Raw genomic sequence first — 144,179 nt, forward strand, 5'->3', positions numbered from 1 at the left:
CCGAAAGACGATTCCTTTCTGCTCAGAAGGGGAAAGACTCGAACAGGAGAGTTTTTCAGGGCTCAGAAGGCATCGCACCAATTTGATCAGGGAGGCTAGCAAGTGTTCCCATGAATCTAAGCCGGAGGTTCAGTTAGAAATGCAGACATAGACACCTGGACATCAGATTGTATCATTCTGACTCTGCAGTAATTCTTTTAAAAAAAAGAAAGAAAAAATAATGCAAAACTTAATTGACTTTGATGGGTTGCTCTTGGCCTTCTAAAGGCGGAATCTGAAGAGGGGCATATAAATTTCCTAAATAAATAATCTCCCTAAATAAATAACCCTTTGTATTTCACTATGGACTTCTTCTGTTCCTCAAATTAAAGAAGGTCCTGGAAGCAGAAGTCACCGTTGCTGTCCTTCACTAAAGTGTCCTTCCACTATATTCTTAATAAGTTCTTTAGCTGGCAAAAGCTACAAGACATTCCAAGCTACTATTTGCAACCTGAAATCTAATTAAAATCAGGACCACCTAGACACAAAAGCATAGCCGTGTCCTCTAAGGTCAAAGGTAAAGGGGGGCCATGGGAAAGGGACTGAAATGCGTCCTGTTTAAAAGCGTTGTTGGAAGCACTTTACTGGCAGCTTTGGAACCAAATATTTATCTTTTGCCAACAACCAGCAGTCACAGAATCTGTATAGGCACACCTCAGCTAAAGCAAATCACAATACAGCCCAGCTGTGCCACATATAAAGACGGGGATGTCTGTCTGAGAAGTGATGGGATCAAGGCTGCTGCCGGGTTGGGGGGGACTAGGCAAGATGTTGTACGGGCATGGCCCAACATGGCGAGGGTAGGTAAGAAGATGGCACCTGCAGCGGCTAGTTTCCACTGCTCCTCCACCACTCACCGGGGCCAAGAAATGAACAAGTAGCTATTACTTGCCCTTGTTGTCCTCTTCCTAGCCATTCCTGTTTGCCATCACTGTTTACCTGGGCTGGTGAGTGAATACTGAGCATGGGCACGTAACCCTCACTGCCACCTGCCTTCTGACTACCTGACGGATGAGGGAGGGAGAAGGAGCCACCTCCTCCACCTGGATGGTAGCATGCACACCACAGAAGGCAGGAGAGGAGGGCAGGTCTGATTTTTCAAGGAACACCCAATACCACCACCACCGCAACCTACACTGCAATCACTCCAGCTGCACAGTGGTAGGCCCTCCCAAAGCCCCAGAGCCTTGTGGTCACCCAGTGATGCCTACCCCTGACACTGTCTTTCCATAGGATAAGCAACTGATGGTTGGAGGACGAGGCTCAGTCCAGCACACAAAGCTTCCCATCTCGAACCCAGGTTAGTCCTAAACCCCAGGACAACCCCTCTTTATATGAGAAGCTTAGATGTTTTCTTTCATCAAGGCAAGATACAGTCCAAAAGGTCCAACACTCTCTTCTTCAGCCACAGAGGTTTGGGAAGGACCTCAGTGCCATAGAGGTGCCCCCCCCTCCAATGCAGCCATTTTCTCCAGGGGAACTGAGCTCTGTGGCCTGGGGATCAGTTGTGATTCCAGGAGATCTCCAGCCACCACTTGGAGGTTGGCAATCATACCAAGAGCCCTTTGCCCACGCCTGGCTTCTCCTGGGAGCAGGGTCATCAGCCTCCAGGTGGTGGCTGGAGATCTCCTGGAATTTCAACTGATCTCCAGGCAACAGACATCAGTTCCCCTGGAGAAAATGGCTGCATTAGAAGGTGGAGTCTATGGCATTATATCTTGCTGAGGTCCATCCCCTCCCCAAACCCCACCCTCTCCAGGCTCCGCCTCCCAAATCTCCAGGATTATCCCAACCTGGAGCAGGCGACCCTACCTGGGAGTGAGTCAATGTTGGTGCCCATCAGAATATGCAGAGTTCAAATGTGAGCCCAGTTAAACATCAGTCACAAGCGGCAGTACACTCATCCCAAAGGGGCGCAGCTACTCTTTCTTTCAGGACAGAAACCAGCATTTCACGTGGGCCTCTGGTTTCCCTTTTTCTTTAATGAAGAACTTTAGGACTTTAAAAAAAAAAGATCAGGACTTTAAAAAAAAATAGAATTGAAAAAGAAGAGACTTCATTAGCCAGTGGGAGATTTGATTCGACTGTCGCCTCTTTTAGGGTTTCTCGGCAGGATTGCTGCCTGTGACCCTTTTGCTCCTGCGGACATTGCAGCCTGTTCTCTCCTTTTCCCTCTCCTCACAGCTACATACTGGGATCCAGCGTGGGGCCCTGTTCTAAGCCTTTATTGTTTTTTAAAAAATGTAGTTTCTTCCCACACAGCTCAAGGTGGCTAACAAAGAACCTTAAAACAGATGTGTTAAAAAAAGTCAACTGCCACCCGCTAGTAATTACTACAAAGCAAACAGTACAGAACCACACACACACACACACACACACACACACACACACACAATCAACAAAAAAAAACCCCATAGGGACTGCTTTCCTTTGCTTGGGGACTGGAAGGAGTTGGCCATCATAGCCAAACTGGTTAAAACCCCTTGCAGATATTGGAAACCCTAAAAGAGGCTTCCCCTGTAGCAAGCAGCTTGGCAGCCTTGAGTTACCTGGAGCAGGTATCTGTGACACAGGTACCTGCTCTTTGCCCATGGCATTACGTGGCCTGGGATGTAGGAATCTTGTTCCTGTCTCCTCCTACAGGAGCTCCCTGCTCCCCTGGATCATCCTGGCGGCCTGTTCAGAATAACCATCCTATGGAGGCCAGTCTGGTAGCTCCAAGGAATGAGGGCAATAGAGATTCCTCAGGGTAGCTTTCTTTGGATTTTGGAAGGACAGTAAAGGCCTCTTCTGCAACAAGGGTGCTGCTGCATCCTATCCTCTCTGACTGCTTCTGCTACCACTTTTTCATCTTGCTTCCTGCTTTTTTTTTAAATCTGTCGCTTTTTATAAGTGTTCTTGCTTTGCTTGTGTAGTTGGCATTAATATTGTCCTCATTTTATACTGCTTTGTGAACTGCTCGGGGACTCCTAATGAGACAACCATGAACTTTAAGACAACAGAGAGATCAGATCCTGCCCTTGGCCATGTGGAATTTAACATCCTTTTTGGTTCTGTATCATTGCAACTAAGCATGCTTTTCTTAATGCACAGCGACCCATGTGCAAAATTACTGCAACTCCCTGTGCACCCTGCTCCATCATCTCCAGTGCACCAAAGCACGGTTTGCCCCTGCTGTAATCTTCTGATTCAATCTTCAGGTTGCTTTCATTTACAGTAGCTTAAATCCCTCCAAATGCTTCCCTTATGACTGACAGGGATGAATGGCTCAAAGCTTGCCTTACACAGCCTTGGGGGAAGCTGCAATTACTACACAGAGTATTTGATCTGCAAGCTGAACATCTGTCAGGACCAACTGAGCACCATATTCCTTATCTGTTCCTGGAGCTTGCCTGCTGCGGTAATCACACCAGCAGAGGGCCTCTATCTTCAGCTCCAGCACTGGTTCTCCTTGACCTGAGTAATTCTGCTAGAGCAACACAGTTGGCCACACAATTGTTCATCTTACGCTTCTGCGGCTCTTGGCTCTTCTCTTGGTCTTCCTCCTGTTTCAGCCCGACCTGCTCCCACCTGCTCTCCAGGTCCCTTCCTTCCTTCCCTGATCTGAAAACCCCACCTTTGGCTACAGTGCTGGGATCTCCTTCTTGCAGTGTCTGCTCCAATTCACTTCAATGCGCATTTCAAGGACTAACCACGTGATGCCATCAGTTCCACGGCTTGTTGGAACTAACCCTGCCACAGCTTACTACACCATGGTAGGAAGAGGACGTCACTGACTACGTCTTTCATCTGGCACTGTTAAGAAGGACTTCAATGAATGCTCACGGCGTTTCTGTTTTTACCGGCAAAAGAAACCCCACTTTATAAAAAGAAATTCAGTCATTAGAAACTTTGCCCCCTGGGTAACATGCTGCTATTTTGAGATACAGCTGGTGTGTGTCTGAGTATACGGAGGTGACTTTTCAACAGAGATGAGCAGATGTAAATACACAGAGAGAGAGAGAGACATTTGTTCAGACTAAACAGTATTTAAATATTGACCCTCTTCCTCAAGCCTCTGTCATAAAGCTGATTTCCCCAGTTCCAGAACAGCAGGTCTCTGGAACCTTAAAACGTGGCTTATATTATCCTTTCAAATATGTTCAGGATTAAGACTTTCAAATAGGGGAAAGGAGGAGGTGCTGAACGTAGAGTGGAGTAAATTGGGGCCTGATCCTAATGACCAGTAGGTGCTAATGAGGAACCATCTGTATGCAAAAGTAATAGGGGAGGGAGGGGCACAATAACAAGGCTCTATAGAAATTCCTTTGGGATGGAAAGAGCTCTTGAGCTAAAAAGGCCATCAAATGCATGGGATATTGGCCTTTTTGAAGGCAATTTGCCTTCGGCTCTGTCCCCTGTGCAAAGGATTTCCTCAGTCTTTCAATAGGCTGGTTGCTGTATGGCTCAGCACAATAGAATTCCCTGTAACTTCCAGCAGGGTGGAAAGCAGGTATACATCATATTTTTCCCTGCAGTGAAAGAGAGATTTCAGATCAAACAACTAAGGGGAACAAGAGAAATCTTTAACCGTATTCTGTGGACACTGATTGGGGCTTGTGGAATGCGTACTTAATCCAAGAAAACTAATTAATCAAGGAGCAGCCATCGTGCTCTTAAATGAAGGCGTATCCAGCAACTCTGCCAGCATTAGCTAGGAACAAAAAATTAAGTATATTACACAGTGGACAGTTTGTGTGCAGAGGCACACAGTAAGACAGCCGGGTTGACGAGGCCTCAACAAAAGTGGGGGCTTTGTTGGGAGGGGGTTAACAGATTATATACAACACTCATTTTTGCTGCTGGGAAATGCTGGGATTTTTTTCCTTTTGATCTTTCTGATATTTACATGTCCTGGGGATAGACATAAATTCTAGTTTGTCACAAGTAACTGCAGAATATCATCTGTGAAAAAATGGATGAAAGAACTAGTGCTGAATGCAATTGGGAGAGGGGGGGAGAGAGAGAGAGAGAGAGAGAATATTCTGCCATGTGCACTGTCTATTTCCATATAACAACCTTAAGGATATTCTGAGATGAAACTTTCTAGAATCCTGGCTACTTAGCTGGTCTGATCAGATAGAATTCCTGCCTTTATTTAGGGATTGTTTCTTTGGGGACCATGAACAGTTCACGGCAGTGGCAGGGTGCACCAAAAGTAACCAGCAGCTGATAAAATGCATTTTATGCATTTTAAGACTGAGAAATTGTGCTTCAGCAAGCCCCCTGCCCATATCGGCCCAGCGGAAAGTGGAGGGTCTCTTTTCAAGTCAGTGCAGAATGACTCCAGATGAAAATAATTTTTTACGATAAAAAATGAAGGCAACTCTAGATTGCTGCACAGGCAGATCAAAGGCCTTGAAAGAGTTAACACCAAGAGAATAAGAGAGAGGGGAAAAAATGTTTGAGTTGACACTTAAACAAGAGAGGCGGGTCCTCCTGCCTTCTGATTGGCTTCCGCTCCTATCCAAAAACTCCCCCCCCCCTTTTCCATTTCTCCTCCTCCTGCTCTCTGGGTCCCAGGGGAGGGGAATGTGGAATAGTGAGAGAGATCAAAAATAAACCTCTTATGTCAAAGCAGGGGGAAGAAAGTATAAATACTGTGGTCTCTGCAGCCCGCTTTGGTGCTTCAAAGTCTTTGGAAGGAGTTACCCAGGGGGAGAGAGAGAGAGAGCTTCCTAGGAAGAAATACTCTCAGAGAGGAGAAGGGCAGAGAGAGAGAGAGAGAGAGGAGTCAGAATTCCCCACAGCGCCTTTCAGCTCAACGCTCTTTTCCAAGTAGACAACTCGCCTTTTTTGCTGGCGCTGCTGCAGTTTTGTATGATCCTGAACATCTTCCTTGGAAAGGTGGAGATCGGGTACCAGAAGAAAGTCCACAGCCAGCCTCTAGGCAGGAGGATTTTCTCCAGCTCTGCCAGCACGCTAGCCAACTTGCTGCTAAGCTTGGCAAAATAACACTCCTCTCTCTCCTTCTCATCCAGCTTTGTTCTCTTCCCTATCAAATTGAATTCACACTTCGCAGGGTGTGTGGTGTGTTTGTTTTTTGACTTGTCCCCCAAAGCTTGCATTTTGCAAATTTCTCCCAAGGCAACTGGGAGTTTGCATCTCCCACTGTGTCTATCACTCCCTCTCTCTCTCCCCCGCCTCTCTCTTTGCTTGCTCCCAAGTTGGGCATCTATGCCCCTTCCTCTTCATCACCGGCAGCCTTCATCCGGCAGGCTGGCACCTTCTTTCATTCCGTTTCCCTTGCTGTGGTTCTTGATGCTTCTTCACAATGCCTGGGCACTGCCCACACAGAACGGTGACTTCCAGGAGGTGGTGCCAGTCTGGATGGCATCTCCTCTGGAGGGAGAAGGGCACATTTCTTTCTCCATCACTGCCTTCGGCAAAGAGTTTACTCTGCAGCTGCTCCCTGATGCCAGCTTCTTATCCCCTCGCCTGAAGATCCAGCACATAGGAGGGAAAGAGCCTGCCGGGTCCCTTGCAGAAGAGGACGCGGGGCTGGTACGAAGGTGCTTCTACTCAGGGGCTGTGAACTCGCAGCCAGACTCTTTGGTGGCTGTCAGCTTGTGCCAGGGCATCCACGGCTCCTTCTTGGTCGACGGAGACAAATATCTGATCCAGCCCCAAGGGAACCAGAGTGGAGATCCTCTCCTGCAGGTTCACCAGCTCCAGAAGCAGGGATGGGTGGAAGAGTCTGCAGAGGACATTCCCGAAGGAGAGGCCCAGGGAGAACCCAACGGCACTAGCAGCAGAACCAAGCGCTTCACGTCAGAAGCTCGCTATGTGGAGACCCTGCTGGTAGCCGATGCATCCATGGTCCAGTTCTATGGCGATGAGCTAAAGGTAAAGTGCTCTTTCACTCCTTCCTTTTAGAGACTCAGAGCAGGTGCATGCTACTTGTTCGGAGATGTGCAACAACTGGCAGGTCTTGGCGTTGCAATGGCCCAGTGCAACGAAGCTGGTATAGCACAGTGGCCGCTGAAGTGTGAAAGGGGAGCCAGGAAATCCTGTCTGTGTCTTGAATTTGCTCAGGCTGTTTCCACACGGTGATGAATTTCTGCGTTCCTTCCATAGCTGCTGCAATCTCTTGCCTTCTTAGATGCAGAGGAGTTAGCCGTGTTAGTCTGTGGTAGCAAAATCAGAAAGAGTCCAGTAGCACCTTTAAGACTAACCAATTTTATTGTAGCATAAGCTTTCGAGAATCACAGTTCTCTTCGTCAGATGACAAAGAGAACTTGATTCTCGAAAGCTTATGCTACAATAAAATTGGTTAGTCTTAAAGGTGCTACTGGACTCTTTTTGATCTTGCCTTCTTGATATCCTGCCTCACCCCTGTGCTACCAGAGGGCTCTGGGTGGCTTTAAAAAATACAGTAATTCACATATTGCTATACTGATTGTTTTTAAGTCCCCCCACGAAAGGGGCGGTGGTGGTCACGGAGGACTGAGACAAGGAAAATGAAACTGGCATGGGCAGGCGCTTTAAAAACATGCACCCTCCTTTCGACATGGCGTGCAAAGGTGTTCTTCTTGTGCCCTTTTCCAAAAAGATTACACCCAACCAGGTATGGGAAAGATTTCTTCAAAGCCAGGGAGAACCCAAAAAAGGGACAGTTAGGGGATAACGTTGTTTAGATGCTCCCTCAAATAGCACTGTGGCCAAGGCAGAGCAAAATATCTGTGTGGAAACAGCCTAAGTAGCCTTAGATAAACAGCTGGCTCTCATCCTCAGTCTTCCCGCCTGTGAAATGGGGACAAAATAATGCTGTCTCATGTTGCGGGGCTCTTATAATGATTTCTCAGGTAATGCTTATTAGCACTGTAAGGGACTGTATAAGTATTAAGAATGTCAGTAGAGGCTCAAGAATAGTGGTGGGCACAGCACCACAGTGGGGTAAATCTTTGTTGGATGGTGTGTCTGAGACTGTGCATTATTTAAGGATGGAGGTATAGGGTATCAGACACAGGGCTGCCAAGGAAGCAGCATCCCTGCATTCGGTTCCCCCCCCCGACCCACCCCCACCCCTGTAAAGTGTAGTAACACTGTATAACATGACATCAACACATTGCACATTTCTCACCACTGCTTCATATTGTTGGTCATTGCTTGTGGGGACTAGGAAGTGCATGAACTGGTGAAACTCTGCGTTTAATGTTCCTACATGTTAAAGGGAAGAGTTAAAAACTGGTTTGCCTTTTTATTTTATTTTATTTTGCAATATTCCTCTTTACATATTTATAATCATTACAGACTTCTGGAACTCAGTATTTTCTTTTTTTCTGCCATTTTTTTGCAGAAGCCAAAAGTCTCTGGTAACATACATGCACTTCCCTATCTGGTAACATACATGCACTTCCCTATCTGAAAATGTGTAGCTTTTGGAAACAGGTTGCCATCTCAATAAAACATTTGCAACTTAATCCGTAAAGATCTTTGAGTTGACTTCATTTTTTCCTTTCCTTGTGGCTCCTTAAATTGAAAGCAGGCAGATTAACAGAATTTGACTCACACTGTGTACTCCACCTTGAGTTGCAGTGAGAATGGCAAAGTATAGATAATGTAAATAAAAAATTGGTTATGTAAAATAATATAATTGGCTTGCCTATTTTCCATTTTTCTTTCTAGTGAAGACTGGCACATCATCTTTTTTTCCCTGAAACAAAGCCCATGATGTGCTAACCATAAAACAAATACTAATATGTCAAATGTAATCTTATCTACCTATCTTATTCAAGATTCTGCCTCTTATATATACTCAGTGGTATATTGCTTCACTGCAAAGCCATGGCAGGTGGAGGGAGGGAGAGAAAATCTGCTTAGCAGAACTGAGAAGGGTGGCAAAATCTGTCCATATATCATTAATATAATCTCTGGCCCAAGATAGCAAGTTTTGGAGCTGAAGCAATGAAGGAAACCTCCACTCTGTAAAGGGGAGATCTCAGTTGGGATCCCCTTTCCTCCATGGAAGAAAAGAACCAGTACATCTATAGATTTGAGAAGGTACTTATATGAGTAATTTCAAATTGGGCATCTCAACATCTTAGTCAAAACCAGGGCTTTTTTTCTGGGGAAAGAGGTGGTGGAACTCAGTGGTGGAACTCAAGACCGCACAATGACGTCACTTTGGGTCAGCTGGAACAAGGGGGGAGTTTTTTAAAGTTTAAATTGCCCTCGGCGAAAATGGTCACATAGCCAGTGGCCCCGCCCCCTTCTGCGGAGGGCAATCTAAACTCCCCTCTGTCTGGAGATCAGGGGGCGGGGCCACCGGCTATGTGATCATTTTTAAGAGGTGCCGGAACTCCATTCCACCGCGTTCCCGCTGAAAAAAAGCCCTGGTCAAAACCTTGGTTGCAAAAGGGAAGACTGCAGCCTTCGCTATGAGTGTGTAACAAAAACCTTCACTTCTGCTGGGGCTGCTACTTTCTCATAGGAAAAATTAAGACATAATCATATTAAGGATAACATATTCAAAGGGAGATGGAAACAGATGTGCTGTATTCATTCCAGTGGTTTCTACTAAGTTCATGGGTGTTTGTGGCTTACTGCTAATCATATATCACTATGTTTTTAGGATGGGAATTATTTTGTCTGAGGACGTCATACCAGAAAGGAGATCAGCCCGATTAAGATGGGAGAGGGGGGGGGAGTAGGTGGAATTGCAGAAACAGTATGTTATGGGGTCTTCCTTATATTTTATTCATATGGATTGAAATGTAAACAGAATTGCTGGTCTGTGGCATGGAATCTAAGGCTGGAGAATTATAGTAGTTTAAGATTTAAAACTGAAAAGTCTCTCTCTCACACACACACACACAATTCATCAACACACACACACACACACACACACACACATAAAAACTTTTTAACCAGAATTGAAAGTGGAATGTATGGTACCACAAGCTGTGATCTCTTTTTTAAAACAATTTTACTGTATTTAGGACATCAAGTCCTATAATATTCCATGACTATACACTGTAGTGATGGAATTTATAGTTTAAAGACACTCCTTTATACTTTATACTGTTAAGGAATTATTAACTTGCAGACTTGCCATAAGGTCACATGGCCTTTGTACTCGAACAAGGCTTAGAGAATGCTGTACAAGATGTTTTAGGCTGTAATCCTAAAGACACTTTCCTGGGAGTAAGACCCATTGAATAACATGGGACTTACTTCCGAGTAGACCTACTTAGAATTACTCCCATCATTGCTTATCACATTAAAGCTGTTTTAAGCCATTCCTCATTTTGTTGCCTTTATTCAGGGAGCCAGGCATATTACATGGTGTCAGAACAGGAATATCAAACCTATTTCATCTGTAACTTCACTATGGAATGGATCTACTTCAAGCATTTGGCTTAACACCTTAGTCTTTACTCCAACTGAAAAGAGATGTCTAAGTACCTGCATTTGTAGATAATCCTCCTGTTATCGTTGCTTCTCACTTTTCTGCCTTTGCTTCTTTCCATCTGTTGTATCCCGTTGCCAAAATTTAGGCTTGTAATTCTATTCAGGACAAGCACTTTCATTATAATAAAATGCAACCTTACTCTTTACCTGAAAGAGTAGGGTTTTTCTCCACATATGCCATCAAGAAAAAGAAGAGGCTGTCTTAAATTTGCACACAAGCTACAGTTCCGTACAGTCATGAAAAACCTTTTGAATATAACCTTTTTAAGGGAGATCTTACACCCAGGGTCATTTTCCTATTGGGTAAATACAATATGTTGATCGAGCTATAAGAATGAAATCTTTTGATAGGCAACTCATCAGGTTGAACTCTGGCTCAACCTATAGGTTCCCTGTTAAAGCCAAAACTCTGTTATAACACACTTGTATCCACATGGAATCTTGGAACCTTTTCTACAACAGCGAGAGGACTACAGGTCAAAATACAAATCACAAACACTGGAAGAGAAGAATAGAGCATTTTCAAAAATAAGAATGCCAGCATAAAAGCACCTGGATTTGAAAAGTCCCGATTTAAAAGGTTTTTTAAAAAACTTATTTTCAGGCCTTTTTTTCAGCTGGAACGCAGTGGAACGGAGTTCCGGCACCTCTTGAAAATGGTCACATGGCTGGTGGCCCCGCCCCCTGATCTCCAGGCAGAGGGGAGTTGAGATTGCTCTCTGCGCTGGAGCGGTGTGGAGGGCAATCTAAACTCCTCTCTGTCTGGAGATCAGGGGGCGGGGCCACCAGCCATGTGACCATTTTCGCAGAGGGCGATTTAAACTTTAAAAAACTCCCCCCTTGTTCCAGCTGACCCAAAGTGACGTCATTGTGTGGCCCCGAGTTCCACCACTGAGTTCCACCACCTCTTTTCCCAGAAAAAAAGCCCTGGTTATTTTTATGCAGTCACTCAAGGATTTGCCTGTGAAGCAATTAAATCATGTAGTGTTTTGATGCTCCTCAGCTTTTGTTCCACTGTACCACACAGATAATGAAAATGCATCTGTAAAGAAAGGTTGGGTACATTCAAGTATGCGCGTGCAAGAGAAATACATACGTTGGGAATAAGCCTGTTTGTGGTTTTGCACAAGTAGGCATTCAGGGTTTATGTGGTCCTCGCCCCTGTTTCTGCAATACAAGGTGGATTTTCTTTTTGGTATAGACTCTACACCAGCCTGATAAAGACTTCATTTCAACAAAGGAGAACAGTGAATGTTCCCACCAGTGAGTGACCCAATGCACACTTCTGCATTCCATGCGAGCAGCTGGAACAAGCTATGCATTTGGAACTTGGGACCGTGCTCTGTGTGGGGGAATTTAATCCTGCTCTGAAGAGTGGGGGTGATGTCATAGGGAAGCCATCGTTAGGGATTTGCAACAGGTGTATTCAGAATGTGGCACATCTTTGCCATATCCTGCTGCCCTGTCTGTCCAACAAACACCCCCTGCTGTACTGAACAGCTAAAACAGCCTTCTGTATTATAACCAGGGCTTTTTTTCAACAGGAATGTGGTGGAATGGAGTTCTGGAACCACTTGAAAATGGTCACATGGTTGGTGGCCCCGCCCCCTGATCTCCAGACAGAGGGGAGTTGAGATTGCCCTCAGGGGGTGAGATCAGGGGGCGGGGCCACCAGCCATGTGACCATTTTCTCCGAGGGCAACCCACTGAGTTCCACCACCTCTTTTCCCAGAAAAAAAGCCCTGATTATAACCTCCTCTCCAATGACACATTGGCAATTCAGCTGATTGCTAAAAGATTTAGAAATAAGGAGAGGGGCTACCTTTCTAGGCGCATGGCAGATCTCAGCCCCAGAACTTCTGTTTTTCAAAAGTAGCTAAACATTTCCCACACTTCCATTGACAGGATTCTAAGTACACAGTGCAGAAAAAATCTGAAACGTTAAACATTATAGGTTATGGCTTGTCGGTATAATTTGACCCTGCCAGTTTCATTATCATTGCAGATCTGCCCAGCTGTGGGTAGATGCTTGGCCCAAGGCTGTCCCAGAGAACCATGGCTAGTTCTCACCCGGGTGATGTCGTAGAGGTCTCAAGGGGGTCGGGTTTTTCTGCTGGGGGTTTTCTCCTCCTTTATATCCACAGATCATAACATGCCTCTTGGATGAGATGAAATGGACAGAGGAGCACAGGTGAATTTGGGACAAGGCTACTGGCAGACTTTAATCCTTCTGTTTTCTAGGACAAGGGTCTGTCCTGGGAACAATCAATAAGCAGAAAAGTAAAAGCTAACACTGAATGTAGGCAGAATGCCTTTTCCTCCCTGCTAAACAAGCTACCATGACCAGCCAACCTAGATCTTACCAGCTTGCCTATTTAATATTATTATATTATTTGCAAATTGCTTTTTTAAAAAAAAAATTGGGTCTGTTTCTATAAATCAGAATCAGGGATACTAATATCTCCTGAGGCCAGTTGTTATGGAGGTGGGGAGGAAGGATGCTTGAATATTGAGCAACTACAACCAATCACACAACATGTGGAGCCCATTGTTCCGGCATGTAGGGTTGCCAACCTCCAGGTGGGGCTGGAGATCTCCTGGAATTACACCTGATCTTCAGACTACAGAGATCAGTTCCCCTGGAGCAAACAAACTGCTTTGGAGTATGGAATCTATGGCATTATACCCTACTGAGGTCCCTCCCCTCTCCAAGCCCCACCCTCTCCAGGCCCCACCCCCAAATCTCCAGGAATTTCCCAACTTGCAGTTGTCACCCCTAGCTCCAACACAGTAAAGAACAGAATTTTTAAAAAATGTTTTATTCAGAACGTTTAGAAAAATACATGAGCCACTAATAAAAAAGTGGTACAAGAGAGACAAACTACAAGCCAATACAAATACAATTAGTCAATCTAAGTACAATCAAAACATTCAATGGTCTATGGAAGAAGAAGAAGAAGAAAACCCTTATAAAACAAAATAAAGTACAGAAATGAGGGTTAGGAAGCAGGAGGCAAGCATTTCAAATATCACATTTTGCCCAATGCTGATTTCATAGTTGCTTTAATGAAACAGGAACCTTAAAAAAAACTGACCAGAGACTTCCATGTCAGTTAAAAAAACATCCAAGAATTTGTAAGTTTTTAAATATGTCATGGCTTCCAGATGTAGTAGTCCTCAGAAATGTAATTTGGGAAAGCCAAACATTCTCAATTATTTTATTTTTATTTATTTACTTTATTTCATTTATACCCTGCCTTTCTCTCTAATGGGAACCAAACTGGCTTACATCATACTCCTCCATTTTGCCCTCACAACAACCCTGTGAGGTAGGTTAGTTTAGGTCCAAGGTCATCCAGCTTCAGTGGCAGAGTGGTGATTCAAACCTGGGGCCCAGACACACCCAATAAGTATACGATTGCCAACTTCCAGGTGATGGCTGGAGATCTCCTAGAATTACAACTGATCTTCAGGCCACAGTTACCAGTTACCCTGAAAAAACTGGCTGCTTTGGAGAATAAACTCTATGGCATTATATCGTGTTGAACCGCCCCCCCCCCCCAAACCCTGCCCTCTGAAGGCTCCAGCCCCAAAATTTCCAGGAATTTCTTAACCCAGAGCTGGCAACCCTAGTTTCATGGCAAAATGAGATTGAACCCAAGTCTCTGGTCTGACACTAACCCCTCCACCACCTATTTGTGTCTACAGGAGAAGCCAGGCTTCTGTGAAGGGATGGTGTGACATGTCTAAACATGTTTCTAACTGTCACTGTATTTCATAGGCCTCCAGGAAGAGATGCCATGACAGTCATAAACACATGCCAGGCCCTTCCTTAATGGGCACCTGGCCTCTAGCATGAACAGGTCATTGTTTTAACTCTCATTTCCCAGGGCACGCATTGGCAACATAACCTTGCTCAAAATTATGGAAGACCCCCCCCCCATCCAATCCCAAATCTCAGTAGCCCACCCACAGCTGTATGTCTGGTCTGACTACTACCCAAGTTACAGAAACACTGAGTCAGAAGCATCCATGTTTACACAGTTCTTTTCTCTCTCCTCATGGCCACATTTTAATTACCAAACATTAAAAGGTCAGGAGCCTTATTTGTGAGTTATTGTCTAACTTTAAGCACAACAGAGGAAGGAGGCCCACACACAAAAAGACGGCACAGAAGAACCAAAACTGTTCAGGGAAGAATTGGCTCTATTGCCTTGGTTCACACAACTGTATTTTGTTGTGGAGGTATAACCTCAGGGCGGCATTCCCTTCAGTATTTTTTAAGAACATTTTTACAGGACATTATAGATGCTTATCTTGTCAGAGGTGGCAGGTCCCAAGACCTGTTTGCCTCATGAATATTATAGAAATACCCTCTCCAGAAATGGCTGTCTGAATATCCCCAGCCATTCCGCCATGGAATTACACTTGGTAATCTTGAACCGATCACATTCCACCTTACCTACCTCACAGGGTTGGTGTGAGAGTAAAATGAAGAAAGGGAGAATGATGTTGTAAACCACTTTGGGTCTTCATTGAGAAGAAAAGTTAGGTATAAATAAATAACAGTGAAGGGAATTTCTGCGAATCTGGTCTCATCATTTTTAACAAAGGTCTCTGTGAGCCTCTCTATTTGGGAGGGGGCTCCTCATTAGCAAGATTTCAAATTCCAAAGATGTGTTTCTACTCAAATCCCAGTCAGAGGAGACAATACCAGTTAAGCCAATAGTTTGACTCTGGTAAGGAAGCTTCATATGTTAGTGCTCCCAGTTCCAATCAGCCATTTATCGATTACCCATTGTGCTTTTCTTTTGGCTTTCTGGTAGTGCAGTCCTAAGAAGAGTTACTGCTTATGATTTCAATGGGCTTAGACTGGAGTAACTCTGTTTAGGATTGCATTGTGAGTCAGGAGACTGTAGATCTACTATGACTCTGCCTTTCTTCAAATCCTGTTCCACATGAGAAACAACATGCATCTACAGATAGTCAGATATGTACCTCGTTCTATGAGTGGTTTGGATACTAAGAGAGTGTAATTCTCTTTTTTTGTTGATCTAATGTCTAGTCACTTATACAATTCTCCATATGATTATTTGGCATAACTTCTCATTGTTGTTTAGTCTGAAAGCTGACTCTTAATGTACAAATTGTTATTGTTTACTTGTTGTAGTTACATATGGCAACTGATTAAATAAAAAAAAATTAAAAAAAAAATCCTGTTCCACATGTATAAAGTAGAAATGAGTAAACTAACTAAGGGAGGCAACATTAGACCCTATTTAAACAGACTGCTAGAGAGGTGAAAGCACTCACTTGCGTAATTAGGTATTTACATAAGTGTCTCATTCAAACTTGAGCTGCTATGCAAAGCAGCTCAGTGTTAGCACACCTGTGCAACACCTGCCTGTGCCACGGAGCTCGGGCTTGCAAATTCACAGGGACTGTATCACTTCAGTCTTCTTGTCCCACCTATATTGGCCCACAGTTCAAGGTGCTGATGTGGACTTTTAAAGACTTACACAGTTTGGGAAGAGTGTACTTTAGGGTTGCCTGGCAACTGGGTTGGGACGAGCGTGCTGTTGTCTGTGCCGCTATATCACTTCCAGGGAAAACCCAGAGCTACACTATGTCACTTCCAAACCTGGAAGTGACATAGTGTAGCTCTAGGAATTTCCAGAAACCATAGTTTCCATCAATTCCCAAAACTCTCCAATGTCGTTTCTGGGTTTCCCCTGGAAGTGATGTAGTGGTGCAGGTGACATTTTGGTTTTAGTTAGGGCTGCTGGTAGGTGGTGTCCTGCCATAGCTGGAGGCCTGGCAGTAGGATTGCCGGGCCAAGACTGGCAACCGGAGGAGGGGGAATAAATAAAAATAAGGCTCTGACCTTGTCTCTGGCACATCACTTCCAGAGTACAAGCCAGAAGTGACAACAGATAGCTCTAAGAATTCTAGAATGTGGTTAAACGCTATGGTTCTGCCATAGAGTTTCTGGCAATTCCTAGAGCTACCGTTGTCATTCCAGGTTGTGTCTCAGAAGTGACGCCCCAGCAACTGGGTCAGAGCCTTATTTTTTATTATTTTTCTCCTGCCGCTGCTCAGTGCATCTAAGCAAAAGAGAAAATTATCTAGTGATTGCTTGCCATAAGCTGGCAAAAGGTAAATCTACCTGGCAACCCTACTTAAGGATTGCCTGTAGCAATATGGGAAAAACTAGTTATGTTATAGCTGCTAGCAAGACCAGGGAGTTAGGCAAGAATAACACCTGCTTTTGGTTTCTCCTCAGTTGGGCCTAGGGTTGCCAGGTCCCTTGGCAACCATTATGAGGTTGGGAGGCGTGGGTACTTTCTGTGTGCATACATGCTCCCACAACCTGCACAATGACATCACTTAAAGATATCACTAAATTTGGGTTGATTTTTGGCCCTTGGTGCAATCCACAGCTCCCACATAGGCTTGCCATTCCCCCTGCTCCCACCTCCTCTCCCCCCCGTCCCCACTTACCTGGCCAGCAGTGGGTGCATCCCCCCCCAGGGCACCCCCCGGTGGCGCAGCACACCCCTGGGCAGTGCAACACGCTCCCGGGCCCTGCCACAGTGTGCTCCAGTGCCCTGCAATGGACCCGTTTTGGGCTGAATTGGGCCTGTGGGGGGGGGGGGGATTCAGCCCTTTGGCGAGTGCAGGAGTGCTCCCAGGCCGCCCTTTGACCAGCGTGATGACATCACTTCCCAGAAACCGGCCCGGTTCATGATGAACTTTGGTTCATAATTTGATTTGTGCCCATCTTTAGTCTAAATTCATCCAAGTCCTGTCCTTCTCTTCCAGGGCATCTGGATGGATGGATGCTTCCTTGCCTGTAGGAGTAGATTGATTGTGGCCGTGTGAACCTTGTTTTTGCTTCTGCTTGGGCTATTTGGCTTGAGGGGGCCCAGAATTAATATGCAGATTAAAAAGCATATTTGCAATTAAAGTTGCTACAATCTGGCTCCGTCCCATTTTTCCCCCCAGTGGATGCAAGATTCTTCTTGACTTCCTCCCTGAAGTTCTATGTAATGTTAAACAGCTGCCACAATACGCCTCTGGAACAGCTGCTGGCAAAAGCAGCAGCTGACTATAAAGCACTCTGGTATAAAAAAAAAATACACACCACACACAAGTGAACATTGTTATGCTGAAAGCAAAGGCTGGGGACCTGTGTGTAATTTCCAAGCACCGAAGAAAGCAGGCAGGCCCTTGAATGGTATTATCAGGTTGTCAAACAATTGCTCACATCTCACAGTTAAAACAAACAGGTGACTTTACTCCACATTCGAGACAAAATATTTACTTCATCAGCATTTCCCAAAGTAGCTGTGGAACATTTTGCTTCTACACCCAAAATAAATTTACTGTTGGATTGAGTAAGAATGGCCCACGCTTTCAGAAAGCCCACCTCTCTACATGAATCACTGCTCTGGGCAGGGATCCTGATTGGAAGGAGATGTGCCCAGAACAATGACTCATACAGAGACACAACATGCAGCATTTCTGATGATGGCTAGAGCTACAACCCTAAGAACACTTTCCTGGAAGTAAGCCATATTAAATAAAATTGGGCTTACTTCTGAGCAGATCTGTTTAGGATTGCTTCCTACTTCTTCTCTGTACTGGGAGTGATCGAATGCTTTATTCACAGCTGACTTTGGTCAGTTTTTGTGAATTTGGGGAGAAATCAATGAATGAATTATTACAGCAACAGATTTTGGAATCTGTACTTTGTCCTCCATTTTATTCCTTTGCTAGGACAAGGAGCAAATGTGGACAGGGTCCACATGTCATTGGGTCTTTCACTACTGTAATGATACACCTCTTGGATTTTAGTATCAAGACAGGAGATGGATGTAAAAATCTCCTGGTGCTTTTTAAAAAACAAAAAACATTTTAGGAAGCAGCAGTTGGAAATGGGAGAAGAGGACAGGGTGAGGATGTCTGTTTTCCCAGTTAGTGGAAGAACTAGGAAGGGGGGAACATAGACAATGGGTACAGTTTGGAGGCAGGGCACAATTTGGTGGCATTAGGAGCCTTTCGACTCCCAAGCACTTCACAAGCATGAGTATACTTTAACAACATTGGATTTACCCTCTTTTCCAGTCATAGAGAGAGCCGGAAGGAACTCCAAGGGTCATCTAGTCCAGCCCACTGCACAATGCAGGAAATTCGCAGCTATCTCCCCCCTCACTAAGGTTACCAGTGTCCCGGGGGTCATGGAGGGGGGGTCATGGAGGGGCCACTCTCAGAGGTACTTACCTCAAGTGCGAACTCCAGAGGACTTTCTTGTCACAGCAGAAATGACATCATTCCCAGCTCGACAAGGAAGTCTCCCAGAGTGCACAGAAGCATGCTCCAGAGCTCCCAGGCCCATTCCCTGCACCTTTCCCCACCCACCAGCCAAGTAAGTGATGGAGGCTGGGAGCAGGGAATTCCCCGCCCCCACTGGGAGAATAGGATCCCTCCCCCTCACCTCCCCCAGTGACATCTCCATCCTGTACGGGACAGCCCTTCAGATACTTGAAGAAGGCTTAAATATCACCTCTCAGTCATCTCCTCTCCAGGCTAAACATACCCAGCTTCTTCAAACTTTCCTCATAAGACGTGGTCTCCAGAACCCTCACCATCTTTGTTGCCCTCCTTTGGATATGTTCTAGCTTGTCAATAACCTTCTTAAACTGTGAAACCCCAAAATGAACAAAATCCTCTAAGTGACGTCTCACCAGAGCAGAGTAAAGCTATACCATCACTTTGCATGATCTGGACACTATGCTTCTTTTGATGCAGCCTTCAATCGGATTTGCCTTTTTAGCTACCACAGCCGTTTTCACACGTCTTACCAGCCACGCAAAATCACACAAAACTCCCGGAACGACAGCATCTTTCTGGTGCGATTTCCCGTCATGACTCCAGTTTGTAGTGATTTGCATCACAAACTGGAGTCATGATGGGAAATCGGGCCAGGAAGACGCTGTCGTTCCGGGAGTTTTGTGCAATTTTGCGCAGTCGGTAAGACGTGAAAATGGCCCACATCACACTATTTATTCATGTTCGGTGGATGATCAACTAAGAACCCCTAAATCCTTTTCACATATACTATTGCCAAGACAAGTCTCCCCCATCTTATAAGTATGCATTTGATTTTTCGTACCTAAATGCAGAACTTTTCATTTATCTCTGTTGAAAAATTGTTTCTCTCAAAGAATGCTGGGAACTGTAGTTTGCTCAGTTCCAGGAGTCCTCAGAAATACAGTTCCTAGGACTCCTTGAAAAAAAGCAAATTCCTGTGGAACCAGTTTTTTTTTTAATCCATTGTGTAAATAATATTCCTGCATCTCCAGTCCTCTTTGAAAATGAAGAGCAAAAAGAACGAGAAGGAAAGGGGAAAAGGGAAATGCATTTAAAACTATTGTGATGGGGGGGGGGAAATCAAGCAGGGTGACGGAAGAATAAGACAGAAAGACAAACCGCCTACTACCCAATCTTTTAAAGTGGAAATGTCAAGGACTGAACCTAAAGCTGTCCACCTGCCAAGTAGAAACGATAGCACTAAGCCCAACCCCTCCATGGGCATAAATATACATGAAGTTTCAGATGCCATGCAGTGCCATCAGGGCTGGAAGCTGAGATGGAAGCCCGGGACCTGGCTTAAGGGCTCAGTAGGGATGTCCCCAAAGAAGACTGTATTTGAAGTATAAATTGCCATCTATGAGGGGGGGTCCCACAAAACCATTAAATCCATAGTCTAAAATTACCACCATGTGGTGACAGGCTGCCGTTCACACATTCCATCGAGGATCATTTTGAACTGTTGTAGAAGAATAATCACACATACCCCAGAATCGTTTTAACTTAACACTCCCCTTGGCTTTGAAAACAGCCCCGTTGCTGGCTGAAGGAAAGCCAACTACACCAGATGGAGCAGAGCCTTCGGCAATTTGCAATCACGGGAGGCTTGGGCACTCATCCTTGGTATGAAAAGAAGGGCGTTGCGTGCGTTTCCTTATTTCCATCTGTGAAACGTTGGAGGGTATCAGTGGGCAGAATTCTAATCAGGAAAGAAACATCAAGCGCAAGAGTGGGAGTCCTCAAGCTTTCCAGCTGTCTTATGCCCAAGCACTGCCTGCAGCGTCCTTGGGCTGCCACCTGGATTTGTGTTAGGAGATTCCTGGCTCACACTTCAAACTGTTGAAGGAGGTGGGATATTTGAGGTGGGAGCCAAGACATCTGCAAAAAAAAAAAAGAAGGGAAAAAAGTACCAGGACTTTGGGAGATGGTCTGGTAAGCACTGCTGGCTGGCTGCTTTGCTACCCTCCCCCAAAGCAGTGGTTCAAACAAACAGAATTTTTTTAGTGGTGCAGAGCCATCTCTCCTGCTCCTTTCCAGAGCACAGTGGACAGTTGTATATGGCCAGCAGCAGTCCAGGCTTCTCTCAGGTGCACTCTTGACTGGCAAAGGCATCCATAGAACGGCACCAGTAGTGTCAATTGTGCAGAACAGAGCCCTTGTACCAAGGGTCTCCAGTTAGGATTGCCAGGTCCCCTGTCCTCCTGGCAGAAGGTGGAGAACCTGGCACCTACCTTCCCTGTTGTCTGTCGCATGCACTTCTGGGCCTGCAGGAAGTGATGTCATCACGCAGCCCGTGTGGCAGCCACCCCCAGAAGCACTCCTGCACTCTCTGGGGGGCCGAATTGGGCCTGATTCAAGCCTGAATCAGCCTGAATTGGGCCCAGATCAGCCCAGATAGGGCCGCTGCAGAGCACAGGCTTCTCCCACACTCTGCAGCAGCCCGATTCAGGCCAATTCAGGCCTGATTTGAGCCAATTTGGCCCCAATTCAGGCCGCTGCAGAGTACAAAATTGGGCCCACAGGAATGAGCGGCGCAGCCTGGGAGCGCAGCCCCAGGAGGCCCATGCCTCCCCTGCCACCCAAGTAAGCAGCGGTGGGGGGGACGGTGGGAGTGGGGGATCCCCTGTCCCCAGCAGGGGACGGGCAACTGTATCTCCAGTTGATGCCAATAGGTGCTATGGCACCTGCTAAGACATTTCCTGGTGCCCACCAAGTGTTTTTAGAAAGTGGGAGGGGAAGGTGGGGTTTTGCCCAGAAAGGCTTCTGATTGGCCATTGGAGATTTGACTAGCTGTGCAGATTTTTTTTTTAAAAAAAAGCAGCTACCACCAATCTACAACGGTCTTCACTGAGTGACGAAAAGTAAACTACGGCAGTCATTTTGGTTTTTTGTTTTTTATTTTTTATGGTAGAAAAGTTAAAAGATAGAGCAAAGAGGGAAAGAAAAACATAACAAAAACACAACTACATGGAGCCAACAGTGGCCTACATACAAAGTAAAAAAAACAGTAAAAAGTATAATAAGCATATTATTAATCGATGGCTGTTGTGGATTTTCCGGGCTGTATAGCCGTGGTCTTGGCATTGTAGTTCCTGACGTTTCGCCAGCAGCTGTGGCTAGCATCTTCAGAGGTGTAGCACCAAAAGACAGAGATATCTCGGTGTCACTGAGAGATCTGTCTTTTGAGAGATCTCTGTCTTTTGGTGCTACACCTCTGAAGATGCCAGCCACAGCTGCTGGCGAAACGTCAGGAACTACAATGCCAAGACCACGGCAATACAGCCCGGAAAACCCACAGCAACCATCATTCTCCGGCCGTGAAAGCCTTCGACAATATATTATTAATCCATTACAATTATTCGTTATAGCAGTCATTTTTTGACTGGTTTCACCTCTTCCGGAAGTGATGTCATTGCACTCGCAGGGAGTTCACCTGCTGTGTACTGGCCAAGGAGTTTTTTTTTTATTTCTGGGCCTGTTCCCTGGGGCATTTTCTTCCCACCAGCCAGGTGAATATCAGTGGAGGGCAGGGGCTGTGAGCAGAAGATCCCCCGACCCCACTGGGGGACTGGCAGCCCTAAGCATCAATCATGGATGGACATACCCATGTATTGTGTCTCCTTTTTTTTGTTTATGGGAACAGGATGGTTTCTCATCCAGTGTACATTCAACAGAGAACTACTGGGTTTGTATGTGATGGGTGTGCTTTCAAACCCTGCTTGTCACATTTACACTTTTAGGTGAATATTTCTTTTTTAAAAAAATAAAGGTATAAATCTAAAAATGTAATGTGTGGAGAGCCCGTCTGTGGTAAACCCACGGTTGTGGCTATGTAAAGTGTCAAAATGGCCCTTAGTAGTAAAAACTGGGATGTGAATACCTCACAGGGTTGTTGTGAGGATAAAATGGAGGAGAGGAGAATGAGGTAAGCCACTTGGGGTCCCCAGTGGGGAGAAAGGAGGGCTTTAAATGAAGTCAAATAAATAAATGTGTAATTAGGCCCCATGCCTGATCAGTAGGAATTTGAACCCAAGTCTCCCAGTAGGGTTGCCAATATGATTTCCAGGATGGCACCCAGTGAGGGCAGGGTGAACCACAGGGCCAGTGGATGTGACTTTCTGGCTGCTGGGCAAACTCGCTGGAGTCATAATTACATTGCCACTGACACAGTAACATCACTTCCAGAAGTGATATCATCATGTTGCTGGCCCACTTGACTTGCTCTAGTATTTGGGCATAAAACTGCTGTGAGTTTTGCTCAAATACCAGGGTGTCAGCCAGCAACATGCTGACATCACTTCCAGGCACAAGGGAAGTGACATCAATGCATTGCCAATGAGATCATTATCTCACAGGCAAGCACGTCCAGAAGCCATTTCCCCCCTGCCACCCAAGTGAGCAATGGTGAGAAACTGGGAATGGGGGATTCCTCATTGGGAGGATGGCAGCTCTAGTTGCCAGGTCTACCAGTATAGCAGCAGACTTTCCATTGCCACTGCCCACTCCCACTCAGCTGGGTAATGGGAGGAAATTACCTGATGAAATGGGTGGGGCTCAGTCAGGGCTCGGCATGATGACATCACTTCCTGCATGACCCCGAAGTGATGTCATCACGTCAAGTGATGCTGTAGACTTCACCCTAAACTTAACCATAGAGTTTGGGACTAATGCTAGGGCATCCTACCAGAATGTGACATCATTGCTCCAGGAATGACTACCCAGCTATAAGTCCTCCCCCCCCCCCCGCCCCATCTCCTGTTCCCTACTCTCCAGCCCTGGTTTACTGGTACAGTGCACCAGAAGGACAATAAAATTTATAGCTGGTTCAGAGAAAGGTACAAGACTCCCACCCTGTAACAAAATGAAACGTAGCCTTTAAAATGTACTTTTAAAAACTTGATTGCAAAACTTTACCCTTTTCTGGCCCATGCACAGTTGTTTTGTTAACAATCCAGCTCCAGGACTGAATTTTTGCCTGATTTTGATTTCCTGTCGGTTAGTCGAGCTGGATTTCCTGACAGGAAGGCTGTGTGTTTATGGTGTCACTCGCTTCGGCAAGGGATGTCAGTGCTGTTGCAAATAAGGATGGATTTACACTTATACTGCATCTTGACTAGCCCAATATGGCCCTCTCTGGCTAGGGGTGGCTCTCTAGGGTCTCGGCCAAGACGTGTACAAACAGAATTGGGGAAGGGGTGTCTGTTGAGAAATTAGCTTCGTTTTCTCCTCCTTTTGCTTCCTAAATGACGCTCATGCCTGTCTCCAATCAAATGCTAATTTACTCTTATACCAGAGCTAGAGTTGCCAGCCTCCAGGTGGTAGCTGGAGATCTCCCGGAATTACAACTAATCTTCAGCCAACAGAAATCAGTTCCCAGCTGCTCTGGAGGGTAGACTCTATGGCATTATACCCTGCTAAGGTTGCTCTCCACCTTCTCCAGGCTCCACCCCCAAAATCTCCAGGAATTTTCCAACCTGGAACTGGCAACCCTAGCCCATATATATGTACACATACACACATACACCATCTTTTTATTATTTATCTTCCCAAACAGCTTACTACAAATTCCTCTGATTAAGCATTTATTTAGCACCTTAATTTTTATAACCCTCAATCTTAAAAAAAAACACCATGAAAAACTGCACTATGGGTGTAAGGAGGAGGTGTCTTTATGTTTCAACTGACTTCCTCTTTATTTGCCTTTAAATACCAAGTTAGGTAATCTCAGCATGTGTTTGACCAAGATGAAATAACAACAACAACAACATTCGATTTATATACCACCCTTCAGGAGCGGTTTACAAAGTATGTTATCATTATCCCCACAGCAACAATCATTATGTGAGGTGGGTGGGGCTGAGAGAGCTCTGAGAGAGCTGCGACTAACCAAGGTCTCCCAGTTGGCTTCAAGCAGAGAAGTGGGGAATCAAACCTGGTTCTCCAGATTAGAGACGCAGTTCACAGGCATGCCGAGGGAATGAATTCAAGCAGTTGGCTTCAAGCAGAGAAGTGGGGAATCAAACCTGGTTCTCCAGATTAGAGTCCTGCCGTTCTTAACCACTGCACCAAACTGGCTGTCCTACACCAAACTGAAAATATTTGATGGATCCAAGCTTCTGAGCCTAGTTTGTTTTCTCCTCGTCTGCTGTTGTTTTTCTATTTGCTGTTGTATTATTAGGATTCTGATACTTAATTGTGCTACTACTGATGCCCCCTGCCAACGGGGGGACAGCCAACCAATACAGTGCATAGCTGGTTTTTGCTAAAAGTTGTTAGAACTGGTTGTTCTCAAATGTGATACTTCCAAGATGACTAAAATGGGGTGTGCTGTATAGCCACAACAACACACATATTTGGACCCACCAACAGAGATCTTTCAAGCCCACAGAAACTGGAGGTGCCAGGGACTAGACCTTTCAGATATTGAATGCCAAACATCTGCACCACTACTGAGCTATAAATAAGAGGCTCATTTGCAGAGAATATTTCAGCCGTTGGTCATCAGCAAGCTTGGGACGCAGTTCACAGGCATGCCGAGGGAATGAATTCCATTGGCTTTTACAGAAAGGGAAAGTGGGGGTCCGGGAGGATGCCAGGGAGGCTAGTATTGTCCAATGAGTCATGATTCCTTCAGGATACACACACTGCAGTCTATTAATCAGGTGCAACTGAGTCACTGAAAGTCTCTTTATTGTTGTTGCGCTTGACAGTTAACTAGAAGAAAATTCAAGCAACAATACATGGAATGAGTCTCTGACCTGAAGTGCGTCTCAACATTCTGTGGGCTGGTTTTAAGTGGGTAGCCCTGTTGGTCTGCTCTAGAGCAGCAGGATTTGAGTCCAGTGGCACCTTAGAGTCCCGCAAGATTTCCAGGGAATGAGCTTTCAAGAGTCAGAGCTCACTTCTTCAGACACCTGTCTCAAAAAAGCTGCTAGCCCTTTCCCTCTATGGTTTAACCATACAGCTTTGCCCAAATACCAGAGCGTCCCTGAAGATGTGCTGCCGTCACTTCTGCATGAACAAGGAGTGATGTCAGCATATCGCCAGTGACATCATAACATTGCCAGCGAGTCCTTCCTGCAATGTGGTATGTCCGTCCCCCCCCCCCGGCTCCCATCCCCAGTGGGTTGCCAGAGGAACTGGCAATCCTAATCTGGAGGAAAGAGAATCTGGAGATGGTGGTTGCGGGTGAGGGGTAAGAGGGAAAGACAGAAAAGAGGATGCAGGTGGACCTGACCCAGCATGACAGAATAGTATGATTGCCAACCTCCAGGTGGCAGCTGGAGATCTCCTGGAATTAGAACTGATCTCCAAGTTACAGAGATCAGTTCCCCTGGAGAAAATGGCTGCTTTGGAGGATAGATTCTATGGCATTATACTTTGCTGAGGTCCCATTCCTCCCCAAACCCCAACCTTTCCAGGCTCCACCCCACAAATTTCCAGGAATTTCCCAAGCTGAAGCTGGCAAGTCTATGCCAGATCAATGAAATTGCTGTACTGATTAATGTCTGACAATATTTTGCCCCACTTTTCCACCCATGTATGGTACCCTCAAGGCATCATTCGCAGCACAGTAATGTGTCAAAAACGTAACAATGCAACAGCAAATCGAAAAACAACAGCAGCGGGTGACAGTGCAAAAACAAACTAGCCCCAGAAGCCTGCCTAAATCTATTCATTTTTTTCACCCTGATCAAAAGTATGCTGACTACCTACCATAACTAGGCCTGGCATCTAAAGGCAAATAAGGAGGAAGTTAACTGAACTTCCTGGGGCTTAGAGTTCCATAGATTGGGTGCCGCCACTGAAAAGGCCCCATCTTGAGTGACCACCCCCTGTTCAAATCCACATTCATCCATTAAGCTCCTTGGACAGCCAATCGCAGTTTCTCAACTGAATCTACCTCACAGGTTGATAGTGTGGATAAAATGAAGGCGGAGAGATTTATGTTCTCTGAGCTCCTTGGGGGGGGGGGGAAAGCAGAGATAAAAATGAGATAGATAAAACTATCCACGTCTCAATAATGTTGCCTTATATGGTTCTGCCTGCCCTACCACATATACCATATTTCTCAGCCAACTCAGCTGAGAAAACATGGCCGATCAATCTCCCGAGCCCTCAAGATTCCAATGCTGTGAAATGTATGCACCAACACTGGCCAAACAGACTTCTTGACCCAAGTGGCTGTTTTTCATCCTAGTGCAGCCAGGTTCTTATTGTGGGGTCAGTTCAACCTCTTGTGTTCTGAAAAAGAAAGCGCTGGGAAAGGGGGGTTAAATAGACACCAGATGGTAGATCAAGTGAACCTGACTTCTTAATTTCCACTAAATAGCTGCTTGCTCAATTTGACTTATGTCTTGCTGTCCAGAGTTTAATCTATTGGCGGGTTCAGGAAGAAGGCCATACATTAGCGCACTTCCTTCAGGAGGTTTCCCTACATGGAAAGCTGGAAGCCCCCACAGTAAAAGGAAAAGCCCGGACGACATTGTGTCCCATATGTGTTGCCGGGCAACCTGCCTTCATTTTGTTCATTCCTCATATTTATATCCTGCCTTCCCTTCAAGGAGGTCAAAATGGCCCACATGGAATGACCCCATTTTGTTCCTCAACACCACTCTCGGAGGTAGGGTTGATTGACTCCAGGTCAACCACCAAGCTCCACAGCTCAATTATTCAAATTTAGTTCTTGCCTTCTAACATGCAAATCACTCTGCCATGTTGGCTTTTATACTGTCCACTCACAGCTTGGTGCCCATATATCTGAAGAATTGCTTCTCTCTGTATCAGGGTATCCAATTGATGGCCTTAAGGCAATGGTACACAGAGACCCACATTCGCCATCACCCGCAACCAAAACAGCCACATTTACTTCCATCCCTAATGTGAGGCCTGCACCTCAGGGAGCCTCAAGCTTTACCCATTCTGCAGTATAATCTTTTAACTTGAATGAATAAATCCTATCTTCTTGCTGGTTGCTTGCCCTTGGGCGGAGGCACCTGCCAGCCACTTCTCCTCTGCCTTAGCTAGGCTTACCAATTGGCCGCCAATCTCCTGGGGAGTGACGTTATCACGCTGGCTGCAGCTGTGCTCCTGCACTTTGCTGGGGGCAATTTTGGCCAGAATTAGCACTGCACAAAGCGCAGGAACATGCCCGTGACCAGCATAATGATATCACTTCCTGGAAGTGATGTCATCATATGTGTCTGGGAGCACACACGGTAAGTCCCAGGTCCCCCCCCCCCACACACACACACACACACCAGGAGGGTATAGAAACCAGGGTCCCCTAGCCTTAGCCCTTGTGATTCATTTGATGGTGGTGGAGACAGTTCGTTCCTGTAACGCAACTTGGCCCAGATTCTGTTCTTTTGGAGGTTGACTTTGGCAGACATGGGCTTTTGGCAGATATCTGGAAGAAAGGCAGGGCTCGAGTCTTCTGCTTGGCCCTGCGCAGCTTCATTAAACCCTGATGGTAAGGTCACAGAAGTAAAAAGGCTGTGGAGTGCAGCATGCCTGGGAAGCCAAGTGGCCGTTTCTCAATAGCTGCGTTGTTGTGTAACCGCTGCATTTTTGTCTCATAACATGATTCCATGAGCCTGTGCCAAACGGAGCCGGAATTCTGACTTGCTGATAAGATGTTAACATCAGCCCTTAAGCATTGCTGGAGAGTCCGACGTATGAGGTCACCTCTATTCCGTCTCCTTAATCCAAGCAGAAGGTGTGGTGGGGTAAACACTGGAGAGTGTGCGTAAACGGGCTGAAGGAAGACGTCCCATTCACAAATATGGCATTGGAGTGTCTCCCCCGGACATTACCCTGAACGCAACATGCTGCCTCAGTACTGGCTGCTACACCTCTTAAAATCTGCAATCCTGTCACCAACCTATAGGGTTTTTCTTTTAATTCCTCACAAGCCAGGCCTTAAATAAAGTCTAGCTTCAGTCGTTTTGAATGTGGAACTAAAAACTTACATTGGCAAGGATACTTGTTCACATTACTTACCCTCAGGGGTCATTTAGTAGAGAAAGAGTTTGAGGAATTCATTAGCATAACTCATTAGCATAGCACATTAGCATATGCCATGCCCCTTGACATCACCAGAAGTGTGTCATTAGCATAACTGATTTGCATATGCCACACACCCCTGACATCACCTATCCTGGCTGTTTTGGACTCAATCCTGGCCATTCAGGGCCGAAATTGGGCTCAAAATGGCAAAAAGGGGCACTAAATGACTGAAAATGGCCATTTGGGGCCTGGTTTGGGGCCGAAACAGCCCAGATCAGGTCAGTGCTGGGCAGGGGAGGGTTCCCCCTGCCCGGCACCAATCTGATCCAGGCTGTTTCAGCCCCAATCCAGACCGAAATGGCCCCCAAATGGCCAAAAGTCAGGTGGGTGGGGCCACCTAACATGTGGCCTCTTTGGAGAACTGCCAGAACTGGGTTCCTGTGTGTTCCCCCTCGAAATGAGCCCTGCTTACCCCCTCTCCATATTAACAAATGTGAATCACTAATTAACATGGGGGGAGGGCCTCAAAGGCAATCGAAACCTCTCTGCTTATTTGCCTTTCTTTCACTGACAAGCAGCGTGGCTTTCATATGGTTCCATGGTAGCATACAAGACCAGTCCCACGTCAGGAGGGGGACATATAGCTTCACCTAATTCTCTGAGCCTATAGAATTGTCACTACTCAGAGCAGTAAATCCAGAAATCCCACAAATCGCCCTAACTCCAAAGACAGCCAAGATCATACTGCTTTATATAACAGAAGACCTTCTCGTGTCGATCATTCTGCTATTTTACCAGCATTTTTTTTTAAAGAGGAAGAAAAGAATATATATAATATGAGTAACTTTTAAAACTGCACCTGCTTTCTATGTGTGGAACTTTGTGGTCTGGGTTGTGTAAGCCAACAAATGGGGGCCTGGCATATGGTAGGGAAGAGGGAAAGGAACAATCTTTCGGTCCCTTCCATTTTTATAGATCCAGAGGAGTTAGCCGTGTTAGTCTTAAGTTGCAAAATCGTAAAGACTCCAGCAGCACCTTTAAGACTAACCAACTTTATTGTAAATTTGGTAAGTTTTAAAGGTGCTGCTGGACTCTTTACTATTTTCCATTTTTATGCCTGTGTTCACTTGTTATAGCAGCCTGAATAGCCCAGCTTAGCCTGAGCTTGACAGCTAAGTAGGGTTGGTCACGGTTAGTACTTGAATGGGAGACCACCAAGGAAGACTGAAGTTGTTACTCAGAGGAAGGCAATGGCAAAACATCTCGGCTCATCTTGTGCTTGGAATGCCCCATGGATGGGGTTGTCATCATGAGTCAGTTGCAACTCAAAGGAACATTCTATACTTGTTATAGCATGTCACTAGTAGCAAATATGAAGTTCAAAACCCTTCTCTCTCTCTCTCTCTCTCTCTCTCTCTCTCTCTCTCTCTCTCTCTCTCTCTCAAAACCCCTTGAGGGGAGGCTGGAGATCTCTCAGCATTACAACTGAGGGTACCAAGTACCCTTAGTCTCCTGATGGGAGGGGGGCACCCAGGGCTCACTTCGGAGTCTTCTTGTGCGTGCACAAAGTGCGCGCACCAGGGCCGGATTGAAGGGGGCAGGGGGGTAGTCTGCCCCCGGCACTGCCAAAGAGGGGGCACCGGGCGCGGCTGCCAGCTGCCCAGAAAGCTGAGCACAGGGTTGGGAGACCCTCGCCAGCCCCGCCAATGGGGCAGCTGGCTTGCTGCACGCGCAGGACCTCCCAGCCCTGTGCTCAGCCACCAGTGCAGCAAGCCAGCTGCCCCAGCGCACGCCCTCACTGCTGCCAGCTCCGCAGCTCATCGTGCGCTGGGGCGGCCGGCTTGCTGCGCGGGTGGCACAGGGCAGTGGTGCACGCGAACCACGCGGAGGGCCTCCTAGCCCTGTGCTCAGCTGGCCGCGCGGCAAGCCAGCCGCCCCAGCACCCGGTGAGCCATGGAACTGGCAGCGGCGAGGGCGTGCGCTGGGGCAGCTGGCTTGCCGCGTGGGTGGCTGAGTGCAGGGCTGGGAGGTCCTGCACGCACGGCAAGCCAGCCAGCCGTCCCAGTGCATGCCCATGCCGCCACCAGTTCCACAGCTCACCAGGTGCTGGGGTGGCCAGCTTGCCGCGCAGGTGGGCATGCCTCCCACCCCTGCATGATGACATCATGAAAGTGACATCATCACACAGTTCCGGGAGCGCAGGCACGCTGTGTGCGCATGTGGAACACCCGGGCAAGGTTTGCACCGGGCGCCTGTGCGCCTAGATCCGGCACTGAAGCGCACACTCTCAGTGTGGCACATTGATGTCACTTCCGGGACTGACATAATCACACAGCCCTGCAAACATTCCCATGCTTTGCACCAGGCTGATTCTTAAAGAATTGGCCCATTTGGGACCCAAATCAACCTAGCGCAAATGTGGGATCGCTCCTGGGGCCTTGCGCGATGATGTCACTCCTGGGACTGACATCCTTGTGCAGTGCTGGGTGCGCTCCCAGGAGGTCTATTTCCCCAAGTTTCCCCCCTACCAGCCAGGTGAGTAGTGGCAGGGGGCGGAGGCTGAAAGTGAGGGATCCGCTGGGGGGACAGAAACTCTAATTACAACTGATTTCCAGACTATAGTTCGAGTGGAGAAAAAGGCAGCTTTGGAGGGTGCACTCTATGGCATTATACCTTGATGAGATCCCTCCCCAAACCCTGCCCAACCCAGGCTTCACCCCTCCAGGAATTTCCTAACCCAAAGTCCTATATCTTGGATCCAAAAATATATATTTTTTAAAAGATCTCACTGATAGTAACACAGCTGAGACCTGACATTATCCAGAAAAAAAAGACTGGGTAATATACTCTATAAGGATACAGAGGATAACTTTTTAAAAGTTATTTCTCTCTTTTTTGTAATGCATATTTGATAACTCTGCCCCATCTCAAGCCTCCTCCTGACCTACACTGTGAAAAGTATAGCTTTTTATTTATACATCTGCTGGACCTTCTGGGTAAGATGCATGACTTCCTTCATCCCTTGCCTCCCCTTGTTTTTCAGAATCACATTCTCACCCTGATGTCTGTGGCTGCTCAGATCTACAAACACCCCAGCCTGAAGAACTCCATCAGTTTGGTAGTGGTGAAGGTATTGGTGGTGGAAGACAAGAAGTCTGGGCCAGAAGTATCTGACAACGGAGGGCTCATGCTACGGAATTTCTGCAACTGGCAGCAGCGCTTCAATCCCGCGAGTGACCGTCACCCAGAACATTATGACACAGCAATACTACTGACTAGACAGGTGCGTCGATGCTTGAATTGTTCAAAGCCATCTTGAAGGATGAACTGAAGAAAGAATAGTTCAATAGTCCAGTCCAATAACTGCCAGCCTACAGTCTTATTCTTCAGTCTATTAGCTATTAAGTCTGCCTGGTCATCTGGAGGTAAACCTGATTTTCTGCACACAATTAGGCTAGTGACTATTTGCAAGTCTAAAAGATACACAAAATGGGAGAGTTTCTGTTATCACATTGCATTGTAGGAGCTAATGAGTACGCATGCAATATATGTCTACAAGACAGCCTAAGACATTTTGGCGCTTGAAGTGACACATTTATATGGTCAAAATAAAATAATCTGCTAAAGAAATTGCAAACTTAAATGGACTGCCATAGACGGGCAGTTGTGAAGACTACAGACCCTCAGTTGCCCATATTCATTTGCAAATTAATTCTGGTTCTTCTTACAGCTATCTTCATCCTTATCGCTGTCCTTACTTACAGGACTTCTGCGGACACCAGAGTTGCAGTACCCTCGGTGTGGCTGAGACCGGCACCATGTGTGATCCAAACAAAAGCTGTTCTGTGATCGAAGATGAAGGTCTCCAAGCGGCCTACACTTTAGCCCACGAACTAGGTAACTCCCCTTCCTATACAGATACAGGCCAAGTAGCATCTCAGTGTGCTGGAATCAATAGCCAGAATTGCAGGAGTTGTCAGTTCTAGGTTTTCAATTGGTGGTGCAGGAACAAAAGCAGTCACAAGTAGACATGGGCACAAACAGCATTACGAACAGAAAAAACCCACGAACAGCCCAAACTGCTGTTCGCGAACAAGCTGTTCGTGATGCCCCATCCTAAACAAACAGGTGGTCGTTGCCAGCCTCATTTGTTGCCTTCAGCAGCCCTTTGTCAAGCCAGACAGTCTGGCACCTGCTGCAATCAATCCCCTTAGCAACCGGAGGCAGGGACTGAACTCTGTCTGAACTCCTTCTGGCTTTCCTTCTGGCTTTAACCCTTCAAAGTACTTCCAGCAGAGAGTCTGCCACTGTGAAGAGAAAATGACAGCCAACAGGGAGACCCGTGGATCATGCCTTTCCCGGAGTGCGATCTTTCTGAAACTTGGGGGGTCTTCAGAGGACAGTAAGGACTATTTCCCCTGCAAATTTGGTGGGTATTGGACATTGGGAAGGTCAGTTGGTAACCCCTCACAGTAGCCGCTAGCAGACACTGTTGTTTTTGCCAGGACAGGGCCCTTTAAACTATCAGCTGGCAGGGGGGAATCCCCCCTGCTGCCTGCCAGCTGATAGTTTAAAGGGATCTTTAAAGAGCCAGGTAAGTGGGTTTGAGGGGGTGGGGGTGGGGGTGGGGGTGGGGGTGGGGGGGTGATGGTGATTCTGGCCCCACGAACAATGAACAGTGAACATGTCTGGGAACAGTTCATGTTCATCCATGTTCATTGTTCGTGGATGGCAACGAACGACGAACAGGGTATTCAGGGTGGGGTTCTGTTCATGCCCATGTCTAGTCACAAGCACCAACTTTTTGTCATTGGATTAGGATAACTTTCTTCCCATGCGAATAGTTTTAGGTGGGTAACCATGTTGGTCTGCAATAGAACAGCTGGATTAAAGTCCAGGGGCACTTCAGAGACAGAGAAGATTTTCAGGGTGTAAGCTTTCAAGAGTCAGAGCTCCCTTCAGGTCTGAAGAAGGTTTCCTCCCATGCATGGTTTTGAGATGAAGGCTGCTACTTTTGAGAGCCATTATGGGAATGCAAAGGCAGCAGCCGCAATGTGAGAGGCTGGGTATACTATATTATTCCCAGCTCCAGAGCTCTTTTGCGGCACTGCAAATTTCCCATAATAAGCAACATTGCTCTTCTACATTTTCAAGTTTTTGCCTTCTTTGGTTGTAAGATAGCATATTACACAACTGAAAATATCATTTCTCAGCCTCTTTCCTCTAATTCAGCTTTATTTTGACCACATTTTCAATAGCATGACTAAATCTGCAAGATTCAAGTGCAGTAGATCCTTAAAGACCAACAGTATTTCCAGGGTATAATCCTTCAAGAGTCAGAGCTCAAACATCTGACAAAGACGCTCCAAAGCCTATACCCTGGAAATCTTGTTGCTCTTTAAGGTGCTACTGGACTGGAATCTTGCTGTTCTCCTGCAGACCAACACAGCTACCCATCTGTGACTAAATCTGATAACAGTGGCAGGAAACCAAGACAGAGGGCTTGAGATTTTGCTACTGAGCCTGCTGTGTGTTGTAAGCACACTCAGTAGCCACAACATCCAACAAGCAGCCTTTTGTCTCTACGCCACCTCACCATCAAGAAAACTGCTTTTCTCTCCGCACAGTTTGTGTTACTGTAGTGCGGAATTTTCAGTGGGAGGTCACGCAGCATTATTTTTAGCATTATGTCTGGAGAGATCTTTAAAAGGATTAATGAGGCTCTCCTCAAGGGAGAATACAGGTTCAGAAAAAGAAGAATAATCTGCTAACTTTCAGTTTCTCCCTTCTTCTGTTTCAGGGCATGTCCTCAGCATGCCCCATGATGATTCCAAGACCTGCGAGAGACTGTTTGGGAACTTAGGAAAGCATCACTTGATGGCTCCACTCTTTATCCATTTGAACAAGACTCTGCCCTGGTCCCCTTGCAGTGCCATGTACATCACGGAATTCCTGGATGGAGGGCACGGTAAGCATCTTCTCGCTATCCTTTCAAAACGTCAGCTGGGGCAGTCCCATGGCTGTCCATCACCCACAGTCAGACTAGACATGACGAGATGATTAATATGTCCTTGAGGTTGGGTGAGGGTGTCCGTTTTTAACAGAGTCAGTAGAGGAGCCACTTCATCCTTTTGGGTGTACCTTAGATTTCAGCATTCCATCTCTCGAGTCGTGTCTGAGCTGGGCTTACTGTAAAAATGCTTAAAGCCATGTTAATTATGAATTGGCCACTTTTCTCCGGAATGGGGCCCAAAAGCAGCTTACAACAAATAAAAACAAAAGAAAAGAAATACAATTTAAATACGCCACAAGAACAAAAACTATCTTGGGGCTAGTCCAGAACCCGATGGGCCTGTTGTCCAGAGACATCAATTGAGTGGTGTAAGTTAAGAGCATGGATAAATTACCTCCTTACTTCCTTCTTGGCATGTGAATAGGAGAATGTATGAATGAATACACTGGGATCCTCCCATCACGTCTAGTTTGACCCTCTGGGTTGCAAATGTTTTTTAGGACCCCCCTTGGCTACCCCAGCTGGGTGCAGCTTCTTCCTTTATTCTTCCATCTTGGTTTACACGTGGAATTTAGGCAACACCAAGCCTGAAATTTAGATAATACCTTGCAAGCTTCCATGGCAGAGTGGGGATTTGAACCTGGGGTTTCCAGATCCTAGTTTGACACTCTAACTACTACATCATACTGGCTCTCCAGGAACATATGAACACATGAAGCTGCCTAATACTGAATCAGACCAGGGATGGAACCTGGGACCTCTGCATGCCAAGCAGATGCTCTACCTCACACTATGGCCCTTCCTATGCAAACGTAACATGTCCTTTCTGATAGACATCTGCCTAATTTTGTGCCCTGTCATTTGTTTGACAAGTTCTACAGGATGGACAGTCTTCTCTTCTGCAAAACTTTATGTAAAGTTCCATGTGCACTTGGTTGAGCTTTGTAAAATAACCAATAATGCTGATATGCCTTCCCTGTGACGTTCTTGTTTCTTTGTCTTTTTCCAGGCGACTGTCTGCTTGATGAACCTGCCAAACCCATTGCCCTCCCCATAGACCTCCCAGGCCAAGTGCCCTTGTACAACCTGGATCAGCAGTGCCAGCAGATTTTCGGCAAGGAGTTTCGGCACTGCCCAAACACCACTCATGAGGACATCTGCTCTCAGCTCTGGTGCAAGTTGGAGACTGGGGAGCGCCTATGCCACACCAAAAATGGCAGTTTGCCCTGGGCAGATGGGACACCATGTGGAGCTGGGAGGATGTGCTTGGATGGCCATTGTGTGGCCCAAGACACCGTGTTGCCCCAGGTAACCTTGCCAGGAGAAGCAGACATCCCCTCTCATTCTGAGGACCGAACTACACATGATGTTAGTTCTGTGATTCTTCAGTAAAAAATGGATTGGGAATTAGGGGGTGCATTACAAAATTCCCAAACTGAAAATATACACAGAAATTTCTGTTTCAAATCATTTCCCAGAACAGTAACACAAATCCAGGGCTGTTTCCACATGTCTTTCCCTTGCGCAAAATCGCAAAACACAGAATGATGGTGTCTTCTTGGTGCGATCTCCCATCATGATTCCATTTCATGGCATGATTTCAGACATCATCGCACTATGAAATGGAGTCATGACGGAAAATCGCACCATGAAGACAGTCGTTCTGTGAGTTTTGCGTGATTTTGTGCAAGGGGGGAAGGTGCGTGGAAATGGCCCAGGATTCCTATGTATTACAAAACCTCTCTCCCTGAAAAATCTATGTGGCTTTTCGTGTTCGGGTGCTTACTATCAGCAATGCAACGGGCTTCATGTTTTTCTTTGATTCTACTTACTTCCTGAGTACCAGCATTTCTTCCTTCCAAGCACAGTTGGACTGAATAATAGGTACAGCGGGGCACAAGAAATGGTTGTTTAGTTTTGTTGCTGTAGGGCAACTTCTGCTTCTCCCCGCCTTTGGTCCTGTAAACACATGCCAGTGGGCTCCAGTTGGAATGTTGATGTATCTTCTTTTCTACCCCTCTCCTCCATGTTTCAAGCAAGCTGTTCCTTTTGGATTCCTTTTTTCCCCTCTTTAGGCTGTAGCACCCACATGTTTAACCAATTAAATATCTGCTTAAATGCTTCCTTCATTTGTTAAGAGTTTGTTTACAGGGTCTGGAGTTTCTTTGAATGTTTTAATAACTGCACCAAGAGGTCTTCTGGCTTTGCAACTGACACAAGGGCCAGCCAATCAACGATGTGCACAGCCCCACTCTGAGAAGGGAGGGAGTTATCTTTGTGAATTGGCCAATCAGGGCTGTATAAATTCAGCTTCTCTTCCACCCGGGAACACAAATGTTCCCCTGTGTCCAATCTGAGAAGAAACCGGTACGTGTGTCATACTGGTGGCCAATGCATATCCACATACAAGCTTATTAAATTATATACGTCTGTATGCATCTTTAGTGGAGTTTGGTAACCCAAAGATTTGTGTCTTGCAGCCTGTGGTGGATGGCAACTGGGGCTCCTGGAGTCCGTGGGGGCCATGTTCCAGAACCTGTGATGGAGGAGTGCATTTCTCCAACAGAGACTGTGACAATCCCGTGCCGAGCAATGGAGGAAAATACTGCGAGGGTCAAAGGATCAAATATCAGTCGTGCCACACTGAGGAATGCCCACCTAATGGTAATCAACTATTTGCTTGGATTGCTTGATTCCTACCAGCTCCAGAAAAGCTCCTGGCCCAAAGGAAGTCATTGTAAGCAGGGGCCAAACTTCGGGCTGTCAATGTTCTTGCACTGTAAGGATATATCTACATTACAAACATATGTCAGTTTCATAACAATTTAACTGTCATCACCCCCCACCCCCACCCCCCACCCCACATACAATTCCTGGGCATTGTAGTTTGGTGAGGATGCTGAGAACTTTACATGGTAGATTCTTAAACACTCTCCCCTTCTACAGACCTAAGAAACTGCTTGCCCCTATATGTGGCTACCCAACAACTCTTGTAATTTGCCCAGGCCCCACCTTCAGACATGAGGTGGACAAAGACAGGGCCTTTTCTACAGTGGCTCCTCTCCTCTTAGCTGCCTGCCTGACAGCTGGCCTTTTCAGTTTTAGGCACCAGGTCAATTGCACTGGGTTTTTTATTATTATTTCTGGTGTCTCCCTCCTCATCCCTTTCCCCTTCAGGTTGTGGTTTTAATAATAACAACAACAATGTGCTTATACACTGCCCTTCTGGACAGATGAGAGCCGCACTCAGAGCAATGAACAATGTTAGTTTTATTATTATCCCCAAGATCCAGCTGGGCTCTGGGGCTGAGAGGAGTGGCTTAACCAAGGCCACCTACTGAGCTTGTGGTAGTAGAGGAATTCAAACCAGCAGAGTGCTGATTTGCAACCCAACCACAATGCTACAGCAGCTACAGTTTTATAAGTTTTAATCCTGTATTTACTTGGCTTACAGCTCTTCATTTTTTGCACTGCTTGTGTTTGAAGCTCTTTTGAATTGCATTGGATTTTATATTTTTATATTTAGATTTTATATTTGCTGTTTGTTTCCCCCAGGAACTTGATGGGTGAGGGTCAGTGGCATCTAAATCTCTAAAATAAATAATCAAAATGCATTGCCCAGGATTCCCTGAGAAGAGCTATTGACTGCTAAATCATTTTAAGCCTGCTGGTTGGAGAAATGCCCTCATACATTCAGTATCAGCAAGATCAGGGCTGCTGCTTGTACCGTAGAAATGTATCAAAAGCAACTTGGGTTCCTCTTTTTTCTAGCAGCTGTGAGAAAACAGGGAAATCATGCTTACTTCAGCTTCAGATAAGGTTCCCATCCAAGTGGTTTGGTGTTGCAGAATGCAACTTGGTGTTGCAGAATGCAACTTGGGTACCCAAGTTTGGTGTTGCAGAATACAACTTGGTGTTGCAGAATGCAACTTGGGTACCCAAGTTTGGTGTTGCAGAATTCAACTTGGGTACCCAAGTTTGGTGTTGCAGAATGCAACTTGGGTACCCAAAGGGTCTTGAGAAAAATCAGGGCATTTGAGCCTTTAGGAACTCTGTGTTTGTTGCAGGAAAGCAGGGCAGAGCTGCACAGCTGGGGTCACTTGCCAAGTTGCCAACCTGGGGACTGAAGCCTTCTGCCCATTTGCATAGTGGGGATCAAGTACATGGGAAGTGCATGCTCTCTCCCCTGTACTGCAGTCAAGTGGTTGCATCCCCAGCTATGCACACCCACCATTTGGGATGTAATATCCACAGTGGCACAAACAATAGGCAACTTTCGGAAGTTTCAAACCAATGACTTTGTTGGCTTTCCAGTCAAAGAGAACACAAGTGACGCTTCTTTTCGTTGAACCCTTTTGGCAATCCATTTCCCTTCTTTGCAGACAAGAGTTTTCGGGAGGAACAGTGTGAAAAGTACAACAGCAACAGCACGGAGTTGAATGGGAGCGGACGGGAGTGGGTGCCCATGTACTCGGGGGTGTCGCCTCGTGATCGCTGCAAGCTGGTCTGCCGAGCTAAAAGGGGGAACGAATTCAAAGTGTTTGAGACAAAAGTAAGAGCTCTGCTTTAGTATCCAGTGCTGTGGCCTCCCTTTGTGAGTGACCTTGACAAATGGTTTCACACATACCACCCAAGAGCATTTTGGGGAGTCACCTGCTGTCTGTGTGCATGCATGCATGTTACTGTACATGTTCTCCCAACCATGCAAAAAAAATTTGTGCTTCTGGAGTGGGGGTGCCAATTCTGTAAGATAGATCCTTGCAGTTGGTCCTCTCCCACAATGCTGGGTCATTTAAATATTCTCCCAGTTGGGCAGAAACTGTGCATAGTAAAGCAGCTGAGATGGATGGTAACAAAGGATAAAACTGAATGTTCGTTCCAGCTATTTGATTATTTTAAGCAGTCATGGTAAACTAAAGGAGCAACGTGATCTCACTTCTGATCTTCTGCTTACTCTGTTTTTGTATCAGGTGATAGATGGGACACTCTGTGGACCTGAGACCCTCTCTGTTTGCGTACATGGGCAGTGCATCAAAGCTGGCTGTGACCACATCATTGGGTCACCCAAGAAGTTAGACAAGTGTGGGGTTTGCGGTGGCAACGGCGCAACTTGCAGGAAAATATCTGGCTCGCTCAACAAATCCAAGTAAGAGACCTGCCAGGACAGCTGAGTCCAATCCAAGTACTCGGAGAGGATGACGTTTGGGGTATAGAATGCACTGGGGTCAATGAATGACCCGAGTCCTTATTTAGGAAAGTGCTGGAACTAGTGCGAATGATCTTTTTGTGCAAATCCATAGACAGCTTGAACGGTGGCTCTGTGACTGAGCCTACCTGAGTCAGAGGATCCTAAATGGGCACACTACATGCATGTGCCACATGCCCAAAAGTCCAGGAGCTACCATTACTGAATTTGTGGGCAATCCTCAAATGAAGTTCATTCTACTGTAGTTTCCCAAGGCAGATAACAATATTCCTTCTACATTGGGGAGGTTGTTTTTTTATTTTTGAGATATGAAATGCATAAAGATATGAAGAACATTTGTATTTGTTGTTCTCTTTCTATATCTGTCCAGGTTCCTACTTCATCCCAGTTTCTAGCACCTGCTGTATGTTGAGGGTGCTATAGTATGTATAATACTGCATACTAAATATTAGTTTTATGCAGGGATTTTTTTCAGCTGGAACCTGTTGGAATGGAGTTCCGGCGCCTCTTGAAAATGGTCACATGGCTGGTGGTCCCGCCCCCTGATCTCCAGACAGAAAGGAGTTTAGATCGCCCTCCGCACCGCAGCATGGAGGGCAATCTAAACTCCCTTCTGTCTGGTGATCAGGGGGTGGGGCCGCCAGGCATGTAACCATTTTTGCTGAGGGTGATTTAAACTTTAAAAAACTCCCAACTGACCCAAAGTGACATCATTGCGCGGTCCTGGGAACATGCGCGCACTTTGCGTGTGTGCATGTGGTACCAGGGGCACTACCTCCCACCAGGAGTTGCACCCTGTGCTGGCAACCCACTGAGTTTCACTACGTCTTTTCCCAGAAAATAAGCCCTGGTTTTATGTCATTTTAACAAACATGGCTCTGTTCCTCATTCCCACCCCCGTTAAGAATCTTGATGATGCTCAGAATTATGTTAAACATCCCTCTAATTATTAAATGCCATCAGGTCACAATGGGGTTTTCAAGGCAATTGATATTCAGAGTGGTTTGCCATTGTCTGTCTCTGCACAGTAACCTTGGACTTCCTTGGTGGTCTCCCATCCAAATACTAACCAGGGCTTGGGCTAGTCTGGGCTATTCAGGCTGCTAGGGATCCCAAGCCCCCTTCATGTAGCTACATTTGCTTAGGTTTCTAGAAAGATGAAATTATTATTGAAAGCAGTTTCAGTCCATAGTGTAGGCTCTTAGACCAGAGGTGGGCCATGGAACTTTTCATCTAGCACGTGTGCTCCTTAACAATTTGTCACATGCATCAGCCCCCCAAAGTGTTAAGTACTCCAAGGGTCATGTATCATTAAGGTCCATTGAAAGCAGCAGAGTGCATGAGAAAGCCACATATAGGACTCTGTCTGCTTTTAAGAGTTCTGTTTGGGGCATCAGCTCTACTTGTTTCCAACACCAGTTGGCCCAGAAATGGCCTTTTGGCCCAAAGAAATTCCCCATCTCTGCTCTAGACTACAAGAAGTGAATGCAAAACCAAGCCCATGCTTGACATAGAGTCAAAATTGGAGCAATACAAGTTTGTTTGCTGGCTGAGGACAATAATCATCTCTTTGGTGTCCACAGGTTTGGATATAATGACATTGTCACAATCCCTGCTGGGGCGACCAACATTGACGTCAAGCAGCGCAGCCACCGTGTGCGACACGACAGCAACTATTTAGCTTTGAGAACCCTGGATGGCAAATACCTCCTGAATGGAGACTATGCCATTTCAGCCATGGAGCAAGACATTTTGGTGAAGGGTGTCATTCTAAAGTACAGCGGCTCCCTGACCACCGTGGAACGTCTCCAGAGTTTCCGGCCCCTCCCAGAACCCCTTACTGTCCAGCTGCTGACGGTTTCCAATGAGAAGTTCCCTCCCGCGGTGTTCTCTCCCAAAGTGAAGTACACATTCTTTATCCCCAAGGACATCCACTTCAGCAAGCAGAAGAACAAGGAGAAGAACTCATCCAATGTAATTAAACCCATGCTGACTTTGCAGTGGATTCTGGGCGACTGGTCCGAGTGCTCCAAAACCTGTGGTTCTGGCTGGCAGAGACGAACGGTGGAATGCCTGGATGTGGAAAGGCAGGCCTCGTCAACCTGTGACAAGGCCCTCAAGCCCGAGGACATTAAGCCCTGCAGTGATCTCCCGTGCCCCATCTGGCAACTGGGTTCTTGGTCCCCTTGTTCCCGCACATGCGGAGAGGGTGTGCGGACACGGAGTGCCTTGTGCATTGACTATGCAGGGAAAATCACCGCCTCGGAGAAGTGTGGGTCTCCAAAACCGCCATCGGTGACTACCGTCTGCACACTTCTGCAAGAGTGCTGAGGCCCAGCAGGGACTGGCATGTATAACATAGGCTAACTACTAACCTAACCCAAACCGAGCTTGGCGTTGCCGAGCAAGGATGTAGGTCAAAAGGCAAAAGTGCACTAATAGACCTGAACAGGCTCCATTGGGTAGACCTGTTTGAAAGGTTAGCAGGCATTGAACAACAACCACTCTTTTTCTGCTTTGACTTCCTCCAAATAGACATCTACCTCAGTTGGGGCGGAAAGAAGCATGGGATTTTCGATATTAAAAAAAACGTTCGTTTCACAGGCCTCTATTCAACATCTGAGCAGAAACAGATATGTGTCTTAGGCTGTTCCCAAAGATCACCTTCAGGAAGCCTCCCTGTGGGTCTTACCGGAAGGACGTCATCTAAGAAAACCCGTTACTCTTCCGATATAAAGATACCCTGGCTGAAGGTTACCAATTTGCAGCTGCAGTTACCAGAAAAACAGTGATCCTCTGTGGGCCTATAAGCCAGGCTCTGTCTTGGATAATAACCTTTCTAGATGACTTGGTGCAAGTCGTTTAACCCTAGTCTGGCCGCAGTACTTCACGTGCCTCCTAGTCAGTAGGATTCCTTCCAAATAACTGATTTTGCAAACTTTGCTGTGGCAGGTTCAAGCTGTGGCAAAAGAAGGCTCCTGATGCCAACCTGATCTGTGAGCTTTTGTGAGGATTAGAGGAAGGCTTATACAATGCTTCAAAGGTAAATGTGAGAACATCTCTCTTGCAAGGGGTTCATTAGCTGTGGGCGGCTGTTGGCCGGTGCTCCAGGAGACTTTGATCAAAGCGCTGAAGCTGATGGATCAGGCACTTTTCTTCTATGTTAGATCATCACGTCCTGGGAAATGGTGGCTTCATATTGCCAGTTCAATCCCTCAGGTTTGGGGGGAATCCAAAATGGCAGTCACGATCCGTCCATCTGTTTTTTGCTTTATAACGACTGCCATTTTGGGAAGTGTAGAATATTGTTCTGTTTTTTAAAAATGTGTGTGTGTGTATGAGGGTTTGTGTGTGTGTTTAACAACCTGTTTCTACTAGGGAGGCCAGTATGTGAGAGCTGAGGGCCTTTTTTTCACCTTTTCCCCTTTTGTCATCATCATCCTCAAAACCATCCCCAACCAGGCTGCTTTTACACAACATATGTTTTGTGTGGTGGTGGCAAAATCCACTTGGATGTAGAAATTTTCAGCAGGATAAGAGTGTAAGGGGAAAGAGCATCGGTCTTCCCCTTCAAAGTGCATCTCCATCTGCTGTGTTTTATAAAAATCAAAAATGTCCTAAAGAAAACAACTGTGAAACAGTGTATAACATGCTGTTCTGCCCCTGTTTAGTAGGTAATTATCAGTGTCTCTACACATTACAAAGTACCTAGGGATGCTCAAATGAACCTTATTTCACATGTCCCCACTCCAGCTTTCCATGCTTTTGCTCACACAGTCACACTTGAATTTGCTCCAAATGAGTACATTCACGCTTTCTGTATTAGTTCCTCCTCAGTTGCTAAACGTATCCCAGTTCCCCCCACATCCATTCATTGAAATGCAGATCTTGACACTTTCTCACACCTTTAAAGAAATACAAATTGATAAGTCAAAGTTGCCTGCGGTACTTGTTCTTGCAGCAAAAACAGCTGAATTGGGCTTTGCCCTCCAGAATTACTTGCAGATGCAGTCACGCAAAGGGAACTCCTGTGAAAGCAGCATTCACGTGTACTGAGTAAGAACAGCCTGCCCATGAACTGAGGACACCACATACAATGCTGCACTTGAGCACCCCTAGGTACTTAGTAACATGTAGAGAGACTCTATATAAATGCAGGTCATTAGGGTAAAAGGATTCTGAAGAACTTTTTAGGCTATCTAGAAGTCCAGGATCACCTTCCCCAATTTTAGGGGGTAGAAGGATACTCTTGACTTCACTTTGCCTCCCTGTCCAAATATTGGTACCCAACCACAGAGCCACCTAACCATATGTAGCTGTTGGTGCTTGAAAGTGGTTCCTAGGTGGTCACGTCATCAAGAAATGTCTCCCAGTAGCCTAAAAGTGAAGCTGACTTTGTGTTTGAGGTTGGGCTCTTGTGGATCAGGTTAGCAAATAATTCCTATAATCTGTCCACAAATACAATTGACAGAGACTTGTTGATCCAAACGCTAAGATATCTTTAATCCAGGGCTTTTTTTCAGGGGGAACGCGGGGGAACGGGGTTCCGGAACCTCTTGAAAATGGTCACATGGCTGGTGGCCCCGCCCCCTGATCTCCAGACAGAGGGAAGTTTAGATTGTCCTCTGCGCCGCCAAGCAGCATGGAGGGCAATCTAAACTCCCCTCTGTCTGGAGATCAGGGGGTGGGGCCACCAGCCATGTGACCATTTTCTCTGAGGGCAACCCACTGAGTTCCACCACCTCTTTTCCCAGAAAAAAAGCCCTGCTTTAATCCATTGCAAACAACAAAGAAAAGAATCACAGGCCACTTTGTGTCTTCTGACCCCAGCAGTGAGCATTTCCTTATCTGTAGAGCTTTGTTGTTGCTTCCAGATCATTATGTATTTAGTCAGCTATATGTTTAGATGAACAGAGTATTCACTAAAAGGAAATTAGACCCTGCACTGCCTACCAAATTCTTTGTCACTTCTGAGGGCCAAACTACAAGTGACGAATGACACAGGTTGGACACTTGTCAGCTTCCCTCAAGTTTTGATGGGAAATGTAGGCAGCTTGGCGGAATGTTGGACAAGTGACAGTTGAAAAGTCCATTGGACAGCAGTTGGAGAGCCAAGCTGCAAGACCAGGACGCCTACATTTCCCATCAAAACTTGAGGGAAGCTGACAAGTGTCCAACCTGAGTCATTCATCACTCGTAGCTTGGCCCTGAGTAGCTTGTCTGGTTTCAGCATGCATATGGTTGTGTGATCATGGAGCTATATGTCTATAGCCCCATGATCCACTGACTTATTTTACTTGCAAATTTGCTAAACGCTTCATGTTTTCATGCTGCTTTCTCACCTGATTCGAGGCCCCGGTCACGAAACAGGGAATTGGCAATATGATATTTATTTCTGCTATTGTACCAAAGAAATATTAGAACAGCTACCATAGCCACTATTTTAGGTGTATAGCATCCTACTCAAAAGTTATTCCAACAACTTCCCCCCATTCATAATTCCAATCTGTATGTTGTAGAAAATTAGCAACAATTTTATGTGTATTAGTTTTTATTAGAACATAGCCAAAATTACTCATTCTTTTTCACGTCATTTTTGGTAGTTCTGCGGGAGGGGCGGAATTCCCCTTTCTGAGGAATCTTCCCCTTTTAGCTCTCCTTATACAACTTATTTACTTATTTACTTACATCACCCTCACTTGCCCTCAACCTTAGTTGCCATTAGTGGCAAAGAGTCAGATATGATTGGCCGTATAGGATTTTACAGGTGTCCCTGTGTGATTCCCTAACCACTATGTGTCAAGCAGCAACCAGGGGGGGAAATGGATCAGAAATTGCAGCTATCAGGAAAAATAATGGCACTAAATAGAATCAAAGAAAAGAGAATATTTACATAACCTAAATGTCATTTGGAAAAACTTCCTGCCTCTTAAAAATAGCTAGTTTACTCCTTAAAATTGTATCCTAATCCTAAATATATTCCTTAGAAGTAAATAGAAATTATATATATATGTGTTCAGTATTTCAGTTGAAACATCCTATATTCTTAATAACTGATTTGGTGGTGGTGAAGAGTGCCCTCAAGTCAAAGCTGACTTATGGCGACCCCTGGCAGGGTTTTTATGGCAAGAGACTATCCGAGGTGGTTTGGCATTGCCTGCCTCTGCAACCCTGGTCTTCGTTGGAGGTCTCTCATCCAATTAGTAACCAAGGCCAACCCTGCTTACCTTCTGAAATCTGACAAGATCAGGCTCACCTGGGCTATACTGGTTTATCTACCCTTAAAAACAAGTCACTATATTGTTTGTAACAGACATCTATGGGGTTCCCAATATCCTGTACTCTAGAGTGCACATTTGCTGTACATTGAGTTTGCTCCATATTTGGGGAGGATAGAATAATAAGTGTTCCCATCCTTGCAAGATTTTGTCCAATAAAAGTATCTAATAGCACCAAATCTTACAATTGAAGGGCTCAGAATAATGAGAGCAAAGGTTCTCTCCAACCACATTTCAGACCAGACACAATGCCCAATGAATTCAGTTCAGGGCTTTCCTTTCCATTGTTTCCAGCCCCCGTCTCCTTTTCCAAATCTATCCTTGTAAGGTACAGGCAGGGCTGGAGTGGTGTGGAGGGCAATCTAAACTCCCCTCTGTCTGGAGATCAGGAGGTGGGTCCACCAGCCATGTGACCATTTTCGCTGAGGGCGATTTAAACTTTAAAAAACTTCCCCCTTGTTCCAGCTGACCCAAAGTGACAGCATTGTGCAGTCCTGGGAGCATGTATGTGGTACCAGGGGCACCACCTCCCACCAGGAGTTGCCCCCTATGCTGGCAACCCACTGAGTTCCACCACCTCTTTTCCCACAAAAAAAAGCCCTGGGTACAGGTACTCTTAGAAGTCTCCTGCCATGGTAAATTTGGGCAAGGTGGGGCCTCCCCTGCCCCAATTCTAATTGGGCCCAGGTATCAAAGAGTTAATTCAAACCCAATTCAGCCTGAACCCAAATTAACTCATTTGAACTGGGCCCATTCCAAGCTGAGTCCAGGGGAGCTCACCCGTTGTTAATAGTAAGCACACAGAGTATAAAAGGAGTGTTGTAAGTTCATCAGTCAGTTGCTAATCCCAGTGATCAAAGAAGTTAGTTAATAAGGCAAGATTTCATTTCATCTCTTTCTTCTGTGGCCCAGTTCCAAATCTGAGCACTGGAAAGCAAGCCAGACCCTGGCATTGGAAATTAAGCTGGTTTTTTTTTTCCTACCAGAAATAAAGCTTCTGACAATCAGGACTTTGCTGTTAGCTTAATCAAGAGCGACAAATATAGAATGTCACTTGCAAACGCTCCTCCATTTCAGTAAAAGGGAATTTGTTCTGATGAAGCCGACAGATCTGCCTGGAATGGCTCATCGATGTGACTCAAAAGCGAACAGGGGACCAAGAAATGTGCAGAAAGCTGACACAAGATTTTGCAAACCTTTCTGTTTGAGACGGAAGCCAGGTTCCTCCTGAGTTTTTAAAAATACATATTCAATGGTATTAAGGATATCCTGTCTGTATTTCAGGTTCTAAGATCATAGGCGTCCTGATTCCCAACCCCCGCATGGTACAACTACTCCTAAACACATGAAAGCTGCCTTATATACTGTTAAACCATTGGTTTCTCAAGGCTGAGTCCCTGGGGTAGAGCATTTGCTTAGTTTGTGGGAAATTCCTGATTCAGTCACTGGCATCTCCAGGTAAAAGAATCCAGTAGGTGATGGGAAAGACCCTACCTAGGCCCTGGAGAGCTGATGCCAGTCTAAGTAGACAATACTGGCCCTGACGGGCATTGGTTTGATCCAGTATAGGGCAACTTCATGTATTCATGTGTGTGCGCGTTTCAAGTTTCAAGTCTTTCGCATAACCTGTTACTAATAATTAAGGTCTGTCAAGTCACAACTAGCTTACGGCGACCCTCTATGGGTTTTCAAGACGAGAGATGAGCGGAGGAAGTTGACTATCGTCTTTATCTGCATAGCAACCGTGGTCTTCCTTGGTGGCCTCCATCCAAGTAGTAACCATAGCTGATCCCGCTCAGCTTCCAAGCTCTGGAGCTCAGGCTGATACTTGTACCTAGGACTTTCTCCGTGCAAAGTAGAGGCTCTGCCCTTGTGCTGCGGCCCCTCCCGATTCCATTCTTGCAATAACTATTTTGCTTCTGCTTTGGCCCTGAGCTGTAGCTGCTCCCTTTTACAACTCCCTTTTGTTCGCATCAGCTCTTTCCTTTCCATCCTGGAAAATTCTGCTCCGCGTTGTGATTAAGGGGCCGTGGAGGATGCAGCACTTCTAAAGCGTATTCTTGTCATCATCTGTTTCTGTTCGGGAGGACAGAAATAGTCGCACTGAATTCCAGGAAGTATCTGCACTGTCCTGCTGAATGCCAGCTCCCCCAGGGATGTCTGGAACTAATGCTGGGTCCCGCGGCCTTCCCTGTATCTCTTACAGCAGTAGGTGTGATGCCATAAGTAATTCCAGTGGTAAAAGCGAAGAGGCCAAAGCACTAGACAGTGTAAAAATGTATTCATATAATATAAACATTTTAATTAATTTCCCGAAATCAGTAAGACTCTACATGTATTGGAACAGCGGTGGAGTTCTGAGCTCCATATTTGTCTCACACCACTGATGTGGAAGGGAGTACGGTTGCCAACTTCCTGGTGTCTTCCCAGAGTTACAACTGATCTCCAGGCTACAGAGATCAGTTCCCCTGAAGGAAGTGGCAGTTTGGGATGCAGGCATCGCATCTATGGCATCGCATCCCTGCTGAGCTTCTGCACATCCCTGGACTCTATCTTTCCTAGACACAGCCTCCAAATCTCCAGGTACCTCCCAGGATAGAGTTGGTGACCCTAATAAGGAGGTCATAGATCCAGAGGAGTTAACCGTGTTAGTCTGTAGTAGCAAAATAGCAAAGAGTCCAGTAGCACCTTTAAGACTAACCAACTTTATCGTAGCATAAGCTTTCGAGAACCACAGCTCTCTTTGTCAGATGCATCCTGCGAGAGAGCTGTAGTTCCCGAAAGTTTATGCTACAATAAGGTTGGTTAGTCTTAAAGGTGCTACTGGACTCTTTACTACGATGCATCTGACGAAGAGAGCTGTGGCTCTCGAAAGCTTATGCTACAATAAAGTTGGTTAGTCTTAAAGGTGCTACTGGATTCTTTACTAATAAGAAGGGGCACTTGTAGGGCAGAACTGGTGAGCAGGGAAAGTGTTATGTACCCCTCTTGTCCTTCAGTCCCTGCTGCAACTAACGCTCCTCATCCACAGGCATGTTTGCCTGCATAATACACATTCCCCACTCTTTTCTGAAGTGGCACCATCCAGAAGCTAGCTGTGCTGAAGTCCTATGTTCCAGAAGTAAAACATTCTTCTTTGCACTGCACCCAGAGACACTGATCCAGCAATGGACTGCTTCTTCACTCTCAACAGTTCTCACACCAAACTCTGAAAATGCTTTTAGATGGGGAAATTGCTTGCCAAGAGGGAAACTGATCGAAAAAAGGTGTGGATCTGACACTGTTAGGTTCTGTTCTCATCAAGTAGCAGCGGGGGGACTCCCTAAGACAAGAAATGCATAACCCCCCCTTTTTGCTCTGACCAGTGAGTAAGCTCCGCCTGGAAACATGGAAACTAAAATATGTGGCCCATACTGGCCTATTTCTGTTCATGAGGATTTTTCCTTCATCTGCTTGGTTTCCCTGCAGTTCCCTTTGGCCAGAGCTTGCTGGCGATGCACAAGATGAACTGCATCCTTGCTTCCCTCCTTTCCCAGATTCAGGCCCTGTTGTTCGTTTTCTTTCTGAGTTATGGCAAGTGTTCCGGGATGCACTCACTGTGTATAGGATACGACTGGCTGTTGTTTATCAGCTGGACTTTGGGTTGGCACAGAAACAATCAGGCTTTAGTACCCAAGTAGTTTTTTCTTTTACCACCTCTCTCTTATCTTGCTATCAGCAGTCTTCTGGTCTTTGGTTTGCCCCCAGGGCATTTTTCTCCAGGCTTGCTGGCTATCCTATTCATGAGCTGGAAAGAGGCCATCTGAAAGTGCAATCCTAAGGCAAGTCTACTCAGAAGTAAGTCCCATTTTGTTCAATGGCTGCTTACTCCCAGGAAAGCATTCTTAGGATTGTAGCTTGAATGCCTTCCGAGCTACCGGAACTGTAGAACGCTACTTTTTATTTCTGAGATACAAAGAAACTCGGTGCCCCCAGAATAAAGCTCCCAGATAGCATAGATGAGGTGAAACATCCCATAATGATAGATCCAGAGGAGTTAGCCGTGTTAGTCTGTAGTAGCAAAATGCATCTGAGGATGCATCTCAGATGCATCTGAGGAAGAGAACTGTGATTCTCGAAAGCTTATGCTACAATCAAGTTGGTTAGTCTTAAAGGTGCTACTGGACTCTTTTTGATCCCATAATGATACACTGGTTTTATTTTATTTTTTTTAAAAATACAGCTTCTGATTTTGGATTCTTTCGAACAGCTTGGTCACTATTAAGAAAGGTAGAATATGTTTGATATCAGTCCCGCTGAGGTTTCCACCCGTCCCCATATTTGAGAAGGATCCTGTTTCTGCCCTTGTCATTTCTCATTCCTCTTCAGCAATGCGGCAATCCCATCCTCCACCTCCTATTTGGCTCTCTTGCAGAGCAGGCGGCTGGAATCTCCAAGGCGGGAGTTCTTCCTTCCCAAAAAAGGATCCCTGCCAAAGCCAAGCAGAACTGCCAAAATATCTCCCTCCGGCCCAGACTGTCTGGTCCTAGGGCAGACACCCAATCAGCCAGTGAACTTTCACCTTTTCGAGCAAGCTGTCTTTGACATATTTTGCTCTGAGACCCATGGACCCTGGCAGCAAGCGACAGCTTGGAAAACCAGGGTTACCAACATCCAGGTGGAGCCTGGAGAGCTCCCAAAATTACAACTGATCCTCAGGTGACAGAGATCAGTTCCCCTGGAGAAAATGGCTGCTTTGGAGGGTAGACTATATGGCATTACACCCTGCTCAGGTCCTTTCCCTCCCGAAACCCTGCCCTCCCTAGCGTCTACCCCACAAATCTCCAGGAATTTCCCAACCCCGGAGTTAACAACCCTGTAAAATGTTTGCAAGGATTGCTTTTAGGTGGCTTTGGGGAGCAGGGAGTAGGGAACAGGCTATCATCCAGAAACTCCAGATTGCTGCTTTCTCCCTTCCTACATGTTGATATTCTCCTCGTGCTCTGTACGTGCTTCTGCTTTGGAAGAAAAACCAGCAGGCCCTGCATTATCACTGCTATTTCTCTGACTCTCCGTGTGCCCCTTACTGGCATTTTTTTAATTAGATTTTTTTAATTAGGTCCACACGGGGAGATAGCTCCTACCTCTGCTTTCTCAGTAGCTAGTTGTGGCACTGATAGCAAGGCGACAAACCAGTGAACCTGCTCCCTCACCCTTGCAGCTGGAAACGGGATCGCCTACCTGTAAACATCACTGCTGATGGAGCTGCTCTGTCATAGCAAGGGATGCACTGCAGTGTTCCCTTGTGATCTGATACACTGGCAAGGAAGGGGTCTGCTGCTTAGGGGCAGGATGTGGCTCCGGGACAGAGCGCATGCTTTGCACCCTGGGGTCGGTAGCATTTCTAGTTCAAGGGTCTTTCTCTGTCTCTGTCGGCCTGGAAAGCTGCTGGCAGTCAGAGGAGGCACCGCTGAGGCAGATGACTTGGTGCAAGAAAGCCTTGCCTTTGCAACAAGAGGTTGGAGAGCTTGCTTGGGAATGCTCCTGCCTGCCTCTTAATGCAGCAGTTGGGATCTTTGGGTGTAAATGTGCCAACAACTGCACAGAGCATTTGGGGATAGGAAAGGGCAGCTCAGCTCTCTCCGGTGCAGCACAAAGTCTCTGCTGGTTTGGCCACAGGCTTAGCAGTTACAACAGTGTTGTGTAGTAGTTAGAGCATTGGGCTAGGATCTGGACACCCAGGCTCGAATCCCTACTCTCAAATCCCATCCCTCTCTGAAAATAGAAATCTAACGCATCAGGGAGACGGTTCTGCCCTGCTGAATTTCTGTTTGTAAGACACTTCGAAACACAGGGAGCCGCTCCAAAATGCCACCTGCCACCTGCAGCCTGAAGTGGAGCAGTTTGCTTTGGAGCAGTTTCACTTTGCCCTCCCCCTTCTGCCAATTCATTCCTTTCCCCCATGTGAACCGGGCGTAATACGGCTGTCCAACGGCAAAAGGTCACTGCTATGAATGGAACTCCTGGCCTCTTTCCTCTCTCTGTCCCTTTTTTTCTGGAACAAAGAATCAGAAGCAATGTTTCTGTAGCACACGTAGAACGGTGGGTGCCAGCACTGAAGGTCATTCCGTGCCTGGTTGCTGGGACATTGCAAGACTTGGTACTTTCTTAGGAAACAGCAATGGAATTCCTCCATGCTGCCAGGCTGCATGCGCTTTGGCAGCCTGAAACAGGGTGGGACGGAAAGCAGGGATGGCCCTGTTTCCTGCAGACAGAAACCTTGCAAACCCTGCGGCTCTGCACGCTCCCAGTGTGTGTGTTTTTAAGAGGGCCTTTGCTGCTCTGGCTTAGCATGAAGACGGCCATTTAATGCCACTTGTGTGAAAAGGAAAACCTTTTGCAGAAGACTCACCATTAAAAAAAAGGATCTGACCCTTGGCATTTCCTCCATAATGGAGTAGAAGCAGGCTTTGTCCCCCTTGAACAGAGCGAGATAATGACAGCATGAAGGCTACCTTGGCGCAACAGCCCTGGTGGGACTGTAGGCTACAATACATGCATTAGGAAGCAGTTGTGGAGAGCTGGTAGAATATTGAATAAATGTCCCCGATTCAAATCTCGCCTCAGCTATGAATTCACTTGGTCACCTTAGACAAGCTTTTCCCTTTCAGCCGCTCAGATTTGCAGTCAGAGATCAGCTGCGCTGGCCTACTCTGCAGGGTTGTCATAACGATTATTAAGATAATGTGAAAAGCTTAGGCAATTGAAAAAAAAAGACAGAAGCAGTATTTGTATAAATGTGGGGTTTAAATCACATGTTTAGCTGTACATGCATTGAAAGTAACTCAAGACAAACTTAAAGAAAAATCAGGTGTACACCATACAGAGATTGCACATGCCTTCACTGTGCCCTATGAACAGGGCCTGAAGTGTTCAGAAATGCAGACGTGCCCTGAGAATAATGGCATGCATTGATGCTACCTTATTCCTAAATGTACCAGAGGTTGAAATCTGAAGAAGAGGAAGTCTCCGCAGACTTTTCAATCAGGCAGTTTCTGACCAGCTGAAACAGAATAAATTCTGCGTGTGCAAACCTGTTTAGTTTGCATAATATAGACAAGTTGCAGAACCCAGCTTTTTACGGCCACTTTCAATATTTCTTTAAGCACGTATTACTCATGGACTGGCTTAAAGGTATATTATAACTGCAGCTTTGCATGTTCCCAATTTAATTCTGCAACGCTGAACTGGAAGCGTTGAGCCATTTGCCACAATACATTTTTAAGGATATGCTTACGAGTCCATCTAAATGTCTTAAATGTGAATGGGACGAGCATGAATTTGGAAACCCATGTAGCATAAGTGATACTCTCGTTGGAAAGCTGTGCTTAGCGGCAGCTCCTTCTTAACTCTGCACAGTCATTCACAAACCTGCATTATGCCTTGCGTAGTGTGCAAACAGACTGAAGAATCCCTATTTTGAAAACTGGAAGTCAGATCTGGAGACTGTGAGGATAGTACTGTCTGACCAATGGCGCTTCTTTTTTGTGGATTGCCCAAAATAAAAAGGGAAGGGGGGAGTTCTGCAAAGCACCAGCCAGTTCTTATGCAGAATTGTTATGTGTTCAAAAGTACTTCCTCCAATGGAAGAGCCACTTAATTTGGAGGAAAGACTGGAGGAAGGTTTTGCATTTCAGTCAAAAGGAAAGGTGGGCGGAGTCTTAATATTTAAATAAATGCATAAATAAACACAAACTTTACTCAGTGGACTGGTAGGATGGGGTGTGATGCCCCTCTGACTGGCAGCAGGGCCGTTTTCACACATCTTGACATAGCATTAAACTCATGGAATGAGGGTGTCTTTGTGGCACAGTTCCTGACATCATCGCACCACCAAAACAGAATAACGGCATGATGACATCAGAAATCACACCATCAAGACGCCCTCGTTCCGTGAGTTTAGCACTATGCTGAGACGTGTGAAAACGGACCAGTTCTCTGTGGTCTTGAATGGGCTTTTTTCCTTAGCCTTGCTACTTGAAATCTTTTCAGCTGAAGATGCTGCCGATTGAATTTGGGACCTTGTGTGTGCAAAAACAAATGCTGTTCCATGGGACTATGGCTGCTCCCCATTGGAAGCATTTCTGAACCCTTTCAAAAACTTTGCGTGTGTGGCTTCTGTAAAAGCACGCCACACCGAAGGTTTTCAGCTTTGGTAGGGAAGAAGGAGGCTGACCGAAATCTTTGCCCCAAATTTGAACTGTGCCTAGATATAAAATCTTGGCTGCTCCGGCTGCATTTCGAGGTTCTGGATGCAACCTAGAGCATAAATTCTAAATAGTGCGGCAAAAGGCAGCTTGACAGGCCTGGCCAGAAACAGGAAATGGTGTGGATCATGGCCAGAAAACTTATCCTCAGCAGACAGCTATCTTAATTTTGTGGACCCAAGACATTCAACCACAAGAGTCCCAATCGCCTCTTAGCAGGATATGGATAACTCCTATGAAGCCAAGGGAATTCCTTATCCTAGGAAGAGGGCTGGAGAAGAGATAGAGTTCCAGATGACCTCGGTTTAGTTTCCAGAGCCAAACCACTGGACTTTGCGGTTTGCATTCTTTCAGATATCCTGGAGAATCCTTGGATGCTGTCATTGGTTTGCAAGAAATAATTACCTTGTCTTCAACTATCTTCCCTTCGCTTGTGAGTGCAGAACATTTCCCAGTACAGCTGTAGCATTTCTTAGCATATATCATTTATCGGCGTAATACATTTTCAGTTAAACAAACGATGAGCCCAAACCACACAGCATCTCTTCTGGAACTTGAGACAGTCAAACTGGGGGGGTTTCTAATCTAGGCTTTTTCTCCTTTACCTCTTTTTAGAAACTCAAGGCCGGCTGAAACATTTGGAGGGGAGCTCACTTTTCCTTCCCTCCTCACAAAACCAGGAAATTTAGACCGTCTTTAATAACTGCAGCAAGATTTTATTTATCTGCAGGGGAAACCTCAAAAACATTGGCACAAACAGAAAGGGCTGCGGAGAGACGGCTAGTTATACTTACTGGCATTAGGTTTCCAAGCAATCCAATAAATAACAAGAGGGTTTGTATACACAAAGTTCCAATCATTGGGATTCTGATACCTTTAAAGGGTGAAGACAAACATAACGTTTTAAAAGCCAGTTACTGTGGAGTTTTTGGCCTTTTTTGCACGGGCGATTTTTGCCTCTTTGGCTCTCCAGGTTTTCTTCCAAATTCTAGGCGCTTAACTCTCCTGATTTCAATGCTGTGTTTCAAGGGTTCTCTTCTGAATTTTATGCTTGTTAGGCAGAACCCTTGAAACTCCGCATTGGAATCTGAAGGGGCAGTTAAGCATCTGGAATTCAGAAGAAAACTCGAAGAGGTACAGGGCCAAAACAAAACAAAAAATCTCCCATGCAAAAATGACCTTCTTGGGGAGTGAATGTAGCTTTGCATTTTCTTAGCACATGTACAGATCTTTCAAGTTAAATGTTGGCTCAAACACCTCCTTTTCCCACTGATCTTCAGGCCGGCTGTTTAACTGTTTTATTTCTCAAAGTAGCTCTTGGCCTGTTTTTCATCTCGTTTATCCTTCATTTTAGGAAAACAAGAAACAAAATCTATAAATGTTGTTGAAACCATTGTAAGAGATTGGCAGAGAGGTGAGGAGAGGTATGTTAATGACATCAGGGGCGCTTGCCAATAGGCATCTGCATTTCCCAGACCTGCTGGAAAATCACAGATCTATTAATTTTTTTCCAGAGCTCTCTCCGGTATAGAATAAACTGTGTGTCTCAAGGCAGTGTATTCAAACTATTTCTGTCATACTTAAGATGTTATGCTTGTTTTCACCCTGTGTACAAGGTTAACTTATCCACAGCAAATGAAATTTCAGTCAGCCCCTACAAGATGCTGGATACTGTCCTTGTCATTTCCTTGATTCATTCTTCTCCTTGGCAATGTGCTTTCAAACCCAAAGGTCACAGTATACATCTTTTCTTCTGGGTTGTAACTAACACCTCTTTGGAATATGCCAGGCATTTCGGCCTGACATTTCCCTGAAGCTGTGTTAGAGATAGAGTCATTGTCATAAAGCATGGGTCAGAATCAGGGAGAACAACATCTCATCTATCAACGTAGCTGTTGCCGCTCACTTGTTGGTTTTTACAGAAAAACTAAATCGCCATTTGCACACTCCGTCTTCTAAAGCCCACATTGGGTTTAATTCTGGTTGTGCTTTGCAGAAGTAGAAAAATACAGCAGCAATCTATCCCCCTACTAAAACAAGAGCGAGGATCTCTCAACATGAGGAAAGCCCCTCTTTGAGAAATGAGGTTTGTTGCTAAGATTCCTGGACCTCCCAGCCCCAACAAATGCACAGGCCGAGTAAAGAAATTGCAGCCTAATGCTGATGGTGGGGAGGACGGCGGGCGCACGGCAACAGACTGAGACCACACAAATGACTAGGTAAAAAATTGGCCACAACTTTATTGATACAGCAGGTAAGGAGCAAAGGCAGTCATATGGATCGGATCCCCAAGCATCGGCTGGCCCGCCTGCCAGCCGATGAACCCTCCCCCCTCAGACCCTTGCTGAGGGGGGGACCCAAGGAGTGGCATTAAGTGGGGAGATTATATGGGTGTACACCCCTCCATGATTCCCCTGCCACCTGGTAGTGAGTCCACCCTGGCAGCCCCCGAGCTGGGCATGTACCTCCGTGACTCACCCCCAAGATTCCTTATGGGAATCCCCTTAACAGGAACCAGGGTGGAGGCCCTGATTTCCCCAAAAGAGATCCGATCCAATGACCAACCGCTAAAACAAGTAGTGACAAGGCAAGCCCCTCGAAGCCCCAAAACAGAAAGGGAGCGGTGGGTGGGATTCCAAAGCCAGGAGCCGAGTGCGGCAGGGCAGGATGGGAGCCTGCTTAAATGCCCAGCGGGCGGACCAGAGGGAAGACTGCTTCCCCGAGGTCCGACAGCCAACCCCGCCACACCACGCCTCCCAGCCGCCACGGATTGGCCAGCCAGGATTCAAACCTATTGGCTGCTGGCCTGCCCCGAGGAACGCCGGGCAAGCCAGCATGGCGGCCACCACGCCCGCTCCATCTCCACACCCCGCGGCCGCAAACCGAATGTCCGGTAAGTCGGGCGCTCACGCTTAGCATCTCCCTTCAGTCCATGGCTATGTGCCCACTCATTTCTTAAACCACAGTGATGATGTCTCGTAACACAACCGCTTTATTTGCATAGCAGCCTCAATAGCCCAGTTTGGCCTGAGCTTCGTGGGGCTTGGAAGCCAAACGGATAACCATGGTCAATGCTTGGGTGGGAGACCACTCAAGAAGACTGGAGGCAGCTATCTACTCATCTGTTGCCTTGGTTTGTTGATAGGAATCAGTTGTGAGTGAACAAGAGTCCAGTAGCACCTATAAGACTAACAAAATTTGTGGTAGGGTATGAGCTTTTGTGAGTCACAGCTCACTTCTTCAGATCACTTCTTCAGTTGTGACTTGACATCACATTGTTCTTCATTTTCAAAGACATTTGACTTCTCTGGGGTTCCCCACCTTTCTGGCCCTTTTAAAAAGTGTACTATCCTAAAGGAACAATGTGGGAGCCAAAGAATCCTTACATATGGGAGAGTATTACGGAGCATGTTTTAGCGAATATTCTTGGGTCACCCAAAGCATCCGCGAGGTTTGTAGAGCCTGTTATCCCACACAAAATAGAGAGTGCCCTACCACGTGTTCAGTGCTTCCCTTTGGGGCCACGTACTGCAGGGGAAAACCAGTAGTAGCAGATGATCATTTGCTTTACGTAGTCTGTCATTATTGACTAAGGGACACCAGTTGGAAACAGCTTCATTCCATCTTCTGACATCCTTTTCAGAAGGCCTAGAGTAGATTGTCCAGAAGGTCTAATGACTGCCTGAGACCTCCCAACATCATTTCCTTGCATCTGCCATTTTTAAGTACGATTCCTGTACAATAAATACAGTCCCACTTTCTTAAAAGTAACACCCACACTGTATCCTGTGAGACCAGCTCTGTTATCAGGACTGCTTCCATGTGACAGGCATGCTGAAAAGAGACAATACAGTGGTCAAAAATGTGCATCTATTATGTTCAAATAATCAGCCAGGAATCTGAGAAACAACTCTGGCAAATGTATTGTCGAAGACTTTCACGGCCGGAGAACGATGGTTGTTGTGGGTTTTCCGGGCTGTATTGCCGTGGTCTTGGCATTGTAGTTCCTGACGTTTCGCCAGCAGCTGTGGCTGGCATCTTCAGAGGTGTAGCACCAAAAGACATAGATCTCTCAGTGTCTGGCAAACATCTTCCAGTGCCGGTCCACAGAATGCATTTCTCAAGCTCTTGTCGGATTGTTTGTATGTTACGAAAGACTGGTGTGCAATGTGCATACATGTTCACCGTGGCATGATTGTGATGACTTGCCTGTGTGAATAGGCCATTGCTGATAATAACATCACAAATAGAATTGTGTATCACCTGACAAGCAAGGCAGTTTGAGTTTATTCACAGCTGCAAGCCATTAAGTATACAGACAAGATTCTCTGGAAAAGTCAATAATGCTAGGAAAAGTGGAAGGCAGTAAGAAAAGAGGAAGACCTAAAACAAGAGTGTTTGACTCAATAAAAGAAGCCATGTCCTCCAGTTTGCAAGATCTGAGCAAGTCTGTAAGTGATAGGTGATCGTAATTCATAGGGTCGCCATAGGTCAGAAGCAACTTGACAGCACATAACACACAGTGGCTGTTTCCACACGTCTTACCTTCTGCCAGAATATCGCGGAAGACAGCACCTTCATGCACGAAATCGCGCCTGGAAGATGCTGTCATCCAGGATTTTTGCACGAAATTGTGTCTTCCTGGCACGATTTCGCGCACGAAGATGCTGTCTTCCGCGAAGTTCCAGCAGAAGGTAAGATGTGTGGAAACGGCCAATGAAGTATAAGGAAACCAAGCCAAATGTAAATCATTTGGGGCAAAGATGTGCATAACTGGTCATTTTTTGTTTTTACCTGCATCTTCTTTTCATGTATCAACACAGGAAATATAGTCTTTAAAAATGTGGCATCCAGCATGAATCCTTGCAAAACCATGCAGGGATTTTTATCTGCATGGATAACAGAAAGCCCAGCATAAAAGGAGAACATCCACACATGGCAGCATGCTCATCCTGCACATGATTCATGCTGTTCTGGGGACTTTCTCTTTTACACTGATGAAAAAATAATCCTCTCTTTCTCCATCTCAAAGGGAAATCTGCAGAGTGGCTTCCACGAGCCAAGCTACAAGTGACGCCTGACACAGGTTGGACACTTGTCAGCTTCCCTCAAGTTTTGATGGGAAATGTAGGCATCCTGGTTTTACAGCTTGGCTCTCCATTACAGCTGCAAGAACAGGATGCCTACATTTCCCATCAAAACTTGAGGGAAGCTGACAAGTGTCCAACCTGTGTCAGGCATCACTGGTAGCTTAGCTTGCGTGGACACTCCCACATTGTGAGTGGGGAGGTGGTGCTAAGCTCATCAGTCAAAGCCTCGGAGGCATTTTGAACAAAGCCAAAAGTTTGAATAAAAGTGGTGATTTCTCACAAGGGGGAGAAACTTGCTTTAAATCTAGTGCCTCCTTTAAACGCTTCTGATTTAGTTTGTCTCCTCCCTCAGCTTTGTTTAACGGTGATTTTTCCCAGGTGGCTTTTGGAATGCCTGATTCAGCAACCCCAGCTAAGCCCACGTTGAAGTGCCTTTCTGTTTTTCACACACGCATGCCAACAGCAGGAAGGAGGCTGAACAGAGCTTCACGCGTGGCACGTGCAAATCCAGCCTTAGTCCTTGTTTCAAAAAACATGTAGCATTTATGGCAATGTACGTAAAATAAGTTATATACAGGATATATATGTATATATGTTTCCCTTCAATGAAGGATTGTAACATTGTACTGAGCCTCTTGTAAAAGATATTTATTTTGTGTACAATAACTGTCTTTGGTGGGAAAAAGGGGTACCTGCGATAGGCAATGCTGCTGCCTCGCCCACCTTCTCAAATGCTTTCCTGTGTGTGGGTAGGGCAATCTTTTTCCTAACTGCTTAACTGTACAGACAATATATCAGTACAGTCCAACTTGGCGACCGGAAAGCAATTTCCAGTCCAGCTTTGCTGACAAAAATAAATGTTCTAATTTTATTTTTCAATAAAAACTTACCTTTTATTCCTTTAATCTTTAGAAACAGGTAGCCCAATTGTAATGCTAGACTTTAGCGGTGAATAAAGACTTCCTCATTTAAGATTGCTTTGTTTCCTTTTTTAAAAAAATAAAAAGCGTATTCAGGGTCTGTTACTGTCTTTCTCTGCATCAGATATATGAGTTGTGGGTACTGTCCTTGTTTGGGGCAGAGCTAAATGCTCTGGGTTAGACTCCAGCCTTGGAAACCTGGTTGCCACTGGCCAGCTGGAAGCGGCCTCTTAGGGTTGCCAGCTCCAAGTTGGGAAATTCCTGGAGATCTGGGGAGTGAAACCTGGAGAAACCTGGAGAAAGTGGGATTTGGGGAGGGAAAGGACCTCGGCATGGCATAATTCCATACAGCCCACCCGACAAAGTAGCCATTTTCTCCAGGTGAACTGATCTCTGTGGCCTGGAGACCAGTTGTAATTCCGGGAGATCTCCAGCCACTACCTGGAGGCTGGCAACCCTACAGCCTCTTAATCCTTCTCCCACCTGCCACTTTCTTTCTGCAAGCCATCCACCTCCCCTTGTCTTTTTCCAAAACACGTAATAGAAATTTTAGATGCAATAAATTTTTTGAAAAGTAAAGGTAGTCCCCTGTGCAAGCACCGAGTCATTACTAGCCCATGGGGGATGTCACATCATGTTTTCTTAGCAGACTTTTTACGGGGTGGTTTGCCATTGTCTTCCCCAGTCATCTACACTTTACCCCCAGGAAACTGGATACTCATTTTACCAACCTCAGAAGGATGGAAGACTGGGTCAACCTTGAGACGGTTACCTGAACCCGGCTTCCGCCAGGATTGAACTCAGGTCGTGAGCAGCACTTGGGCTGCAGTACTGCGGCTTACTGCTCTGTGCCACAATGTGGCAACGTCACTTTTGGGTCTTCACCCAGAAGTGATGTGTCCACATTGAGCGCACATTGAGCGACACTCCCCCTTCCCCTGCCCCACCCTCTCAGGATTACTAGACTGAGAGCCAAGCTACAAGTGACGCCTGACACAGGTTGGATACTTGTCAGCTTCCCTCAAGTTTTGATGGGAAATGTAGGCATCCTGGTCTTGCAGCTGCAATGGAGAGCCAAGCTGTAAAACCAGGATGCCTACATTTCCCATCAAAACTTGAGGGAAGCTGACAAGTGTCCAACCTGTGTAAGTCCTCACTTGTAGCTTGGCTCTTAGGCCTGGAAACCCTATCTTGCCTCTGCCTGGAATTTCCCAGCACCAAACTCCAGGCTCATGCCTTATCCTGGAGAGGACCCTGGGAAAATGGTAATTAGTGTCAGAATGGGAGATCCTTCTCATGGCAGATGCTATCGTTTGAACCTGGTGATCTTCTGCATTCAAAGCATGGGCCACTCCCTATTGGAGGAGATGAAAAGGCTTATTTAGATCTTATTGTCCAACTATAAGACAATAGCAGGAAAAGGGCAGAAAGGGCTGACCCTTTAGCACCATCTATTGCAATTCACAAATTATTAAACAGTGACAAACAGCCACACATGTGGCAAGCACATGGTCAGAAAACGCAGACAAACCTCGACTTGGCAAAAAATTGTGGCTGTAAACTTTTGCTCACTTATTAGCGTATTCTAGTTTATACATTCAACCTTTACACATCCTTAGACAGAAGCAGCCCATTACATATAGCTTATTTTATCAATGTAAGCGTTTCAGATCACATGAGCTCTGCTTCGGTAACACAGCCATCTCCACAATTGCCCCACACTTATTCAGGTCACCCAGTGGCTACATTTTATTTTCGGACCATTACATGATTGCCGATCTATTTTATGCTATTTATACACCAATCCCGGGCCAGAGAGATGTCTGGCTTTCCAGTTGAAGAGCATAAAAATATAACTAGCACATACAATACATGGAAATGCATTTGTTCCTGAAAACTGGTTTCTCTTCAAGGCTGTATCTTCTGCAGGAACCACAGAGCCGGACAATTAAAAGGGAACGGGAACGGGATATTTTCTTTCCAAAGCAGAATCAACCCATAAGGGACCCCTGTCACATTGACACTTAACACCTGTCAATGGGTATAGTATTATTGATAATAATTCAGGGCAATCCAAGCATGCTTACTCAGAAGTTCAGCAGACTTCAAAATAAATGTACACAGTTACTGCAGCCTTAGAATCAAAACAGATGAGATTCTGAGAGTCTCTCTACACGAGACATCTGACACGTGAAGAACACATGTCAGGAGATGCAATGGTATCCGAGAAGGATAGCTTAAAAAGACAGAGACTGTAGCAGGGCAAAGGCTTTGCTATATACTGGAGCTGTGTAAAGGGCTGTGAAATGCCAGAAGGGAAACTTCAGCCCATTATAACTTCTCCAGGTCCAAACCTGACTCTGGAAGGCAGCTCCAGCCCATTTCTATTCCTTGCTGCCCTCTGGTTGAGATCCCACACAGTTTTAGACTGGAGAGGTGAAATTAGCACAGCCTTCTGGGAGGCGAAGATGAAATTAACAAACCTTCTGAGGAGCGATTTCCGCTGGCTCTGTCGTTTTAAACTACACTTTCCTGCTAACATTGCATCGTCTTACACTTGATGAACATGCACCAAGGCATCTCGTGTGGAGATACTCTGAGAGATCTGTGGTCAGATCTTCTTGGGATTTTTAAAAAAGTTAATCTGAGTTGTGCATGGACACCGTTCGGGGTTTCTGGCCCTGCAATCATTCCAGTGCCTTTGCCTATGAATCCAGAGGAGTTAGCCATGTTAGTCCGTAGTAGCAAAATCAAAAAGAGTCCAGTAGCACCTTTAAGACTAACCAATTTTATTGTAGCATAAGCTTTCGAGAATCACGTTCTCTTCGTCAGATGCGTGGAGGGCAGAAGGAAACCGGCCAAATATAGAGGAAGAGAGGGGGGAAAGGGGGAAAGAGGAGAGGGGGGATGTAAACAACTCCTTTGATATGGAGATGCAGACAGCTCCTTTTGGTGTGGGGATCAGTTTGCTTGTGTAAAGATTCAAAGGAGTTTGCCGTGATAGTCTGTAGTAGCAAACTCAAAAAGAGTTCAGCAGCACTGCAGCACAAGCCCTCAATAACCACAGTCCTCCCCACCAGATGCATCTGACAAAGAGAACCATGGTCCTCAAAAGCCCACGCCAGGTGCCACTGGACTCCCCCTGATCCCGCCTCTGTAAAGGAAATCAGTTACCTGTGATAATGAGATAACCATTCATAGTCCCTATTCAGTCCCAGCTTGACAGAGTCAAATTTGCATATGAATTCCAATTCAGCAGCTTCCCGTTGGATTTTGTTTTTGAAAGGTTTCTGTTGAACTACAGCGACCTTTAAGTCTTTGATGGAATGTCCTGGTAGATTGAAGTGTTCTCCCACTGGTTTCTGGACATTTCCATTTCTAATGTCAGATTTGTGTCCATTTATTCTTTTGCGTAGAGGTTGGCTGGTTTGTCCAATGTACAGAGCAGAAGGACATGGTTGGCACATGAGGGCACATATCAGATTGCAGGATGAGCAGCTCTAAGAGCCAGAGACAGTGTAGTTGATGCCATTGGGTCCTGTAATTGTATTCCCTGGGTAGATATAGGGGCAGAGTTGGCATCTAGGTCTGTTGCAGGGCCAGGTACCTGTGCTGGTGACTCTGCTGGCCGATTCATGATTGTAAGTGAGAAGTTGTTTAAGGTTGGGGGGCTGTCTATAGGCAGATAGCCCCCCAACCTTAAACAACTTCTCACTTACAATCATGAATCGGCTAGCAGAGACACCAGCACAGGTACCAGGCCCTGCAACAGACCCAGATGCCAGCTCTGCCCCTATATCTACCCAGAGAATACAAGCTTATGCTACAATAAAATTGGTTAGTCTTAAAGGTGCTACTGGAGTCTTTTTGCCTATGAAAACCATCATTTCCATCCTACACTCTTCAAGGCTAAAAAAGGAGGAGAAAAATAAGGGGAGATGGTTGGCAGGCAAAACCATGCAGGGAAGAATTACCACCACCACCCCTTCCTTCTCTCCAAAGCCCCAATCCACATGACCTGAAATTAACTTAAATTTTAATTGCCTATGTTTTGACTCTTAGTATTGGTTTTCCTGTTTGCAGTGCTTACAGACAATATCTCAGTAATCTTTTAAAATAGCCCCTCTGTAAGGTATTATTATTATCCCTATATGGCAGGCAGAGGGCTAAGGTGGAGAAAGAGCAGTATACCAGCGGCAATTCAATGAGCTCATCGCTGAAATGAGATTCAATCCTAAACACTACAGACTATGCTGAAGGTTTTAAAAAGACATTTATTATAGATATTTACTATTCATTTATTTAGCTTATTTATTGCCTGTCTTTCTCACTGAGATGGAAGGCGGATTACAGAGCACCAAACAAGAGAGAAAAATCAAACAGCATGGGATATCAAAGGAACTATGCAACAGAACTAGAGCACAAAACTGAATGACAATGTGACCAACAATGTAATCATACAGAATCAGATATGCAATCAACAATGCAACTGAATGCAATAGGACTACACACATTCCACGTTCCAGTGTTATGATGGCCCATTCATACATGCAAAACATTGCTTGATGTTGTTAAGGCATTCAGCAATGAAGATGCATGTGAGAACCGAACCAGAAAAATGGGTGGGGAGTTAGTTCATTAATCCTCCTTCAAGAAGGTGAACTAAAGTATGGGTTATGCAGTGACTCTAAAGCTTCCAGAATAAATCACAGGAACAGTGAAACATTCCTCAAGGGAAGCGGCAAAAAGCAGTAATCCTTGCAGAGGGCTCCGATAACGGCAGTTGTTCATTATGATGGAGAAGGCACTGGAAAAAGCTGAGGCTGCACCTATGAAGAAATGAGGAAGTATTTTTTGCTAAAAGGTGATGTACTGTCTAAGAGACACTGAACCCAAATTGGAATAGAACTTCATCACTCAATTTAATAGCCTTTGACTTTAACGACTGTTGGATCCGATTCATAATGCCAAGGTTTCAAAGACAGTAAATTGTGGCAGATGTTCTGGTATCAGAGAGGGAATGGCATGTTCCAATACTGCAATGTTACTGATCATCTTGGGAACAGGAAAGAGATCCAGGGAAGGCACTAATACTTCTCTCTCTCACTCACTTCCTTACACACACACACACACACACACACACACACACACACACACAGGCTCTGATTGTTCTCCCAGCCAACAATAAATACAATACATGGCATCTTGGTAAAAGCAGCAAAATAGCGTCTTTCTGTTTATAATTTAGAATTTGTATGACACCATCCACGTACAAGGCACTTAGTAAGGACACAAAAGTGATGACTGCTCCAAGATAAATATTTACAGTGGAGGAGACCACAAAGAGAGGAGAGGTGAAGGATGAAGATATTATTATTAACTAGTAACAAAGCTCATTGTGGGGAAAAATACAATGGGCTCTCTAAAGGGGAAGGCGAGCAGGTGGGCATTGCCTCCACCTCTGTGACTGATCCTGGCCGAGGGGGGGCAAGCATTGCCACCTGCTCCATGCCTGTCCCTGTCCAAGTGAAGGGAGACGGGCATTGCCATCTGCTCCACTCCTGATCCCAACCACATGAACGGGGATGGGGGGGCATTGCCACCTGCTACGCTCCTCGTCCCAGGTGAATTTGGGCAGGCATTGCCTCCTGCCCTGCCCCTGATTCTGTCTGGGTGAGGTGGGACAGGCATTGATGCCTGATCTGCGTCTGATCCCAATGGGGTGAAGGGGGAGCGGGCATTTCCATCTGCTCTGTGCCTGATCCCGGCTAGGTGAAGAGGGGTTGGACATTGTCTCCTGCTCCATGCCTAATCCCAATTGGGTGAAGGTGGGAGGCATTGCCACCTGCTCCGTGCCTGATCCCGGCTAGGTGAAGAGGGGTTGGACATTGTCTCCTGCTCCATGCCTGATCCCAATTGGGTGAAGGTGGGAGGCATTGCCACCTGCTCCGTGCCTGATCCCGGCTGGGTGAGGGAGGGGAGAGAGCATTGCCACCTGCTCCGTGCCTGATGCCAGCCAGGTGAAGGCAGGGGATGGGCATTGCTGCCTGCTTCGCATCTGATTCCGGCGGGTTGAAGAGGGGTTGGACATTGCCTCCTGCTCCGCACCTGATCCCAGCTGGGTGAGAGGGGATGGGCATCACCCCTGCTCTGAGTCTGATCCCAGTAGGGGAAAGGCGAAAGTGGGCATTGCCACCTGCTCCACTCCTGATTCCAGCTGGGTAAAAGAGGCAGGCGGCCATTGGCACCTGCTACGTATCTGATCCCAGCTATGTGAAGGCTGGGGGGGGGGGCGGGCTTTGCCACCTGCTCCACTCCTGATCCCAGCTGGGTGAGAGGGGATGGGCATCACCCCCTGCTCTGCGTCTTATCCCAGTAGGGGAAAGGCGAAAGTGGGCATTGCCACCTGCTCCGCTCGGGATCCCAGCTGGGTAAAGGAGGCGGGCGGCCATTGGCACCTGCTACGTATCTGATCCAAGATGGGTGAAGGTGGGGGGGTGGGCATTGCCACCTGTTCTGCTCCTGATCCCAGTTGGGTGAAGGCTGGGGGCAGGCATTGCTGCTTGCTCCACTCCCCATCCCAGCTGGGTGAAAGCAGGGAACAGGACTGGCCAGCAATGGAGTTTTAAATGGTAAAGAGAAACGAAATTAAGAAATAAAAACTTAAAATGAGAAAGCATGAAGGGAAAGGTGTGTTCCTTAATCAGGAATGATGCCATGGACAGTACCCAATGGGCGAACATCTATAATACTTGCCTAGCTACTTTCCATTCACCATGGATAAGCTCTCCTCAGGCACAAAATATAATATCATCCAGTACATGATAAAAGTAATGTGTGTGCCAGCTGTCCCCAAGTGCCAGTTAGGGTTCTCAGTTTACCACATACTGGACTCTTTTTGATTTTGCTACCACAGACTAACACGGCTAACTTCTCTGCACCTGCTACTTGTCCCCTCATTTAGGGAAATAATAATAGTAGTGACAACAACAACTGTACTTATATACTGCCCTTCTAGACAGATTAGTGCACAACTCAGAGCAGTGAAAGTCAGTGTTATTATTATCCCCACAGTACAGCTGGGCCTGAGAGGAGTGGCTTACCCAAGGCCACCTGCTGAGCTCATGGCAGTCATGGGATTAGAACCAGCAGAATGCTGATTCACAACCCAACCACTTAACCGCTACGCTACAGCAGGATAGCCAGCCTGGCATCAGCTAGAGCCAGTGCCTTTTCCATTGTAGTTTACACTCTGTGGAATGGACTCCTTGAGGAGACAATGGAGGCACCATCGCTAGACATTTTAGGAGGTGTATAGCTTGTTCAGAGGTGTATAGCTTGTTAGGAGGAGGCGTATAGCTTGTTAAGAAGTGTACAGCTTGTTCACGAACAGCAGATTGGGCTGCTCGTGGGGTTTTTTTGTTCATATTGCTGTTTGTGGCTCTCTCTAGTGTTGAGCCAGGGCTGGGAATTTTGTCATTCCAAATACTGTGCTCCCATGGCTTCCTCCTGTGCCACTGTCAGCAATTCCAAACTAAGTCCCAGCAATAGCCTAAGGTCAGGAGGTGATACAGGTGGCCTCTTATGCTACCAGTGATGAAACCAACAGATTGTCAATGCCTTCCTCTTTGCACCAGAGAACCAGGCCTGCACTAAGCACACTCCAAGGCATACTCTCAGTTCATTCAGGCCACAGTGAGTCCCTGCAGACATAGATAGTAACCTATATCAGCTAAAAGTAAAACTTCACAACAGTTTCTGAGAGTGGTGCGGTAGGGATCTTGATGGCTGGAGGAGAGCCTGCTGGCCCCCACGAACAATGAACAAACATGTTCGTGAACAGGATCATGTTCGTCCATGTTCTTTGTTCGTTGTTCATGGAAGGCAACGAACACCATGTTCATTTTTTTTTTCTGTTCGTGCCCATGTCTACTCAACACTTCCCTGAAGTTACAGAGTCTGACTACAAGTAGCAATTAAACTGTTTTTCATGGAACCTTGTCTGCCATTACTGGTCTTTACATTGAGGAGTTCCATGTTTGGAGCCTCTAGGCATTTTTAGATTGTAAGTAGCTGCTGTTCAGAGGCCAGATCCAGATGAAGATTGTAGCAGGGGTGGAGGGAAATTAAGACTTCCCCCCTGAGCTATTTCCTGACTTGAAATGTCCCCACAAGTTTGCTTTTTGCCTTCTTGTGGAAATGATCCAGGCAATACCTAAGGCTGTACATTTTCCAGATCGAGTCTCCACTTAGCTACTGTTTTCAAAGAGAGACACTTGGGACATCTGGTCCAGTTTTGCCCTCTGTGTGTATACCTTTGGACACTTTCCAGAATCCAATACACAGGGGACTCAGCACAGACATGTGGGGGTTCCTCAGCAGGCAAGTCCATTTGGAAAAAATGCTATGAAGCTGAAGAATTTGAAAAATGGTTTTATAAAGATGGAAGATACAGCAAGAGCAGAGATAAGAAAAATGATTTTCTGGCAAGGGATGATTCCTGCCATTGTCCTCATGGCGCCTGAAGACTCCACATGCCCAAAGTCAAAAATAAATTCCTGTCTTAGAAGCCTCAGAGGCAGGAAGAGCAAAACCCACCAAGAAAGGAAGCAGCTTGGGTGGAGAGCGGAATGGTAAGAATGCATGGGATCAATCAATTACGGATCTGGCTTGTCTGCATTCATCATGAGAAAATTAGTCATCTCTTCCAAACTGTGATATCAGAAGGGCAATTGCACCATGACAGCTATCACGAAGCCAAGAGATAGAACTGGGCGTCTGTCGTGCACAGACAGGAAACGAGAAATTTTGCATTCAGATTCTCCCGTAGTTCAATTCAAGTCTGGTGGATTGCTTTGACAGGAATCGTTGACAGAATGATCCTCATTGAGATATATACATATATATTAAAAGCGCCAGGGAATTTCCCAGAGCTGTGGTACAAAGTGTTCCTCGCAAGCCAAAGCCTGCGGCATTTCACAGGAAGCCATAGTGAAGTGCTACAAGCTGTGAAGAGTGATACAAAACAGTTCTGATAAGCAGGAGTGGGCTCAGGGAAGCGGATTCGAAAAATCACCAAGAAATGTTCTCACAACTGATGCCTGGACAACAGCAACTCCAGATAAAGGCTCCGAGAGAGAGAGAGAGAGAGAGAGATAAGGACAATTCACGCCTGTCCCAGCTAAAAAGGGGAAAGGTGAAATCTTTTTTCTAACTGCATTTTCATAGGCAACACAGGAAGCTGTAGAAAGAATCCCCTAGTCTATCAAGCTCAGGTAAAGGTCTTTTCTATTATCAACTACCTGGTCCCTTTTATAGCTGGAGATGGTAAAGATTGAACTTGGGGCCTTCTACATGCAAAGCAGGTGCCCCTTAACCAAGCCACAGCACCTTCCCAAATATATAAAGCAGCCATCTTGAGTCAGTTCTCTTATCTCTGTGTGTTCTTATCTCTAGGTCTCTATTTGCAAAAAAATGAGGTGGTAGAGTGGAGTGTACCACCGAAAAATACAGATGAGGTACTACATTTGTTGAAAGTTTGCCTGGATTAATAGTTCCATATAAGTGAAAAGAGTTTTGAGAGAGAGGAGCTACACTAACAATTTTCTTCCCTATATACTGTTTTTTAATTTGCAGTGAGTTTTTATTGGGGGAACCATTAGAAATGTGACCTTTTCACCTGCAGTCTGACGTGGTACACCCCATTCTGCCACCTCAGAATTCTACCACTCTGGTCCAATCTAAACCAGACCTAAGCCTCGGTCTCCCCCCACCCCCACCTAAAAAAATCTGAGGTAAAAAAATTGACTCACCTTAAAGTGTTGTGAAAAGGAGCGGCCACACATGTGAACACATGAAAGCCGACGCCTACAAAGTCAGGTCATTGGTCTATAAAGGTCAGTATTATCTTCTCTGACTGAGAGAGGGTTTTCAGGGTCTCAGGTGACGGTCTTTCATACTGCCTTCTTCCTACTTAATCCTTTTAATTGAAGATGCTGGGAACAGAAAACGGTATTTTCTGCATACAAAGCAGATAGGTGCCCTGGAAATGAAACACGATCCTCTCCTATTATATTAGATAATGCATAGCTAGATAAGGTATACTATGAGCACACTCAAGTGCTATACACAATCCACTATTATCTCTCTGTACAAAATAGTTCTTGACATCTCGTCACACTTTAGTGTGACCAAGAAATGGAATGCAGGATGATGCACTGGAAATGGCAAAGTGGGGCTTATGCAGATAGGAACAATATTCATTCACAAATCTACGGGTCAGGAGGAACAAAGACGAGGTTTGTCTCCACTGTAATTTTTCCTCTGTAAGTGAATGACCACCATTCATTCCTGCAGGTAAAATTAAAGACTGCTGCTGCATTAAGGGGGAAAAAATCTGTTCTTTCCTAATACTGAGCAGCCATCCCATGCTGAACGAGATTGCACAGAAGAGCAAAATGTGTGCACATACGGAGAGGCCTTTTAGTTTCAGGTAAGCAGCCGTGTTGGTCTGAAGTAGAACAGCAGGATCTGAGTCCAGCAGAAACCAACAAAATTTTCAGAGTATAAGCTTTTGAGAGTCAGAGCTCCTTTGGTGTCTGAAGAGAGATTTGATTCTCAAAAGCTTACACTCTGAAAACCTTGTTGGTCTCCAAGGTGCCGCTGGACTCAAATCCTTCAGTGGCCTTTGCAATTGATTTAAATCCTCTGTCCTGCATAACCTATCCATCATAATGACAGGCATTTGGCCGGTCTATCTATAAACCTAGCACCTAACCATCTGTCACATTCAGCACCACCAAGAAACACAACACAGAAGGAGGTTATACAGATGAAGAAGCAGGGATAGCTTGGCTCACAATGTCTGGGATCATCAGGGCAAGGATGGGCGGGTGTGTGTGTGTGTTTCTGCATACAATCCCCCAGCCACTTAAATACACACAATGCCATAAAAGCAAGTGAAAAATCCGCTTCCAGAGGGACCTCAACAAAACTGACAAATGTCTATAGTGCTTGATGCAATGCACTGTGGTAATTCACAAGGAATTCTTGATGTCTGTCGCACAAATGGCCCCAGAGCTGCTCCAGAGAAAAGCCAGGCACCTCTTCACAAGATGGGTTCTCCAGATTAAAGAAAACTTGTATCCAAACAACATAGATGAATCTGAAAAGCAACCAGATAAACACACACACACACTCGCCATTACATCTGATTAAAATGCAGACATGGAAAGAACCTGGATCTTCCCATGTGCAGGGGATATTTAGCAACGTGCAGAAGGAGTTTTGAGTAATCGAGAGGCACAATCCGTCAAAAGCATACTTTATTCAATGGGATTTCTGACTTTATTCCATGGAATTTAAGGCAGCGTGCCCCGGGTTCCCAAGAAGTCTCTCATCCAAGCACCGACTAGACAGACACCTGCTGCATCCTGTGCCCTCAGATCATATCCCAGGACACCATTTCTTTCCTCATTTAAATGTTTGTCTTGAGAGGTATTTAAGTGAAGTTTAACATCACCATTAAAATAAATGGAACTTAAAAATGCTTACCTTTGGCTGAATAGTTGCCATGTTTTGTATAACTGGTCTTGGCTGAAATTAGAAAAGACGATCTTGTATCTAAGGAAACAGGAAATCAAACGCCCAGCTGGCATCAAGAGGCACAGCTCCAAGTTCTATCAATTGTTGTGCCAGTTCATGCCAGATGCTAAGAAATTGAAGAGTTCAGGGTAAATTGGTTCTAGATACCACCTTCTGTTGCTGTGGGGAGGGGGGGGATGTCTGCTGTTTAAGAGCAGAGAGGCCTCTCACAATTAAAAGTTCTTGGACGCAAGGATGACAAGCTCAGCTGGAACATATGCAGTGCAGCTGCAGTGTTTACTTGCAATTACTGGGCAAGGCTTACACAACTAGTTCTTTCAAGTACTCTACAGTGATGTATAATACACAGAGAAAAGGGTAGCATGGAGTATGGCTCATTAGCCGCTTGCAGCTCTTAATTCTGAACCCAAAATGTTCTGTTGTCAGCAAAAAGCCTAATGAGGCAAGTTGAGACTTTGGGGAACAGGTGTGCCATTTGGTGTTGCTAAGGACGGGAGATAAATTTGGAAAGGTGCTTTGTTTTTTAAAGAATGTCTTTGTTTTCTTAACATCATGCTTGAAAATCACACTGAAGTTGATAGAAACGGTTTTGACTTCCTCCATATCTTTCAGATCATCCTCTGCACAAGAAACAAAGAGAAACTGACAGTGAAAAAAGTACAAAGTTGGAGAAATTGGAAGAAGTGAAAGCTGGTTTGCCAGGCTAAACTCAGCATCAGTTCAGGCTGAGGACAGACAGAGAACAGAGGGAGTAGTCTGAAATGTTCAAATGTACATTTTTGTTCTCCTGGGGTGAACTCTGAAATACTGTCTCTCCCATCTTTTCAATAAGGGGAAAGCTGATAGTGGAAGAAGTCAGTTGGCTAGCTTGTGTGCAATTGCTAACATAGCCCTACAGTAGTTTTCCTAAGAGTCTTTGAAATGTTTCTAATGGGAAGGGGGATGAACTGAAGGATAGACATAGAAAGTAAATTAACAAACATGGGGTGGCTTTTTAAAAAGACAAAAAAATTAAACAGTCCATTTGAGAGAGGCAAAACTGATGGTTAATACAGAGTTCTGCACCTTTATATCCTGTAACCCGCCTAGAGTTTCAGCAAGAAGTAAATAAAATAAATAAAAGTAATAAAGTAAATAAAATTAAGTTGCTGAAATGTACAACTGAAATGCAACATACACATTGAGAATGCAGAATTCATTGTAACTGCTCTTAAGAGCTTGTGCATGTATTTATTGTATATAGATCGGGCTGCGTGTTAAAGTCTTTATGCTGTAAGACCCAGTTTATGTGATATATTACATAATATCTGATAAATGATTTTTAAGTGTTCTAAAATAAATTAAATGTTATGCCTGTTTTCACCACTCCATGTTTATAAAGTTATCATATTCCTTCTGTAGAACAGTGGACTGTTTTATTTGACCCTTTTCACCTGTTACCCCGAGACATTTTTCTGAGCGAGTCAGGGAAGTCAAAACAACCTGATGGCTGCCGATTCCCACTGCATATTCTCAGACTCTAGGCTGTGAATTGGCTCTTGCTGTCACTGCAGGGGCTTTGGATATATCTGTCAAATAGGGCATATAAATGAGTACGCACAATGATCGTCACGTCTCAGCACAACCATGACTGTGTCCTTCTGCCGAATCTGTGCAGAATGGAATCCACACACGTATTCAGCTATTGACTTCACTCCAAAGCAGCTGCCAAATTCCAAGCAATCGAAACAGTAATGGATGAGCTGGGAACGGAGGTTGAGAAATGCAGCTGAAACGAGAGGAGTGGTTTACAGAACTGGCAGCTTCTTCTGAACTGTGTTGTATCAATAGGCCAGTGAAATCAACTTGGCATCTCTTTCAAGTAGCTGACACAGTTGGTCGAGTTAAGCCAGCTGCTGGGCTCATACACATGTGCACACACTGATGAAATCAGCTTCTGGAAGATCCTCGGGAGAAAACAAGTGTCTCCACGTATGAGAATTGAATTAATTCAAGCACACAAAAAAAGAGCGAGCTAGCTCTAAAGCCCTTCATGTCCAGGGACCAGCATAGGGAAGATCTATCTGCATATGAGCACACACATATCCAGCTGCCCTTCGAATTATCAATCAAGATCCTTTTCTGTGTTCCCCTGGTATGGGCAGTCAGACTATCTGCATGTAGCCCCCATGATGTGCAACGTCTCAGGAGGGGTTTATCAATAGAAATCACCCCAGCTCTTCAAAAAAAACTGCAAAGTCTATTTGTCTGGCATGGCATATACGTTCCAGGGATATGCTGAGGTGCAGCCAACTGTGCAGTTTCTCTGACAGAATGGTTTTTCCATTTGCAGAAGGGGGGAGGAGTGGCAGTTTCTGCCGATTTCTTCTTCCCCCTGCAGACCCTCATATTCTACCCTATGCTGTCCCTGAGGTTGTGTTGACACCCCCCCCCGAAGAAAATTTTAGGTGGCTCAGTTGGCTGCAGCATAAGGGGAAGCAAGAAAATCCCACCAAACAAAGTCTATGGATGGTTGGCTGCACCCAATTGTTTTCAGGCACCAGTCTTGGGATTGCTGACTAATTCTTGACTGTTTTAACGAGCTTTTAGTATTTTTGCCGCTGTGTTTTAATTTGCTTTAAAGTTTTTGTTGGTTTTATTATTGTAATTAATCTAAGCCGCCACAACAATTATTTTAATCAGTATAAGGATGGGGAGATGTATAAATTACATGAAACCTTCACATTCCTAGTCCTAAATTGTTTTTTTTTTTTAATTGAATTGAAATTGCTTCAGGATTGTTTTTTTTTTTACAGGACTGGTCCTTTAGTAACAGTTCTTCAGTCCCTTGCAAAAAGGAAGGGAGATAGAAATTATTCCTAAGTGAAACTAGGACTGTTGCAGCAACACTGAAGCTGTGTCTCCAGATGCGTAACTACATGATATCTTTGGCACTCTGGCAACATACAAGCTAAGCAACACTTCTTGACATAAAGAGGGACTAGCGTATAACTAGGTTAACACAGGGATTTCTTTCCTACCTAAAAGAAAACACAGACCAAAGCCTTACTTGTCAATAATTTTAGCCGAGTTTTGGAACAGTGAGCCCCATCATCCCTAAAGGAAAAAACATTTGGGACTGGTATATCTTGGATGCAAAAACAAATGGATATATCACCAAAGCTGTACATCAGTAAAATTGAGGGTGGAAAGAGAAGAATAATTGTACTGCTGCAATCAGAGCTATGAATGTTTCCTTTGAAGGAGACTCAAGAAAGATGTGGCTTTTGGCTTGCCAGGATCTAATTGTTGTTACTGATGTTAGACGAGTACAAAAGGCACACATTTATGTTGCTAAATCTAGGCCTTCTTCTACAAGTTTACTTTGGTTTGTTCCTTTTTATTTGCCATGGCACATTCTTTGCTTGCAGTGCACTAAGCCCTTCCATTTAGGTACCAGCATTTTAGAAAAGCATACGGTCCAGTGGAGGAATGGAAGGGCAGGTATGAAATCCTTCTTCATCAAAGAGCTTTGAACAGAGTTGGCACACTGACATACACTTGCTTGGGAGTATTTATATACCTTTCTCCCAACACAGTCCGAACCCAAGGCAGGGAACAATAACAAATACTATACATGTCTACTAAACTCATTAAAAGTTTGTCATCATTAAACATATAAACAGAGCCTACATCTACAATCCTAAAACTGGATCCAGAACCAAATAGGCAGCCAGAGCTCTATACTGTCAGTTGACTAGTCAATTGGTTACCTACTATTTCATATAATTTTTGACTGATCAAATGTCCAGACTTAGACTTGAACAACAGTGTTTTCATGTTCTTCCTAGAACCATCTCTTGATTTTCTTGAAATTGTATTTATTTGTGAGATGAGCACGGCGGGAATGAGAAATAGAGTGCATAAAGACTTTTAATTTCTCCTTTGTTTGCTTCTACACCAGCAAGTAGAATATTCTAGTCTGATGTCTCGCTACAGAACAGAATGAACATTCTGAGGTGGTTGGTCATAATAGGGTTGGATTATGATAGCTAGGAAATACTAGTTTAAGAACGGTATGTGAGTGTACTAACACTTTAAAGTTTGGGGATTTGGCAGGCAGCCAGTGGCAGGTAGGGCAGTTTAAAGGTGACACCTGAACACACAACTACCTCTTCTGAATCAATTCTGAAACACTGAATGGCAGAAACTGAAATGGTGGCCAATTTATAGTATGGGATAGTTAGAGAAAGAGGAAACCTGAGAGAATTAAAAAGCTAAGGACACTATTGGAAAGTGTTGCACCCAATTGGTGTTGCTCCTAGCAAACATAGGAAAAGTAAGAAGGCAAGACAAGGTAAGGTAAGGTGTTTTTATTGACTTTTTATTTTCAGCATACGAATTGCTGAACAGCACTTACTTCATTCACCCAAGAGATTAGCACAGTTACATTATGAATTTATAATACGGTAATGGCTGCTGGCTTAGATGGCTTTAAATGGGGATTAGACAAATTAATGGAAGACGGGTTTATCAACGGCTATTAGCTGCAATAGCCAAATGGCGGCTCCAGGTTCAGAGGTAGCCAGCACACTTTACATAGCCAGCTCTACAATGACAGAGAGACACTGAGGGCGGCAACCTCCACCACAGCTACTGTCTTTCCCTGGTGCCACCACACCTACTAGCCAGAGTAATCAAACACTTGTGTTTGGAACACACTGTTGGGCATGCATGTCTTGCCATGCTGGGGAACAAGGAAAAGAACATCATTTGCTTCAGATCCTGGGTAATAGTGCGGTAGGGAGGGTGGCAGCAACAAGGGGATGATTACTTGGGTGGTAGTAATGGACTGGCCATTTTACTTATAGGGAAATTTCCCAATGTATTGGCAAGCAGAGCCAAGACCTAGCCAGCACCTCAGGGGCAGCATCATTTAGACCCTGTATCAGCAATGGTAACTGGTATCCATTCACCAATGTGTTTTTCTGCACTGCTGTCAGTTTTCAGGAGGAAGCAACGGATGAGCTGATGTCTCATTTGCACAGCTGAGGACCCCTGCAGAACTGACTTGTAGCACCACCGGGGACAATCAGCTTAGGTTTGCGAGCCTCCAGGATACGGCTGCTGAGGGGGCAGTATCCAGTACTTACTAAAGCACTTTCCTTCATAGAATCATAGGGTTGGAAGGTACCTCTAGGGTCATCTAGTCCAACCCCCTGCACAATGCAGGAAATTCACAACTACCCCCCCGCATACCCGACTGCCCCAGTGACCCCTGCTCCATGCCCAGAAGATGGTACCTCCAGGATCCCTAGCCAACTGGCTTGTGGAAAATTGCTATCTGACGCCATGGACAGGTAGCACAAAAACTTCCAGAAGTGATGTCCTCATGCTACTCACAAGAGTGCTCTTCCACTGGCTGTGGGGCCTGTTTGGGGCCAAAATCAGGCCCATGTGAAGAGCAAGAGCATTCCCTCAGCCAGCGTGATGATGTCACTTCCAGATGTGACACTGTTGGCCCCACTGGGAGTTTGCATGCTGTGCATCTGCCCGGGTTGCCTGCCAGTGGCGAGCAATCACCAGGCAGCTTGCAGGCACAGGGGCAAACTGCTAGGAGTTTGCCCACTACCAGCACAGCAGGTAGTGAGAACTGAGAACTCACCTGAGAACTCTACTCCAGATGGCGGCTAAAGATCTTCCAGAATTACAACCAATCTCCAGGCCATAGAAATCAGTTTCCCTGGAAAAAATGGGCGCTTTGGAGGGTGGCGTCTATGGCATTATACTATGCTGAGGTGCCTCCTAACCCTGCCCTCTGCAGGTGCCACCCACAAAATCTCCAGAATTTTCCAACCTGGAGCTGGTAACCCTAGCTTAGCTTGATCCAGGGCTGTTTTCACTTCCCAATCAACTGTTGATGAGCTACTACCAAACTGATTTTCTGCCATCTATGATAATTTTTATTTATTTTACAAAATGTATATCCCCCCTTTCTGCTCTCACAACAGCTGAGGCAGCTAACCAATTAAAACACACACAATAAAATTACATTTAAAAACCACACAAGAAAACCATCATTAAAACCAGAGCTAAAATATATACAACCCCACCCTCCAACAATTAAAAACATTGGGCATGAGAGATCACTGAGGGAATGCCAAAAGAAACATAACATAGCACATACAAACCACCTACACTGCCCAAAGGTCAGTCTGGTCGCCTATATCATTCCACTAAGCAATACTGGGTTTAAAAAAAACCCAGATATTTGTGTCTTGTAAAGGTGTGTTGGATGTTATCCAATTGAATTTGTACATGAATTTATTATTCGAGGAGAGAAACACCTTGAGGGCTCTCACTGGCCTAAAGAGATCAATCTCTTCACAAATCTTTTTCTGGTATCCTTGATGGGGGCAAAGGCAGGCTGCCCACTTGCTTGTTATTTCTCCCACCCTCATAAAAAAATTTCCCTCATCTCTGCCTCCTGCTCCCTGAGGAAGTTCCCCTCACCTTGGTACTGACACAAAATACCTTTATTTGCTGAACTGAATGTTTATGATTTTAATGCACATTTTATTGTAAAATGTTAATACTGATGTTATCTACTCTGAGCCTGTTCATGGAGAGAGCAGATTATAAATTTAATAAACCAAATGACGTAATTTATAGTCCGCCTTTCTCACTGCTCTTTAAAAAACACGCGTGGCTAGGGTTGCCAGCCTCCAGGTAGTGGCTGGAGATCTCCCGGAATTACAACTGGTCTCCAGGCCACAGAGATCAGTTCACCTGGAGAAAATGGCTACTTTGGGGGGTGGGCTGTATGGAATTCTGCCATGCCAAGGTCCTTTCCCTCTCCAAACCTCACTTTCTCCAATTTCTCTAGGTTTCACCCTCCGGATCTCCAGGAATTTCCCAACTTGGAGTTGGCAACCCTAGGCGTGTCCTCTCCTGAGGTGCGCCTTGACTCGGAAGTTTAAGTCCCACACGACTCAACGGGGGCTTCCCAGGGCTTGTTTGTGTTAAAACCTGGGGAGGGAAATATTTACACGCGTGTGCCTGTATCACCGTGCGCGCCCAAAAAAAAAAACCGCGTCAACGCTCGCCTCAGAAACACCAGCCCCGCTAAAAAAAAAAAAAAAACCAGCTCGCGCGCAGGCGCGCGCCTAACGTGTTTCTCCTCCTCCCCCCAACACGGCTTGTGCCCGCCCACCTGCCCCGAGCGCGGCCCCGCCCCCTTCTTTCTGACCCCCCTCCTTTCCCCTCACAGCCGCCGCCGCCGCCGCGTTGCATTGTGGGACACAAACAAAGTGCCCGGCTAGGCTAGGCTGGAGGGAGGGGGGGAGCGGGCAGCTCGAGCGCCTGGGCCCTGCGCGCCAGCCAGCCAAGCAGCCAGTCAGCGCGTGAGTGGCCCCGTGTCGCCTCCCTCTCTCCCCCCGCCCGCGCCTCCTTCCCCTCAGAGCGCCTGCGTACGGGCGCGCGGGCCTCTGCCGCCTTCTCTTCTCCCTCCTTCCCCCGCCCCCCCCCCGCGTCGGACCTTTCGCGAGCCCAGAAGAGGCGACGGCTGTGGTGGTGGCGGCGACGGCGGCCGCCATGGCCCAGCGGGGGCCCAAACGCGGGCCGAGATAGGGGGGCACGCGGGAAAGGCTGGGCCTCCCCACATAGGTAGAGGCAGACACTCACACAAGCCTTACCGGGCCCGGAAAAGGGGAGGGCCCCACCAGAAGCAGGTAACGGGGAATCAGGGGCGGCGGGTGGGTTGGGGTTGGCGAGGGGGGCGGGTAGAGGGAGCCACACAGGCAAGCCCCGCCCCCTCACGGTTTGGCCCCGCCCCATTTCTGGGGATTCCGTCCTCTTTCTGCCCCTCCTTCCATTGCATCTCCAGGCCCCTTTCCAGCCCTCTCCCCTCGCAGCAATTCTCTGCGTTGGCCGCCTTTTCTCCTCTCTGCCCACCCTGTGCGTCCCTCTCTCCCCATTCTTCTCTTCCCACTCCCTGCCATCTGCCCGCTCGTGCTTGCATTGTTGTTTTGGGTTCAGCCTTAGGTATTAGGACGTACTTGAAATTCGACTCGAGGAAATAAGAGAAGGGCCCCTGCCAGGACAGTTTGCAAATCTAGTAAGGCACCAGACGTAATGATGATGAAAAGAGAAGGAAACAAACACATGTAGGTATAGATCAAAATGGGTAGCACTGTTAATCAGTAGCAGTAGAAAAGAGCAAGAGTCCAGTAGCACCTATAAGACTACAAAATTTGTAGTAGGGTATGAGCTTTCCTGAGTCTTCAGTATCTCACAAAAGCTCATACCCTATCACAAATTTTGTTAATTTTATAGGTGCTACTGGACTCTTGCTCTTTTCTGTTGCTACATGTAGGTATATTTGTCATAGTGGCATGGCCACACACCTTTAACCATGTCCTTCCTGTTATTCTTCGGCCTTGCCCTGTTCCTCAAGATTTATTTTTAAAAATCACACGTGCTACCTGCTTCTCCGGATGCCATTAAACACTTTGCTCATTCTTCAAGTTATCCATCCTTTCCCAAAACTGACATTTAGAGTTCTTTGCAGAGTTACTCAGGTCTAAGCTCGTTGACTTTGGTGGGCTTAGTCTGCAGGTAACTGTATAGGATTGCACTGTTGTTCTCTCTTCCTCATAGCTTTGCCTGCAAGCCACCCCATTTCCCCCTTTCTGTCTGCATCAAAGCCTGTTGTCTGGTTCTAGTCTCACAAAGTCTGGCTTTGGCCTTGCTTGACATAACCATCATCAGGCTCTAGGCCTCTATCTCTCCCAGTGCCCTGGCACCTCTTAATTTGGGGGGGGGGGGGTTGCACACGCTGCCAGCTTCCTGCGGTTTGTCTTGTTCTCTGTCATTTATGCACCCTCTATCATCCTTACACATATGACTACTCTGTGGTAGTGGCCCTTAACCAGGCCTTCTGTCATCTCCGCCGTGCTGCTCTCCTTTGCTCCTGGTTACTTTTCTGCCTCTTCTGCATGAGTTCACTCTACTCATCTTTTCTGAAGTCTACCGAAGTGGCACCTACCTTTTGTCTTGCTGCGATGCCTGCTCTCTGTTTCTGTAATTAGCCTGGCATGAAGCCCTTCCCCTGGCATTGTCTCTGTTATATGGCTGTTCATTTGGTTATTTTTCTTTACACTGTGATGTGGATTACTGTCATTGATTCAAAATTCTCTGTCCTTATCCCTTGCAATTTAAAGATTTTGCCTCTCTTCCTTGACATTTCATTCTTTTGTGCTGCTCTTCTTAAATCATCTCTACCTCCAGCCCCGTTTCTTTTACCTTCAGACATATCCATTGTGTTTTGATACGCTACGGTGCTTGACAGAGTCTTAGCCTGGCATTTGATGCTATTGGTAGGCCGAAGGGTACATGGCCACAGTAAGGGAAGACAACAGCATAAATCAATCTGAGGCAAAAGAAATCTAAACACAAATAACTTACATCTAATCTGTTGTGACAGTTGGTTAATGCAGTTAAACATCATTGTATTTAAAATTATTTTAAGTACTGCTCATCGTAGTGCCTTTGCCTTTCTTGTCAAGAGCATTAGAAGCCAAGAGAATGCTTACTACTTAGTAACTGAGTTGAATATTGGCACCACAGATTTTCATTAAAATCAAGCAAGCTGAAGATTCAAAGAAGGTGCCAAAGTCGTACCAGTTTCTTTTCCTTCTGCCTCTCATATCCTAAAGAAGACTTCTCTCTCAGTATTCTTTGTTCCATGTCATCTGTATTCTTACTCCTTCTAAAAATCCTGTTCTCCTTTCCCTTGGTTTAGTTTATTTTTTGTATTACAGGTTTAGGTTCCTTTGGGCTACTGAAATTACTCTCCCTTCTTATGAGGGTGGGTGACACATCACTGCAGAAAATCAATTTCTCCAGCCAGTTTTGTGTGGGCAGGAATTATAGTTGTGTCTGTTGTAGTTTATGTTCAGTTAGGTAAACTGACATAGAACAGTTGATAGTATATGTATATATACAAATAACTTGGAATCAAATCCCAAATAACTGAATAATCTTGCACAAGGTTCTGTTTCATTTTGAGTTCCTCACCTAAATGTACAAAAAGAATAATTATCTTTGTTATAATATTGTTGCAAAAAAATAACAATAATAAACCACATGTTTATTATCTTATGCAGAGACATTCTTAAACCTGCTGAAATTAATGTGCTTAAGCAAGCCTAATACTGTCTAGGGTTGGAGGGTTGCGGTATTTATTTATTTATTTGTTTGTTTGTTTGTTTACATTTACATTTATTTATTTACATTATTTATAGACGCCTTTCTTACTGGGACTCAAGGCAGATTACACAGAATAAGTCAATACAATCATTAGTGTGGGACATGCAATAGACAGTGCAGTAAGATTTGACTTGTGGAAATATGGAGCCACCCAGAGATCAGAAAACAGAGATGAAGCAAAGCCATTGCTTTGCTACATGACACATTAAAATTATGCAAAAATTACATAGTAGAAACCTATCTTCAGTAACAGTATGAACTGTACACAGTGGTATACTCTATAGTCCCTAACCTGTTACCCAAAGCTTGCTTTCTCAGCTATTTTGTTACAGTACAGCCCTATTTCCTATGCAGAAAGCTCTCTTGAATAATTCAGTTTTGCATAGTTTACAGAAGCCAGAAGGGTGAGAGCCTTCAGGACCTCAGCTGGCAGGCCATTCCATAAGATGAGGGGCCACAACAGAGAAAGTGCATGTACGGGCAGTTTGCATTTGCAGGGTGGAATCCGCAGAAGGCCCTTCTCAGATGAGCAAAGCTGCTGTGGAAGCATAGGGGAAGAAGTGGTTCCAGAGATGAGAAGGACCAAAGCCATGAAGTGCTTTTTATGTGATAGCCAGTACCTTATATTGAGCCCAGTAACTGATGGGCAACCAATGGAATGACTGCAGAATGGGAATAATATGCATGTTCCATCTGGCTCTCAATAGCTGAACTGATGCATTCTGTACTAACTGCAGTCTTTGAATTGACTTTGAAGGGAGACCTATGTAGAGCGCGTTGCAGTAGTCTAGTCATGATGTTACCATGGCATAAATACAAGTAGCCAGATTGTATCAGGTAGAGGGGCCATCTTCCAGGCTAGACTGAGTTGGAAGAAAGGGTTTTTGTTTGTTTTTTTTGCAAATGACTGTAAGGTGAATAAAAATAAATGATTTTTCATGTTAGAGATATAATCTAAATTTTTTAAAAAATGGTTTTAAATTAATGCAGGTATCTCATTTCTTAGAACTGAACTTATGATCATTTTACAAACTTATAAAAGGCAGCTTTTTTTGAAATGAAAGAACTATGAAGAAAACAACTTCGTCAATACATAGCAAAACAGTTCATGCATTTTACATTGATACTGAGACCGAGGCGTGAAAGATTAGCACAGAAATCTCCCATTGATCCATTTGGTGATTCTTTTAGTCCAGTATTATGCCTAGCAACTACCTGATCTCTGCAATTAGCTCAGTACCCTAAATTATAAATATTTGACTGTACTTGTTAATCAGACAACCTTCCGTCTTGTAGAAAATAGTGATCTGACCAGTAGCTACTTCACTTCAGCCTTTGTTTCTGGTTGAGATTATTTAATTTTTTGTGAGGTGGGGAGAGAGAACCTAAAACTAAAAGGAATCTTTGTGTTGATTCCAGCCATCCCATTTAGAGCAACTTGTCATAACTGCAAATCATGAGACCCTATTTGAAATAATGATTATGGTTTCCAAACATATCATGTGTATATTTGTTTTGTATATCATTTTCCTAAAACAGTAAATATATTAAACATTTAGGAAACATGATCGTGTACCCCCTAAGGTCTATACAATCAGTATGTTTTATGATTATATCTAATTAGTATATACTTGTATTTGGGAAGTATCTCAGTAATAAATAGAAAATAAATAGAATTACTGTAATCTAGGCCTATCGAAATCAATGGGTTTAGACTGGAGTAACTCTTTTTAGGATTACACTGTCAATTGTGGATTTAAATCACTTTTCCATTTGTTACTGAGATTTAATCCCATTTTATATCAGTCCATACTGAACAGTTGATAGCTTGTAGGATTTATGAAGCAGTCCTTAGAATACAGGAATTATAGTATGACTGTTTCGGAATCGTCTTCTCAACAGTCAACATGGAGGCTACATTAGTAAAATGCAGTTCGGTTTAATTAGGAGAAGAAAATGGAAGTATATCAATAACTACTTTAGGGTAGAAAGTAGAAAGTCTATGTTCAGAGTGATTTCTTTTAAGTTCACAAGCATACAGACTTTGCATTATGACAACAGCCATGAGTTATGAATATCATTCCAGACAGCCATGACCTGGAAATTCTCCATTGCAAGGGATAAGAACTTCATTAAGCTTGAGGCTTGCAAGTCAGGTGAGCTAAAGCAGGCTTTAGTACTATCAGTGTTATGTGTTTGTGTACTATCAGTGTTATGTTTGCAAATCTGGGATGTAGATGTCTTCACAGTATTGTTGAGTGAGGTTTATACTGAGTTATTAAGTCCTTGGTTTAGAACCAGTGGAGTATTTCCAAAGGTGCAAGGACTTCTTCCTGTGGACCACAGCTTTCTCAGCTTTTGTTTCCCACAGCAGTTTGAAATGCCCCCTAAAATCCTAGGAACAGAATTTGATGGTGGGGAGGTCATTTATATTATTGAAATATACTGGAGTGTATTCGAGCTGCCACATTGCTGTCTCTCCCATCACACCATCATTAAGCTGTGTAAAGTAAATTCTGAACTTCATCTCAGCAAACTCATTTTATCGCCACTCTCTTGTTTACCTGATTAGTAGTTTAAGGATGTAGCACAGGCAGATCGAGAAATCATGCAGCATGGCTGAAGATTGTAGCCATTCCTGACAATAGGTTAAAAATACGGGCTTCCCTTCTGCTTGGACAGTATAGGCATTCTATTCTGTTTACAAAGTGTGTAATGCCCCAAGTGGATAATGTACCAACAGATTTTTTTTTCTGGCTCTCTACCTTCATTATTAAGTTCCCCTACCATGAACTTTAGAAGAGCAGTGGTATACTTGTAAAGTTTTTTTTACTGAAAATTGAGAATTCAAGTCTTGCTTATTCTTTTTGTGGACAGCTACAGAGGGAAACCTTTCTTCCAGGCTGGTAAAGTTACAGTGTTGGCCCTTCTGTGCTGAAAGTAGTCACTGTCAACTGTAACCCACAGCATTTCATAGGTCCTGAAGTGGTGTTAGAAATTATACCTAGACAAGGAAATAACTTATATATTAGCTATAACATTTATAAAGGGAACTGTTTCTAACATAGTAATCCATTTCAGGGTTTGTGGTATGTGGGAGGATGTCTAAATCCACATTCCACTTTGCTTCCCAGTTCCGATTCCCATATATCCACCCACCCCACACACAGCATAGCACTGTAGGAGTGGCTGCAGGTCTTGCCAATCTGAATCCCAACCTTACCATCAAAGAAAGACACCAGACAGTGTTATAGTAGCTTCAGGAGTCCAACCCATTGAAGGTTATTGCTTGAATGCTGGGTCAGGAACTATCAGTTATGGGCACTTGGGCCAGCATCTAAGGAGCTGCTTGATCTCATGCAGGAGGCTTGCTCCAGCCCAGTGAAATTTCCTGTAACTGGAGGCAAGTTTCAAAACCTGTTTCAGAACAGCATAGAGGGGGCTGCTACTGAAGAAAAATATGAAGTGCCTCTTTGAGCTCCAGTATTCTGGTGAGGCCTGACCTTAGTGTAGTGCAGCAGCAAAAAAGTTTTAACTCTTTTGCAAGAAAAATTATGCTAGCAATCCTTAACAAAAGATGCAGAAGAGATGTATAATGGCTTATAGCACATCCAGTTAAATAGTTGCCTACCTAGACCTATTGTAAGTGCTCACTGCAATTAGTCTGCCGCCTGGTAGATGCAAACTAATTTCTAATGAAGTTCATCAAAGTGAAGTTCTTAGTGCTCCAAGACTTGAGACTGAAAATTGATAAGACTAGCTTGCTTTCATGCAGATAGAAGAGATGATGCAAGAAGATATTCCTGCCCCTTATTTGTGCACAACAGCTCTGGCATAATAGATGGTAAGCATGTGACAGAAGGAAAGGGGCTACAGAAGCAGCTGAACCATACAGGACAGCTCTCCCTATCTTTTCTTGTTGTAGGTTTACAGGACAAGACTTTCTTTGTGCCCCAGTAGTTGCTACTGCAGAAAAATCTTCAACAATATAACCCATTTTGCACAATCCCCCCCCCCAAAAAACAATGGAAGTTAGCCACATTTTTCCTAAACATGTTTATGTAGAAGTATGTTTCATCTAATGAAGCTGGAACAGAACAACTTAATAAGAATTAGGCAGCTTGCTCTTTTTTTTAATACTAATTTCACGTACAGCTAATAGCTATGTTCATGTAGAGAATCCTTTAGATGATGTCCACAAATCACATGAGCCCAGTGAAGTTTTGTTTCAAGTTGATTGACAGTTCTACCATGATTTTCAGGCTTCTTTGCAGCCACAGGCAAAAATCATCACGCTCTTTCCTCCACATCGCAGTGTCCAGGCTTCCTCTCTTACCTGCTGGTTCTTGGTAACTATGGTCTGTCTTGATGGATGGGTCAGGCAAGCCTCAGTTAGAGGAAACTGTCATTTGCCTCCAAGCTAAAGTTGCAAACCCGCTTTGTAAACTTAAGATTTCTAAATCTGCTTTAGGGGCAAATTGTGGGCGTCTTAGTTTGCTCGATTTGGTCATCACAGCAAACTGCAATTGTCAAGAATCATGGTAGGAAAGAGAAATTCAAACATGGATAAGAGGCACAGACAAGCAACACATCTGAACCAGGCTGTGGTCAATTAGGAAGTTAATACTATGTAGTTCAAGTTTGTCAAATTACTGGAGTTAGTCCTTCACAAATACTTGGATCCTATAACTGAAGTATAAGAGTTGGAGTGGAAAAAAGCAGGATTTTGTTTTGGGAAGATTTAATACCCAAGTGTTTTATATTGCCTGCTTTAACCATTCCACCAAAGGGATGTTTGTCCAATTGTATGATTAATGGAATCTCAGCCTTACTAATGGCAGCCTTGCATATCTATAAACCTTACTAGCCTAGAAAGCAGCCTGCCTAGTAATTTACATGAACGCAACTGCCTCTTTTTTAAAGAGAAAGGTTATCGAATCTTAAGTTTTAGAATGTATATTTTGCAGTGTAATGTAATGCACATTATCCTAGGTTTAGAAAATTAAAAGATCTCTGGGTGGGGGGAAGAATGAGGATGTCTTTACCTTAATGGCAAAAGCTTAAAGACACATTGAAAAGTTTAAAAGTTGTATAGGAGACTTCCATTACATTTTCCCTTCGCAGAATCCAACAAATATAAACAGAACCACCACCACCCCCGCCCAAAGTTGCATCTGCTTACTATAGAAGAAAGAGTAACAGCACAATCCTGAGGCCCACTGGGCACCGGCCCCCACATGCCAGCGTAACTGCGGCAGCACTGGTTCACTTCCTAAGAACCTTCATGGGAGAGCTATGCCTGCTGGCCAAGCCCAGCAAGGCACAGCCAGAAAAAAATGCTCCGTAGTAGCCCAGGAAACACCAGCAGAATCCACCGGTTGCGGGGCAGCTGCAGTTGACAGTGCCGTGGGTGGCAGGGAAAGGCGTAGCCAGTCCGCAGGCCAGGCCATGTTTCCCATCACCAGTTGCCAATGCCCCTCCCCCGCTCCACAGAGAGCTGGTGCATAGGGCAGGAAGATACCTGTGATTGGGCTTGCTGTATCCCAACAGAGGCACCTGCCTTGAGAGGAGCCCTGCCAGGGGGGGGGGACACTGAAGGTGCAGACAGGGCACCTGCCCACTCACCCAAACCTCATTTCTGACAAGGGCCAGAGTGGCAACGGACACACCGGTCGCTTGCCAGCTCCCCCTGCTGCTGCTCCAAGAAACATGTACTCCCTCCTTGAAAAATAAGAACAGAAAGGCTGTGGGACCTGGCAAGGGTTGCAACCTCAGCACTCAAGATCAGTCCCTCAAGTCTCAGAGGTGAGCCAGGGCATTGGGTTCTGAAACAAATGGCAGGAATGCCCATTGGAAACCATAGGAAAGTCTGGAAGGTCCATTAGATGTGATGGGAGCAACAAACAGCCATCGTCTTGTGGTAGCTCCATTGAAACATATTACTATATTGTAAAGATGCAAGGAGAATGCAGGGTAGACCCTGAGAGCCATGCTTCTGTCCTGGGATGACGCCCCCAGAGTGGAATGATGACCTGTAGGACCAGAGAAACTACTCTGGGGGCCGTCATCCCATCCCCTGCACCAGATTCCCGAAGTCCATCCCTGCCTCCACAAACTGCAAAAGGGAGGGTTGTCTGATCTCGCGGGAGAGGAGCCCGAATGATCCCAGGACGTCGCTCCACATACCCCTTTCCCAGCACCAACTTCACTCTCTGCATGCAGCTGTCTCCTGCCTGGCTTATCAGACACCAGCAGCGCTGTCTGTTGGAGAATGAGAGACCTCCATGGTGCCCTCTCCCTGCCAGACACACACAAGCAACATTCCAAGTCCGGCTTCACTGCCTGCAGTAAAATTGAGGGGAGAAAGGGAAGCTGAGCAGCGCCGGAACCTCCAAGGTGCTACTGGACACCTGCTTCTTTTAGCAGCAGAGTGACATCAAGCCACGGAGGCACCCCATCTGTCCCACCCCAGAGCCAGAGACCATTTGCTGGGATGTGTGAAAGGGCAGCCTTATAAGGAAGAGGAGGGGGGCGGGTCACTGCCCTGCACAGGCAAGCAAACAGACTGGGAGGGAGTTGTTTGACACAGACTTTATTGGTCAGCCGAAAGTAAAGAGGATGCCTGAACACATGTTGCCAACCTGCTCGGGAAGGGAGCTGTGCCTGTTATACAGCAGGCAAGGCATCCCCCAGGCTGTTTTTTCATGAGTGGGGTTGACTTGTGGGCTGCCTCAGGAACCGCTCCTGGGGCTGGCTTAGATGGCAGTTGAGAAGGATTACTGGAGGCTGGATGGCAGTGCTCCTCAATCTCCCTGATGAGTCATGACCAGCCTGAAAGGAAAACAGACGTGTGGCGAGGTGCCTGGCATCACACAGGCCACGACCAGGTCTGCCATACCATAGGAGGATGTCCACGGCTGGGGGTCGTGGCAGCGGCTTCATCATCACAGGTGCTGCCAGCAACCAGACAAGGAATGTCTCTCTGGCCGGAAAGTGCTCCTTGTCTGCATCTGGCTGTTCCCATGGCAGCTTGGAGTTCTGATCCTGTGAGGGAGACAGTCATGGGGTGCCATCACACATTAGTCATGAGAGCAAGCACCCAGTCACCCTGAACTGCAACCACACTCTCCTCTGGCCAAAGGGGAAGACCGGATGAGGGGGTCTGAACAGAGCCCCGATGTGGGTTGCTGGAAGCCCCCCCCCAAAAAAGCTGTGTTGAGCTGACTCTCTGGGTGACGGCCTTTGTGGCAGGCATGTTGCACTGGCTTGTGAGCAGGTGCTCCCCGCCCCCAGCAAACCTCAACAGTGGGTGCTGCCGTCTGCAGGAGAGGGGAGGCTTGTGTGAATGAGCAAGCGAGGACAACCATCTCTCCAGCTCCTACTTACCTGATAGTGCACCCTCAGCCCTCCCCGAGCCAGGACTCAGGAGACGGGTAACCTGCAGGGGGACTCGGATGGTAGTTGTTAGTCAGACACTCTGGACTTAGCTCTCCTCTGATACGTCAGTGTGAGGCATTTCACCAAGTTTCTCCCTGCACACTCTTGTCCTGCCACTGCAAGCACCCTCTTCTGCCTCATGCTCTATGTCCCCATGACAGGGCTCCTGGGCAGAACCTCTGGCTGCCTCCCTATTTATCTGGGGTCATGGGCGCCTTGGCCAGCAGTTATGTAGGGTGCCCAGAGAGCTGATTGGGTGTGGGGAGGGGGGCTCAGTCGCTGCAGGGGCGCAAGCAGATCGGTCCTGTGGCAGTTGGCATCTTGTGCTCTGTCAGGCCACTTGGGCGGGGCCAGGAGGGGGCAAGCGACTTTTCCTGTACAATGGGCACCTGTGGGCTATGCCATTGTTTTTTGTGCCACAACTTTCTGCCACTGCAAGGGGCATTCCCTGGCCAAAAACGGCTTAGGGAGCCAATTAATTTGTGCCCCACCTCCTGGCCCGCTGGTGTAGGAACTTACACCCATGCCCAGCTGCCACAGCCAGGCACTGGCGGAGAGCCGGGGTGGAGCAGCACTGCAGCTGGGCACCACTGGAGGGAGGATTATGCTGATGTAAGTCATAAATATGCTGCCACAACTGATAGTTGGCTCCCTGAGTGCTTTCAGCCTACTCATTTTTCCCCCTTCCTCTTTTTTGTTGTATATATCATTATGAGTAACATCTATAATATACATAACGTATTGAAGCACCGTAAATACAATGACAGGGAGTTGGTAAATAAATACATTAAAATAAATAATAAAATTGCAAGGGCTATACAAGTGGCCATCCATATTTCCCCTCTCCTTTTTATTTGAGCCAGAGTTTACTAGAACAATGCTAGTACTTGTTTTTGCTGCCAGTATCTGGCCCAGAACTCTGGACATTTATAAATTAGCTCTCCCAAGTAACCAAAAAGCAATCTTGCATAGCCCTGAAACTATATACAAAAGCTGTTTCTAATCTATTTTCTCTTAAGGCAGCTGGAGCTTGTGCTGCAAATGCAAATTGCTAATTAGAGTCCTCTTCACACTTTTTTGTTTTGAGTCCACTTCAGGGCAAGGAAAAGGTAAATAAAAGGCCCAAGAGCTCCTTCCAAAGACAAAGACCCCACAGAGCACAGGCAATCAGCCCTCCCCCTCCCCTTTTAAAAGCATAGGAGTTACACATCTGAACTCAATAGTGTTTCTAAGAAAACCTTATTTGTGCTGACATGTCTGTGCTGATCCTGCAACAGAGATGTTTATGATTTGGGAAGGCTTTTTTAAGTGATGTTAATATACATAGTTTTGTGCATACGATTGTTCAAAGATGACTCAGTGTAGAGAAGGTGATGACAATACCTACCATTGGTCTTGTTTAAACTTGAGCAAGATTCCTGGAAGTCACTTCCTTATACAGAAGTAACTTACGTAAGTGTAATGGGTGGATTAGTGAATAAGTACACACCTTGAACTTTTTTTAGTGCAACAAAAAGTCAAGTAGAGCTGTAAAGCCTTAAGGGGGAAAAATAAGTTTTGGAGAAGAGAGGACTAGAAGGAAAGTTTGGGAGAAAATTGACAGGGGTGGGGGAAGCAGAATTAAGTTTTTTAAGTTAATTAAGTAAGTTAATTAAGTTTTTATAGTTACATAGCTAGTTCATGGTGCTATAGATCTTGGATTCAGATTTCAGAAGTAGCAATGTTAATGGCAGCAGTATTTGGATTACTAAACAAGTAACCTACTTAAGACTTGATTCTGGAGAGGTATCGCAAATGATAATAAATGTTTGGGGGAAAAACACATAAAGAATAAACATGTCACTTGATGTTCTTCAAATAAAGATGTAAATTTACATTTAAGATGCTTTTACAAATTTTGCCGTTATTTCCCAGGACTTCCATATTCCCTGCCCCCAAACCATCTAGACAGAATAGTGGTGTTTTTTTCTTTAATGTTCCAGAGTTTCCAGAAACTTTCCATCTCTGCTGTAACATTTGAGTTTTGTTTATCCTGCTGAAATTGATGGAACACTGAAGTACAAGCACAATCCTGCTAATATCTTAATGCATTAGTCTACTTCTCAAGATAAAGATACAGTGCGTCTTTTTTAAAAAGATGCACTACATGTTTTTCTAATCTAGACAAGCCCTAGTAAAAGATAATGGGAAACCACAATTCCTGGAGCAAGTGGTACTGGGAATGAATAACTATAGCTGTAATCTTGCTTATGGTTAGGCTGTTTAAACCCCTGCTGGTTTCAGCTTAACTACATGCAGGATTGCGTCTTTGGCACTAAGCAGCAGCCATTAAAGTTTATCTCTAGTAATACAACATCTGATAGGCAAGAAGCCATACTTGACTTTGTCTTTCAGATAAGAAGCTGACCTTAGGTGCCTGCTACAGTTTAAGAAGAAAGTTGTACTATATTTAGAAACCTGTGAGTGTAACTAAAAGCTAAAGTAATAGCAGATGGAACCATTAAACTCTTACAAAACTTTCATATGTTAACTCACCTCTTGTGATTTCTTCACTGTCTCAAATACCTACTAGGAATGTGGCCTGCCTGAGGAGGTCAGGAAAGGTCCCACTCTCCTGGCTTGCCACAAACTATTCAAAACTGAATTATTCCAGAGGGCTTTCTACCCAGATTACAGGGCCAGTGTCATAAGAAATAGCTCAGAGAATTATTGAAAAGCAATATGCCCTCTGTGGTCTACCCTAAGGTGAAGGTGGTTGCCTTAGAAAGTAGTTACTAGCCCTGTGCATAAGTTACAGCAGGCACACGTACCGTCTGTTTACAATATACACTCGGTTTTTCTTCATACATGTGTTGAGTAATTCTCAACACATGTACAGTTTGAATGTGTGATTGAAACTGCACATTTATCCAGGCAATGGTACCTGGTTTCATTTGTCTTTTTGTCAAACAGATGTACGCCTGTACATGTAGGATGCATATGTGTTCAGTATAATATGTGAACAGGGCTAGTGTTATCTTCGTACAAAGAGCCCATGAGCTGAAGTAGGATTTATTTAATCCTTGGCTGTGTAGGTAGTGATGCTGCCAAAACTCATCATGGCTTCTAGACCTGGCAAATGAATTTTGGCTGCTTGTAAGGCTCACTTCCAATATGAGCTGAACATTATAACCCAAAACTTCTTTTGTGGCTTGGATTGTAACTCTCCCATCCTCCCACTAAATTGGCTGTTGCTGTGGCAGCAAGGAAGAGAGGACATTTTTGTCTCCCTCCCCTTCTGTGTGAGGTGTTTTGTGAGCTACGTTTCTCAGGTGTCCTGCTGAAGCAGTGTACAGGCTTTTGGGAAGGTGAAACAGAGTCATCTTCTTCTGTCTGTATTGACACTATAGTGAAGGCTATAAATAAATTTAGAGAGAGGGCTTATGGAAATCCATAAGTACTCCCAGTTATGGTGGGGGAGAACATGGGTAGGGTTCTGAAATTTATAACTTGGCTCAGAAAATACTAAACTAGTCCCATGTTTCAGAAAAATAGCTCAGTTTAACAAGCCCAACATCAGATCAAGCTGGGAGGGGAGGAGTGCCCGTAACAAATTTTGTTAGGTTAGAATCTAAATTCCTTTGCTAAGAGGACATGACTCTAGACTTTGCAAGTAAGCGAGATGGGAGAAAGCTAGGAAATCAAAGGCTGGGCATTGATTAGGTAAGAGTCGGTGTTGCAGATTTCTCAAATACTATGGATCTCAGTATTTAAACTGAAGAGCCCCACGGCACAGGGTGGTAAGCTGCAGTACTGCAGCCCAAGCTCTACTCATGACCTGAGTTCGATCCTAGCAGAAGCCAGGTTCAGGTAGCCAGCTCAAGGTTGACTCAGCCTTCCATCCTTCCGAGGTTGGTAAAATGAGTACCCAGTTTCCTGGGGGTAAAGTGTAGATGACTAGAAAAGGCAATGGCAAACCACCCCATAAAAAGTCTGCCAAGAAAATGTAATGCGATGTCCCCACCATGGGTCAGTAATGACTCGGTGCTTGCACAGGGGACCTTTACCTTACCAGTATTTAAATATTTTGAAATGAAAGCAACCCCACAGAAGTGTGCTATTTCTTAATGTATCCCATAAAACCACAACAATCCTACAATAGTTAATCACAAGCTATAAACTGAAGAGGATTTATTGGCCCTCAACACATGAGAATAGATTTTTGCAGGAAAGTTGGGGAGGGGAGAGCAGGCAATGTTACTGTGTAGGCCAAGAACAACTACTATGAATGCTGGGAACACACACAGCGCTGAATGCAGGAAAAACTACAAGCGCTTGGCCACATCCAGCTGTGCCGTTGTTTTCTGACTATTTTGATAATGTTGCTGCTTAGGTTATAAAACACTTCTACATTATTCTTAATACTTATTCAGCTGCAGTAGCATTGTAATTCACCTGCATATAAACAGATCCATCGATTTTAAATAGCTGAAAACAGGCAGTCTTGTTTGACTTCGCTCTTTTGATGCTCAGAGATTATTTAGCAAAATTTTACATTTGTTTCATAGAGTGTTTTTCCTGGTCTTGGTTCTTGGTTTCAGCTAAGTTGTGCCTTTCAGGCAACTTTCAAAAAGGCACTGGAATGTGGTAAGCTCAAGTTATTGTGTACATTTTTATCATGCCCTTCCGTCATTCTACATATTTCTCCATTTTTCTCTTTTATCCTCACAACAACACTATGAGGTAGATTGAGTCAGTTGCTCAACCTAAGGCTTCTCATAAAGCTTTATGGCTATGCAGGGATTTTGCCCTATATCTCCCAGGTGTTAGTGCAACATTTCAACAATTATACCATACTGGTTCCTAAGTTTTATGTATAGGAAAAGAAATTAAGCTTAGTGGATATGTTCTAGTTCCTCTGTTTCCTCCCCTGCTGGATATTTGAACAATAAACTGTTAAGATTTTAAATTTGTTATGCATAGTCTAGTTGCTTCCAATTTGTAGTGACCGTATATAATAATGACCTCCCAAACATCCTATCACTGACAGGCTTGCTCAGGTCTTGCAGACCGGAGGCCCTGGCTTCCTTTACTGAGTCAATCCATCTCAGGTCTTCCTCTTTCTGCCTTCAATTTCCCCTAGCATTATTGTATTTTCTAGTGAGTCTTGTCTTCTCATGAGGTGATCAAAGTATGATAGCCTCAGTTTAGTCATTTTAAATTCCAGGGAGAATTCAGGCTTGATTGCTCTAGAACCCACTTATTTGTCTTTTTGGCAGTCCATGGTGTCTGTAAAACTCTCCATCACCATATTTCAAATGAATCAATTTTCTTCCTGTCAGCTTTCTTCATTGTCCAATTTTCACAGCCATGCATAGTAATGGAGAATACTATAGTATGATTTTAGGTCAGTATCCATGTTGGTCTGCAGTAGACAGCAGGATTTGAGTCCAGTGGCATGCCTAAGAGACCAACAAGATTTTCAGGGTCAAAGCTTCGGAGTCAGAGCTCACTTCTTCAGTCTGAAGAACTGAACACCCTTCTATTTGAAGATGAACCTCTGATTCTCGAAAGCTTGCACCCTGAAAATCTTGTTGGTGTCTAAGATGCCTCTGGACTCAAAATCATATTATAAAGATCTTGGTCTCCTGTGGCATTTCTTTAAACTTAAGGATTTTTTCTAGTTCCTTCATGGCTTGCCTTCCAAGTCTCAATGTCCTTCTGATTTCTTAGTTGCAGTCTCCCTTTTGGTTGATGAACGATTTTAAATTTGGACTCTAAAAACTCTGATAGTATGACAGGCTTCAGTATTTCCTCAGTGTTTAGCTAACTCACTAACAATCCTCTCTGCCGATCTGTTTTTTTCATGATTTCAGTAGTTGCTCCAAACAAGCTAGTCACACTCGGATCTGTCTTCCTTGGCCTTCTGTCTGTAAGGCTGCCAGCTACACAAGTCTTATTTCACCAGTACTTACACACATTGTACAGGGGACCAGCACATCATATCTGTGATAGGAGGTTTCATCCCTTTACACCACACATGTACCCAGAGATTCAAGTGATTTTGATCATTTCTACCTGATCAGGAAAATCAGAAATCTATTGAAGATGGCATAGCTATTGCCTATAATAAAACCTCCATGTTCAGAGACGGTGTACCACTAAAAATTATCACTGTCATCTTTAGAGTAACCAGCTACCTGAATTTAAAAAAAAATGCTCTGTCTTAAATAGAGGCTTAATGGGATGTCATTTACCCGGTGATTTTATTTACTTGCATGCCGTGAAAAGGTTTTGCTGCCCCTTTCCACATATCAAACTTCTATTAAAGTGACAGAATATTTTATTCGGGGTTTTATGGCAACAGTAATCATCTTCATGCCCTGCTTTTAGTTTTCAGAAGGGTTGTGCATATTTTGTACCAATTGGGCTAAAACAAGATAAGGTACAAAATATGCACAACATATTTTGATGGATTCTTGATTTACTCCAACAAGACAGTTATTTTCTTATGCCTGGGTATTCTGTTGAAACTACAAATCCAGATTCCATAACAGAAATTATAGGAAAATGCTTGATTCGTATAACTTACTATTTATTACAAAATGTAAGCAGAGAAAAAGAATTGAAAGGAGCTGTGGAAAAGTCGGAAGAGGAAACAGTAAGAGATTCATGTTGGTGTTGCCCAACTCTGTGAAGCCCCTTTTTCTGAAGGGGAAAATTGTAGTGCTTGCCTGCCTTCCCCCCAAAATCCTGCTGGGAGCCTGGAATTAATTCCAAAAGACATGCTGATCCCAGCTCTGCCCTTCATGATGTTTCTGTGATCCAGAACATCTCAGAGCCGTGGTTGCCGGGCTGCAATCCATAGAACCTACCCCACAGCACTGAGGCAGGAGATGAGGTGGTGGCATCAGCTGCATAGCTGCACATCTTGCCCTGTTCTTTCGCCATCTGCTGTAGCAGGCAGGACTTTGTGCTGCCTAACTGGTGAAATAGGATATTTAGCACCAGAACCCAAGAAGGAAGTGCCGTCTATGGCAAAATGGGTCCCACAGGCCGTTCCATTCTATCTAGAGGATGATGTGAAATTTATCCAGTTGGCCCAGGTTTCAAATGACTAGACCCTAATAAGAAGTTGCCCCTCCAGTCTTGTTCCACCTTCCCATTCCCAACAAGCAAAAGATACTTTCACCACTTACTGCCACAGAGAATTTTGATTAATCAGTTTAGCTGTTCTGGAAGCTAAGCCACCTCTTTCTGCCTGCAGGTTTTTCCTGGCTATGTTTCTTGTGCCTTGAGTAGCGTGAGTGAAGTTAAGGTTTTTATGTGAGGCAGATTGACCAGAATGAGATGCCAGTTAGGAAATGGAGAGTGAAACTTGTCATTTAAACTTTTTATTTACAAAAGTCAAAACACTGTGTGTGGGGCGGGGGAGTCTGATTATGCAGCAAAGAAACAGTTATGAAAAGAGAAATGTAATAGCTCCCTATGATGCTGTATTTAAGCAACAGGTAGAATAAAACTTAAGCTTACTAGATATTTTTGTTCTGTTTCTGCCCGGGTCTCATTTTTGAAGCTTATGCTTTCTCTTGCTTGCTCTAAAGAGTCGAAACTTTGCCCCCCCCCCCGCCCTCCTCAGTCTCTGAGATAGCTCTCCTGAAAGTCCTGGTATTCTGAGCTTGATTCTCAACAAATGCCCTCCCCTTTATATGCACATCAGACTCCTCCCTGTACCTGGTGGCAAATTCCAGTCCCTTGGATGCAGAAGATTCCAGTGAATCAATTAATTACATGCAGGGTCCCAACACTACATGAATAAAATGCTTATTTTATTGTCTATTCACCATTAGAATATCAGTTGCCATCTTTCTAGCCAGGCTGTTTGAAAAGTGCCTACAGGAATATGTTCTGCCTCTACATTAGCAGGGTGCAAATTAAACATTTCTCTTTCAAAATAGTAATTGTTATTTGTGTTACCTGAGGAGCAGTGTGTCATTTCATCGCAACATAAGCCTTGTTCTGCCACACTACTACTTTTTTCTGGGTTGTAGCCTGGGAGTCATACATCATATTAAACTTAATGCATGCATTTCACTTGCTTGAAATCCTTTGTGCAATATTGTTAGGCATCAAAGGGGTTTCCAGCAGTGTATGGGGTAATGCAGGTTTTACCCATATAATGTGTGACATGGCCTCATTATGGAGTTTTGATAACCTTGGGTTCACTGCCGTTTCAGCAGTACAAAATCCCAGACAGATTGTTTGGATAAAATAAAATGAAGTCTGTAATATATATATATATATATATATATATATATATATATATATATATATATATGTTGTGTGTTAATTTTACAAAAATCTGCATTTAGTCGATGTGAGAAGAACACCTATATGAACACTGACTCAGAAATAGTTCCTAAATACATGCATGAACAGACTGTCTTAGATGCAGAAAACTGTACCATGGTCCACACATAATTTCCTATCCCCCCCCCCCCGGTCCAAGCACTTTAATCTTCACATTCACTACTCCCGAGGTTTAGGGGTCCCCCTGAAATGGTGTGTTGTCCAAACTGGGAGGGATAATAATGAAGTCATTGGAAATCAACACCTGTACCCTTTAGCAGAGTGATTTTCTGCTTGCACGGGTCTCTGAAGGATCAGGAAGTGTTCCTGAAAAACGTTTTGCATTTAATGAAATGGATATTGTTTAGGTAAGGTCATAGACGGGCTAAACATTTATTTGCTTACATGGCACAAACAGATTTCACATAGTTTTTAATTCAAGAGACCCCTCATATTTTATGCTTCGTTTTCCTTTCTAAACAGCAAGGATTTTAATTCTAAATCCTTATAGCTTAACCCAATAGCACTCTGCCTTGTTAAATTGTTGGTGTTCCTTCATCGTTTCTAGCTAATCAAATAGATCAGCCATGTGACCTAATGCTAGTCAGTTGATTTTGTGCTCCAGAAGACACATTATTTTCTCTTGAAGTAGTTTGCAATATGATGCATGAGAAAGCTGGAAGAAGATGGGAGGATGAGGTGGAAATCAGTTGTTTTTCAAGAGAACAGTGGGAGAAGTTGATATGGGGCAATAGACTGCCACTAAAGTGACTTCCTGTAACTTGTATGGTGGAAACAAAGATTGGTTAAACATTTGAGTAAATTATTTTGCCTCTTCTTTCAGCAAGACTGATCCCAGGCTTACGTTTGATTGTAGATGTGGATTGCTAAAATTGCTGTCATTGAAGAACATGGGGTACAGTCTAAGGAGTGGATAATCTGGAGCGATCCTCAGCCTACCACACCTTTATGAGAGAATATCATATAGATGCCTTCCTTTTTCCGTGTTCAACTTATCTTCCACTCCAACCCTGTCAGTAGTTGACTAACCCCAATACCATGCCACTTTGTCTTCATCCTCCTTCCCTCTACAAGTTAGTGCACAGGATTTTAGCCTTCGCACACCAGTGTTTTGGGATAGAAAGCAGATTAGGAGAATAATATCTCCAGGTTGGTAACAGCAAATAAATGCTATTATCTGACTGAGGATATTGCTTTTTGAGTTGGGTTTGAGTTTGTGATAGTGGCATATGTACTGAAGAATTCCTGAAGAATGTGCTTTCTGTCGTAAATATATGTACATTGTTTATTATTTAATATATTTATATATTGCCTTTCTGTCAACACATCCAGCGTAATTTACAATTTAAGATATAAAAAGATAAAACAGTAGAAATTCTTTCAGGTCATTGGTTGTCTTTTCAGGAGTTAGTGATATAAACTGTGTAGCCTGCATTTTCCTTTCATGGCTTTCTTTCAGAGCGTATTTTATTACATATACATATACTAGAATTTTATTGTATTTTAGTATCAGTTCATTTAGGAGAGAAATTACTTTCTTCATCGTAGGTTTTTTTCTTTCTTTCTTAGGTCCATTTTGATTTCTCATACTGTGGATTCTGGCAAAAAGCAAGAAAAAAGATGGGCGTCAAAACATTTACCCACAATTCCCCAGCACACAGTCAGGAGATGCTTGGAAAGCTGAACATGTTGCGTAATGATGGGCATTTTTGCGACATCACAATTCGTGTCCAAGACAAAATCTTCAGGGCACACAAAGTGGTATTGGCAGCCTGCAGTGACTTTTTCCGTTCCAAGCTGGTTGGACAAGCAGAAGAGGACAGTAAAAGTGTATTGGACTTGCATCATGTGACTGTAACTGGTTTCATACCTCTTCTGGAATATGCATACACAGCAACATTGTCTATTAACACAGAAAATATTATTGATGTTTTGGCTGCAGCTAGCTATATGCAAATGTTCAGTGTTGCTAGCACCTGTTCGGAGTTCATGAAGTCAAGCATTTTATGGAACACTCCCAGTAGCCAGCAAGAAAAGGTGCTAGATACAGGACAGGAAAACAGTGCAAACTGCAACTTTACCTCTCGAGATGGCAGCCTTTCTCCAGTTTCTTCAGAATGCAGCATGGTAGAAAGGACCATTCCTGTTTGCCGAGAGTCACGGCGGAAGCGCAAAAGCTACATAGTCATGTCGCCTGGAAGTCCGCTTAAATGTAGCACTCAAACAAACTCCCCACAGGTTCTGAATCCTTCAGCTTCCTATGCAGAGTCTAGAAGCCACCCCGTAGATTCTTCCTTGGCTTTTCCTTGGACTTTCCCTTTTGGAATCGACCGAAGGCTTCAGCCAGAGAAGGTGAAGCAAGTAGAGAACTCTCGGACTCTAGAAGTACCTGGCCCAGCTGACGCATCCAGAAGAATGACTGATTATATGACTTGTGAGAGCACAAAGGTCAGTTCCCCTCTGGTGATTGAAGAAGATGTGCGTGTCAAAGTGGAGAGGTTAAGTGATGAGGAAGTTCACGAGGAAGTGTCACAGCCTGTCAGCGCATCCCAAAGTTCTCTGAGCGATCAGCAGACGGTTCCTGGAAGTGAGCAAGTTCAGGAAGATCTTTTGATCAGCCCGCAGTCATCTTCTATAGGTAGAATCACTTGCACCTCTCTGTGTTCAATTGTGGTTTTATTGGATGCAGTATGGCTTCCTCTTGCAACGTACTACTCTCAGTGCTCGAATATGTAGCATTTTCAAACAGTTTGAACTCTTTAATGATACTGACTGTTTTTACTCTACTTTAACCAAAGTGTTGCAGCCATTAGTGTGTACCTTCATAAATCTCCTTTACAACTCAGCCTTGAGACTTTTTTGCTGGAGCTTAAATCTTTTATTTAGTAAGCCTAGCACCATGAAGGGGGTGGGAACAGACTGGAGCCTTTCAGGGAGGAAATGTCTGAGCTGTGGAGTCATACTGCTTGGGCTGCATCATTGCTTTAAGGAAGCAGGAATAGCGTCCCGGTGGCACATGCCTCAACATATTTCTGTTGCTATTTCTGCATCGCGCTTCGAATAGCTCATATGTTGATGTTCTAATATTGGTAGCATTTCTGCTCAAATTAAACAGCTTCACCTATTAAAAGTTTACGTAGACGTAGTGGTTGTAAATCCTCTTTGAACAGAAAATGCACAAATGTTGAACGCGTTATCTTACTAGGCTTTGTACACTTAATCTGCCAGAAATTTGAGAGTATGGTTTATAAATTAGCAGCAGGAGAACAGGATTTATTTTCCAGCAGCCATTAGCTGGTTCACTAGACTGATGTAATCTGACCCGTGCCCTTAAACACATGGAAGTGGGAGCTGAGGGAAGAAGTTTCTAGTGTAATGTGATTGCTGGGTGAAATCATTACACAAATAGAGCGGTGTATAGTTTCTTGCATCACTAAACCAAAACAAAAACTTCAGTGAAAGGACAGTGTTACGATATAACAATAAAGACAACGATATGTTGGTTGTTGTGGGTTTTCCGGGCTGTATTGCCGTGGTCTTGGCATTGTAGTTCCTGAAGTTTCGCCAGCAGCTGTGGCTGGCATCTTCAGAGGTGTAGCACCAAAAGACAGAGATCTCTCAGTGCAGATCTCAGTGCAACAATATGTCTTCTTGTACCCTGAAGAGTGCTGTGCAGTGGGATGGCACTGTGTAAGTTAATAAAAACAGTGATCCCTGTATCCTGCCAGCCTCCAGGGTGCTCCTCTAAGTGTTCAGCCAAAGGCTTCCCCAGGCCTTTCATTTTCAGTGGTAATTCTGCATGCACTTCGGGATACATTCATGCACAGAGCTATCTCATTTACTGAAGCAAATAGAGAAATCCTTGCTTAGCAGCTGCTGTAGCAAACTATCAGATTTTAGCCTGGCCTTGGAAACGTGATTTTTTTTTTAATCCCAGACATTAGAAGAAAATGGCAATATTACTTCAGAACTAAGTATTCTTTAAGGGCATAGAGCATATGTGTTAGGAACTCAAGTAATACAGTTTAGTGCCTTGAAGTGTATTTGGTTGTTGAGTCAGTTTTGATGTTGTTTATTGTTATTTTTCTGTGGATAGAGGACTGCTGTTATGGCTTCCTTTTCTTAATTATTGCCTATTTGTTGTCATCAGCAAGCAACATCCCTGTAACGTAGGATCGCAGGAAAAAGCCAAGTCCTCAAGGTTGATGAGACACTCCTCCGGGGGTTTCTTCCTCCATTAACCCCTATTAAACAAGTGTGGTTATCTGTTGCCACCATTATTCATTATTTGAGAGGGTTCTTGCACAGGAGGCATTCCTTGTAGGCTACACTTTGATGTTTGAGCACCTTGATCTCTTTTTCTTGATCTTTTTTTCACTTCTGCGGCAAAGATCACCACAGGAAAAAAAAGAAAGCGGCGATCCATAAGATAATGCAAATGACTGAAGATACTGCTTTGCTTTGTTATATTAAGATACTAATACACACCAGCTCCTTGCATGGAGCATCGTACTGAAATTATATTTTACAGCTACTTTAACTGTTGAATACATTGGGAGAGCATGATCTCATCAGGCCTCAGAAGCTAAGCAGGGTCAGCCACGGTTAATAATTGGCTGGGAGCCCTCCATCGAAGACCAGGGTTGCAGAGGCAGGCAATGGCAAACCACCTCTGTTAGTGTCTTGCCTTGAAAACCCCACCCGGGGTCGCCATAAGTCAGCTATGACTTGAGGACAGGATTTCATCCATTCCTCCAACTACACCATTCTGAGGACTTGCGTGCGCTTGAGTCTTGAGAACAGGGAGCAGCAATTTCTGCCGATTCCCCTTCCAGTGGCAACCCCCCCCCCCTACTTTGTTCTCAGTGCTGCACGTGAGGTTCTGCTGATCAGAATTTCAGGGAGCTCAGTGGACTGCAGTGGAAGGGGGAATTAGAAAAGTCCTGCTCAACAAATATTACAGCTGGTGGGATAAACCCAGTATCTCTTTAAAAACTATCCTCTTTAAAAACTAAAAGCAGCAAAAGGTAAACCTTTTTGGAAGCTCCTCATTCTGCTTGGAATACTACATGGTTAGCAGTAAAGTGACTCTGCTACTTCTGATCCTGCAGTGTCCATGCACATAGTCTCTTTTGCATTACACTGTGGCATGTTAGCCGCAAGCTCTTGTTAGCAAATAGAATGCAGCCGTATATTTTATTTATTTATGTTAGTCTGCTTTTGTCACTGAGGCTTGTTACACAGTGTAAGTCAATACAGTCAACAGGTTGAGATATCCAATAAACTATGCAGTAGGATTTGGATTGCAGAAATCTGAAAACAGAGCTGAAACAAAGCGTATCTGCCTGATGAAGTAGTATTCTTTAGCAAAGAAAGGAAAACGGTATGCATGAACAGGGGTCTTGTGGCATCTTAAAGACTAAAAAGTTTTCCTTCTAGCATAAACTTCTGTTTACTAGAGTGTGCTTTGTCAGATGCGTGTACAGTATGTAAAAGTATTGAGTTGGATCCGATGACTTCCTTCTACTAAAGACTTTCCAACCGACAAAGCCTTTCTCTATTGTAGGAACATAAAATAGAAGGAATTCATAGGGCCGACTTAGAAGGGAATTGTAGGAGCCAAACTGTACAACAGAGGATATGACTTGTAACAAAATGTTGTGGGCAAATTGGAAAAAGATTGAGGTTTTTTTTATTGGAGAGGGATTGTATTTAAAGTGGCTTCGAAGTTTCAGCTATGTTAATACCCATTTTTAAAATGCCACATTTAAAAATGAAATCTGAACTCGGGGCAAACAGATATTTTCCAAACTCATTATACAGCACAATACTTCATGTTCTTGTATTGTGCCCTAAAATAGGGGTGGGGACTGGTGAGTCATCATTGGTTTCATGCACTGATCAGTTTATGCACTTGCATGAATTTCATTGAAGCATAAGATTTCTCTCTCTCTCACACACACACACACACACACACAGAGAGAGAGAGAGAGAGAGAGAGAGTCAAAAGCATTTCCAGGCAGGCAAATACAGTTTTCACTTCATAAAATATTTCTGAGAGTTTAAACTGTCGATTGGCTGGTTTTATGCTATCACAATTTGCATATGTTACTAAAACTAATACTAGCTGTGCACACTACTTATTAGTTTCAAGACTTCCAAAGGAAGCTAACTTCTGGAATTCATCGCCATGAGATGCAGTGATGGCCATCAGCTTAGAAGTATTTAAAAGGGGGGTTGGACAGGTTTATGGAGGATAGTTCTATCATTGTCAGTTAGTCACGCTAACCAGATGAAATCTCCAGGTGTAAAAGCAGAATGTCTTTGACTGTCAGGTGCTCAAGATCAGCTGACAAGTAAGGGCTGTTGCCTTCATGTCCTGTTTGCAGCCCTGTTCCAACTGGCCACAGTTGGAGACAGGATGCTGTATTGGACAGACAGTCTGATCCAAAATAGCTATTCTTACACTCTTAACCTGTGAAGCTGCCTTATACAGTCTTGGGCAATTGGATATTCTTGCCCAGTGTTATATAGCCCAGCTGGCAGCAGCTCTCACAAGTCTCAAGAAGTGGTCTTTCCCAGACCTGCCACCTGAAATCCTTTAACAGGATATACCAGGAACTGAGCCAACAACTTTCTGCTCTTAAGAATGTGATATAATACTGTTGGCTCTCCACCCCTCACCCCCCATTGTTTTGATTTCACTGTTGAGTTAGTATTCTTACAGCAAAAGGAGTAGAGTAACTCTACATGAGATTACACTGTTGAACATCTAAAATAAAGGGTATGCCTTAGAGATAGCAAAACAGATTAGTAGTCTTACTTGCAGCCCATTCATAAATAATGCCAATTCAGAAGTCCTGCTACTGAGTTCCATGGGAGTCCCTGGTATGTATGCTGAGGATTCCGTCCTCAGTTAAATAAAGAGCTGAACAAGTATCTGACAGTTTAAGAAAGGTGACCAGAGTTGCCTGGCCTAGAAAAGTAGAAGTAATAAGGCAACAAAAGTCCACGCATTGTCAGTCCAAAATGGCAGTCACTCTCAACAGTGAATTTCTCCAAGATTTGCTTTCCATAAAAGAACATGTAGTACAACAAGTTCCACATGTTCAAAATATCTTGTCCCCATCCACATACTGCAAGACTGGCTTATGTTTAATAAAATTTAAGACAAGTTTTCTAATACCTATGTTTTTTTCTATTTGTAATACACCACATAATTACAATTTCATTTTCTCTCTCTCAAATGAAAACATCACTATTTGGCTGATGTGCTGAATTCTAAACATATTTACTTGGAATCTATATTGTATTTCGAAAAGAACTGCTCTGGAATGTACTGATCTACTGACCAGAGCTGGGAGAGGGAGCTTGTGAGAAGATGCAAGATTTGGGCTCTTGTGGGGGGGGGAGTATAAATTAGCAGAGACCCAGTTCCAGCATCTTCTGAGTTAACACTGGTTTGATCCTTTGCAAGTGGAAATTGGCTGGGATTTTGCTGCTTCCTCTTGCTAGTATGTGCTGTGCCTTTTAATTTGTCGCTTTGATCATTGGGCTTTGCCGTGATAATCCTACCCTTAGTTGCAGGTGCAGGTCCTGTTCCCATCTGAGACTCGTCTGATCCCCGAAACAACAGACAAAACGAATTCTAATTTGCCCCATAACATTGAGTCTGGCAGTTTGGCGCACTGAGCTACTTGCTAGCAAGCCATCCTATCACTTCACTCAATTTTTGAAGTGTCTTGGCAGAGAAGACTGAAATCTTTACAGTGCAGATTTTTACAACAGAACACAGTTGCTGAGAGTTTGTCTTAAGAAAACTTGGGGGAGAGATTACTAGGATCCGTCCACATGTGGCTGCATTTACTCCCATTAAACTTCAAATTGAAATACGTTCTTTCCTTAACTGCCTAGGTTCAATAGATGAAGGAGTCACTGAGGGATTGCCAACACTCCAAAGTACCTCTGGTGGTAATGTTCATGATGATGATCGGTATGTACCAGCATATAATGTCTAAAGTATTCTGCAGAGAATGCTGTGATACACAACGTGCACACATTTTCTACGTTAAATAAAGTACACTTCAGTGAGGTAGAAATTGCAGGCAGCTGTTTTGATCTAGTAGAACAAATCCCCAAACTCCTGTTACATTTTTTAAAATAATAATAACAATAATAACATTCGATTTATATACCGCCCTTCAGGACAACTTAACGCCCACTCAGAGAGGTTTACAAACTATGTCGTTGTTATCCCCACAACAATAATCACCCTGTGAGGTGGATGGGGCTGAGAGAGCTCCTAGAAGCTGTGACTGACCCAAGGTCACCCAGCTGGCTTCAAGTGGAGTGGGGAATCAAACCTGGTTCTCCAGACTAGAGTCCTGCACTCTTAACCACTACACCAAACTGGCTCTTTAAAGTTTAGGGACACACAAAATATCAACAATTTATGAGTGAGCTTTTATGCTGGTGTAGGGCCAGTGTGGCATTAGACTTGGACCAGAATATCTGGGTTCAGATTCTACTCAGCCACAAAACTGAATGGTTAATTATGAGCCAGTCACTGTCTCACAAATTTAACCTACTTCATAAGATTGGGTGTGAAGAAAATTAATCATTTTTACAGTCCAAGACAAGAAGCACAAAACACACATTAAAGAAATAGTTATAAGAATATACACAACTATTTCATTAAGAAGTAAGACATAAAGAAAATGAGAGAATGCTGTGTTGGCCACCCTGAGCTCATACAGGAATGTATAAACATATCTGTAGTAGGCCTTGAGAAATTTTCTTTGGCTCTAGGACCAAATCCCAAATATTTAGAAGCCAGCCTCATTTCAGGCTTCAGGCTTTTTTATTTTAATTTTCTAATACTAGGTGCCATAATGAAATTTCTAAGCATCATGGAGAGCTGACACCTGGGATTTGTTGAGCTTTGGTCTATAGTATTCATTCAGTATTATTATCATTCATTGCATATGCTTTTAGTTTCACTGCCCTGTGAAATAGGTCAGAAATCCTAAACAGAGTTATATCCTTCTAAGCCCATTGACTTCACTGGACTTTAATAATTTTGCTTAGAATTGCCCTGTACTACTTCCAGTTGACATGTGTGTGTGTGTGTGTGTGTGTGTGTGCACGCGCGCACGCACACTTGCCTAGGATTACCCAGAGCAATTGACATGTGCAATATATACAAACATTTCCCATGTATATGTTTGTTGAAATTTCTACAGTGCCTATGCAACAGCTGCAAAATCAGTGTGATGTTTTGGTAAATTTTCAAGGCATTTGAACATTTGATATAGTTCAGTTCAGTGAACTTTTATCGTCTTCACTTTTTAATTGATTGTTGCCGCTTCTCATCATGCATTCCCATTCATATTGTGATGTTTCATGTCTGTCCTTGACACATTTCTAAAAGAGTGATTGTTTATCTCTCCAGATTGGAACCTGTCCAATATCCTTACCAGCTCTATATTACTCCTTCAACCAGTAGCATAGAGAGACCCAGCCCAAATGGTCCTGATAGGCCTTTTCAGTGCCCAACTTGTGGTGTTCGATTCACTCGAATTCAGAACCTAAAACAGCACATGCTCATCCACTCAGGTAAGAAACTTTGTTCTTTAACTTTCTGAAGTGCAACAGTTTGGTTATAAGTGATTTAGGTCAAGGAGCCTGTAACTTTTGTTTAAAAGCTCACATTGCATATCAGCCAAGTAATCCCCAAGACAATACAGTTTACAGAAGGTGTAAAAATTCAAGTAAAACCTTGGAAGGATTCGACCTTTGGTCTTTGGAAACCCGAGAGATTGGGATTACAGAACTGGAGCTTTTTTGCACATCTTGAACACTTTTGTTCAGGATTAGGTACAGCCAGCAGTGTCTGCTTCATTTTGGCCTTTATGCAGTTATGCCCACAAACCCCCTTATAATCCGATCTGCACTTAATATGGACAGGATACAGCCTTGTTCTAGGAAGATAACCATGTCAAAGTTTTCCCTTTTAAGAAAAAAGAAAATAGGGAGGATACACACTGCAGAAAGTTTTTTAAAAGTTCAAAATGGCATACATTTTTGTTTGGGAGTAAAAGGAGAAGAGTCCAAAGCTATTAGTGTTAAGCACATTTGCTTGGAAGCAAGCAAGACGCACTTAAATCAGCTTGTGAGTAAAGAGGTTTAGGATCGGAACGTTCCTTACAAAAGTTAGGAGTATTCAAAACCATGGTTTCGTTTTTCACTGAGCCACAAATGGCAGTGAAATTGATGCAGCAGAAGCCAAACCTCCCTGCATTTTGATCTCTGAAAGCTGTAACCACATTTTAAACATGATAGTGCTTGGCAAGGCATTGGTGCAGAACATAGACGTCCTCTTGCTACTAGCATTTTATTAATCATGCCAGATGCATTCCCATGCTAGATGGTATATAGCTTGGAAGCACACAGCCTTCAGAGGAAAAATGAGAAGGGTTTAACGGAGACACAGAATGGTGTGGCACAGTCATGTGAAACAGCCCTTGAAGTGACAGAACGTAGAGTATTGCTATTTCAGGCCGCTTGTATAATCAGCAGCAAAGACTAGTTAGTCTTTGATAGTAAAAAGAGTATTATGAAGATTGTGAAGAGAGTCATTAAATCTGCTTCCTTTATGATTTGCTGAAACCATTTTTAAAAACATATAATTATTTTTAAAGCAGTAAAGCCACTTTATCCAAAAACTCCTTTCTAAAACTGTACTGCAGATTTAAATGATAGATCCTGTGCCTGATCACTACAGACTTCGGTCGATGCTTGGTTCAAAGATTTATACTCCCAGTCTTTTGAAAATAATTTCTGCAGCTTTAAAGTTTTGCTAGGGTTTCTCTCTCCACCCCCTTTTCTTTTAGGAGCTTTAGGTAACAGATAGATTCTATGTGAATGGGCATAGCTGCTGCCCTTACACTGAGCAGTAGCTGGAATTTTGCCCACAGCGGTTTTCAATTGTAGAGAGTCATTTTTTTTCCCCCTCTCTCCATCTTCCCACAGGCATTAAACCATTTCAGTGTGACCGCTGTGGGAAAAAGTTCACCCGGGCTTATTCGCTAAAGATGCATCGCCTGAAGCACGAAGGTAAACGCTGTTTCCGGTGCCAGATATGTAGTGCCACTTTCACTTCCTTCGGGGAATATAAACACCACATGCGGGTTTCCCGGCACATTATCCGCAAGCCTCGGATTTACGAGTGCAAAACATGTGGCGCCATGTTCACCAACTCTGGAAATTTAATCGTTCATCTGAGGAGTCTGAACCATGAAGCGTCAGAGCTAGCAAACTACTTCCAGAGCAGGTGAGGTGCACAGCAAAAACCCGTCAGGGAAACATGCTTTTTTCTAAACCATCTCTTCCCGCTTTCAGGGCAGCCTGCAGTTACCTTTTCCTGTCAGGTTGCCATTTTATTGCAGTGCAGTGGGCTCTTGCATCCCTATTAGTAATATCTATTCTGCTTTTGGAGTGTATAAACTGTGTATATATCAGGGCCAGAGTAGATGGTACTGGGTCTCCAAGTCCACCGGGGGAAGTGGCACCATTTTAGAGCTTGGTTTAAATTTTTCAGAACGCTGCAAGAGCCTTATCCTGCTGGGGACTGCCACACATGGAGATGAATCAAGCTCTTGAAAACGACGCAGTGAGGAAGACGAGAGCCTTTCATACCCCTACCCTGTAGTTCCCAGCAGGACCCAGGACCCTGTGGCAATTTCAGAAATTATAAACCAAGCTCTAAAATGGTGCTACGTCCCGTTGGCAGAGTCAGCCCGATATCATCTGGTTTGGCCTTCAGATCAGAGGGGAAAAGTTACATTCAAACTGCCTCATATGAAGTAGCCCACCCAGTTGGCTTTCCAGGATTATCTGCAAGCAAGTTAACAGTACAGGGTATAGCATTCCTTTATTGCCTGTCTTGCTTTCATAATTGCTTTAACAGCTGCATCCAAAAGCAACACAGTACCATTGAGGTGGCTGATCTGATCTAAAAGTTGTAGTTTTGTTTTAACTACTTCTCCGTTTTTGAAGGGGAATTAAAATGCAGTTAACATGAAATAGATTCTAACCAGTTTTATAGATAAAAGGAGCCTGCCAAAGTTGATCTAGTAGATGATCTGCCATTTAAAAGTCATTGATTTCAGAAGGGCAGTTCAGCATCTGCTTACTTCTGTCACTGATTTAAATCAGTAGGATTTAAAATCGCTTTCTTTTGACTGGATTCTATTCAGTAGGATACCTGTTAAAACCTGCCACTCGAAGAAAAGTTTATCACCTGATTTTAATTTGTATGTTCCCTTTAATTGGCCCCAAAATGAATGAACTTTTGTGGAGCAGTTTGTTTTGGAACTTTGAAATGTTATTTTCTGTATACTGTGTTGGTTCCTGACTCTGACTCCATCATAGAGGTGAAATGCTGGTATTGACTTCTGTTAAAATTCATGTTTCAGAAGCCATCTTGGTAACCATTATCTTTTCATGGGTGAGCAGAGATCTCTTTCCATGTTATGTTTTCCAACACAGCAAGTTAAGCATTGTAGGTGTTCTTTTTACTGCAGATATTTTTGCATTCATGAATTAAAAGCCTTGCCCAAATGCTTATCAAATAAAAGTGGAAAATCGTTTTTGTTTTTTCCCCACCCATTGTCTTGTGCAAGAGAAACTATCCAGCAAGTCCTGGAAGAACAAAATTCTGCTGGAAATTTTGTGTGTTGTCTGGATTTTTTCCAGCTCAAAATAGCCATCTCCCTCTTCTCTTATTCAGAGGTAGTTAACATAAATGCCCCCATGGTCTCTTTGAGGCCCACGGAGGCTTCCCCCCCCCGAAAGTTCATTGTGCCCCTTCCTGTCTCTCTGACCCCCTGGCTGGGAGCTCAGGCAAATGGCTTTTCAGTAGCAACACAGGCTGTTCAGAACAGTGAGAAAACCTTAGCAGTCTAAATACGACTCATGGACCTGATTTTGCCTCCCCAACCATTATCATTTTATTAATTGGATTCTCTGTCACCCTTTCTTCTTTAGAATAAACACCCATCCATTTTGGCATGAAAGCATTCTGTTGGTGGTGATGTACCATGCATTTGTTATACATCTTTAGCGGAGTCAGACTCTTATCCCACACCCTGTGGAAAAATACAAGATTGACCTTCCGGTATATTTCCGCATTATAGTTTTGCACCCTTTGGGCCAGTTTACAGAATTCTGGCCTTTGCGTAGAGGGTCTCTCTTGAAATGGTTTCATCTTGTATAGTTCATTTGTAAGGTTGTCGTGACTTCTTCCATACTACTGCAAACATCTAAAAAGAATGTTTTGCGGGACCATGGATGCAATTGCCCCAACCGCATTTTGAGTCTCTCTTAAGGAGTAACGTCATATGATAACGGGTAAATCCTGAAGCTGTTTGAAGGGTTCTCTGCATAGCAGCCATAATATATAGACTGGTCCTTAGAGAGTTTTTCCTGAGGCAACCTTAACACTGTGCGGTGAAGGTAGTTTCCTCATTCACCTATGCAATGCTGTAATTAGCACAGGCGTCTTCCATGTGTCACTAACTGTCTCTCCTGACCTTTGACCTCCCTTGTAGTGATTTCCTAGTACCGGACTACTTAAATCAAGAACAAGAAGAGACCCTCGGCCAGTATGAGCTAGGAGAGCATGGATTTGAAAGCAGCTCCTCTGTCCAAATGCCTGTCATTTCACAGGTCTCATCAACTCAGAATTGTGAAAGCACTTTCCCCTTGGGGCCTCTGGGTGGGTTGGCAGAAAAGGAGGAAGACGTGCCAGAGCAGCCAAAGACTATTGTAAGTGCCGAGGCAAACCGAGATGAACCCCCGAAAACGGGGCTCTCGGCTATTACAATTGAGTAAGTCAAGAGTTTGGTTTCATTTGTGTCTTTTTGGAAAGTGCCTGTGTTTGGTCTTGTACATTTTAATTTAATTTTCAGAATTGGGGGAGAATGTACCCCTTATTATTTTGTAAGCTATGCTGTTAAAACCATAAACTGCAAGAGACATTACACTATTTTCACAACCAAACAGACACGTTTTAAGGCTGAAATGCACAGTAAAATTCTGTCTGAACATCACATGCACTTCTAAAGAAAAACCAAGCACACACAAACTCCAGTTATTCTGCAGTTAGCACTAATCACCAAGAGATTCTTTTTTTTCCCATTCTGGTTTTGCAGAACTTCTTGTAAAAGAAGGGAAATGGATGGCTCACAAAATAACAAGTAATGCATTAAAAGTCAAGCACTGAACAGACATTTGATGAACGTTGGTAATCATTTCAGTATTTTCACTTAGAAAGAATTTCTTTGGTCTCTTACTTTTCTTGGGCATGCAGTAACCTGAAATTTACAGGACCTCCTCTGTTTTTAAAAGCGGATGATTGATTGGCTTTGGCAAAGCAAGGGAGGGAATATGCCCCAGTATGTTCACCTCTGGTATGCCGCTCCTTTTTGGAAACTGTTCATTGAAATGGCCTTACCTGGATTTTATTCTGTGAAGTCTAACTGTTCTCTCTAGTCAACAAATCCTAGTGACATTTAATAACTTGGGATAGTGAAAAAGAATGACATGGAGAGAGTTTACAAAGGGCAAAAAGAGTTTTTGTGCATTAATGCGGTTATACATCTTTGTGTGTAGTTTTATTAGTCTGTTTTAGATAAACCAAGCAATTTATTTTCTTTTGGAGGCCAAGTTTCTAACCCAAATGGGCTTGTTTACAAAAGGCCTGTTAGCAGTGATAAAATGTTCTTACTCTGAAACGTTTTTATACCCTTCCAAGCTGGTTTCATAAAAGCCATTACTCCTGCTACATACAGAGCTCCAACAAGCAATAATCTGAAAGACTTGCCATTTCATCCCCCTTCCCCCCAGTTTATGGAAGGTTAAAAACATACGATAAGCATTTCAAGCCGGCAGTTTTCGTTTCGTTGCCAGTGTCTTCTGTTATTGGTAAGGCTTAAAAATTTAAATTAAAAGTTTTATAAGTTCCTTTACTTGATTACTGTCAAGCTTCATAATTCAGCTAATACAAAAAAGATTTATTCAAGGAAGTGCCATTGAATTGAATTTCATGTCACCATCATCAAAGTGAAAGAAAACTGGGAAAAGGGCTGATAGGAACAAAAGAATTGTTGAGTAACTGCGGAGGTCAAATAACAGGGTTGATATTTTGTGCAGCAGCGCTTGAAGCCTTGAAGACGGAGGCAGTCCGTTTCCAAGGTATGTGATGTTTCTGCTTATTATAGCACATCCATCCAATCAAAGTGCTCCTTGCACTTTTCCGCTATTTTAGTAAAGGGCTTCAGAGGTAAATACTAACCAATTTTAAATTTAAGTGTTCTGTTAAATAGGTTTTTTCTTCCCGTGAATTTTTAAACAGATATTTTAAAAATAAAAATTAAAGCATTTTTCCAGATTTGTAAAAATAATGTTTGGGGCTAGAGGTGTATATTCTTGAAGAACTCCATAGCAAAGGATTATGGGCTTAGAAGAAGTACAGTGGTTTGCATGGCTTCATCATCAACTCAAAAACCAGCAAACGAGGCCGCTCGCTATTTGTAAAGTGATCTTAGCATTCTAATAAGTATGTTGGAACGAGTCTCAGTGATGAACGCTGAACAGTTGCAGACAGATTCATGCTTTACAGGCAGGGCTTTTCTTCAGGGGGAACGGAGTTCCGGAACCTCTTGAAAATGGTCACATGGCTGGTGGCCCCGCCCCCTGCTCTCCAGTTTAGATTGCCCTCCGCGCCATGGCACGGAGGGCAATCTAAACTCCCCTCTGTCTGGAGATCAGAGGGCAGGGCCACCGGCCATGTGACCATTTTCTCTGAGGGCAACCCTCTGAGTTCCACCACCTCTTTTCCCAGAAAAAAAGCCCTGTTTACAGGTAATGTAAAGTATGCCTGTTTTTAGCTTCTCATCCACAGACTCACTTGTTTTACTCACCCATGTGCAAATGATACAGGAAATACTAAAGCAGGTGATCTACATGAATGGATTTTTAGGAGATTTAAAATCTGGTATCAGATTGCAAATTGATTTCTGAAAGTGGAAAAAAACACTAAAAGAAGACATTCTTAATAGTTTGTGCTTTGAGCTCAGTCCACTGTCCTTACAAAAATTAAAAAGTGAGCCTAGTTATTATTTGCATGAACTGTAGTCTACTGTGTTGTGTCACAGTTTTTTAAAGTCCTCATCTTGTTGTATTTATTTGTTATTCTTAATGAAGTATCAATTCATAATTCTCTCTTTTTACAAGAGAGAGGGTTTGGGGAAGGGCGGTACATATAAAATGTCCCTTGATAAAAGAACATGCCCCTCCCCATAGAGCTACTGGCCAATGAAATAAGTCTCTTTTTGTTGTTGTTTTTAGTTCCAGAATGTTTTGTTTGTTTAACCACAGAGAGACTTCCGTTGTTAGAAATGCTTTATGATAAAACACTGTGGATTACAACTGAGGATCAAAAAGAAGGCCAGTTTCTAACCTCTTGGCCAACCCAAAACATTGTAGCCCCATTGATTTTTAAATTGAACTTACTTCCAAGTTAATATGTCTTTCTTGCCAAAGTCAGAAATAGTAAATAGGCATCTTGTAGCATACTTGGCCCCTGAAAGCCTAGACATTCTGGCCAGCCCTTTGACAAATGCAAGTGAGGGCCAAACCAGATGTGATGTTGTGGACCTTTTAAACAATACTGTGCTCCCTTAAATAGCAGGTGCATGCAGGCCCAACACTGACTGGGACTGAAGTGTTTCTTGAAATAGTCTGGCTCAAAATCGGGACCACATGTAGCACTATTCAAAAGGATCACCATTCATGGAATTCCCAGCCTCGCCTCTTTGGCCCTCAGTGGCTCGCCTTCACCCACCTGCTCATCCTAAGATCTGAATGGACAATTCTAAAGAGGTCTGCAGTGCAATCTTAAACACAGTTAGATCCTTAAGCTCACTGAAGTCAATGGGCTGAGGAGGGTGTAACTCTGCCTATGTTTGCAGTGCTAGTACCTAAAAGGAGAATGAACTTACATCCTCTGAGGTGCCACTGCAGTCTTCCTCATGCAGAGTTTATGAATAAACCAACTTCCAAGTGATTGATCACAAAGGTTTACTACAGCCTTAAAAGTCTGGCCATCTGTGCTTTAAATTAAAGTAAAAATAAGTTCAATTTTTTTTCTAGAGCAACATCACAAGAATTGCATTTGTAGGCAAATGATGTTTTCAGCATAAGATCGTAAACTTGGGTTCACTTTGGTGACAAGAGTAGAATCCTCTTAAGCAGCTCTTGGCTCTGCGATTACTGTCCAACTTAATTCCTACAGTGGCTTGGTGAAGCATTACATCATGTTATCTATCTATCTCCCAAGTATCAGGATGTACTATACAGCTTTCCCTTCCGTGGCTTGTAACAAAAAGAGCTTTATATTCAGATGGAAGGCGTCTGTTCCCACAAAATTTGGAACGAGGGACACTGACGGGGGCTAGTATCCACACCTGACATTTTTCTCACTTCTCTCCCACAGAAGGAGCAGAATTGCACAGTGCCGTGAGGATTAAAAAGGTGTTTAGGGATTTTTTTTAATGTGCTGACAGATCACACTCCCTAGAGGCCCTATGGAGAGTGCACATACATTGGAGATGAGGTTACGTTTCCCCAAACTGCAATATGGAATGTCAGCTTCATGTAGCATAATGTCTTTCTATCACCAGCTTGTTTCCCTTGGATGCACGTTTGGGAAGTCAATTTGACCTCTCTTCTCAGGCTGACCAATTTTATGCTCACAGTTCTAACGCTGAACATAATATTCGGCTCAGTTGTTGAGAATAGTTCTAGTTTTGGCACTTATCCTTTGACTGAAAAGTGTAAATGTGAATCTTTTCTTTTTAAACGAAAGCAACGTGCCAGTGTAGCAAAAGAAAAACCTTATAGAGAGATGTTATATTTTATAAAAAATATAGTCCCTAGGCCCAAAAAGAGATTAAAATTGTATTTTTTTAATAATGCCTTTGCAAATTTTTAAAATAGTGGCTTTGGCCAAATTTTTTAGTTTGTTTTTTGGTTACTAACTTTTTTCTTCACCACCCTCAAGATAGCAGAGGGTTAGATTCTGTCTCCTTACCACCATCACCTTCCTTCCATAGAGACTGCAGAACTCCTTGTATCTAGAATGGTTTGGATAGCATTTAATACAAAGGAGGGGCAATTTCTGCTTCTTGGTTGCCTTGCTGCAGAAGGCCTTTCTTTTCTCATCCCAAACAAGAACAAAATGTTACTGTTACTGACCTCCAGCTTTGCAGGAACAAGTGGTCCCTGCCCAAATCCAGGCTAGTATTCTGCCATTCATTGAGGCTTTTGCAGGGCCACGTATGGCTGGGAAGCGGGGTAGAAATATATAAAAATAAATACTAGAGCTTATCAGTAGAATCAAGCTGGTATTAAAAATACAAAATCTATTTTTAAAATTGAGAAAATGTGGTTTTTAATTTTAATCCTCTGTATGGTATTGAAGTACTTCAGTGGATCTTATAAAGCTTACCCAGGGATCCGGCTGTGTTAAGGGTGCTTTCATGCAGCATTGTGAGTGAACAAGAGGGTTTGAAGACACCTCAAAAGGGGCAGGTTTTTTTGCTGCTGCTATTCTGATAGTCCTGACTACCAGAGGCTTGAGATTGCTTTCTGGCTTCACTTATGCAGTGCTGACTGTGTCTGGGTGCCTTTAGAAAAATGGGGCAGCAATGTAAGAATTGAGTTCTCGGTGGGGGGGGGGGGTCTGCAGCAGCAACAGCTTGATCCTCCCTCCCCCTTTTAACTGTGCCAGCCTTCAGTCACCAGCCGCCATCCCGTACAGCTTCCCTTGTCCGTGCCGACCGCAGCTACACTACTTGGCATGTTTATTGACTTAATGGAAATGTTTCTTGGGTTTGTTTTTGTTTTTTAAATGTTGAAATACACTTTGCATTTTATATACTATATCTGGCTATTAGTATTTTTCAGGAACCCATAGTTCTCGGTGGCTATATATATATTTTTGTGACTTTTTGTAAACTAAAGTGCCGTTTCACTGTTACAATCATTTTTAGAGTTCTTGTAATCAATGTGAATATCATGGTTTTTTCAAATCTGTTCTGAGCCTGTAGTGTTCGCTTTTGTGATTCTATGTGTAATGTATATATTCTGTATAGTTACATTGTACTGAAATATTAGCTTGTTTGATATAAGAAGAATATGTATTGGGTACCTTTTTTGCTAGCCTGGTTGTTTAATCTTTAAAAAAAACCCTTCAAAATTTTTAAAAAATCTCCAGACTGGTCCCATTATAAGTCAAAATTAAGAGGGAAGAAAAACTAGTTTTGAGTGTCTTTGGATAGAAACATGATGCTAAGATTTTTCATTAAAATATTAATGTTTTATGGAGTAAGCACCTCTTTCAGTGTCATTATTTTTCTGTACAAAGCATATGTACAAAGGGCACGTGGCCCTTATAAATGATAAAATACACTTTACAAAAACATAACATCCCAAGGGTCCCCCCCAACACAAACTTCCAGGAGATAATGAGCCATAAGGACACCCCAAGCTGGTGATCCTTCTGCTAGCATGGCACACACTAGATCATCTGCCAAGAGCTCTTAAGCTCACACTTGTGGCCATGTACAGGTGTTAAATTGCCTGTTCAGCCCCAGTTTGATTCCACTGGTTTTAAGGTTCCCAGTTCATTCCATAATCTGCATTGATGCTCTGCTTCCAGATCCAGCACAAGACAAGTCTGGGCCTGGCCCAATCTGTACTGATTTATTATAAACTTGCCACTTTGATGTGAATACAAATACAGACCTAAAGAGGAATACATGTCTATTTAGAATACACACATGGTTCTAGAAATGTCTATCTAGAACACATACATAGTCTGAGATTCCACTGTGCACAGCGAATTTAAAAGAATATGCCCATTGCAAAAAGAAAGGCCCTCACCCAGTGTGTGTGTAGACACTTGGTGGGTTGAACTCAAAGACTGGCTCTACCATGGGCCACAGCTTGCAGAGGGCCCACTTCCAACTGGAGATATTTGTTGATCTATCATCTCCCAGTGGGAAAAATGCTTAAATGGAGGACACACAGTGCAAGCGACGCCTTTTCAAACCAGCCCAAAGTCCCCTGTAACATATTGATTCTATCTTACTCATTTTGAGATCTGCCATCACCCGTAGGGCTAAAAGGGGGTCTGGGTTGTCCTTTGGTGCTTCTGCCTTCATTAATCTTTCTTTTTGAAGGATCTAAACTACTTTCGTAATGGGATAAGCAGGACCAAGTGCTAGTGGTGGGGAGTTACCATTGTATAATGGACCACAGAGTGTTTAAAAAGAATCAAGTGCAGAAACACGCCCCTTTCCCCCTGCCTTCCCCAATTAAGGGAAATGTTTCTTTGCATGAAATTGGCAACGCACAGATTTATTTCAGGGTGCATGTGACAGAAATTATAAACAACTGTTATGTAACCACCTGTTGATGGATTTGAAATGAATAACAGTTAAAGAAAAGGGCAAACAAGACCAAAAGAGAACTGGTTGTGTTTTAAATAAAAAGATTTTGGCTGACATTTTCTCCTCCCCTAGATGTTCACACAAATCCTAATGAAAAGCTGAGCTTGAAAGATTGTCAGATGCATTTACTGCTGGGAGGTATGGGAAAACCCTCCAGATGTTAGGGACAAACACTTGTTTATATTCTACAAGAAGATGAGGAACTAAAATTGTGATTGTACATGCATCGTGGGCAGGAAAACCAAAGTGTTGAAGATGGGAAACACAAGCCAAGTGGCAGGAGATACAATACAGAGAGGTACGAGCCGTGGAGGAATCTTCTCTGACCGCTCATTTTTCCATCCTTCTGCTTTTCTCAGTGTACGTGCAGAAGGAGTCAGAAGACACAACACGTTTACTCTACACATGCACAGTAGCTGCAGCTGTTTCCAAAAGACAACACCCTGCCTCCAATAACACTGCAGGGACTGGGGGCCCAGCAAGTGGGGTTCTTTAAGCCACCTGAACATTCTGATCCATGTATAGAAAACCATTGTTTAACTGGAGCCGCCCCCTCACCCACACCCGCAATGTTGGAAGTGTTTCATCCCATTTCTCGCCACATGCTTAAGAAATTTCTCTTTGTGGGTGTCAGGCTTTGCCAGTTAGATCCCCAGTTACTTCACTGAAGACACTTCAAGAGTCCAGTTAAAGTTTCTTTATTAGAGATCCATCAGTATCAGTGCACTCAGACAGTAACATTGGCAGAAGTGACGTAAAGGGGGGGAAGCAATGTTAGTTAGAGGGCAGGATTCCCACCTTGAGATAAAGACCGTTAGAATTTAGGCACGCAGGACCTAGGAGGTTGGAGGGGGTAAGGAAGGGGAAGGCAAGGATGAGGTCATTTCATGTCTCACAGAGATACGGCTCCGGCGGGCATTTCAAGGACACTTTCCCATGCCAGTCGAGAAAGAGAAAGCAGCCACCTGTGAGATGAGCTCCTCTTGGCTGCATAATCAGACAGTTACACAAATAGTACTTTACACATTCTCAGAGGCTCAGAGTACAGAGAACAATAGACATACATGGCAGATAAGCAGGGTGCATCTGACAGTGGACAAAACTTGTGTTTACATGGCCCTTGGTTGCCACGTGTTGCCTGTGAGCGTACTGTGATGTTCTAGAATCAAGAAAACCAGCAGCTGCCGGCAGTAAGAATAAAGAAATACCATCTTCAGAGTAAAAAGGCAGTTTTAACATACTAAGTACAATCCTATGTGGCTCTACCCAGATTCTTACTGAAGTGAATCTAATCAATGGGGCTTACTCCCAAGCCCCAGAGGCTGGCTGCTGTGAGAAACCAGATGATGGACAAAAGGGAGCCTTTGTCTGATCCCGCAGGACTCTTCTTATTTGTGTGTGTATTTATTTATTTATACCCTACTTGCCTCCCCAAAGCAGCTTTCAACATCATTCTCCCCTCCTCTATCTTACCCTTGCAACAACAAGGTTGTGAGGTAGTTTAGGCTGAAAGAGTGTGTGTGACCAGCCCAGGGTCACCCCATGGCAAACTGGGGATTTGAAATTCGGTCTCCCGGATGCTAGTTCAGCACACTTGACCGTGACACCGTGCTGGCTCTCCTTTCTCAAGTTCAAAACTTGAAAAAATGAAAGTATCTCAAAAAGTGTAAAAGTGATAGCTCTGAGTTTCCTTATCTGAAGTCTGTGTATCCGCCTGCCGGGGAAGAGATTACTGAACAATTTGATAGATAATCCATAGAGTTTCAGAGGCGGCGTTATTCTGTGTTTGCAAAAGTGCAGTGAGTGGCGGAGCTCACCAGAGGTTGGTAGCTCAGAGCCATGAGGACTTCATGTACACTTCTTTTGTGTGCATGCTTAATAAAAAAAATTGGTTTAAAAGAGAGATGAGATTGCATCTGCAGACCAAGGCATTGTGGTCCAATTCTTGCCAGTCCTAGTCAGGGCTTTTTTTCTGGGAAAAGAGGTGGTGGAACTCAGTGGTGGAACTCAGGACCACACAATGAGGTCACTTTGGGTCAGCTGGAACAAGGGGGGAGTTTTTAAAAGTTTAAATCACCCTCGGTGAATATGGTTACATGGCCGGTGGCCCCGCCCCTTGATCTCCAGACAGAGGGGAGTTTAGATTGCCCTCCACGCCGCTGCACGGAGGGCAATCTAAACTCCCCTCTGTCTGGTGATCAGGGGGCGGGGCCACCGGCCATGTGACCATTTTCAAGAGGTGCTGGAACTCTGTTCCACCGCGTTCCTGCTGAAAAAAAAGCCCTGGTCCTAGTGCTTTAGGCTCAGGTTCTGTCTACCTGTGAGGCAGGGGAGCTGTCCAGCAGGGCAAGAAGCAAGCTCCAGATCAGAGTTGCTGAAATAGCAGGGGAACTGTCCAGTCAGGTCAGTCCCCGCAGAGGCTAAGCAATACACAGCAGGTCAGAAAGAGGTGGGCACCAGCAAAGACAGGTCGCAACTGGAAAGCTGGCTCTGCAGCTCCCCCTCTTCCTCAAGGACTATGTGGTCAACCCTGGTCATACGTAGGAACACGGATTTTCCTTGGAAGACGCAGCAAGAGCAAGAAGGCCCCTTGCTGCAAGATGGGTCTTCTAATGCCGGCTTCTACAAGATCTTATTCCTGTCTCAAGATCTTTCTCTTCTCTCTCTGGCTTGGGTTCTAGGAGGTCATGGGCCAACAAACACACTCATCTAGGAACCAGAATGAGTTTTGGTTCCTTTTCAAGTAAGGTTGCCTATTAACCAGCTTGGCGTTCTCTTTGGCCGTGATGAACATAGCTTTATGAAGCTTATTAATCTAGACGTAAATTGAATAGTTTCCTTCAATATTACTCCAGTTCTTTCTCCTGTTAGCCCAATTCAGATTATGAATTGGTGCACACTGAACATGCGGAGAGGAGCATGGAATCATATCCACTGGCTTCACCTCAGTCCCGGTACATCCAGTTAAACTTCCGAACAGACCCTATAAACATACAACCTGTATGCACATAGGCTATCTATGCATGGTGTGAAACTGAATGTATGTTGTATGAATAAGGCTGTACATATGTATGTGAAGGGCTGAATATCTGTAGTCAAGGCACAAGTGACATATGGCAACCCCAGCCAGGGGCTTTCAAGGCAAATGAGAAACAAAGGTAGTTTCCTATTGCCTTCCTCTGCAGAGTCTTCCTCAGTGGTCTCCCATCCAAGTACAGACCCTCCTTAGCTTCCAAGATCTGATAACATTAGCCTTATACCATGCTAGTTTGGTGTAGAGAGATGGGACTCTAATCTGGAGAACCAGGTTTGATTCCCCACTCCTCCCCTTGAAGCCGGCTGGGTGACCTTGAATCAGTCACAGCTCTCTTAGAACTCTCTCAGCCCCACCTACCTCACAGGGTGATTGTTGTGGGGATAATAATAACATACTTTGTAAACCACTCTGAGTGGGTGTTAAGTTGTCCTGAAGGGTGGTGTACAAATCAAATGTTATATTATTATTCACAGCATGGAGATAAATATTATCTCATGCTAATGCCCACCACACCGTACTGCTGTTAAGGACACTGCTTCAGTAGGCAGTTGAAAAACTGGCAACAACTTTATCGAGCATACTCTTAGTGGCATTGCTATGGTTACCGCTGTGTCATGCCAGCATAATGGTTACAATGTCAGACTAGCTTCTTGGAGGTCCTGGTTCCAATCCCCATTCCGCTGTGGAATCTCACTGGATGGCTAGTCCCTCACTCTCAGTGTAACCTACCTCACAAGGTGGTTGCGTAGATACAATAGAGGAGGGAAGAATGTAGCAGGCTACTGCTCTCCATTGTGGAGAAAGAGGGACGGGTATAAACAGCGACTCATGGATGGGACCCTATACTTCATTTCTCAACTTTAAAGAAACTTGGTTAAGTAAGACTTTTGTTCATAACATTACCAGTATTGCCAATTTATTGGCAATTCATCTAGGAGCCAACAGACATAAAGCTAGTGCAAGACACCATCAGTGGCCTGCTGATCCATCTACAACCAACCCACCCATCATTTGGAAATCTCAGTCTCAGCTTTTATACCTAGGCAAAAAAGATCACATCGGTTGACAGCTAAATTCAGCGTTTTGGAACCCGTGATGTTGTTGTTGTTTTCAGCGCAATATTATTTCCATGAACTTCTTTAAAAAATGTTTTCTTCTCAAATGAGCAATAATCCCTGTCCAATATAAAGAGTCCTTATTGGCTGGCTCATGTTAACAGTTTCATTAAAAGAGACTTTTTATTGTACGTGCGTTCATTACCTATGAAAGATACATCCCAATGGACTGATTTCTATTGCAAAAGCTGGCTGTAGGAAGGGCAGTTAAAGGAGAATGCTTCTCAATGGGGCATCCCATTTAAGTTTCTCCGGGTAGTTTCCTGTTACAGGCCAGGTTTGATGCTGTAGAGAAAGGGGAATTTCACTGCTACCCCCATATCATTGAGATGCATTTGTGCACCTCCCTGGGCTTCCCTGGCTTTTGTCATATCTTTCTCAAACCTGCTTCGCCGTAAAGTTTTAGGAAAGGCTGCAGTAAAGCCTGCCATGTGTGGGAAAGTTCCCACTGCTGAGGGACTGGGGCAAGGAAACTATGGGGAAATGTGCTGTGTGAAAACCCAGTTGCTGTTGCACTGTATTGGCCGCTGCAGCAGGAATGGGGAAACCACACAAGCCTGTCTTCAGGTGGAAACCGCCAGAGAGTCCAAGGTTTGAACCTGGAACTTTAGCCTGAGTGTACACATCTTACATGGATTAGTGGTAAAAAAAGTAAATCTAGCATGAACACAAATAGCTGCACAGCAGCAAATCTGCAGTTACAAGTTGTTGGACAGACATAGAAACAGAACAGCTAAAAAAAGTCAGTAATTTACAAAAAATCTGGGTAAATAAGGAAGCTTTGAGCTGGATCCAAAAGACTAGTAAATGTAGTGCTGGGCAAAGGGTTAAGGGGAAGACATTCCACAGATGAAGTTTTAGGACAGAAACAGCCGTGTTCTTAGATGGGGAGCTACCACAATAAAGGCCCTGTCTTTCATGGCCACCCCACCTCACCTCTGAAAGCTGGGACATACGGACCAGGGTCCCTCTCCAGTGCTGGTGTGCCGTGTTGGAATGGCAGGCCCTTTGACTGGAACAGAGAGTGCCAGCGACCAGCCCTGTGCAGATTGTAACATATGGGCAATTACTTGATTGAATTTCACTCCCTCCAGTAATTCACTTCTTTCCAGGGCTAACTTTGTGCGGGAGGTTCTCCGCCAGTTTATGGACTGTGCTCTGGGCAGGGACAAGGGTTGTTCTGTTCTAAGGCTGCAAAGCAGGCAAAAGCCACACGTAAAGCATACTGGTGATTTTTGCTCTCTCCTCCCCGCTCCCCCCTCCTCTCCCCGGCTTCCTGGTCCCAACTTTTAATAACAGTTTACTATTCTGTGAGTGCATACAGAGCCCACGTCCTGCGCCTCTCGCCAAGGAGCTTGAAAGCTTGTCAGCAAGAGCAACCACCGGACTCGAGCGGCTGATTTATACAAGCCCAAATATACATGCCAAGTTCGGGATGCAGCTCACTGACTATTTTTTTAAAAAACCTCCCCCTTCCAATAACTTGGCAACCCCTCTGCATCACCTTCTTCCAAATTTTTGCCTTTTATAGTCTTTGAATAACACTTCTTCATTCCCCTCCTCTCCCTCCCTCCCTCCCTCCCCCCCATCTCTCTCTCATTCTCTCTTTTAGCAAAATGTATAGGGTAATGAAGTTATTACCCAACCCTTCCCCCTGCTTATCTCAGCTATTTGCAGTAGGGAAGACTTGGCCTGGAAAAGAGGCATTCTCTTCCAACACACGCTTTGTATACACAGTCCATACACATGCAAAATTCATGCTTGGACATGGGAAGGGAGACATCCTGTTTGGCACATCCCATGTGTTTATAAAAATGCCCCACTGAGGTTTAAGCATTTGCTTTACATCCATTCTCTGTCCCTGACCAGCAGTTAGTTTTTCTGGAGAGAAAAAGATAGCTGGGGTGAGCCAAGGACCCACACCCTTCTCTTAAAGGATCTTGCCAGACAGCAAATCTTTCACTTCTGTGACTACCATTCTTCCTCTCTCACCCATGGCTGGTACCTAGGGTTGCCAGGTCCAGGTTGGGGAATGCCTGGAGATTTGGGGAGTGATGCCTGGATATGGCAGCGTTTGAGGAGGGGAGGGGCCTCAGTGGAGTATAATGCCATAGAGACTACCTTCCAAAACAGCTATTTTCTCCAGGGGAACTGATCTCTGTTGCCTGGAGATCAGTTGTAATTCCGGGAGATCTCCAGCTACTACCTGGCAGGGCTTTTTTTCTGGGAAAAGAGGTGGTGGAACTAAGTGGGTTGCTCTCGAAGAAAATGGTCACATGGCTGGTGACCCCGCCCCCTGATTTCCAGACAGAGGGGAGTTGAGATTGCCCTCCGCACGCAGAGGGCAATCTAAACTCCCCATCTGGAAATCAGGGGGCGGGGCCACCAGCCATGTGACCATTTTCAAGAGGTTCCGGAACTCCGTCCCACCACATTCCAGCTGGAAAAAAAGCCCTGCTACCGGGAGGCTGGCAACCCTACTGGTACCAGAGGTTGACCAGTGGCCAAGGCCTTGAGACAGACAAAGAGCCCATGATACCAGAGATGCTTCTATCTTCACTTCATGCTCTCGAAGGCTGCTGCTTTCCTCCTCTGAAGCATAGTACAGAATGAAAGCCCCCCTACCCGATACCCAGTGAGATCTTTGGCTGCTGCAGAGACTCAGGCCTGGTTAATGATTTCTGGGCAATGGGCAGAGAACTAGGCTACACATGATGCTGGGGTATTGGATTGGGATCCTCAAATATGTAAGTGAGCTGCAAACCAAAGCCACAAAGGGGGGGGGGTCAAGACTGGGGAACTTTCCTCCGGTGTTTTTCCCCCAGTCATAAATTCCCCGCCTGTGCACTTTTAAATTAAGGATAGAATACAGATAACTCAAATGGGGAGAGGGCATTTAAATCAGAGATGAAGGGAAGTTAAACTCCTGTTTCCCCAACATGTGCAGTCCTTTAACTGAACGTATCAGTGACGGAACCTGTTGTACTTTCTGCACGGACAGCGTGCAATCTACTACCGAACCATAGGAATGCACACGTGCTCTGGCTCTGGGATTCTCACGGTCCCCCTTCATACACTGTCTGGAGAAATCAAGCTTGAATATAGGAATGGGCAGGGGTCATTTCGTAGTAAAAGAGCTGCAGGAACTCATTAGCGTAACTCATTAGCACAACTCATTTGCATATGCCACGCCCCCTTGCCATCACCAGAAGTGTGTCATTAGCATACCTCATTTGCATATGCCACACCCCCTGACATCGCCTATCCTGGCTGTTTTGGGCCTGATCCTGGCCATTTTGGGCCCAAATTGGCCTGTTTCGGCCCTCATCCAGGCCGAAACAGGCCCAAAAAGGCTGAAAATCAGGTGGGCGGGGCCACCTGACATGTGACCCTTTTGGAGAACTACTGGAACTGCATTTCTGCGCATTCCCCCTCAAAATGAGCCCTGGGAATGGGATCCACTTTCCCATGGCAATGGTGTTGTGGCACTTAAATCCAAGCTGGTTTGCAACTACATGCGGAAGTGCTCTATCCTCGTGAATTATTCCCTTTATTAAGCTAGTTCATCATTGTCAAGGTGTTAAACTGACATGATAATTGCAGACACTTGTTAACAACTTTACAGAAAGAGACACTTCAATCGTATCCCAGTTCTATGATATTCAGGTAAATCTGTGCGCATAATGTTCTCACTTCAAAGTGCGCACTGAAGGTGACAGGCAAACATTGTCTCTAATTTGCCTAATTTATTCCAATCACTAGGGATTTCTGGTCTTAGCATTTCTTCTGACAATTCTTTCTGTACTGCTGCAGGGTCTATCCTAGCTGTGCCACGAAGGTCATCATGCCTCACAGCAGAGGGGGAAAGTCCAAAACATGACCCTCATAGGAACTGGACATTAGTGGAAACATTGGGGTTTCCAAACCGTCCTCAGTACTGCAGGAAAGAGTTGCACTACCAGATCTCCTGTATCTGAAAGGTAACTTCAGAAGGGGGCCTTCATGCCGTCCTCCATATTATGTAGAACAGGACGGTGTAATGTGGTAGCAGAATTGTGCACTTTACCGCATCAGGAGGTATGTTTTGAGCAGGGGGTATGTTTTTGAGCGCTTCTGACATAAGATGATTGCTGCATGTAGTGAACTTGTTTATGAGGGAGAAGATGGCACTAAACCTTTCTCTCTCGTAGATTATTACCTGCAGTGAGAATGTGGCCAAGCGTTCAAAAAGACAAGCTTACATCTGCGGTTGGAAGTTAATACATTTCCAAATTTCAACACTCTTTGGAATGTATAGATTGGTTCATATTTTGATGTGCACCTCCGACTCATTCCAAGGGCTGAGGCAGGGCCTCTAAGAGGTTAAGAAGAGAGGCCTGGGCCACTTCCATTTTTTCGAGCCCCCGCCCCAAATATCATCACCACTGCCCGGCCTGGCATGGCTCCTGGCCTCTGCTGCTGGATATGAGCAGGTTTGGGTCAGGTCAGAACCTCCATAGGAGACCTCCTGTGAACTTTGTGCCTGCTGCCTTGAGTTGATGAATGATGGAAGACAGGTGGGATACAAAACACTAATAAATAATGTTGCCTCAGACCATCCCAAAATGAGGAGGTAGTGAATACAAAATTAGTCAGGTGAAGAGATATTCGATTACACCTCCTTTTAACGCTGGCATGGACAATGTCAGGACTGAGTTTTCACACACAGGCTGCTCTTCTCAGACTTACACACATTCTCAGACAGAGACATTCTCTCACACAAGCTTCTAGATTTATGATTTGTTGTCCAAGTGGAAAAACAGCTGGTGTGGGTTAATCAAATACAGGGGAAGGTTTAAAGCAAAATACTCAAAAACAGTGTCTGGTAGTAGTAGGGGAGAACCCCTTCCAAACATGATGGGCCCGTGGCTCTGGGCCAGAGCAAGACAGTGTCCACCTGGCCCATGATAAACTTCAGCGAAGGATGCTGCTCAGATTGCTCATCCCGGCAACCCATTCCAGGCCAAAAGTGGAACAAGACGCACATCATTCCTACATGCCGACATGTTGCAGGGATATACACTGGCTCTGAATGAAGGCCGGGCATCATCCTGGAGGTATTTTTATTTCATTAGACGAAGGAATGGATTAGGGGCAATATAACGCCATTCCTGTGCAGCTTTCCACCCAATTCATAGCCACGCTCCATCACCCATCGCCCTGGCTTAGCTTTCTACTTCTAGTTTCTAGAGAAGGAAATTGGGCTAGACTTTGGGCCCGTTGCTCAACCTCTCAACTTATCACAGGGTTGCTGTGGCCATGATAAAATGGAAGAGGGGAAAACAATGTCATAAGTCATTTCAGGCCTGCATTTGAGAGAAAAGCAGGGTATAAATATTGAAAGCCAGCCAGCCAGACGGAAGGCAGGCAGGCAAGCAAGCAAGCAAGCAAGCAGCTGTAAGTGTCTCTGTGGAGATTTATGTGTTAGCAGATCCATTTCCCATCTCTCCAATATCTGCCTGAAGGAGCAAATAAAGAACTATGAAGACTCAGAATTTGCTTACTAAGTAGGGGGTCCCACTCCCCTGGTCAGGGTCGGGGAGACCCCTCACCCCCTGCTATCATTGTTCACTGCTGCAGGAGAAAAATGATAAAACCCCTCAGCATCACATGTTACTTACAGTAAAAAAACTGGAGATGACAGGGGGTAGCTCTAGGAATTGCCAGAAACTTAACAGTTTTACCTGACTGATGTGCTTCCAAGCTGACTGGGCTGCTTCTGAACTGAGGTCCTGTGCCCCAGAATCCTTTCCGCGAGGGTCTCTGTTGCACATCCAGTAGGGATGTCAATGCTGGGCAAGGAAATCCCTGGAGATCTGGGGATGGAACCTGGGGAGAGGGCTTAAGGGCTTTTTATTATTTTTAACGGTTTTTTTTCTTAAGGGCTTTTTATTTTGCCCAATAGAGCACTAACCTAAAAAATGCTTTGAAATAGTCTCTATTTTTGGATGAGCTAAATGTTTACTAAGACAAGGTTTTACTCGTTCCAAGTGCATAGTATGAATATTTTTATTTAAGTTGTTACCAGAACTGCTCTTTTATTATAATGGGGAATTAGCTGTAGCAGTCTGTAACTATTAATATTAAGCGAGGATCATAACCTATGTTTATGGAGGTCCCGATCCCAGACACTCTAGTGAAAAAGAGGCAGACAAGGAGTAAGGTCCAAACACGTGTATTGAGTGTAGCGTAAGCCTAGCTTGCACAATCATACAAAGAACATACAAGGTCTAGGAAATACAGAGTAGGAAATACAGAGACGTTCGCATTAGCGGGTTCCCAACGATGATAAGGGAAATACTCACAATCCTGGAGCGAAGCAGAGACACGGCAGCGAGGGTGGCCCAATGCCAGCACTGGGACCACAGACGGACAGCAAGGAGGTCTGGATAGGGAATGGCCGAGGCCCCGAGTGGTCTGGGAGACCAGCTTAAATACCCCAAAATGTACCCTGGGGCTGGAGCTGTACTTGGTGGTTCTCACAGATTGAAACAAAGGGTCTAATGGGCTACTGAATGGCTTGGATGGGCCACTTTGGTAATCAGATTGTGATAAGTGACACCTCAGGAAGAGGGGACAAAAGAGGGAGGGGGAAATCCAAGTGGGCTGAAAGGATGTTCCAGCGGACAGGGCTTGTCCTGATGTCATCAGCTTTGGAATGCGGAGGTTTCTTTGAGATGCATTCTCTAAGTGCTTGGGATGGTCGGCACTTAGTTCCTTCTCCGGGGCGGCTCCTAAGATATGCAGAGCGGGGCGAGGGGCTCTCGCTGCGGACGTGGTGTGCCCGCTTCGCCGAAATGGCTTCTCAAAGCAGTCCTCTTCCCAGGGTCTTCTGTCTGCCTGAGAGCATGGATGCCGGCTGGGCATAGCTGGGGCTGGATAGCAGGCTGCCCGGTAGCGAGGGCAAGCTCGGCGACCGGCTCGCGGGAGGCTCCAGGCGGGAACTGACCAGGGAGCGCCTAGCCAGGCTCGCTGGAGGTTTCCCCGGCAGGCGCCCGGCTGCTAGCAGCGGCTTGGGCCCATATGAGGCAGGCTTCCATGGAGGCAGGGGGAACAACACTTTAAAACACAGTCCAAGGCAGGGAACAGGCACGGTCCGTGGCAGATGGCAATGCAGGCACGGGGCACACTTGTAACAGAGTCCAAACGCACACAGGGAATTCCAGATATAGGTCAGGGCAGGGCTGCCCAGAAAGAGAGTCCTTTGTGCAGTTAACCAAACATGGAGTCAGTAAACTGCACAGTCTATAACAGCAGCAAGGTAATTGACACGCAGGCAGGAAACTGACACGTGTACCAGAACACACACGTGCAAAGCAGTCTTTGGTGTAGCAGTAAAACAGCAACGCAGGAAACTTTAGCACAGTTCATGGCAGGCTTCAAAGCAGGGGAGGGGGCCTACTTGGCAACAATTCCCCCCCTCGGAGACCCCGGGACGTCAGGCGCGCGGGTCTCCGAACTTGACTTCAAAGGCGAGGTGGTCGGCAATGTCCAGTGGTCGAGCTTCGAGCGAAGAAGGAGTGGGAAGGGAAGGGGGAGGAGGCGTCACTCAAAAAAAATTTAGTTCGGAGAACCACCTAACCGAATAAGTGCAATTTAGATCAGCCAATGGGCTGCAGGTCTCTGGGTTCACACCAGGGGGTGTGCTAAGTGCAATCGTCAGAATAAATAGTAATAATTCATAAGCAATAACAATTCATGGTGATATGAGCAGCAATGAGCAATTCATGCATATAAATAGCAATAATTCATATTTGTGTACATTGATCAATTCATGGATGAGGGTAATTCATACGGGATTCATGGAGGATTAAAACACTTAAAACCAGGGGCAATTCATATACATGGATTAATTCATAAGCATAAGTTTAAAAGCAAAGGCAATTCATGGTTCAATTCATGAATGTAGGATTAAAAGCAATTCATACAAGGTAAAGTGAAATGTGCAAGCAAGGCATAGTTCATCAAGGGTAGAGTAATTCATAAATGGTTAAAATCATAAATACATATATGTGATTAAAAGCAATAGTTCATGAAGTTAAAAGCAGCAAGAATAAAAGCAAGTGCGTGGAAACAATTCATGAGGGGTAGGCGGCGGAAGGGCTCATGGGGGCAGAAAAATACACTCTGCAATTAAAAACCAAATCAATATGGCTGGATTAAAATCAAATTCATGGACTAGAACTGCCTCGGCGGAGGGAGTTGGGTTAAGAAGGCAATTCAAAAGGTTAAAATCAAATTCATAGGGATAAAGTTCATGGGCGCACTTGCAATAGATAGAGGGGGGGGCTAGTTCGGGGCCAAATTCATGGGAGTGAAATTCATAAGAAGCAATGCAAAGAAATTCATAAAACAATAGGGCAACAAAGATCACAGACGGCTCAGTCCGCAGTACAGCTGCTGGACTGGGTTGCATATTTACAAGAACAAGCAAGCTTAGTTCATGTGTTCCAAAACACACTTCCACCCCCCCTTGCTGTCTGCGTCAATCCGCAGAGCAGGGTCGGCAGGCGGCGAGAGGGGCTTCAGGCACACAGTTCTAGTCCTCATGGCGGTGGCGTTGCTGGCGGTCGTTCGTAGGCAGGCCGTGGGCTGGGAGGCCGAGAAATATGTCCCCCCCTAGTCCACAAGAGGGCCTCGGAGCGGTGTCCGGCAGCAGAGCATCCATGGGGCTGGTTCAGGATTCATACACATAATAAACATAATCATAGTTCATACCGGCACAAGCAATAAAACAAACAAGGGTTAAAGGAGGGCGCCAAGAATAACCATTAGGGCAAGAGGAGGTCTGGATTGTAATGGTCCAGACGGTAGGACAGTTGGAGTTGCTGGAGCTGTCGGCGGCTCCAACAGCCCAAATAAAGTAATGAGGCACATAATAAAACTTGAAAGGCCAAAATAACAACGATCGGGTGCAAAGCCAAATTGTAAATTCCAGTGGCAGTGGGGCTCCAGCCAAAGAGGGTCTCCCACCACGAATGCTCGCCGGTGGTCTTAATCCGCTGGACCAGATCCAAAATCTCCTTTCCGTTGTGGGACACAACCAAAGCAGTGGTGTCCCCGTCCCTCTGGATGCTCTGGAGGGTGCGGTGGAGCTGCGGGTGGGCCAGGAGCTCGTGGATTAATTCCAGACCGATGCCAAGGGCGACAGGCTTCACATGCCGATAGATGGAGGGTGCCACCAGGATCTCTTCTTGGGTCCAGACCGGTACCGTGTAGGTGAAGTCGCAGGCTGCCACCGAAGACAGGTTGCAAAAGCAGCGATTGACTCCCGGGATCACGGGCTTAAGCTGGAATGCGTTCAGGATCACAAAGTCGCAGGCCGTTCGCACGCAGGCACATCCTTTCCCAATGTAGACCACAGCGGAGCTGTTCTCCTGGACGACCTCGAAGGGGCACTCGTTGAGGGCGTCGACTTGCGGGGCTACACAGGGGTGATGAGGTGCAAAGGCCTGGTCCTGGCAAATGAAGCCGGTCTGGTCTCGATGCTGGCACCCTTGGAGGCTGACGAGCTGCCATCCGGTCGGGGTGAAGCGGGCCCAATGGTCGGGGTGTCGGGCGTAGAGGACCTCGGTGTCGCTGACTTGGAGTCCCAGAGGCACGACTGGATACACGTGGAATGACTCGTGCGCACTGGCCGTTAATAAAAATAATTTAAGCTCCTGGGTGGCCGGTGAGAATGAGGAATTTACAAGGGACCACCAGGATTCAAGCTCCAGTTCTATGGGTGACAATTTGGGCGTAATCAATCTTTTAATTTCCAGGGGCAAGTGCCCGTCCGTGGCTTGCCGAATTAGCCCCATGGCCACAGCCTGATTTAATTGTTGGGTTTGCATACATGCCATGGCTATTGACACGTTGCGTTCAAAAGACTGTGTTCCTTTGAGCAGCGGAGAAAAATCTCTTTCAATTTGACTCTCCCAGTTAACTAAAATGGAGCTGATCTCGTGTTGCCCATTCGAAATGGAATTTAGGGACTGCACCACCGGTTTACCTAAGTCGGAGATGCTAGTCGTGACATGGGCAAACTTATTAGCGAGAGTCTCTATGTTGACCGAATCCATGATTGCTAAGCCTCCGGCTGCAGGAGCAGTCCAGTCGGCAATGCTTCGTCTGGCACGCGAGAGAGAAGGAGAGGGATCGATCCACAGTTGTAGCCATGCATTCCAACCCTTGCTACCGGCCTCCAGATAGGGAGCGCACTGCGGCAGCCTCTGGGTTGCATTTAGTTCAGCTAAGTCTATGCGGATCTCTTTTAAAGACATTTGCGGGCGGACTAAAACTTTCTCTCGAATGTCAGTCTTCAAAACATGGGAGCCCACTATATGCGTGCCGCCTTGGCTTAATTGTTCATTGCTAGCAATCAAAGGGTCAATTTGGATGGTGTGGGTCTCCTGGGTCCGGATCAGCAGGGAATAATTGCCTGGTTCATGAGTCAAATTTACAAAGAGCAGCCCAAGCCGGTGAAATTTCTCTACTAGGGGCTTGGTTTGGCATTCGGGCGTCTGTTGAACCAGTATCCAATCGGGTGGGCCGTGTTTGGCTAAATCTTCCTCCTTTACAATCCAGGTCAGGTTCTCCCAGCGTTCTATAGCAAAGGAGAGAACTGCACCTGAAGGGGGCGTGATAGTGACTGATGCAGACTCAGTGGCAGTGGTGCCTAGTAGGATGGTCATTCTAAAGGGGTCTCCTGCCTTCCATACTGCAGCCGACACTAAGATAACTTCACAGTATGGTCCGAAAGCCTCAGTAACAAATGGCGAGGTTTCGAAGTTGGCAGGGGTGGTATACTTGTCTACCACCGGGACTGCGGTGGGGGCTGGCCTGATGCGGGGGAGAAACATACATGGAATCGGAGCAAGTGGTGAAACCGTATCAGTAGGCGAGTAACATACTAATTCTTGAGACAGAGTTTTTACTCCCACACATAAAATAACAAGCTCTGGGGGTCGGATCCACTGCTCTTCGCAACTGCGGAAGTTAGTGCGGTCCGTGGGGGTGGTCATATTGCTCTGCTGCACAACCTTGCAGACCATCATTTCATTCCCTGCCAGGGTATTGATACATCTCCAGTGTGGGTAGGGCATTAATTTGGACGGGCGTCCCTCTATTAGGGTGCCTGCCAGCACGAGCAAACACAGGGTAGCCAGGTGCCTCATCTCCTGGCCTTCCTTTTCTTTCTGTAGTGAAAATATCCTGGGGAGACCTGCGGATATAAGTACAGGCTTCCTGAGTTCATTGCAGCAAAAATAAAATAAAGTAAAGGGGGAAAAAGGAAAAAGGGAGAGCGTTTTTCTGCCAGCACTGTCTATTAGGTGGGGCTCGAACGAGAAGTCCCGGAGCACTAAGCGAGCCTTCCAGCTTGTTGCTCTGGGGAACTCCTGTGCGAAGGTTTCTTTCTAAAGCATGTATATTTCAGAGGGGAAACGTCTTTACGTCGGGCTAGGGTCGGCTGTGCGTTAGGCGGGATTATGCAAACTCGCCCCAGGGGTCCCTGGGTGCCTAGGCTAGGTGGCCTTCAGGTGCCCCTTGCTCGGCGGCGAGCTATTTTTATTTTGCGGGCTGAGAGCTATCGGTCCGGCTCGGCCTGGCCTTGCCGTTTTAAAATGGAAAAAAACTAAAGAGCGGCTTCCATTAACTATAAGGGTTACTGCAGACGGGGGCCCTCGCTTTAATTTCCTAAAAATGGGCTTTCGTCATATGTTTGCAGGACTAGCAATTTTTGGAGGGACTCCCTCGGGAGGCCCCATCTTCTAGTTAAGAGAAAAACGATACACCGGGCAAAAGGGAAAAATACACTGAGCAAAAGAAAAATGCACTGAGCAAAAAAGAAAAATACACGGAGCAAGAGGCATACGGGTGTGGGGTACTTTCGGGTTGCCCTTACTTGGAAGGCCTGGCAGGGCTTCATTAAAACTTCAACATGTCTCCCCCCCTTCTTTTCCCTTGTACGGTACGGGCAAGGGAAAAGATTACGTGGGGCGGGCGGCTGCTGGCGGAAAGGGCCGAAGTGGAGCCGAGGGCGCTCGGCGGCGTTTATCGAAAAGCGGCGGAGGCGGCCGAGATCTGTCGGCGCCACTGGGTCTGGGTTATTCGGGGGTCATCTTGGCGTGGGGGATCCTGGCTATGTAAATGAGGCACGCTGCCCCTTGTGCGTAGCGAACGCACCTCAATAACACATTCCAGAGGGCACATATTTACAAAATACTGGCGGGTCTTTTACATTTGCACTAAAGCGTACTAACTGGTGGCGCCGTATAGCAACTCACCATGACGAATATGAGCATTAGTAAAAGAGGGATATTGGGCTATTTGGGGATCCTTTTCCAGGGGAGGCACGGCCCTCAAAGCCAAAGCCGACCATCATGCGAAAGCGTGGGTCTGGCAGGTGAGACCCCGAATCTACGTAGATGCGGGATCTTCACCAGCACGGCGGGTGATATATTTTCGAATACAGGGATCACCTTGTTTGGTGGTTCCACCATGTTCGAAAGAATGCATGCACCCTTGGGCTAACGCCTCTCCGCCCACTTTCACACACAGCAAATCTCTTTTGCCTGTGCAATTTTTTCCCGAACATGCGGCTTACAATCCAATTAAGAATCACTTTCGGTGGTGGTCCTATTTGGCTTTGATTGCCGTGTCTTTCCCTAAGGGTCCCATCTGTGGGGCCCGCCTAATGAAGTTAAAGAAAAGAATTGGAAAAACTCTTGACACTCACACTTACATCTACATATTCTACTGTTTCTTTTATACTAAAGCTACAAAGGTCTGGTCTAAGGGGACACAGGGTATCTCTGGCCCAGGGTGAAGGGATATCTGGCGAATCACTGGGCAGAGGGGGGCTGGGTTGGTGGCGGTTCCCCCAGGGTCATACACAGGAGGGGCGGTTTGCAGCGGCTTCCCTTTCCATTCTTTTAATTGAGAGGCGTGAAAGTATTTTAGCCACGTTCCTCCTGTCTTTCTCTGGATGGCTACCTGATAGACAGCTGGGGAGACTCTTTTTGTGATAGGGACTGGGCCTTGCCATTTGGCTGCTAGTGAGTGCGCCTTTTGCGAAAACTTCCTGTACAGAACGAGCTGTCCTTCTTCCCACTGCCTGGGGTTCCTGACCCATCCTAATTTGCGGTCCATATCTTTCTGAGCTGTGCCCAACTTCTGGGCCACTTGCATGTGGACGGCGTGTATGGATGAGAGCAGGTCTTGGACCCAGGCGTCATTAATCACTACGGGCTGCATATCGGAAGGGAGCTGCGTATCTAGCCAGAAGGCTTCCGGGAGCTGCATTCTTCGCCCTGTCATTACCATATGGGGTGTGAGCCCGTGAACTGCGGTAGTGCCTCTAATGGCCATTAGGATTATGGGGAGTTTTTCATCCCAGTCTCTCCCGGAGGAGCGAACCATCTTGCGGAGAGCCTCCTTGAGGGTCCGGTTGGTTCTTTCTATGGCGCCTGAAGCCTGAGGGTGGCCGGCTATGTGGAACCGTTGCTGGATGCCCAGTGCTTTACAAAGCTCCTGTGTAACTTCTCCGATAAAGTGTGAGCCTAAATCGGAGTCCATGACTCGCACAATGCCCCATCTTGAGAAGACATTGTTGAATAGTTGTTTGGCTGTGGTGGCTGCATTGTTGCGCTTGCACGGAAACGCTTCGACCCATTTGCTAAAGGGGTCTATGACAGTGAGGCAGTAGCGATTGCCGCGAGCAGTGGGGGGAAGGGGGCCGATAAAGTCAATCTGTATGCGAGCCCAGGGTCCATCAATTCTCTGATGCTGGAGGGGAGCTTTAGGTCCGGTGGGGTCTGCATTGACCATAGCGCAGGACAGACAGTTGTCTACCCATTGCGCTACTTCGGTGCGCATGCCCGGCCACCAACCAACCTCTTTTACCCTTTCCAGAGTCAGATCCTTGCCTCGGTGTCCCTGCTCGTGGACAAACTGAATTAAGTCAGCCCTAACTTCCAATGGCACTACCCAATGGCGTTCGCCGGCTGCATCTACTGCCCAAACTATGCCTTCCTCTTCTCTGATCATGAGTCTCCCTGTCTGATCCCTTCCTGCGGCTAGGAGGTCAGTTATTTCTGGGTCAGATTGCTGCAGTTGTGCTAGGTCTAGTGTTCCTGCGGTTCCCTGGACTTGGCTGCGGGCTTGTGCCCGAGTGGTGACAGGGCGGAGGGGACAATCGATGGCTGGTTCCGGTAGGGGAGCATTTTCAGTGGCGGCTGCCTTGGCTGCAAGGTCTGCCTGGTCATTCCAATAAGCGGTCTCTGAATTTGTCTTCTGGTGTCCCTTGACATGGGTCACCTGCGTTGGGCCTGAGCGGGACTGAAGGAGTGCTGCTACTTGCTGCCATAGCTGTAGGTGGGCTACGGGTTTCCCATCGCTAGCTCTCCACCCCTGATTCTGCCACACCGGGAGCCAGACCGTGGCGGCTTTGGCCGTCCAATCCGAGTCTGTATAAATGGCAAGTGGGCTTTCTGGGGGCTCAAACTCAAGCACTGCCAGAAGCGCTTGCACCTCAGCCGCTTGGCTGGAATGGGGGCGGGCTGGACCTTTGAGAGTATGGGCGTCGCTCACTCGCACGGCGCCGTAGCCTGTCCGAGGGGAGCCTCCAACGTGAAAGGAGGAGCCGTCACAGAACCAGCATGTGAAGCCGTTCTGTCGGGCTTCCTCTAGCGGGACCCCCCAGGTGACTGGCCAGACAACCTGCGGTGGCGGGTCCAGGGGGCACTCGTGCTCGGTCCCGGTCACTAATAGGCCATAGGGGGCTGGTGGCTCGGTGGTCTCCTTTTTAAATTCTACTCCGCGGTTGACCAGGGCCAGGGTCCACTGTGCTATGCGGGCGTTTGAGACTTGTCCGTCTTGTATTTTTCCCGACAGGATATATTTGAGGGGCGTGTGAGTGGTTTGAACTATTGTACGTGAACCTCCTATGATAAATTCCCAATGGGTCAGACTCCAAACTAGAGCAAGGCATGTCTTCTCGCATGGGCTAAACTTAGTTTCTACTGCGGTTAGGTTGCGAGAGGCATAGGCTACTACTCTAGCGGTTCCCGCTTGCTGCTGGGTGAGCGTGGCTCCTATGCTCTTGTCTGATACTGCCAACTGGATAAAGAATGGCTGGGTGACATCTGGATGGGCTAGGGCCGGGGCTGCGGCCAGGCTGCGCTTTAGCTCGGCTAAGGCTGTCTGTTGCTCCGGTCCCCACTCCCAGGGAGTGTTCTTCTTGAGGAGAGCATAAAGGGGGCGAGCTTTGTCTGCAAAGGACTCGATGAAGTCTCGGGAAAAGTTAAAAGTTCCTAGAAGGGCTCTGAGGGAGGGGACATCGGTGGGTGCAGGCAGCTTGGAAATGACCTCCATTCGCTGGGCGTCCGGGGTGCGACCCTCGGGTCCCAGGGTCAGACCCAGGTACTTGACACTGGTCTGAACCAATTGGGCCTTTTCCCTGCTTGCCTTGAACCCAGTCTCGCGGAGGAGTTCCAGGACTTCCCTAGTGATCTGGCGGGCTAATTCTTCCGTGGGGGCGTGGACTAAAATGTCATCCACGTAGCTCAGTACATGGGACCTCGAGGAGGGTTGGAGGCGTTCCCACATCTGAACTACATGGGCATGACAAATACTGGGGCTGGAGTGGAATCCCTGGGGTGTTCGCTTGAATGCGTATTGCTGGCCGCGGAAAGTGAACGCGAACTTGTACCAGCAAGACTCATGCAACCGGATGGAGTGGAAAGCATTGGCCAGGTCTATGACCGAGTAGAACCGGGACCCAGCGGCAATGGCCGTTAGGATCTCATTATACTTGGCCACAACCGGGGCAACTGGAGGGGTGGTGGCATTCAGGGCACGGAAGTCGACTGTCATTCTCCAAGTCACTCCATCTGCTTTCAGAACTGGCCACAATGGGGCGTTGCAGATGGACTGCATCGGGAGTATGACGTCCCACTCAAGGAGTCCTTCTATAGTTTTGGCTATCCCTGCCTCAGCTTCTGCTGGGTACTTGTACTGTCGTTGGGGAGGGGGGTCCTTTCCTTCAATCAGGACGCAGGCGCCCTTCACTATCCCACACTCGGCTTTGTCGGTCACCCACACTTCGGGAAAGTCCTGAACCCAGGGGTCTCCTGTGATGGGGGCGAGAGGAAGGGGGGCCTTGAGGGCTGCGCATCGATGGACTGCATTAACAAAGTCTGGGCCTCCCGGGATGCGCCACAGGAGCCCGTTCGCTAAGTCAATGGTCAGTCCCTCGGCTCGGAAGAACGGCATACCCAAAAGTCCATCGTCTTCTCCCCGGTTTGCGCATGCCGAAATCCGGGTGGCCAGGTTCCCAACGGAGAGGGGGATATCCTGCCAGACCGGGGATTCCTGCGTGCCGCCTCCAAAACCGGCGAGCTGCATGGTTGTGGGGGTCTGAGTTCCCTTTGTGACTAAGGTGGGCCGGAGTATATTAAGTGAAGCTCCGGTATCTATGAGGAGGGTGGCAGGCTTCTTCTTTTCCCCGGGAGTCCCGATCCCTGCCTTTACTGTCGGTCTCCCCCATGTGTCCGGCTTTAGTTTGGCAACTATGCCCACGGAGGGAGACTGGGACTCGGGGCAACCCTATTCTGATCCTGCACCCTGATCGGTGGAAGCGGCGCTTCCTCTAAAGGGGTTGTTGGGGCTCGGGCGTTCTCGAACCGCAGCTATCGGGGGACTCGAGAAGGGAGGGTCTGGCGACAAAGGGGGCGCCGACGGAGGTACTGGGGGCTGCTGCTGGTCTTCCCACTCCATGATCGCCTTCATTAGAACGGACGTGGGCTTCCCATCGAATAGCTCCATGTTCGCTCCCATGTTTTTGAGGCGCATCCATAGTTCCCAACGGAGGGAGTCCCTGGACTGGGGCGTGCTGCCGCGGTCCCGGTAGCCCTCGTGGTCGCCCTGCGATGCTCCCCAAGCGTTAGACTGATCTGGAGGCGGGTAGACCTGATGGTGGTACGGGTGCGATGCTCGCGAGTGGGAAGGGGCTATGGGTGCATCCTGTAGTCGGGGCTCGTGGGGTCCTTGCTGGGAGGAGGAACTGTAACTCGGGGCGGGCGCAAAGGAGACTCCCGGGCGGTAGTCCCTTGGTCCCCTACCCCGGTTAAAGCTACCGCTCCTTCCCCTCAGGATTCCTCCCCTTGCCTCCGGATACGGGCTGCGTCCCTGTGGTCGGTACTGAGAGTGGGGGCCATGATTGGCATAGGTGACTGCACTTATCGGCTCGCTCTCCTTCCTACGAGAGGCCGGGGGCTTCACATGGCGGATGGCGCCGGTTTCTCGCAACAGGCCAGCAATGCTTCTGATGCGAGCTTCCAGGTCTCCCCATGAGATGCTCCCGGGCTCCACTCCTGCTAGTGCTAGGCGGGTGGTACTATTGAGTCCATCTAAGACTGCTCTCCTGAATTCTAACTCGTCAAAGTCGGGTACATCGCTTGCATCTAGGTCCACTTCGTCTGCTAGCTCAGCAAGAAGCTGTTTCCTAGCTAAATATGCCTCTGGGTCCTCCCCGGGTTTCTGGGACTCTGCAATATACAGGGCTTTCAAGCTCTTGGTGGGCCACAGGAATGCACAAATTTCCTTAATTGCTCCATACTGGCTGCGTGTGGCTAGCCTTCGGTTAGAGATATAGGCATTCAGGGCCGAGACTATTTCAGGGGCGGCGCATTGGCGGGCCAGCTGGGCCACATCGGAACCACTAGCGGAGGGCTGGGAGGTGGTCACATGGGTGAACCACTGGATGGCCGTGTCTCGGTTTAAGGGTCCCATACGGTCGGCTATGGCTTGGAGCTCATCGGGCCTCCAATTGCGGGTTTCCTTAACGACCCGGTCTGTTTTCCTGCCATCCTCGTCCATGGATACAATTTCCTTGGTGGCTATTGGGTGGAGGGGCTGTGGGGCTTCCGCAGACTGGGGCGAAGGGGGTGACCAGTTGTCGGTACTACCTTCGGGGAGGGCCAAGAGGGCTGCGGGATGCACGGCGGAAATTACGGCCTGCTGCATCCCCAGGTGCTGCTTTAGGGCCTCTAGCTCCCTCTTACAAGCGGAGTGGTCTGCGGAGGTTACCTTGGAGTGGTTATGCTCTGCCATGAACTGGGCGGCATGGGTTAGCTTAGCGATTCTTTCCTGTCCCTTGATTACTGCATGCTCAGCCATGTCGGCACGAGCGGTGGCCGCTTCAGCCTTGTGCTGGGCGTCCTGAAGGGCAGTGGTTAATCCTTGTTTTTCCAATATGAAATTGACGCGTTCTGAATGCCACTCAACTGCCTTTTCCTCATGGTCTCTTTCCTGTTCGGCTAGTTTGGCCCTGAGACTCTGGATTTCTAGGTGCAGGGCGTCCTGTTCTCGCGCTGCCTTCTCCTCTAGCTCCTTCCTCTCTTTGTCCTGGGCTATTCTGAGCCTCTCTATTTCCTGCTCGCTATCTTCCTGCGCTATATGTAATTTATTTATCAGGGACACGCTGTCCTGTAAGGCAGTAAAAAGTGCCCAAGCTCCGTATCTGTCCTTCTTGCTCGACCTGGGTTTCTCTTTCTCACAAAAATCTTGGAAGGCACTTCTAACTATCTGGAGTGGGTCGGGTCCCTTGAAGGAACCGGCTTCCCAAGGGCAATCTCCCTTCTTAACTAGCCACTTCTCCAGGCGGGGCACGGTGGGGTTTGCCCGGTACATTTTTCTTTTTAGTTTAAGGCTGATCTCGAGGGAGGTTAAAGAGTAGATCAGCGACACCAGGGGTGGGGCGATTAAAGCTGCTCAAGGGTTTTAACAACTTCTTCCTCTCTATGTTCTACTTTTAGGGTTAAAGGGTATTTCAGGGTCCTACACTCGGCTCTTCTCCACCGGGGGAGAAGGAAAAATTCCTATTCCCGTTTCAAGCTTGCCTACAAGCCACGGGACCAGGAAAAGTTTACTGGCTCAGAAGGTGCTCTCAAGCTCTCTAAGCCCAAGAACCAAAAACGCTCAGTGCTTCCAAGCCTCTGCTCAGAAGCCAAAGCTCAGGGGTCTCCCAAGCCTATACTCGGAAACCAAAAGGTGTCCCCAAGCCTCTGCTCAGGAACTGCTACTAAAGGGGTCTCCCAAGCCTCTGCTCAGGCAACCAGAAATGCTCCCAAGCCTCTGCTCGGAAACTGAAGTGCTTCCAAGCCTCTGCTCAGAAGCCAACAATGCTCTCAAGCTCTTTGCCCAAGAACTAAACTCCAAAAAGTCCCCAGGCCTCGTGCTCAGAGACAAACGGTTAAACTGTCTCCAAGCCTTGACCAAAAGACCAAAAGCGCTCAAGGACTGCCTCTGCAAGTCCCCAAGCAAAAGTGCCCAGGAGTAAAACTACGGTACTCCCAAGCAGAAAAGCGCTCAAGAGTTCTAACAACTCCCAAGCAAAAGTGTGCCCAAGAGTCCCACTGACTCCCAAGCGAGGTGCGCCCACGAGTCTGACTTAAAACTCGCAAGCGGAAAGGCGCCCAAGAGTCTACCTTAAAACTCTTAAGCACGGTGAGGCCGGCTGCCGCGGGGCTTCAGGAACCTGGCTTTAGATTCCCAAAGCTAAACTGACTGAACAACCAAACGGACTATCGATCCCTTCACGTTTCCTCCGGAGCGGGGATTGAAGCCTAAGTGCTGGCAGGAACGGGGTTTGGACGGACTTAGGAGAGACGGGGGAGGGTGGAAAAGAATTTTATATGTGCTGCTTCAGGATATATATATATCTATAGAGCCTACTTCTGGGATCCCACCCACATAGACGCGTTTAGGCGGCCCGGAAGGTGGCCAGGAACTTCACCAGTTCAGAGGTCCTCACCCACAGTACACCGGTTATAACGGCTGGAGGGCCTCGCGGTGCACCACAAAAGGCAAGTAGTCCAAAGCTGGCTGAAGGAGGAAATGGGGAAAAGCCAACCCACAAGATAGAAAATGCTCGCTAGAGCCACACACACTCACACTTTTAATTCCCTGAGCTAAATTGCACTCTTTACACTGAGGTCTGGAAAATTTTCCTCTAAGTCAGTTCGCTGAAAACACGCGTGTCGACTCACGTGTATTCACACGAACCAGGTTATGCCCGCATTCTCCACCAGTAAACTGTTACCAGAACTGCTCTTTTATTATAATGGGGAATTAGCTGTAGCAGTCTGTAACTATTAATATTAAGCGAGGATCATAACCTATGTTTACGGAGGTCCCGATCCCAGACACTCTAGTGAAAAAGAGGCAGACAAGGAGTAAGGTCCAAACACGTGTATTGAGTGTAGCGTAAGCCTAGCTTGCACAATCATACAAAGAACATACAAGGTCTAGGAAATACAGAGTAGGAAATACAGAGACGTTCGCATTAGCGGGTTCCCAACGATGATAAGGGAAATACTCACAATCCTGGAGCGAAGCAGAGACACGGCAGCGAGGGTGGCCCAATGCCAGCACTGGGACCACAGACGGACAGCAAGGAGGTCTGGATAGGGAATGGCCGAGGCCCCGAGTGGTCTGGGAGACCAGCTTAAATACCCCAAAATGTACCCTGGGGCTGGAGCTGTACTTGGTGGTTCTCACAGATTGAAACAAAGGGTCTAATGGGCTACTGAATGGCTTGGATGGGCCACTTTGGTAATCAGATTGTGATAAGTGACACCTCAGGAAGAGGGGACAAAAGAGGGAGGGGGAAATCCAAGTGGGCTGAAAGGATGTTCCAGCGGACAGGGCTTGTCCTGATGTCATCAGCTTTGGAATGCGGAGGTTTCTTTGAGATGCATTCTCTAAGTGCTTGGGATGGTCGGCACTTAGTTCCTTCTCCGGGGCGGCTCCTAAGATATGCAGAGCGGGGCGAGGGGCTCTCGCTGCGGACGTGGTGTGCCTGCTTCGCCGAAATGGCTTCTCAAAGCAGTCCTCTTCCCAGGGTCTTCTGTCTGCCTGAGAGCATGGATGCCAGCTGGGCATAGCTGGGGCTGGATAGCAGGCTGCCCGGTAGCGAGGGCAAGCTCGGTGACCGGCTCGCGGGAGGCTCCAGGCGGGAACTGACCAGGGAGCGCCTAGCCAGGCTCGCTGGAGGTTTCCCCGGCAGGCGCCCGGCTGCTAGCAGCGGCTTGGGCCCATATGAGGCAGGCTTCCATGGAGGCAGGGGGAACAACACTTTAAAACACAGTCCAAGGCAGGGAACA

The 144,179-nt window shown here is 45.5% G+C and overlaps 2 protein-coding genes across 3 annotated transcripts; both read left to right on the top strand.

Annotated features, from left to right (window-relative positions):
- Positions 1–6,243: 6,243 nt before the first annotated feature.
- Positions 6,244–43,581, top strand: ADAMTS8 (ADAM metallopeptidase with thrombospondin type 1 motif 8). Its single transcript, XM_054997823.1, has 9 exons — positions 6,244–6,924; positions 31,916–32,155; positions 32,637–32,769; positions 34,673–34,840; positions 35,895–36,193; positions 37,366–37,549; positions 39,268–39,437; positions 39,856–40,031; positions 41,675–43,581. Exons 1-9 carry the CDS (start codon positions 6,256–6,258, stop codon positions 42,420–42,422), a joined length of 2,787 nt encoding a protein of 928 aa, XP_054853798.1. The 5' UTR covers positions 6,244–6,255; the 3' UTR covers positions 42,423–43,581.
- Positions 43,582–79,550: 35,969 nt separating this feature from the next.
- ZBTB44 (zinc finger and BTB domain containing 44) lies at positions 79,551–117,716 on the top strand. 2 transcript variants are annotated; one of them, XM_054997638.1, is made up of 6 exons: positions 79,551–79,938; positions 99,833–100,901; positions 106,178–106,256; positions 107,715–107,878; positions 109,295–109,595; positions 111,874–117,716. In XM_054997638.1, exons 2-6 carry the CDS (start codon positions 99,884–99,886, stop codon positions 112,154–112,156), a joined length of 1,845 nt encoding a protein of 614 aa, XP_054853613.1. In that variant the 5' UTR covers positions 79,551–79,938; positions 99,833–99,883; the 3' UTR covers positions 112,157–117,716. The 2 variants fall into 2 exon arrangements, with proteins under 2 accessions (XP_054853613.1, XP_054853615.1); XM_054997640.1 differs by having other exon boundaries at positions 109,295–109,378; positions 111,874–111,999.
- The last annotated feature ends 26,463 nt before the right edge of the window (positions 117,717–144,179 follow it).

This window comes from Eublepharis macularius, chromosome 14, assembly GCF_028583425.1.
Source record: "Eublepharis macularius isolate TG4126 chromosome 14, MPM_Emac_v1.0, whole genome shotgun sequence".
NCBI lineage: Eukaryota > Metazoa > Chordata > Lepidosauria > Squamata > Eublepharidae > Eublepharis > Eublepharis macularius.

Excerpts from the sequence above, each read along its gene's own strand:
- ADAMTS8 (XM_054997823.1), top strand. The coding sequence starts at position 6,256 with ATGCCCCTTCCTCTTCATCACCGGCAGCCTTCATCCGGCAGGCTGGCA. Across the intron at positions 32,770-34,672 it reads CACTTTAGCCCACGAACTAG|GGCATGTCCTCAGCATGCCC; the intron begins GTAACTCCCCTT and ends CTTCTGTTTCAG. Across the intron at positions 36,194-37,365 it reads AAGACACCGTGTTGCCCCAG|CCTGTGGTGGATGGCAACTG; the intron begins GTAACCTTGCCA and ends TGTGTCTTGCAG.
- ZBTB44 (XM_054997638.1), top strand. The coding sequence starts at position 99,884 with ATGGGCGTCAAAACATTTACCCACAATTCCCCAGCACACAGTCAGGAG. Across the intron at positions 100,902-106,177 it reads CCCGCAGTCATCTTCTATAG|GTTCAATAGATGAAGGAGTC; the intron begins GTAGAATCACTT and ends TTAACTGCCTAG. Across the intron at positions 107,879-109,294 it reads GCACATGCTCATCCACTCAG|GCATTAAACCATTTCAGTGT; the intron begins GTAAGAAACTTT and ends ATCTTCCCACAG.